Here is a 109,629-nt window from a genome sequence, read left to right on the forward strand (position 1 = left end):
AAAGCTAAATATTACGTTTTTAGAATAAGGGTTTTATTTCTCAAAATTAAAATGAAAAAGCATTTTTGAATACAGTACATAGATAAATAAAGCAAACCAAACTGACACAAGTGTTCGTTTAGGATATATATGATCATGTGTAAGATTACGATCCATGTCCATGTGGATTTTTGAATTAGAATAGCTTACATCTGGGATAATCAATTATAAGCGTCAACTAATTGTAAATCTCACTAAATCTTTAACGAATAAACAAATCAATAAAATAAATTAGTCCGACGTTTTTACTGCTAAAACACACATACAGATATAGACCTGTTACAGAAAAAATAATGGTTTCGAAGATCATGTGCAAAGGAAGACATCATATCTCTTCTTCTTTGTTTTATTTTTCTACTTTACCTCCTCTTTTTTATAAAAATAATGGATCCCAGAAATTAAAAATTTTATGCATTCTCATAAGGTCCAGACTGTCCCGTTTCATAAATTATGCACCCAATTGTAGATGAGAAGCCCCCATCACATTTGCTTCTCGCTATTGTATTGTCAGACACATTAGCTTATGAATTATTACAGTATTCAACAAAATATCACATGGATTTTTTAACAGATTATTGCTGAATACATCTGTCATTGGCATTGTGCAACCAACCACTTCTTTTGTCATATTTGCATGTGTTATCCCTTAACCAAAAGATATAATTTGGTCAACCAATCCGAGTATGACTATGAGAACTATAATAAGAAACCAGAGAAATATTTACAATTTATGCGCAGGTTTTCCATCCATAATGTATTTAATGATTTTAATTATTTAGTTTAATAAAATAACAATTTAGTATTTTTTTCTTTAACCATTTTGATGAATTTCTCTAATATTTGAGTATCAATTTTGTATCTTTTAGTTATATAGTTTAATAATTTTATGATTACTTACTTAAACAAAAAAAAATTATCTTAAAATATTTTAAACAAACAGAGAAAATTTGTGTTAATTTCATATCTCATATATCTTTAAATAAACCATAAACTAAACTAAAATTACACTATACATATAAAAGTTTTTTTAAAAAATGTTTGTATTTAATGACATAAAATTTCACCGATCTAATTAAATGAAGGATAGTCAGCTATAAGATTTATATATAATTTAAATTTATACTATAAAATTGCATCACTTAATCGGAGAGAAAGTCAGCTATAGGATTTATATATCAAACTGTGTTTTGTTCAACTTTTGTTGACGCTTTAGCATGCTACTCATAATTCAATTTTCAACAGCTCACATTTTAATTATGTTAGCATATAGAATTGTGTTTATTCAATACATTACAAAAAAATATATAATTTTAATATTAGTAACGAGATAACTCATTCATTAAACAAAAATGTTACAAGATTATGACATAACTCACTTATTGGGATTAAGAAAGAGTGGAACCATTGAAAAACCAACGTGTGGGCACATTCTCATCAAAACTTAGTTCACATTTGTTTACATTAAAAAGACATATTAAAATACTAACATATCTTAGATGGAAACAAATAAAAACGACTGTTACGTATTGTATGTTTATTTTATTTTTATCTTCTACACACGAATCTCCTCCATCTGATTACGTTGAAAAACAATCTCATTGTTCTAACAAAATTTCTGTAAAAAATAAGAAAAAAAATAGAGAAGATCACGTTTTACACGACGAAGCGACTTAATATAAGTTGGAGGACAGCTATGTTGAGCCGTGTCATTTTGCATATCGCTATCAGATGGAGGGGAGAAACGAGGGAGAAAGAAGACAGAAAAGAAAAAACAATTAAACCCTTTTTGGTCATTTAACCAATACACTCAAATCTCTATTACACACTTCATTCTATTAATGTAACAGTGATAAACGAGTATTTTTCTAATTTTAAATAGTAAAGTGACTACTAATCTAATTAAGTTATCAAAACTTATCATTTTGCCAAATAACCCATCTATTTATTTGATTTGGTTATACTCTATATGTCACTCATATATATAACATCCCATCATGTCCCTCATCTTAAATATAATTTATGCAGCGCACATGTCACACAAGTGACACAAACAGATTTGACTACAACTTATAATAATATGGTTTCATCGATCTAGCTTAGGGTGTGAATTAGTAATCAAATTAATTAGAAGATATAGGGGAGAAATGATTTTCTCTCTACTATTTGGCAAACCTTTTACGTTTCTCAATAATGCAAAGTTTAAACGTACACAACATGTATAGCTCTACTTATCAGTCCGGAGATAACGTAAAACTTGACATGACTCTTCTTTAGAAGATTCCCAAATCAAACATTTAAAACGCGTACTCCCTCAGTTTTTTTAGATTTATGTTCTCTTTTATTAGTTCTTGTCTTTTTGTAACCACTACTTTATACCTAATTAATTACTTTTTTTGTAACAACTAACAACACTACTTTTATTTCGTATAGAGTTTTTTTTTTAATTTCAAGAAATTGTTAATATCACCATTTATTATTGTGATAAATATAATTGTCTTTGTCCACTTATTTGAAATTGCAACCATACAAAACCATTTATTGATCTTTCCGCCATTGATTATGCTTTGAAGTTGAGTACAATCTCCCTCCATGGCGTTCATAGTCCATAATAAAAACACATCTACAAAACCATATGCCTTTTGACACACACTGAATGCGAGGCATGTTATAACATAGCTTTACGTTCGACTTCAAGTGGGAGACGTTGCTTTTACTGATCCAGCCGAACAGAACTGGCCATAAGAATCTCGTAACATGCATGCAGAGTCACCCTCTTCTTTTGCTTTCCCATGTATCCTTTTCTTATAAAATATATGTATCGAATTATATTAGATCATGCACACATGTTACTAACCATGCACCTAATCAAAAGTATCTTTGTTAAAAAACTTTAAACGTTATCTTAAGGACTAAGGACTTCTTGGTGAATTTATGGTTAGATTATGCAAATAGTTAAAAGAAAGAGTACTACTACTCATCAATACTCAACTAATATTGGACCCCCAACTAATTAAACTTATTGTCCTTTAAAACGAAAACTCGACAGAAATAGGTTAATTGCGTCATTACAGTTACGTCTCCGGGGTATTTATGTCAAATATAACATCCCCTTGCAAAAACATAATTACACACCTAAGTAACATTAATAACTCCGCCTTGAGAAAAAAAAACAACTAAAGACGAGACAGAGAGAGAGAGAAACAGAGAGAAACTGAAATGGCCACCATTAGAGTACCAGACCAAGTTCCTTCTCCAGCTCAGGATTCTGAAACTCTCAATCAAGCTTTTCGTGGTACGTACGTTACATTCATAGATTATGAGAAGCATTAAAGCATTTGTGTGTGATTCGAATCAAAACTCAAAAGTTCTCTTTTTTTATTTATTTGTGTAGGTTGGGGAACGGATGAGAAGGCTGTTATACGAGTTTTAGGACAAAGGAACGAGAGCCAAAGAAGGAAGATTAGAGAAAGTTACAGAGAGGTTTACGGCAAAGATCTTATCAATGATCTCTCTTCTGAATTGTCTGGTGATTTCATGGTAATTTACTGAAACGTTTTTGTATAATCCGTAATCCAAAGAGTTAGATAGAGAGAGATTAGAGTTCTAAAAACATGTGATTTGATTGAATATGGTTCGTAGAAAGCTGTGGTTTCGTGGGTGTATGATCCAGCAGAGAGAGACGCAAGGCTTGTGAACAAGATTTTGAACAAGGAGAAGAAGAGGAAGAAAGGGGTGGTTGAGAATTTGAAGGTTATTGTAGAGATCTCTTGCACAACTTCTCCAAACCATTTGATTGCTGTGAGAAAAGCTTATTTTTCTCTCTTTGACTCATCTCTTGAAGAGCACATTGCTTCTTCTCTGCCTTTTCCTCTTGCAAAGGTTATTCCTTTTTTTTCGAAATTGGATTCAAAGTTTGGTTTTGTTTAGGTGCCCTCATGAGAAAAAGCTCAAATTTTGATGGGTTTGATTTGTATGTAAACTACAGTTTTTGGTGACGTTGGCAAGTTCATTCAGATATGGCAAAGATAAGACTGATGCAGAAGTAGCTACTATTGAGGCGGCTATGCTACGTGAAGCGATAGAGAAGAAACAATTAGATCATGATCATGTTCTGTACATATTGGGAACCCGTAGTGTCTACCAGCTCAGAGAGACTTTTGCTGCTTACAAGCAGAGTTATGGGAACACATTTGATAAGGTTCAGATTCATGGTTTGGTGGTAGCTTTGTTCTCGTATGTGTTTTGTTTTATTTTCTTGGATATTTTACATGTTTGTGTCTGGTATGGACAGGATGTTGATGGATGTCCGGGAGATGCTGATTTGAGAAGTCTATTGCAGGTTGCAATCTTTTGTATTGATACTCCTGAGAAACACTTTGCAAAGGTAATATTTACATTGAGCAAGATTAGATTCAAAAATGATGGTAGTTTGTTCCTCAAGTTTGTGTTTGTTGTTTGGCAGGTTGTAAGAGATTCCATTGAGGGTTTTGGAACAGATGAGGATTCATTGACGAGAGCGATTGTAACGCGTGCAGAGATTGATATGATGAAAGTAAGAGGGGAGTATTTCAATATGTACAACACAAGCATGGATAATGCTATCATTGGTGACATTTCTGGAAATTACAAGGACTTCCTCATCACCTTACTTGGATCCAAAATCTGATCTATTCAGTTTTTATATTCTTTGGCTTTGCCTGTGACTTGTATAATCAAATGCATTGTGTTTTAAAAAATAATAAAAAAAAAAATCTCTTGATTCTTGAACTTTTAAAATCAAATTAAGTCTATGTTTAGTATTGTTGTTTTTGTAATAATTAACCAAAAACCAAACGAGTCACACACATGATCCACCTCTGCTCTGCTTCATTATGTGCCACCAACCTTTCCACATAATTTGTAGGCACAATTATCTTTACTATATTACTTCCAAAAAGTACATTTTAGTAACATGACATGTTTTTGACAAATCTATACTATTAATTGGGGAGTACAAAACAAAATTTTGGAAAGAAAAAAAAACATATCATAGATTCATGTTGCCAAACAGGTCCAATTGCTTATATAATTAAAAATTAAAAAATAAACAATATATGGTAAACAAAAACTGTAATTCGAAAATCTAATATTTATGGAAATAATAATTACAAAATTAATTATAAAATTAAATTACCCGATATTTTTGGAAATGGTTTAAAGTTGTTACCATAAAAGCAAATTACTAAATTTGAAATTGTATATATATAACGTAAATGGTTTTAGATTTTGAGATATTTATAGAATTCTAATTTAATTTTTAAATATTATCTTTTATTTTAGATTTTTAAATGTTCTTAACAAAAAAACTATGTTAATTAATTCATCTTAATACATATGGAAAAAACAGAAAAATATGAAAACCTTAGTATATATTTACTATATATCTATACTATTAAAAGGAAAATATTTTTAATTAAGTAGACATAGAGATAGAGAATATTACATGTAATGCCATTAGATTAAGTCTTGAAACGCGCGGATTTCGGATTGACCCGGAATATTTGTATTCGGATCGTGTATAATGTGATTGAAAGAATTAATTATAAATGCGTATACAAACAGATTTTTTCAAAAAATGAATTTAATCAATTTGTTTGACATATAAGGAAATCACAATTTAATTTTACAGCCATATAAATAGAACCGAGAATTACTCAATATCTTTGAAAGCTATTTAAAGTTTGGTTCCATAATAATCAAAGAATTAAAATCGAAAATTATATATATATGTAAACATATTTGATTTAGTTTTATATTGTGAGAAATTTACATAAATAAAAAATCAATTTAATACAATTAGATAAAAATAAATAATTTTTTAGTTTAGATTTTGCAATATTTCCTAAACGAAAATTAAGTAATTAATCATGATTAGTATAGATAGAAAGAATTAAAAATCGAAATTTTATATATGTAAAAAAGTTTAATTTGATTATATTTTAAAAGATATAGAAAAGTGTATGTAGAGTCTCACATTGGCTAAATATATTTATACTATTAAAAGAGAAATATTTTTCACTATATAGTCATAAAGTTCTCTATTATTAAATGTAATGTCATTCAAGTTAGAACAAAAAAAAATAGAGAAAATGGTAGTTTGGTCAAAATAAACTCGCGGATCCTATGCTATCCGGTTTGAAAGGATTCGGATCCTACCCAGCGGGGTAAAATAATAATACTAACTACAAGCATATTTAATACCTAAAATCACTCAAACTATTAATGCATTTAAATGAAACTATCCAATTACAAACAACTAATTTAAAATTCAAATTTATAAAAAGTAAATTTGTTACTATCAAAATCAGGCAACTAAATTTAAACTTATATACGTAAACATATTTAATTTAGTTATATATTTTTAGATATTTACGAAAACAATAAATATATTTAAATTATGATTTTCTTTTCTTTTCCTAAAATCTATATACCAAACTTAAATGAAGGAAATCTAAAATAATGACGAATATCTGCTTGTGTTAATATATTAAAAAAATTTGTGTTAGGAAACTCTAACTAATCTAATCACTATATAAGACGTATCAAACTCTTACATTTCATTCATTCACAAAAATGTTTTCGAGCATCAAAGTTTTGAGTTTTTGAATTTTCTAACTTTTATTTTTCATATTGGAATAAAAGTAATTATTTGAAAAATAAAAGTTAGAAAATTCAAAAACTCAAAACTTTGTTTGTAAATTAGTGTGTTTGTAAAACTCAAATCTAAAACTGTGTTTGTAAATTAGTTTATTAATTATCTTTTAATAAACCGATCAAATAATTACATCAACTCCGAAATATTTGTGATCAAGAATTGCCAAAACTGAAAATAACCACAAAGCAACCAAAAGAAACTTTGTGATCCTTACTATTTATAATTAAAAGCAACATAAAATCTCACCTATATATATAATGATATACCTTTAGAACGTATTATAAATAATTATTATATCAAACCATAATATTTTATTTTGAGCTAATTTATCTATTTATTTTCCTCGAAAATATAATTTTATTTTTGAATTATATCGACGTTTACAATCTTATATGTAACATGTTTTTTTCAAAAGCTTTAAAGTGTGTTTTACAATATTAAATTTTTAAAAACTAAGAAACGTAATGCAATATAGATGAACCTGACATAAAATAATAAGAATAAAAAAATCAACTAATTTTGTAATATTGTTTTATTATATGATATAGAAATATACTATGAACTATATTTGTGTTTGTCCCAAATGGTATTTTGGTAATTTTTTGTATTTGTTCCATCCCGTTTCCAATCGAGAATAATTTTTTTTGTCTATTATCGGAAATGTCATATATCGAGAATCTTCACTATTGGAAATGCATTCTCTATACAACTAGAATTCAGGTACAAGATGAAACATGAATTACATATACTCTGAAATATTTGTATCAAACATGTTTTAATTATTTATATATTTTTTTACATACACTCTTATGTTTTTTTAAAACAAAAGTTATAATATAAATGCTATATAAAGTCATTATTTTTGGGTACTCGGTGTACTAATCGGTTCTCAAATTTGTAACCCGCACCGACCCGAAGCCAATAGTACCCGAACTAAACCGAACCTATATATTGAAAAATACCTAATAGGTTATATTTTTCTAAACCCGTTTAACCAAACTTGATCGGGTAATATCCATACCTGAACGGGTTATCCGAAGGTCCAATCCTACTAAAAATAGGTTTGCAAAAATATTATGTATATACATTATATATTGCAAATCTGATTACAAATTTAAGTTTTGAAATTAACGTACGTGCGGGTCAGAACCTAGTATTACATCAAATTGCCATCATAGTTAGTTCAAATTCAAAATATTAAACATCATTAAAGGTAATTTAGACATTTAAATAGATTACAAATTTATAACATTACTTCCTAGTCAACATATACATAACCATATGCAATCTCTTAGATACGTCATTATATGAAATATTTAATATTTGTTTAACATGTTAGACTAATTAAATATTCTTCTAATAACATATACAACAACTCATGTTTGTATTTGGTTAATATACCATGTTGATTTAGAAAAAAGTAACATGATTTAATCTTATATTTCTCAAATTATATTCATAAAATCTCAAGCTTTTTGATATTTACCTTACCATATTAATTTTCATTAAACATTATATTTCACCTCTTATCTTTGTATGAATATATTTTTATGAAAAAAATAAATCATCATATTATCTATATTATCTTTCTCCGTATATGTTATTATATGATTTTTTATAAACAAATAAAAATGGTTCAATATTTATGGTAAAAAAATTGTAACGAGTCAAATTACCACTGAATAATATTAATATATATTCAACCAAAATTCGGATCAGATTTTTAATATTTATATTTAGTTTTGTACATTTATTTGGTTAAAATGTATAATTTTATATTTAAAACATGATATTTTTTTTTTTTATTATTTTGTAATTGATAAATTAAATTTTTAATAGATTTTCGGGTCGAGGTTTTTTTACTTTTTACTGTAGGGGTTAGAAGAAATATTAACTTTTCCTTACTTTTCGTCCCGAATATATAAAAAGAAAAGAAGAAGAAGCTCTAGGAATCGTGAAGAGTTCTTTAGAAATTTCTTTTTGGCTAGAATTGGTCTACGAGAATTGGTGAGTGGCGTCGTTCCTTTCGAAATTTGCGTTTGATTATGTAATACCGAAGTGTTCTTTCTCATGTAAGTCTCGTGTTCTGATGTCGAACTTTTAGGTTTTACAACGAATTTGATTTGTAAATTGATGATTCGTTGATTTTTGTGGGTTTGGGTAGCTGAAATTAGGAGGAATCAAGGTGAATTTTTTGATTTTTGCCAAATTGTTTTCAGCCGAGATGGAATCGACCTCTGGTGTTGTGCTGCATCCATTGGCGGCGGGATCGCTCAGATATTTTCCAGGGTCAGTGAATTCAATATATTTACTTACTTAGTAGTCCCTTCCCCTTTTTGAGAGTGAGTTTTCCCGGTCGCTCTGGTCAATCGTAAAAGTCTGAATATTTTTTTGTAGGACATCCTCTGGTAAGGAGGGCATGAAAGAAGAGGTTGTGCGACTAGGAGTTGAGCTCTCACTATCTATTGCTGAATCCATGTTCTTGCTGTCTGATGACATTTATACTTTATTATGGTTCTGCTATAAGTTATGGAGAGATGTAATACCGTACCGGAATCCCGTGTTAGAAAGGGTGCTTCGTGTTATATCATTATATCTACTCAAAAGATATCAAACCGAGGAATGGAGTGTATCGTGATGGTGGCAATTCGTTCCAATGGGAATTGATCAGAAACACATGGAAGTATTTTTCTGACGGAATCATAGTTTTACATCGCCTGGATATGGTTCTCAGAAGAATAGATAGCTCCTTTGATGACAGACTATTATCACCCGCTATTAAAAAATACAAGCAAGAAGTGCTGAAGAAGCTAGAGGAAAAATTGAGGTCCGCAGAGGATGTTTCAGAGGCGCATGGGTTTGCCAGGGAGACGTTAGAGTCTAACATTTTTGACTTGTGGAAATCTCTATTTGATGAAGAACCAACACCCAGAGTGGTAAGGACTAGGATTCTTAGCGACCTGTTTACACCTATTTTGGGCAAACCAGTGCATAGCGAGATACATGCACTCCCCGTATGTTCTCCTTACATTCTAGGGTTAGTAGTTCCACTTAGCCCCCTTGACAGTATTGCTTACTCACTCACTCGGATCAAAAGCCTTCATATTGACTTTTTTTTTTTGTTTTGCAGGAAGGATTTTGCAATGCAGGAACTGAAAGAGGAGGTTGTGCGACTAGGAGTTGAGCTATCACTATATATAGCTGAATCGATGTTTTTGCTGTGTGATAACATTCGTATGATGTTACGGTTCTGCTATAGACTATGGAGGGATGCAAAAAGGGACTTGATTGGTGATAGTCCCGTGGTGGAAAGGCTGCTCCGTGTTATTCATTATGTCTACACAAAAGATATCAAACCGAAGAATGGAGTGTATCAGAATGGTGGCAACAATTCGGCCCATTGGGGATTGATCAGTAGGACGAGTGAGAGTTTTGTCGCTGGATTTAGAGATCTGGATAGCCTTGTCTTGTTTCTCAGAGCAGGAGAAATATGTGGACGAGAGTTTATGTCTAGTATTAAAGAAGAGGTGGAGAAGGTAGGGGAGAAGTTGTTGTTTGTGAAGGCTGTTTCTGAGGCGAATGGGTTTGCGAGGGATGTGATGGAGTCAAACTTTTTGGACTTATGGAAATCTCTCTTTGACAAAGAAGCCAAGGAAGCAACACTGACTCTGAAAGCGATAAAGAATGGGATCCTTCGTGACTTGTTTCTCCCTCTATATAACGAAGCACCATAGCAACTAGTTTTATTTGGTATTTTTGGCTTTTAGATTTCCCATTTTGCAGAGAACTCAGAACAATCTCATCTAACTTAAGTTACGTATGCACACATTTTTACTCATTTAGTAAATGTTTATCTTTCATTTTTACTTATTTCATCTTAATTTCACTTAAATTCACAATTATCAAGCTTCAACGTGTGTAGTTAGAACGAGAGAGAGAAACTCCTAAAGACATCAATGCTACAAACACATTCTTGTCTGTCAAAGTTCTTATGCATTCTTATGTTCTTAAAATTACCAAAGTTCTCCTGCACATTCCAATTGCCCATTCTTGTCAACCAAAGTACCCATGTGCGTGTGATCTGTTCACTAAATCAAATAAAGAAAGCATGAACGAGTGAGGCCTTGAACAAATGCACACGAGGATCGGAAGAGGTTGCTTCCAGTTGTAACTTGTAAGTAACTCTCTATCAAACTTCTGTCCTTGAAGCTCGTTCATCTATGTTTTTCATCAACGCTGTGCACATAGGTGAGTAAGTGTGACTGGTGTTACTCGTGATTTACATTTTTTATATTCAGAAGGAAAAACAAATAGACTTGCCTTTTCTGTTTCTGCAGTCTAAAAAGTGAAAACAGAACCCATACATTAGGGTGTAGTTTCTTGTGGAAACTGGCTCGATGGTCTCATCTCCACTCATGCAACACCAGAGAAGAGTCAGAATACCAAGAGTTTGGATTCAAGATATGATTTGCCAAAAAGATAGCCTCAAAAAAGATATTTCTAATCAACTGTAAGCCATGTGAACTTCTGATCCAACTGATTACACTCAATAGAATCAGGTCAGGTGAGTCAATGTACGCAACATTTAAGCATCGATGCCTTATATCTATTGCATGCGTTGTGTTTCCATCATTTTTCTCTGTTGCATATAAACCAGTTTTTAATCTTGATGTGTATTGTTTTCCTTACGCATTGCATCAGCTCTAACATGACCAAAATGTACTCTCACCTCCATTCTCATGACTGTGATCAGCCTTTTCTTAACTTACTTCTACAACCCGCTTTAGCTTCACCTCGGTGTGATCCTCATTCAGAATTCTAGGAACAAACACACAAAAAGAAACATCTTCTCTTATGTTTTCGTTTCCCATGACCTCATCGTTCTCATCGTACATGTTGTATAACATCATCAATATTAACCGAAACTCCCGGAAACAAATCATATCAGAAGAAAACCAAACTGGGAATCAATAAGAAAACAGAACATGGAGCAGAACAGAGAAGCAAGCAAAACTGAGTAGTTAGAACGAGAGAGAAAGTGGGGAGAGTCTGAATATGGGGAGTCTTCCACGTGTGATAAGAATTCACACGTGTGTAGTTAGAACGAGAAACTCCAAAACTTTTTCAAACTTTAAAAGTAAAAAAAAAAAATCTTACACAAGAACAATGAAAAAGAAAAAAAATGGTCTTCGTAGTCTTCATCTCCAGTTCAATCTTCTGATGAATAGAGTGAAGTTTGAATACCTTCAAGAAACTGCAAGCAAAGAAAAAATCAAACCTAAACCGTTTCTGCATTTTTTATTACCAAAACTTATAAAAAAAAGTAATAAATAATTACCCTTTGGGTAGGCCTGATCAACCTCCTACGAGGTGGCAAGTCCTCATCTGCATCTTCATTCTCATCTTCATCTTCATTCTCATCTTCATCTTCATTCTCATCTTCATTTTCATTCTCATCTTCTCCGACTCCATCTCCATCAACTTCTATCATCTCCTCGTCATCATCATGGAAATTTTGTTGCTCACCAAAAAAACTCGAAACCCTGAAGTTCACTCGGATTAACCTCCAAATCAGCAATATTAGTCGGAATAGCGAGTTTGTCAAAGCAGAGAGGACTTTCTTCTTCAGGATGAGAACCATTGTCCAGTTCAGGTACTGAGAGAATGCCAGCTGACTTTTTCGGGAAACCACAGGGCTTTTGAACATAGTTCAGCGAAGGCTGTTGCTCCAAGTCTTCATTTTCATCTTCTCCGACAACATGATTACTGCCAGCTGCTTCATTAGTCCCTTGAGCCACATCACCATCAAAATCGAGTTAAGCTACTACTGGTTGAACACCACTCCTCCTCCCTTCAGCCACATAAAGCTGAAGTTGGGATATCACCTTCTCGCAAGTCTCAAACTCGTCCGTCGCCAAAGACTTGGCATAAGTCTCAAAGAGCAGAGAAATTTCACGATCCATCTCTCAGTAGTACCTAAAGAGAGCAAAAAAAAGCAGACCAAAAAGTTATGTTCTCTTCAAATCTACGATGCCAAATCAAAATCAAAACTAGTCAAAACCAGAATCAATATCAAGAACTCTGGCGAGAGAGAGAGAGATTGAGAGATTGAGAGATGACATTAGACTAAAAAGTTCTCATCTAATCAAACGATGCCAACAAAAATCAAAACTAGTCTAACGAAAACTTAGTCTAATCAATTCCAAATACTCAGTCTAATCAAAACTACTCAGGCGAGAGAGAGAGAGAGAGAGAGAGATTGAGAGGTTGAGAACAGAGATACGGATGATTTGAACAAATAGTTATGTTCTCTTGCCAAGAAAATCAAAATCAAGAACTAACGAAATCAGAATCCAGTCAAGAATCTTACCGGCGGCGAGAGAGAGAGAGAGATTGAGAGAGAGATACGGATTTGACGTTAGGGTTTGAGAGGAGCGAGCGAGAGGACGTTGGGGTTTGAGAGGAGAGGGGTTTATAGTAGGATGGGACCCAGATGAGAGGAGGAGCGCGATGAGAGACGTTGAGAGGGTTATAAAAAATGGGCCCCAGCTGCAGTAATTTTTTTTTTTAATTTAATTAATCTAATCACACCCAATTGAGTCAACCATAGCAGAGACTTCTGAATCGAGTCAATGGCCAGACACAATTCCTCACTTCTTTTTTCATGAAACCAACAGCGGACTGCAATTTACACGATCGCAATCTCCTCCACACAAAGTCACTCGTCTCTACATTCCCTTGGAGATAGGATTTCCCAACTCGCCATAAGCCGCTGTCACTGCTACCCATTGTATGTATACACATCATGTCCTGTGAATGTAAGAGAATACGTGAGTCTAATGTCCGGTCCACCGAAGTTCAATATGCTGTCCTCTGTTGCTACGACCACCATAAGCTGCATTGTGTCACCTTATTCTTGTTGCCCTGAAGATGTAACAAGTGTAACATTGTTAATCCTTACATCTAATCGGGAAGACCACATAATAAACTACTTTTCAGTTATATATATAACCGGACAGAGGTACAAGAGATTCAACAGAGTCAGTCTTAGTCATAGATTCTTTTGCACTTAGACAGAGAGATATTCACTCTCTCAAGAACAAAAGACTGAAACTCATGGCTTTATTTTCTTACACTTGGCTTTAGACAGAGAGATATTCACTCTCTCTCTCAATAATGTAACAACAATATCAAACAAAAAAAAAAAGTCTTTTCAAATCCCTCAACAAACCAACCAAACCAAACCAGAGGGCCTTTTTTCTTTTTCTTTTGGTACAATAAGGCACCAAATCTGACTATAATTTTCTGATTAAGTTAGAATCAAAAAACAGTAACAAAACACAAAATGAATCTGGAAGGAAGAATAGTTCATGTAAACGTTAAGAAGTAAAAAAAAAAGACAGAAAAAAAAAAAGAAAAACTCTACCTCGAAACTGAATGCTTGAGAGTATTAACAGGGCTCAAGATCTTTGTTGCTAGAAATTTTTCTCGAAACAGTTTTCGGATCTCTTTAGATTTGTATAAAACTCTAGCAAGGAAGATACGAAGAGAGTTGAGGAGGCGGCTGCGGATACCAACGAAAGCCAATACTTGCATTTTTTTTCTTCTTTTCTTTTACCTTTTCATTAATTATTATTAATATCAGTAACTAATAGGCCTGGCCCATTATTTCCATGGGCCGACGCTTAAACATACCCCCTCTCATAATTCAATTTGCTCACTCACTTTTTAATCGGGTACCATACCAGAATTGCGTTTATTCATCATCACTAACTAATGATATACTAACTATTAACTCACTCAAGAAAAAAACAAAACAAAAAAAAAGTGCCAAATATCACGTTTTACACGACGAGACGACTTATATATAATTACAATTATGTCACTTATTTTAGCTTTTTTATATCCTTGGCTTTGCTTGTGACTTGTATAATCAATGCAATTGTATTCTAAACTCCATTTTGAACAGACCATTATATTTAGCTTCCTTATTACAAAATTCTCCCGTATATTTTCAACAGACCATTCCTTATCTAAAGCTTCAATTCGATTTAAAAATTCTTTTTTTTGTTATATGTCATGCACCTACCAGAATTTACCCAAAATTCAGTAAAAATATCTTAAAAGTAGCTACAAATGCCCTCATTTGTTTCAAACATCAACTCACTTATCAACTTCCGAGTGGGATAAATTTGATATATTCCCAGTTTGATTTGTCCTAATTCTCATCAGCCTTTCCACTCTCACTGCTAAATCCATTACTGTCCACCTCCATTACAACCACCTCCTTTGATGATTCACCGTCTTTGTCTGGGGCTTGGTTTAGCTGCTGCGTATTTTTCTCAGATTCATCACCGTCTACAGCTCCTACTACTGAATCACTCTCCATGTCCTCATTACCATCTTCCATCTGTGGCATGTTGTTCTGGTATTGCTCATATACTCCTTGTGCCTATCCAATGCATGAAGCAAAATCAGTTTCCAAACAACTCAAATTAGTTGTTATCCAAGCAAGTAGTTTGTGTCGTTACCTGGTAGAACTGGTTCATCCTATCGTGAACTATGTGTGCCATCTCTTCAACATCATGAACAAAATAAGGTTTTTCAACTTCCTCCACCGTGCGATCTGTATAAGCTGTGTTCTCACTAAGATTGAGTCCTAGCCGATCGGGTCTTTGAAGAAGAAGCTGAAACGTTGGTTGCAGCTCATAGCACTGTTCAAAGAGAGAACGGCGGCAGAACACATACAAACCGAGCCGAGCACGTGACATTGCAACTACCAACCTTCTTACATCGCGTAGATGACCCACAAAGCGCGTCCGAACAAGAGACAGCAAAATAAAATCATTCTGCTGTCCTTGGAACTTATCCACTGTAGTCACCTGAGGAAAACAAAACACAGAAAGTCAAAACACAGAAGTAACTCTCAGATACCTTTCTTAGGGAAGGGGGGGGGGGCATATATATATACCAGAAAACCAAATCCCAACCTAAATGTCTTAATTATATAATACACAAAATGTATTATCATACTAACCAGTATTCTACAAGTCATCATGCCATCTCTATCATATTAGCATCTTATAAATACTTGAGTATGATATTTTTTTACCTTGCTTGGCGGGCCAATGAAAGGATAGGGAGCACATCGACGGTTGATAACATCACGGATTAAGAGCTTCTGACCATTATATGTAGTCAATATTGATATCTTATTCGCAGGATATCCTAACAATCTCATGTATATATAGACACTGACGATATACTCAGCTTCTCCCTGATTTTGATAGAACCATGGAGATGGTGTTGATTCTCCCTTCCCCTCATAATCAGGCACATCTACCAATTGATATTCATATGAGAGTCCAGCATTTGCCCTATGGAAGATGGGTGCTTCCTTGACAATAGAAAGGTCTCCCAAATCTCTGTATCTCCAGTTGTAGAGTTTGGCTAAGCTTGGCCTTGCTCTTCCTTGAGCATTGAGCTCAATATAAGGAATGCCAAGACGAACAAACCTCGTGAACAAACTCTGATCCATGTGACTATATTTCTGGAAAGCCATATTCTTCACCACGGGAGGTAGCTGGTGGTGATCACCAATCAATATACAGCGCTTGAGTCGTGCATGACCATCTTCTTGCCTCTGAAGCAACATTGGTATGAAAGTCTCAATTTCCAAAATCTGAGCACTTTCTTCCATCAGTAAGTTATCATATTTGAACCCCAACTGAAGGAAGTCTCTCCTTTTTAATGCTGCATGAGTACACGTCATTGCTACAATTTTTGCTTGTTTGGTCATCAGGTAGTTTGCTCTATCAGCAGTTGACTTGAGTAGTTCAAAGGCCCTACACTCTTCTAGCTCTTGGAACACAGTCTTGAGATGAGAGAAACAACCTTTAGCTGCCCTCATGTCTTTCTCAAATGACTCCCCACTAAAGACAGGTTTTGGGGTGTCTGAGAAGAAATCTTTGAACGGGAAGCGATCTCGAACAAAAGATTGATTGTTTTCATTTCCTGCACAAGCAGCGAGAAATATCTCCCAGCGCGAGTATACATGAAGCAACCAGAAATACCCCGCTGTTTCACAAGTATATCCTACATCTTCTGGAAGCTGAAGAGATCTTGCTAGTCTCTCAACCTCATTTAGCAGTTCCAGACGCCGAACAAGCATGGCATTGACACGCCCTTGTCTGCTAAAGTCAAGATCAGTGGCAAGCTCTTGTTCACCTTGACCCAAACGAAGTAGATACCGCGCTGGTACATCCCTCTGAAAAAACAAATCCATGTAGCAACAGTCTCTCAGAACTCCGTCAGACATGTAAACCATTAAATATTACTCCATGTAATAACAAATGCAAAGAAGATGAAAGTGGTACCTCCATTATCTTCTCAAAAAGATCATTCAAAGCCTGATTTGAATGGGTAATTATTAAGGTCCTTTGAGAAGGACAGTTGTGATAAAGAACATTCAAGATTTGCACTGCTGTATCAGTCTTTCCGGTACCCGGTGGACCGACCACCATAGTTAACCCCGGCTGAATACCAGAGATAATTGCCCCAACCTGCAGGAAAATAGTAGGCATAGACATGGTTTAATTACAAGTTGCATTCAAACCATACATATGTGGTAGATTTTCTCATTCAGAAGAAAGGGAAGGTCCCACCATAAAGGAGAAAAATGCTTTTGATAAGGTGAAACTTTCTCTAAATAATATAGAATGGCATGGGAACAATATTATTCAACTCAAATCGATCAAAGAGACAAAAATAAACCAAATACTTCACGATTCAATGGAAAGAACAGGGCCCAATTTTATACAGGTTATTAAGTGTCTTATATCAAACACAATAAGGCGACATTAAGATGATAAATAGTATTCTCACATGACTTGATTGTGCTGTAAGAGGATAAGGATTCTACGATGATAAATTTCTCACCATTCAAAGAAAATAGCAAAAATAACTAAAAGGTGACAAGTTTAATTACATAAAAACCAAATCAGCATACGTTCTTAGGATGTAGAAAGAAGTAGTACCTGTGTAGGTGTAAATTTAACTGAGTTCTGCTTCGGCTGGTCCTGAGGATAAGGCCCTGGGTCAGGTGGGGTATATGCCTCAACAATAAGTTTCTCCTTTGGGGAAGCATCCACCATATTAACATTGTCTGCTGGATTGACTTCAGATATCTTATTTCCAGAAAGAGCAGAATTCCCTTTTAGTGTCTTAGGAAGGGTGATTCGAAACGGAGGCCTTGGATCCAGAGATTCAGCACCATCAGCATTGGTGAAAGACACCTAATATGCACAAATTATGAGAGACATGGAAAAAGAACAGTTCTAGAGAACACATAATATACCAACAATATAATCACTAACCTCATAATCTGGAAAACTTTCACTGAGATGATTTGCATCAAGGAAAGTATCTTTGAAGTCGACTGTTTCCAACAGGTTTGGCATATTAGGCCACTGTGCAGCAGAAGGGTTCCCATACCCAAGAAAAACATTATGCAACCACTCCGGCACAATACAATATTCATTCATGAGATCTCTGATAGATTCCAGAATAGCCTTGAAGTTATTCTCCTTTGGTTTTCTCCTCATTAGCACATTAAACGTGCTATACACATCCTCAGCACCTTTTTCAGCAATGTCTGTAACATCTATGTGATACTGTGCAGCATCTAAAGCAACAGTCACAGTCCTCATTTCACCTTTGGGGGGCTTCCATTCGTCCCGTTTAACTCTTCCAGTAAAATCATTCATTAGATTACCCTCCTCATCGCGGATATCGATGATTTCACAACCACGAACATACTGAAGCCCTAACTTCTGTGGAACTGTAGCTTTATCAGCTTCCTCTGCACCTAATGGCTCAAATGAAGGGCGTATACAAAGCAAAAACAACACATCATGCTCTTTAAGAGAATTCCATTCAGATCTTATCTGTGATCTGTAACTCTTAATACTGAAAGTAACTTCTGCAGTCACAGATGAAGGTTTCTCTTCTCCAATATTAGGCTGCTTCACCTGAGCGATTTTGAAATCATTAATCGGAACCGCCATTCGTGACCAACCACGAAATGCAGTGTCCCCCTCGTTGTTTACGTGTGCAAGAAGATGGGGCACAGCTTCCTGTATATCTTCACGAATCTCATAGGTGGATTCCAGACGGAAGAGATTAAAGTTTCTAAGGAGGTAATCATGGAGTGTTAGAAACTGAAGATTAAGCTTTGGAAGAGCTAGGCAACCTTCCCCAGAATAGTTAATGCTTGGAATAACACTTTCATCCCACATGATTTGCTCATTTGGGTACAAAGGCAGAGCGTTTATGGCTTCTTTCTGAGACTGTTGCTTCTCAAAAGAGGAGACAACGACCTCAGTCAAAAAATCCTTACTATCTGCCCAAGGATCATGTCCAGAAACCAGTTTGAGCTGCACAAATGTAAATAAAAGTGAGGATCAACGTACGTGGCCGTAAGTGAAACTGTAAGGGAATAAGAAGTATAATTTTTAAAATAGAGTTGCATATATCCCTTCCAATCTCTACCGGCACAAATACATCTCTTCACGGATTTCTCACACTACTCTGCGTATATTATACTACAATGGGAATTTACACAAGCAGATATTCAACGTCTACATTTCATTTAACCCATAGATCTTTTAGCATGTCACTCATACTTTATATTGTGTTCTTGCTAACCATTTTGCCAACGGTATTCACTGAAGCTCACAACTATAAGACCGTTAGCAAGATTCCATAATGATATCCTCAATCCCCACGGAGGCGCTAAGATAAAAAAAAAAAAAGATTCACTAGTGAACCTACAAGAATAAGTTTTCCAGATATATACCTTTGAGCAGACAACATCCCTTAAATCTTCAAGAGAAAGTACTGACAATCTCCTCCGAAGATCAGAACTCTTGTGAACAGAACCAATGTTAGCCAATGACAGATCCCGCAACTGAAACAAAGATAACAACAAATGTGAGAATTGGGGAAGAGTCCATCCCAAAAATATCAGAGAATAAGGAAGAAAGTAGAACAATGACTTCAAAATCCAACAGAAACAAAACAAAATACCTAGAACACAAAACAAACTATCTATAATTAACCATAATTACCAGGACATTACCTTAGGTATTTTCTTGAAGGCAAGTAGCTGAAATGCCATAAAACGATCGTAATGAAATTGAAGTGCTTCATCATCAGTTAATTGTGTTCCATCATGGTCCTTTATCTCAAACTTTTCATAGAATTGTAACAAGTCAACTAATTGGGCGAAAAGCTTCCCCTTCTCATGTTTGTATAGTGCACTCAGTCGACATTTCGCAACAACAGCTATATCTGCCACAAGAGGTCTTAGGTATCTGTAAAAGTCAAGATGAAGATAGAAAAGATTACGGTCCAGTCAGTGAATAGTAATGGAATGGACAGTAAATGACCCAGCGTATCAAGAGTACGAACTAGATATTATCAAGACCAAAAAAAAAAAAAAAATCTTATAATACTGAATACCTATTTTGACTTTTTAGTATACAAATAACTTGCATCGTATGGAATATTAATACCTTCTTGTTGGAAGTTGGTTCAGCATGTCAATGAGAAATTCCATGAATCTCTCACAATACAAGACAGAGGAATCATCAACCAACTGAGATCCAGCGGTATCATCAACTTCATCCGCAAAAACCCCGTGATCAAGCACCTAGAAAGAACGATATGAATTTTGCATAATTACGCGAAAGATTGTTTGAAGAACATAGAACACTATAGCCAATAAAAACAGGCCTATATACCTCAACGAATTCTTCTATTAGGCCTCGAACAAAATTTGCTTCAGGTGATGAGGATAGATCAAATTTCTCTCCCTTTGACTTTGCTTCAGCTGCCCATTTCTTTGATGACCTCTTCCACTTTTTTATTAAATCAGGCTGAAGGCAGAGCTCCATCTACAGTTGTGAGAATCAATGATGATATCAGAGCAACTACAAAATATTTCACCATCCTTAACAAAATCTTTGTGAAGATATCCCCTACCTGGAAACGTCCATAAGACAAACTGTGCCAAGATTGTAATCCTGCTACACTTAGAACAATCTCATTAACCACCGCGTCTTCCAAACTCTGTAACATCATCACACAGTTAAGAATATTGAAGAAAACAAAAACAGCACAAGGATAGAAATTGTGCAAAAGCATGAATATCTTGACATACATTTTCACTGAGTAGCACACAGTTATATGGTCCGCGAAGACAGCTTAATAGTTACTAGATCATGTATTTTCTATTCTTGAGCCATGTGCAGCAGCATTCTAAAAGTACTTGCTACCGATATAACAAAATCTATGCAAGAAACAGAACGAACCTGGAAAGCATTAATCATGAAGACCAAATAATTTGTCTTCTCAGCAATAGTCAAATCTCTTCCCTACAAAAGTAAGCAGAAGACAATATGAATATACGATTGGCCTAACATTTAGCGATAATCTCAAACAACACTAGAATCATAAAAACCAAAACAAAAAGGTAGACCACAAACCTCTTTAAGACGAAGAACCTTCTGAAGAAACTTCTTGAACAGATCGTCTCGATCATGAAAGCAAATCCAAGCTGCTACATTCTCCCGGAACTACAAAGCGTGAAGAAGCAATGTCAAACAATAATGCTCTCACCATATGCAACACAGTTTTAAATACGAAAGAGAGCAAGATTAGTTACCTTCTCGTTAATCATAAGAATCATAGACATAACATGCTCGAGCGTAGCCGTCTCAGGATCAAAATTAGGCCATAGATAGTTCTCCAAGTACTGACTCACTTCCAAAATCATAACTCGCTGAAGTGGAACAGGTTTACGGCCACTAATTACCTTAAGCTCCGTCACATAAATCTCCTTCACCACCTCCGGATCGAACGGTTTCTCAGGCAGCTTGCCGCCAGTCTTAATCCAGCTCTCCTCAGCAATCTTCGTCAGCCTATCTTGCTGAATCTCAGATAAAGTGATGGAGCTCGGCAAATTGGATCCAGGCTTTGACTCTAGTGGCTTCTCAGCGGGATGGTTAGGTAACTCCAGTGGATACTCAGCCACTCTGTGGCGCTTGAAGTCGTACGTTCCGGTTCCATAGACCTTCGTCATTACTCTCACGCGAAAGCTCGTTGCACGAGAGAAGTGTGAGAATCAACGCGACATACAAAGAACGAAGAAGGCTCAGAGAGTGGAGAAAAGAGTAAGTTGGGGATTTTTAGGGCTTAAGCCTCGCGGAGGTGAATATCATCGTCGTCGCAGATAAAGGCGGTGTTTATAACCCGACTCGAACCGACCCGACTGATGCTAGTTTGGTTTCAGCTGGGCTTGGGCCGATATTGGGCTGGACTGAATGTAGCAATAATATAGTAAGAAAAATTAATTATTAAATAATCCATTCAAATTATCTTTTTTTTTTTTTTTTTTTAAAAAAAATCCATTAAAATTATCTATTATATGAAAAATCTATACAAATTCCCAATATCATCTTTAACCACCTATAATTGTGGACATAAACATTGAACAAGCCAAACCAAACCGAATATAACCAAACTTAATCAAATAACTAAAACTAAATTTGATATAATTTAATAACAATAACCAAATAAACCAGATCAAATCCAAATTTTGTGCAATTAGATCAAATAAACTGATAATTCATTACTATTCATAAAGATTAAAAACTAAAAGTATTTTGCAAACAAAAATTCAAAATTGTCGGTACATTTGAACTCTGAAAATTGCAAATCAAAGCTATCTAACTCAATAGTAAAATTATTAATGTATAAGCAAAACAATCAAGGATTGTGTGCATAAAAAAACTAAATATTAGACCAAACTAAGCCGATTTAAATCAAAATTTTGTCAATCCATATGTATTTTATGCAAATATTTATACAAACTCCGTTTGTCAAAAAAAAAAAAATATATATATATATATATATATATATATATATTTATACAAACTCCTAATTTCATCAAGATTAAAAATAAAGAATATGTTGTAAACAAAAATTCAAAGTTTTAGTTACATTCTAACTATGAAAATTGCAAACCAGTAGTATCAACTCAATAGTAAATTTATTAGTGTATAAGAAAATGAATTAAGGATTGTATGCATATAAAACCTGAATTGAACCAAACTAAACCGATTTGAATCGAAAATTGGTCAACCCATATCTATTTTATGCAAATATATATACAAACTCCCAATTTCATCAAGATTAAAAACTAAGAGTATTTTGCAAACAAATATTCAAAACTGTTGGTACATTCTAACTTTGAAAATGGTAAATCAAATGATATCAACTTAATAGTAAATTTATTAAGGTATAAGGAAATTAATTAATGATTGTGTGCATAGAAACTGAATATTGGACCAAACTAAGTCGATATGCATCAAAATTGGTCAATTCATATATAATTTATGCAAATATCTATACAAACTCCCAATTTCAGCAAGATTAAAAACTACGAGTATTTTGTAAACAAAAAATCAAAATTGTTGATTTATTATAACTCTGAAAGTTACAAATCAATGTTATCAACAAAAATTCAAAACTGTTGTTACATTATAACCTTGAAAATTGTAAGTCAATGCTATCAACTTAATAGTAAATTTATAAAGGTATAATGAAAGGAATTAATGATTGTGTGCATAAAAACTGAATATTGGACCAAACTAAGTCGATTTGAATCAATATTGGTCAATACATATCTAATATATGCAAATCTCTATAAAAACTCCCAATTTCATCTTATTTTTTTTTGGTTCAAAACTCCCAATTTCATCAAGATTAAAAAGTAAGAGTATTTTGTAAACAAAAAAAAAATTGTCGATATATTATAACTCTAAAAATTACAAATCGATGTTATCAACAAAAATTCAAAATTGTTGGTACATTCTAACCTTGAAAATTGTAAATCAATGCTATCAACTTAATAGTAAATTTATTAAGGTATAAGAAAATGAATTAATGGTTGTGTGCATAAAAAAACTGAATATTGGACCAAACTAAGTCAATTTGAATCAAAATTGGTCAATTCATATCTAATTTATGTAAATATCTATACAAACTCCCAATTTCATCAAGATTGCAAATAAAAAAATTGTTGATATATTATAACTCTAAAAATTACAAATCAATGTTATCAACTCAATAGTAAATTTATCAGTTTATAAGGAAATGAATTAAGGAATGTGAATAGAAATACTGAATTGAACCAAAATTATTCCATTTGAATCAAAAATTGGTTAATCCAAAAATTGGTCAATCCATATCTATTTTAATGCAAATATCTATACAAACTCCCACTATCATTTTTAACATTTTATAATTGTTGGCATAACATTGAACAAGCCAAACTTAACTGAATATAAACAAAATTGAGCTACTAAAACTGAATTAAAAAAGAATAATTTGTACGGAACAAATCAAACCAAATCCAGTTTTGTGCAATTAGACCAAATCAACTTAAATTTATTACAATTATATATAATCAAGAGATTTTTGCAAATGAAAATTAAAAATAATCGGTACATTCTTACTCGTGATAAATGCAAACCAATGTGATCAACTCAAATAGTAAATTAATCAATGTATAAGGATTGTGTGCACAGAAAAAAAAACTAAATTGAACCAAACTAAACCGATTTGAATTAACAATTGGTCCAGCTAAAAATCGAATGGTAAAACAATTCTTATACCAGTATAAACCAATTTAAACCGGGAAAATGAACCGTTATGTGCTTCAGTGACCAAATGATGAAATGGATGGGTGGTGATGGTTGCATCCACGGGTGTGTGATTAACCCTCTCGGCCACTCCCAAAAATGGCTAACCAGCTCTTCTTCACCAATCCATGGCTTCTTACAACCACTCTTGGCTCTCTTCTCCATTAGCCGATACTCCCTCTTTCTTCTTGTCTCCATCTCCAAAACCAAAATCCTTGAAACTCTCACTTTTCCGAACTCGGAGCAACTCGTCCTCGCCGGAACGCTCGTCGGAGGTTGAGGTCGACGTCGATCCCGTGAAGCTAGCTTTGAAGAAAGCCGAAGCTTATAAGAAATCGAAATCAGAGGTAGAAGAAGAGCGAGACAAAAATGCTGGTGATGAGGAATTGCCACTCTCGGTTAAGGCTGCTATGCAAAAAGCCAATGATTATAAGAAAAGGAAAGAGCTTGGAACTGATTTTGTCGAGGAACCTAAACCCAGTTCAGTAAAAAGTAAAACCCATATCTTTTTTGTACAAGTCTTTGCTTGAGTTTGTAGTTCAATGCATTTTCCCAATAGGCTTTAGTATCATTCATATGGGTTGATTTTATTGTAAAGGTTGGTTTTTTATTGGATGTAGAAGTTAAGTCTTTGACTATTAGCTGCATTGATGGAGAATTGTTCTTTATGTTAGACATTGAAGTGCTTGTTCATGTTGTCAATATGTTGTCAAGTTAATCAAAACATGATCCCGGGAGCTTGATTCTTTTTGGGTTTCAGGTAGTACAGAGCAAAGTCTTGTTAGATCATCAAATAAGGTTGTTGAAGATAATGATGTCAAGAAGAAAGAGTTGAAAGTGTCCAGCATTGATTTCATGGGGCTTGGGTTTGCTGATAAGAGAAGCACAAGAGGGCTTCCAGCGGGACTTGTTCCTGTTGTAGACTATCTTCCTGAAGGAGACTTACCTGAGGTGGAGTTTATTGTTGGTGATAAAACGAGATTTGCGGAGAAAGAAAAGGATGTCAAGCAAGAAGGAGATGGAAACTCTGATGTTTATAAGCCCAAAGTTTCAACGTGGGGAGTTTTCCCAAGACCTAGCAACATCTCCAAGACGGTATGTGACTGGCCCATCTAAATAGATGTCTTATGCAACTGAATTAGTTGTACCTCAGAACTCAAAGGGGGGGAAAAGTTGCTTGTCCAATGTTGTTAAGTTAGGGTATATAGAGCCAACTACTCCAGATTATTAAAGGTAAAAGTAACAGAGAGGTTTCATGGATTTTCCTTTAGCAATAAGTACATTTTGGATTGTTGGCTATGGTTGCTTCGTATTCTGAAATGGGAAAAGATACAGATAGCTCTTTGAATTGCATGTATATATCCTACAACACTATGTTTTCCAAATTCCAAGTAGCATTTGCAATAGGTTTCTGAACAACTTGAACCTCTAAAAGACTAAAACTAATCCATTCATGTTCATGAGCTTGGGGCTAATTTTAGCTATAAGAATTTGCATCTTAACTTTGTTGGAATGTATACTTTCCTGAGGACAGAGACATATCCTTTTTTTTTTGTTTAAGTTTGGTGGTGGAAGGACTCTTCAACCGGGGGATTCAGTTGAAACTGCTGAAGAGAGGATTGCGAGAGAAGCACAGACAAAAAAAATGCTCGCTGCCTACAAGAAATCAATCGGACTGAATATTGATACCAAACTCAAACTTGAGTGTGAGAAGGTACTCCAAAGACATTTTTGTTCTTCTTTGAGGACAGACCTGATGCTGAAGTTAATTTGGATGTAATATCGCAAAAAATAAATCTCATTTACAGAGTAAATTTGCTCTCAATGAGAATGCTCCATGCTATATCTTATAAATTTTAAGTTGCTGTCTTTAGAATTTTATTTATAAGATCATATAGAGCGAGGATATGGGTTCAACTGAAACTATGATATGGACTCCTGTTTTCTCAAGCAGATTCTCTTATTTTGGTAGTTAGATGCCACATTTTCTAGAAGGTTTTTAAAAAATTGATTTGAGTGGAGAAAAACTAGAAGGAAATATATACAGGCATGTTCTGCTTCAATTTGTGCATCAAGATAGCTAGAAATTAGAATCGTTTTGCTCATCATCTACTTCTTCCCTTAATTTAACACTTTCTTTAATTATAACAGGCAATAGAAAAGGGGAACTCGCTTATGGATTCTGGGAAACTCAAGGAAGCTTTGCCATACTATGAAAAGGTCATGGAGAAAATAGTTTTTAAGGTAATTTCTCCAAATCTTGTTTTTTACTTCACGTCTATGTTTCTGCATTAATCTACTCATACAACTATTCTTTCTGCATATGCCTTACTCGTACTTTTGACTGCATGAGACTTCTTTACAATCTATCCACAGCATGTATGTGGAGCAAAGACAATCCAACTATCTTATATAACAACCAACCATACAAACAATAAGGTTTTTAAGAAGCTAATTATTTTGCATTATTAGTTCCATGACCTTGTTATGTGATATTCTATCGACATCTTAATCCAGTGATCCACCTAGTCCTAGATATCGAAAGAAGTAGTTATTCAGAAGATGATGTTACTTGTAAGTTCTTATGTTCGCTGCAGTAGATGTGACCTTAACTAGGTACGATTTTAGTTGTGCAGAGTGAGCTTCATGGACAAGCGGCTTTGCAGTGGTCTATCTGTCAGGATTCACTTCGAAAGTAAGTTTTTCTCTCTTTTTATTTCTCTTGATGCAACTACAGGGTGACAAGTATTTCTTCATGAATATTTGACTTTTTAATAGCCTCATACAAAATTTGTATTTGTAAATCATTGTCCCTAAACTCTCTCAAGCTCTAAAACTCCCCAAGGAAACCACAAAATACATGAAGCTTCCCTGTTAGAGTTACCAAGTTGATGGTCATTTGCGAATGTTCTAAGATATCCTCAAAAGTAGTCTTGTTGACTACTGGTTAGTATTTATTGGCTCATGTGCCTTAAACTGTTGTTGTGGAGTGACTGACAGGGAAGATAAGGCAAGGGGCATGTATGAGAAGCTTCTATCCCACCCAAATCCGGGAGTGAGCAAGAAAGCGAGGCAGTTCATGTTCAGTTTCCAGGTAACTCAAATCACTCCCAAAAGTTTTATACCTACTAAGCACAAGTGTAACACACTTGTGTTTTCTCTCTGACTGACATCGGATAAGTGCCATTCAACTCTATTGATTTGCTTATTGTGTGTTTACTGATAGAAAAAAGTGTTCGCTTCCCGTAGTGTTTTCTATCATCTGATTTTGGCAAACAGTTTCTCTTAAAAATGTGAGGGTTTTTCATAACACACTTGTAGGCAATGGAGATGCTGAAGGTTAAGGGGTCGAGCTTCAGGGAGGGAAACACTGGTTATCAGAACTACTTTGAAGCCTTTGTCAAAGATAATGTGAATTACAACGCGCAAGAGGATAATGAACGAGAGGCAATGGGTATAGATGAGACACTCCTATATGTGATTCTGCTTGCGTCTCCGATTCTAATGGTCTTTATTGTGGCTGCACAGAGAGGGAATATGCACTGAAACGCACAAATCCTTGTCAAATTCTTACATGTAAGTGTTGTAAATACAATATAGGTAATGTGATGCAACGCAGCTGAGTTAGTCATTGTTTGTGTTACAGTTAAGGATCATGCACACAAAGCTTTTCTTATTAATTGTAAGAACATAACAGAAGATGAATCAAACTCTCAAAAGAATAATAATTAAAAAGCTAGTTGATTTCTTCTACCTTTGGATGAGTCTGATACTTCATCTCCATAAATACAAAAACATATAACAACACCAACTAGGCAAAGAAGGATCATTGAATAAAGAAAAATCCACCTTTAAAGCTAGGAATCCCCAAGTTGACTGAAAAGTCTTAAATCACACTTTTCACATTTCATGCAAAACCCTGATCGTGTCATAAGATTTGATCATACATGGTCACACAACATGTCACAAATCCTAACTACTTCTTGGTCTGACCCTGACCAGCTGCCGAGCCACCTTTACCATCTCCGGCAGCACCTCCAGCTCCACCCGCACCACCAGCACTAACCGTTGTAACTTTAAACCTTTCATCTCTTAGATCTGATGGACCCAAATTAACCCCTTTAGAGGTGACACGTGGCGAACGAGCACTGAGACTCCTTTGCATAGTCATTGACTTTGTAGGAGGAGGACGAGAATCTTGTTTGATTTGGGTCACAGCGTCACCAATTTTGTTAAAAAAACCAACAAACTCGTCTTTAGCTCCACCAGGAAACATATTTTTCAGCAGCTGAAGTTGTCCCACGTAAAGCTCTCTCATATACTCCAATACCATCAAGACTTTCATGTCCATCTTTGATCTCTCATCATCGTCACCATCATAATCAACATCATCAGTTTGTTCTTCATAAACTCTGTGGTAGCTATCTCCCATGTCGCTGTATTGTCTCTTCATACTCCCACTTCTTAGCCTTGTGGATTCATGGTCATCGAACAATCCGAAGAAGAGACTGTTCTTGCAGTTGTTGTCTTCGGATTGGTAATTCAGAGAGCTGATGCTAAGATGTTTCTTCCCCATAGGCATATTATTCACAATCACTACAGAAATAAAGAAGTTGGCCAAATCTTTTGAGCAGCTAGCGTATTCTTTTGTTTTGTCTTGTTTAAAAGTATGTTTCAAGATCTGATGTAGAAGAAAGCAAAAAGAGGTTTACTTATAAAAGAAAAGGAATTGAAAATTTGGAAGCAAAATAGGGAGAAATTAAGATGAGATATATCTTTTACTTGTTCCCGACTTGTCAACACGACGTTGCCACGACTTCTTCAACGAAGAGACTAGATGGGTCCGACGCATTTGATTTTTTTTTTTTGCTTCTGGCCAATCATGAGGCGACAGTGTATGTAATTGTCAGCAATTCTTGAGTAGTTTCTTGGGAGAAGCTGCAACTCCGGAGATAAGTGCATATGTTACACATTTGTCAAAACGTGTAGAAGAAGTAATGATTATATCATTAGTAGTAAATTCAAAATAGCGTAGACTTATCTGCTTCATGATGGCTAAAGTTCTGCTCATCAGCGTCTAATCTGGGGTTTAATTGTAAAGTTTGCACGGATAACACTAACTTGTACATCTAAACTCTATAATTGTGTAATCAGTTTATTTGAAGTACTCTACACCCAAAATATATATATATTTATAAAACTTCTTATTCCAATGGGTGGAGTTTAAGCAATCGTTTACACATCAAAATTAACAACAGGATCGGGAATTCTTAGTAAACTCATATACAAGTACGAAGAAACATATGAAATTGTTACTTTCATTTTAAAATATACTTGCATTAGAAACCTAGTCTAATGATTAATGAATATTTATATAATCAATGACTCTAATATTAATAAACTCTAGCTTCCTTATTCTAGAAATTAAAAACAAAAAACGACATAATGCGCATGATTATTTCATAATGCGCATAATGCGCAACACGAATGAGCAAATAATTAATCAACCATGCTCAACACGAAGAAGCAAATATTTTTGAATGTTTTTCTCTCAGGCGAAAATTCTAATTTTTCTAATTGGTACTACAAAATTAAATTAAATAAATAATTAATAACCAGAAACATCTAATTTTCCAGTTGCTACCAATTCGTGATCATGACGAAACCACAACCACATCCACATGCATGATGCATTACGTTAACCACAACCTCGTTTGGGATACATTTTTATTTAATTTATGTTTGGGATTCTTTTTTATATATAATCACAAAGGTTTTATAAAATCACAAAATTTGCGTGGAGATAATTAGTCATTTAGTATTATGTTAACATAGCAATCCACCCTCGTTTGGTGATTACATTCCCCTATGAACAAGAGCTAATTCTTGAATTTAAAATAAATAATTTCCGAATCAAAAGAAATAACAAACTTCAAAAGCAAAAGCACTACATCAAAAACTTGTATTTGGTTTGTAATATTGGTCAATATTATATTATTTTTGACACACCTTTGTGGACTAAACCAACACTTGTGATTTCTTAGTTTGTGGGGTAAGAGAGGAGCCTAAAAAAAAGATTTGAGAGAGAAAGACAAAAAACATAATGCGCATTATTTCGTGTAACACGAAGAAGCAATAATTAATCATCCCTTAAAAAATGGCCACAATTATAAAGACAAGTAGACCCACCACACCATACCAAAACCAATCTCTTTTTTATCAGTGCTTGTTCAAATCACAAAGTATTCAAAAATCTTTCATTTGTTTTAAGTTTGAACCAAATTCACGTAAAGTTACAAAAGGCACTGAGACAAAACCGCACACGTATCTTTTACCCTACCACCATTGATATTCTCCCCATTTTTCTTCTCCTCTAAACAAAACAATAGCTTTGTCTTCAGGCAAAGCAAGAACCTTGGGATTGGGAAAGATGGTTCAGAGGAAGACTTGTCTAGTACTCGAGTCTTCTTTCAATTCCCAACCAGCTGAAACTCGATTCGGGCAAGAACATCTCAAGAACCTTGGACCGGAGATGATGATGATGAAGAGAACAAAGCCTAGGAGGAAGCTTAAAGACAATACTACTGTTTCTTCTCAATCAGGTAAGTCACAAGCAACACCAAACCATGATCTTGTTGTTAAAGTGACAGGTGGTTCACCTAATTACATGAAAGGCACCAGTAGCTCCGAGGCAAGAAAGGAGAACAAGAAAAGACTTAATCTATCTAGGAATCAGAAGAACCAAACCGGTTCAAAACATGATTCTCGTTATGGAGTTAACAAGGATAGATGTAATAATAAGCCGAGTTCTAGGATCGGTAGGGGTTTGACAAAGGCTCCTAGTTTCAAGAGATGCTCACAGAGAGCTACTTGTTCTTCTACTTTAAAAGATTCCAAGTTTCCAGAGTATCTGATGCTTAATCATGGCGAGACATATGATCAAGTTAATGGAACCTCTATTTTGAAAGTTTGTCCTTACACGTATTGTTCGCTCAATGGCCATCTTCACTCCGTGCAGTATCCTCCTCTGAAAAGCTTTATATCCTCTAGGAGACAGAGTTTGAAGTCCCAGAAGAGTGTGAATATGGAAGCTTCAAAGGAAGAGTTTGTGAAGATAAGCGTAGAGGAGAAGAAAGAGTTTGAGCATGGAAGTGGAAGTGCTTTTGAGGCTGATATTTATACCCAAATCTCAGAAACTGTTTCTGAAGGAGCACCCTGTTCTGAAACTGATTCTGATGACTACTCTGATAGTGTTGACATGGTAACGTTTTCAGAAGGTGATCATGACATCGAGTTAAAAGAATCTGGTTTGGACGAGACTTTGGTAGATGAAGCTGTGAATGAGGTCCAAGAGAAAGCAAATGAAGAGGCTTATCTCCTAAAAGATTCTGATTTGGAGGAGACTTTGGTAGAGGACTCTATGAATAAGATTCAAGATAAAGGAAACAGAGATGGAGAGGCTGATCAATCTTGTTGCTTTGATTCTGCAGTTATCAGTATAATCAAGAACTCAGAAGCAGATAATGCAATTGAGGAGACTTTGGTAGATGAATCTGTGAAAGATCTTGAAGAGGCAGCAAACATAGTTGGGGATGCTAATCAGTCTGGTTGCTTTGATTCTGAAGTTATCGATATGACCAAGAACTCAGAAGCAGATAGCACAATGGAGGAGACTTTGGTAGATGATTCTGTGAAAGAGATCCAAGAGAAAGAAAACAAAGATGCAGATGTTGATCAATCTAGTTGCTTTATCTCAGAAGTTATCGATATGACAAAGAACTCAACAGCAGGTAATGCTATTGATGTTAAAGATGATGCTGGTGAAGAGACATTAAAGGATGAAGCTGAAGATTGGAAAGAGGAGTCTCAAGACCAGACTGAAGTTATATCGATGACAGAAGAAAACACAAAGGTTTCATTTAACCGTACACGAAAACCCTGCAACCAAGAAGAGACAGACTCTACCATTTCATGGACTTTCATCAAATGCAAGAAACCTGTTGCAGAGACTGAGGATTTAAGAGCATTCAACCCAAGAGAACCAAATTACCTTCCAATTGTAGTGGAGGAGGATGCTGAAAAGGTAGACCTCAAGCATCAAGACATAGATGAGAGGCGAAACTCAGAGGATTGGATGTTTGATTATGCTCTGCAGCGTGCTGTTAGTAAACTTGCCCCAGCAAGGAAGAAGAAAGTTGCATTACTCGTCGAGGCATTTGAAACTGTGCAACCTATTATGCCGCATGGAAGACACCTTCAAGCCTGCAATTAATAAAGGTAAAAATAACAACATTTGTTATAACTCAGCTAGTAAAGTAAAACCAAAGATATTGCAAGTTGTGTTTATGAACACCTTTTTTGCTGCAGGTCGAGGGATGATACAAGAAAGGCACTGTTGGAAGATGAATGACTTTTTAATTATTTATTTACCTTCAAGAATCAAACCCAAGTGTAAACTTTGATGGTTTATTTCCTAGCTCTGTGTGTGTGGTAAGTTATGCTAAGTTATGCTCCTCAATCGATATGAGGACTAGTGTGCTTGCTTGAGGACTAAGTTCTGGGACAGTCATATGAGTTTGTCTAGTTTTTCTATATAACTATTTAGAATTGTGAAACAATCACATGCCGTTTGTCACCAGTTTCTATGAATGTTTGAGTGTTGTTTTCATTATCTAATCGAGGATTTCAATTGTCTGGGTTACCTAAAAGAGGGGCATGCAACAGTATAGTATAGGAAACCAAAAAAATCAAGAAACCATAATCCTTAATCATGTAAGCATTAGCAAGTCAAAGATCACAAGAGTATTGAGTCTAAAACCAGAGAGTAGAGACCTACGAGTTAAAATGAACTCATATACACTTGAGGGTGTCCATAAGAGAGCAAACTAGATCAATAAACTAAAAATCCACTCCTAAACCTGAAGCCATAAGCTAATATAGGAAAGAACATAGTACTCGGAGACGGAAACTCAATCCTTGGTGACTTTGTTGACAAGGGACTTGTGGATGTGAGGGATCACACCACCTCCTGCAATAGTTCCTTTGATGAGAGTGTCAAGCTCCTCATCTCCCCTGATTGCAAGCTGCAAATGCCTTGGTGTTATTCTCTTCACTTTCAGATCCTTGCTCGCATTCCCAGCTAACTCGAGAACTTCTGCAGTTAAGTATTCCAGAATAGATGCTGCGTAGACAGCAGCAGTGGCACCAACTCTTCCATGTGCTGAAACTCTTTGCTTGAGTTGACGATGAATACGACCCACTGGAAACTGAAAAAAAAAAAAAAAAAAGACCATATTTCAGAAACAGAACAAGCATATAACTTAAGGCACAAAGAAAGGCTTCTCATTAATGAGATATATGTCTTCTCAGCCAATGTTTAGCTATTGTTTAAAGTATACATAGGTACAGAAGAGACTTAAACTAACCACACAGTTCTTTTATTCGCTAGATCATTCATAAATACTACAATGTAATCAAGTGGTTCTACGGATTCAGTGATATCTACAATTAATTGGATTGGAATGGATTACATATCCAGAACAAAGCAACGAAACACGCGGATGAAGAGAACACACATACAGATCAGTATCAATTGGTAGTAGACAGCAACTAGTTACAAAAAGAAAAGCAAAGTTGTGGGTGTCAAACCGAACAGAACATGAAAGCTACTTATATCTTACAACTCATACGAATGAGATAAACAAACGACAATGCTCCTCCTAGAGGCATTGAACATATAATAAACCAAAAAAAAAAACCCTAAAGCACACATCAAACAGAGAGAAGGAGCTAGCTAGGGTTTGAGGGGAGGGAAGGGATACCTGAATACCGGCACGGGAAGAGCGAGAGATGGATTTCTTCTTAACACTACTGTCCTTGTTAGCTGCCACCGTCTTTCCTGCGATAAGCCCTTTCCCACCTTTACCAGCCATATCTACCAAATCAAAAGACGCGAATCTATTTCAATTTCGGAATACTAAAACAAAGAAAGAACAGATTCGTCGTCGAGTCGAGTCGAATCGAATCGAACAGTGGAGCAACGAGAATTCGAATCGTTTTGGTGAGAATTTCGAGCGAAACTTACAAAAATCGATAGAGAAACCCTAAATCAGAGTCAGAGGGAGAGGCAAAGAGAGATGTACCTGAAAACGAGAGCGGGATGCTTCAAAATTGTGCGGGAGAGAGCTTTTTTTTTTACTAAAAAGTAAAAACCAAAATTGGAGTTTGGTGTGGGGATCCTCGTGGATTCGTTTACTGGTCTTTATCTCTTTTTATATATATACTGTGAGAAAACCTAATTTATACCAAAATCGATTTTACATTTTTTTTTTCCAAAACATTACCTTAATAATTTTAATCGATAATTTCTCTATGCAAAATTTTAAATTTCTATTTTATTTGATATAGGAATTTGTTAATATTATTTGATTTTGGTTATTTGTCCTTTTAAATCTTGCATTATTGGGAAAATCAATGTTTAATCTAAGATTATATTCATATAATTGGTTGTTACAAAATTAGCGGGTATAATAATATATAAATAGCACCTTACTTACATGATGGAATTTAAAAAGAAAAAAAGTATCGAATCAATGTTAATTCTTTTTTAGTTTACTAAATTTTGAATTTTAGTAAAAATCTGTATTTGGTTTGCAAGATTGTCTCATCTTAGTAAATACACAAACAATTGAGATTATTACGGTGTAGTATGTACGGAGAGATACTAAAGGAATATGCCAAAACACGTAAAAGTACGTACGTCGAAACCGGAAGGGCCATTTCCGTCATATCAAACCCACTCTTTTCCCCCAAGTTATTCCGGGCGAAGTTTTGCTAACAGACTCCGGCTCAAGTGGAGTCATTGACACGTCCCCCTTCACGACGAACCTCCGAGGGTATTCTCGACTTTCTTCCATTCCAAGAGCCATCGGATCTTAGCCACCTGGACTTAGTAACAAAACCAACACCGTTAATCTCACGACACGTATACCCCCTCTTATCGTTTTAACTATTTGTTGAACACGTAGGATACACACGTGTACACAATATCATCTTCCCTTTATAAATCCCCAAAAGCAAAGCTTATCCTCTTTACCCTCTTTGGTTGTTTCAGATCACGAAGATTTTGTTTTTTTTGTTTTTTTTTTTGCCGTTATCATCCTTTTTTTTTTTCCTTCTTCTCAATCAATCTACCATTTGAAAATCTCCGGCGAGAATCAAAAACCAGATCTCCGTGTTCAAAAATAAAAATAAATGATGAAATCGACGGCGAGATTTGCGTCGGAGTGTCGTTTTAATGATCACAAAAGCATAAATATGTGACGTTTTCGCTTCGTCGCGTATCTCGGAAACTTTATTAAACCGTATCTAATTTTCATAGCTAAAAGTTAAAGCGACGTTTCTCTTTTTAAAAAAAAAAAAAATCGTTTGCTCAGTTTCGAAGCTATCCCATTGCTTTATCTTCAATTTTAGATCATAGTTTTAGGATTTTTTTTTTTTTTTAGTTTCTCAGCTTCAGATTTTCTCGTTTTTTTTTTGGGGGGGGGGGGGAATTTTTTGAGTGATTGAGATGCCATTTCATATGAAAATCCAACCGATCGATGACTCCTTCGATGTATCGGAAGAGGTACCTTTCCCGGAGACGATGAAGCAAATGCCGAAATCGAGGCTGAAGCGTCTCTTTGAGAGACAGTTCACTGTTAAGAACGTTTCCGAGAAGTTTCCAGGCGTTGATGTAGAGGCGCCGCTTTCGAGAGGTAACTCTGGAGATTTTGAGCCGAGCTCGGTTTGTTTAGCGAAGATGGTTCTGAACTTCATCGAGGATAACAACAACGGTGGTGGGGAGAAACAGCGATGTGGACGTAGCCGATGCAATTTCTTTAGCGGGAGTGGTACGGAGAGCTCTGATGATGAGACTGAATGGTCCGATGGTTTGAAATGTTCTTCCGGTGAAGCTTGTGAGATTCTCAAGGTATGGTTTCATATATCATTTTGTTCCTGGACTCATATGTTTGTTTCGATTAGCAGAAACTTGATGTATGTGAGATTCAATTTTTGTAGAGTTTGGTTCCTTGTACGAGCGTCTGGGAGAGGAACTTACAAGCTGACGTGACTAAGATTGTGGAAACAAGTAAGAGTTGCTTGAAAAATGTGGCCAATGGGTTAATGAGCTTAGGTTATGATGCGGCTGTATGCAAATCTCGCTGGGAGAAATCGCCTTCTTGTCCTGCTGGTATTGTCTTATAGCTTTGATCTTTCTGTAAAGCCAAAGCCATTTCGTAGCTTCTTGCTTGACAATAGAGTTGGTTGTTTTGTGAAATGGAAACAGGGGAGTATGAGTATGTGGATGTGATTATCAAAGGTGAAAGACTGTTGATTGACATCGACTTCAAATCCACGTTTGAGATTGCTCGTGCAACGAAGACGTATAAGTCGATGCTGCAAACTCTGCCTTACATCTTTGTGGGGAAAGCTGATCGGCTTCAGAGGATCATCATACTTATATGTAAAGCGGCAAAGGAGAGTTTGAAGAAGAAAGGACTTCATGTGCCGCCATGGAGGAGAGCTGAGTATGTGAAATCCAAGTGGCTGTCTTCTTATGTTCGTGCAGATCAGAACTCATATGAAGAAGAGAAGCAGGAATCAGTAGATATGATAACTGGATCGATAGGATCCATTGTCTTTGGTGTCTGAAGGTTTGTTTATATATATATATATATATATATATGTGTGACATAACCTTCTAGAGAGGTGTGAGATTTTAGTAGGAGTATTTGAATCCCTTATAGTTTTTTGATATTAAGGGTTATGTAACAGAGGATGATCCATACACGCCTAAAAGTAGTGTCTCCCCTTGGTCTTTTTTTTGCTGGGTTGTAAGGGAGAGTGTGATCCATCCAACTCTATGGTTTGCTTTGTGAGGGCTATAGCATTCTAATTACTACTATGCCTATATGTTTTTTTTTAGACAATTCATAATGTTATCATTTCAGAAGAACATTTGACCATATTATAAAAAAATGCAATAGTTATTTAGATAATAAGTCGTTGAGGAAACGTAAGACATGAAATTTTCGTTTGACCACCAGTCTATGTTACTTAAAACTATAACCAGTGTAATGGTGTTTGCAAATTAATTAACTAGGCTCTGAAGAAGCTGATGCGAGAGCTTAAAAAGGATTGGGGAAGAAAAACAGGAGATAAAGCGATATGCAAGGAACATAGATATAAATATTTCAAACAAAAGGTGAAGCATCTAGAAAAGAAAGAGAAACATCTTTCTAGAGAATGGGACGAAGAAAGAAAAATCATATATGCTAGGGAAAAAGAAAACGCATGATAGGAAGATAGAGGTACGTACATAACCTGAGGCTAATTATATCAAGATGCTGAATGGTAAATTATCATGATGGGTTGTAATATATTAATTTTGGGGCTGGATTACATTAATCTACAATATCTATGTATATTAAATCAAAAAGTAAGGAATACATCACGACTTGTTGTAGTAGAGTGATTATAATAAATAAAGAAAATCAGTTTCGGAATTCCATATGTACCACAATTTTGTAATCGTTTCAACTCAAAGTCCAAACAAAAACTATTACTTGTACATGAGTAGTTACCTACTTACCTTCAAGTGTTTCAGAATATACTAGTACTAAATACCAAAAAGCACTTAAAAAATTAGAAACATAATTTACGGGAATAGAAAGGTAACGAGACTGAATTATTATGGAGCCCGTTTAGACTGAATAGAAAGGTAGCGGGCTTCCAGCCTCAAACATCACTAATACGTTAGACTAGTCCTCCTTCTCCTTCTTTGCTCACTTCACTAAGTTACTCTCTTCTATAAAAAGCAAAGATAAATCTCATTAATTTTGTAGTTCATTTCTTCTTCCCCATCGATCCAATATCTTCTTCTTTTTTGACCTTAATTAGCTCTCTCTCGGATTTTCACCGAAGATTCTTATCTGAGCTGAAATCATCTTTTGTTTTTAAGCTTTGGTCCAAATATGGATATTTTAAAGACCTACGCTCGCAAGGACAAACTCGTGGTCATCATGGGAGCCACCGGTACCGGCAAGTCGCGACTCTCCGTCGACCTAGCCACTCGTTTCTCAGGAGAGATCATAAATACCGACAAGATGCAAGTCTACCGAGGTCTCGACATTGTAAGCAACAAGATTACGTCCGAGGAAAAACGCGGCGTCCGTCATCATCTCCTCAGCTTCCTTTCGCCTGGAGCCGACTACTTCACCACCGCGGATTTCTGCGACATGGCGAGTCACTCCATCGAAACCATTACCGACCGTGGAAAGCTTCCAATCGTCGTTGGCGGTTCAAACTCTTTCTTGGAGGATCTCCTGGTCGGGTCGAGATACGAATGTTGTTTTCTATGGGTCGACGTGGCAGTTCCTTTTTTACGCGGTGTTGTGTCTGAGAGGGTTGATAAGATGGTGGCGAATGGAATGGTTGAGGAAGTTAGAGAACTGTTCAACTTTTCTGATTCAATGAACTACTCGGAAGGGATCAAGAACGCAATTGGGATTTCAGAGTTCGGCAGGTTTTTCAAGAACGAGCCCTTCTTAAATGCGGGAGAGAGACAAATGCTGTTTAGTGAAGTGGTGGAAGAAATAAAGAGGAACACCTTTGGATTAGCCTGTCGACAAAGAGAAAAGATCCAACGGTTGAAAAATGTGAACAAGTGGTGCGTCCAGAGATTGGATACAACTCCGGTGATCACAACGCGGAGGTGGAAGGCGGATGCTGACGCGGCGTGGGAGAATCTGGTGGCAGGGCCAAGCACCATTTCTGTGTCGCGGTTTCTGCAAGGACACTGCTAAGTGCTAACCGTGAACCGTCTCTCGTTGGTGAGAAAAGCTTCCACCGTGTCACGTAGCGAGGCTTTTGGTGTGTTTTTTTTTTCTTCCTTTTTATTTGTTTTGGTCAACGGGTGGGGTGTGTTTTTGTTTGTTTTCCTTTTATTTTCTTTGCTTTTCTTGCATTCGTACTTTTGTACTTTTGTGTGAGTGTGAAATAAGTATATTTTAAAAATAATTAATGAAGAGGTTTGGTGCGTTTGGACTTTGGAGTCTTTTCTTTTCCTTCTTTTCTAGTTCGGGAAAAAGGTTAATTAGGAGAAAAAAAACAATTGAATTGAATGTAAAATCAATTTCAAACGAAAAAACCCTTTTTTTATATAATATGCATCATTGTGTTTCTATAAGTTAGAAAGTGGAAAGATTATGAAGAGAATAATTTAAAAATCTGAATCTTCGACAATGAGTTGGAGGTGTTACACAAGTCTTGTGGACTTTTGTGGTTAACCACTTGATTAAGCATGCCATCTTAGTTTGTATTTGTTTTGTGATCTTGTGTTCTGAACGGAGCTTAAGCAGTTTCTCACATCTTTGTCTATGAGCTTGGTTAACAAACGCTCTAAACTCTACCGAGTACCGACATATCTCATATTGACTACAAAAACATAATTAAGTTCTCAAACTCTCTGCTTAGTAAAAGTGGCTATTGGTGGTCTTTTGGGCAACCGATAACTTTTATTTTTTTTCAATGAAATTTTCAAAAGGTTAAACTAAAACTAAAAATGCTTTTTGATTGTGTGTTTTATTCATTCAAGGATTCACCTAATCTCTCGTCGTTGATGTAATGATAACAGCTTTGCTTTGTATTTTGGAAACTCTGATTTTATTTCATAGAACGATGATGGCTTATATAGCCTTACAAATGCTGAAACTAAAAACTCCTAAACAGACTCCTACTTAATCGGATCACTTAGCACTAACCAAATGACTCGGTCACTTATTGACTTAATCAAGAAACACAACTTAAAATATCAAAACAAAACTCAAAACAGAACTGAGTTTGAGCACACCTCAACTCCTTTATTCTCGAACCGAGTTTGAGCACACCTCAACTCCTTTATTCTCGGACTAACCAACTCCAACAAACCCTCCTTAAGCTAATCTTGGTGCATCAAGATTAGCTTACTTGCAGCAGAACAGATTTCAAGCTTGCTTCTCAGACTCTCAAATGCTTCACGCTTCAATGATTTTGTGAAAATGTCTGCAACTTGTTCTTGAGACCCGCAATGCTCCAATCTGATCACTCTATCTCTAACCAATTCTCGCAGAAAATGAAAACGAACTCCAATATGCTTGCATCTTCTATGAAACACTGGATTTTTAGACAACTTGATTGCTGAAGTGTTGTCACAGCGAATCACAGTGCTTTCTGTTACTTCATATCCCAACTCCTCCAACATCCTCATAAACCAGACTGCTTGACAGGCACACACAAATGCAGCTACATACTCAGCTTCAGTTGTTGATAATGTGACAATCGGTTGCTTTTTTGATGACCATGCCATTGCTGCTTCATCCATCAAGAAAGCATATCCTGATGTACTTCTCCTAATATCAATATCTCCAGCAAAATCACTGTCCGTGTAGACCAATAATTCTCCTGAACCACCTCTCTTGTACCAGAGGCCAAAATCCATAGTTCCTCTTAGATACATCAAGACTCTTTTAGATGCTTGTAAGTGTAAAACTGTAGGCTTCGACATGTACCTGCTCAAGAGACTTACAACAAATTGCATATCAGGCCTCGTTGTGGTAATGTACATGAGACTTCCTATTATTTGTTTATAGAAAGTCTCATCTACATGTTCCCCTCCTTCATCCATGTTAAGTTTGTTTCCAGGGACCATCAGATTGTATACTGGATTGCAATTCTCCATCTCAAAGCGCTTTAAAACCTCCAAGGCATACTTCGACTGAGCAATATGAATTTCCTCTAATGTCTGTAGCACTTCAATTCCCAGAAAAAACCTCATATTTCCAGGATCTGTCATGTCAAACTCCTTTTGCATTGACATCTCGAAATCTTCCATCATCGACACATCATTCCCTGTGTAGATAATATCATCAACATAGATGCTTACAAGCAGAATATTACCTCGGTTGTTTCTTTTTAGAAACAAGGTTTCTTCATTCTGAGATTTTTGGAAACCCTCCTTGATGAAATACTCTTCAATTCTGCTAAACCAGGCCCTTGGAGCTTGTTTTAGACCGTAAAGTGCCTTGTGAAGCTTGTAGACTTTTTCTTCATGTCCTTTAACCACATAACCTTTTGGCTGTTGAATGTAAACATCCTCTAGCAGAACCCCATGGAGGAAAGCCGATTTCACATCTAGTTGATAAATATCCCAAGCCTTTTGTGCCGCAGTAGCTAGAATAGTCCTGATTGTATCCATCCAAGCAACCGGTGCATAGACTTCTGTGTAATCAATGCCGTGTTCTTGACTGTAACCCTTAGTTACTAGGCGTGCTTTGAACTTGTTCACCTCTCCATGTCCATTCAGATTGGTCTTGTAAATCCACTTCACACCTATACATTTAGCTCCAGTTGGTAAAACAGAGAGCTCCCAAGTCTGATTCTTGATGATGGAATTTATCTCTTCATCCATGGCTTTCCTCCATTTTAGACTCTGTTCTGCTTCTTCAAAAGTTAAAGGATCAGAAACAGAAGACGACAAAAGGTCCTCCACCATGTTTACTTCGTCACCTTCACTCTCCTCTCCTTCTTCATTGCCCGTGACATAGTCACTGAGATAACGTGGAAGTCTAACTGTTCTTCTTCTTCCCTCTCTGACTTCCACAGGCTGTTCATTCTGAGTCTCCAGCGTGGTTTCTGCAGGTTGCTCAGCTTGAGCATCATCATTTGTCTCATCACCCGAGGCTTCACCGTCTCCATACAACGATTCAGAACATGGAAAGTCCACATCACTGCTTCAGGCCAAAAGATTTTTGGTGTTTTCCTGGCATAGAACATGGATCGGACCATGTTCATGACTGTGCAGTTCTTCCTCTCAGCAATGCCATTTTGTTGTGGTGTGTAAGTCGTGCTGAGCTGTCTCCGAATCCCTTGCTCTATGCAGTAGTTTGAGAACTCATTAGAGGTGTACTCTCCACCTCGATCTGTTCTCAAGCACTTTATCTTCTTTCCTATCTCAGTCTCCACATTGCTTCTAAAGAGTTTGAAGTGGTTGAAAGCTTCTGACTTCTCCTCCAAAAGATATGCCCATGCTTTCCTACTGTAATCGTCAATGAAACACAGGACATATCGCTTTCCACTGGTTGAAACAGGACTGATAGGACCGCAAATATCTGAGTGTACCAACTCAAGAGCTTCCTTTGCTCTCCACATGCTTTTCTTGGGGATGGGATTCCTCGGTTGTTTCCCAACTAGATAATCTGAGCATGTGAAGATTTCTGCATCAATAAAAGGGAGACCACTAACCATATGCTTGTTTTGTAGAGTCTTCATTCCCCCATGACTGAGATGTCCATAACGTTTGTGCCATAGCTTCAGTATCTGGTCTGAAAATGTCTGCAGGCATTGTTGAGCTGATGTCTCTTCCTCGTCGGTTTGATCAATTAGCATGAACATCCGGTTCAGGCTCATCTTGCTCTCTGCTATAAGCCCTTCTCTTCATGATAGATCTTGCAAGTTCCCCTTTGTATGACGATCGTTAATGCCTTCTCTTGAAGTTGACCAAGGCTCAAAAGATTGTTTTTGAGTTCAGGTACATAATAGACTTCGCTTATTATGTATTCAACATCGCTGAGCTTCAACTTCACACTTCCTTTCCCAACTACCTCCATTTTTTTGTTGTTTCCCAGCTTTACCAAATGTTTGAAGTCTGTATATATTGAAATGAACAAGCTCTTGTCTCCACTCATATGATTTGAACAACCAGAGTCGAGGAACCATGCTCTTCTCCTCATACTCTCTTGTTCTCCAGTGTAGGACATCAGCAACATCTCAGCAGTTTCTTCGATATCTTCTTCAACTTCTTCGGTGTATGCCATCAATAGCATTGGTTCAGTCTCGTCAAGACCAGCAAAGTTCGCTCCTTCTTCCCACTTTGGACACTCATTTTGAAAATGTCCAAGACGGTGGCATTTGTAGCATTCGACTGTGCTCTTATCGAACGAACCTCTACCTCGGCCACGTCCTCTTCCTCTTCCTTGAAAACCTCTGCCTCTTCCTCCCATTCCTCTTCCTTGTGTTACATTTAGCACGTGATCATCACCTCTCTCTGGTTTCTTGAACTTTTGTTCATGGACTGCCAAAGAGCTCTGTAACTCATCCAATGTGATGCTCTTAATGTTTTTTGACTCTTCAATGGATACCACCACATACATGAACTTCTCACTCAGAGTTCTGAGAATTTTCTCCACCACCTTCACGTCGGGCATAACCTCACCATTACTCCTCATTTGATTTGTAATGGATAGAACTCGCTTGAAGTAGTCCTCCACCTTCTCAGACTTTGTCATCTCCAACACCTCGAAGTCTCTCCTGAGTTTCTGCAGCAAGGACTTCTTTACACGATTGTTTCCCCCATACTTCCTCTTCATGGAGTCCCAGATGATCTTGGATGTTCTACGATCCGAGATCTGCTCAATTATTACCCTATCAATGCATTGATAGAGGTAATGCTTCACTTTGTGATCATTGGTTTTTGCGTCCTCGAGCAATTGTCTCTGTTCAGCCGTCAGAATTGTCGTCGTTGGTGGTTCCTCGAACCCGATGTCTATCAGCTTCCACAGACCTTTGGCACGAAAGAAATTCTCCATCACTTCACTCCAATGGTTCCAATGACCATCGAACAGGGGCAACTTCATCTTGTCATCTCCCATCTCTCTTCTCTCTTCTCAGTTTTGAAGCTGCGGCTTCTCTTTTGTGTTTTCACAAAATAACAAAGAAGTAAGCTCTGATACCAATTTGTAATGATAACAGCTCTGCTTTGTACTTTGGAAACTCTGATTTTATTTCATAGAACGATGATGGCTTATATAGCCTTACAAGTGTTGAAACTAGAAACTCCTAAACAGACTACTACTTAATCGGATCACTTAGCACTAACCAAATGACTCGGTCACTTATTAACTTAATCAAGAAACACAACTTAAAATATCAAAACAAAACTCAAAACAGAACCGAGTTTGAGCACACCTCAACTCCTTTGCTCTCAGACTAACCAACTCCAACACTGATCCTGCAAAAGCCCCATTTTCTCATACTTAAAAGGTGAAATTATTTTTAAAAAAATTATCCCAAAACAATAGAAACTTTGGGAAAATATAAGTTAAATGGATTGGCAGTTTGACTTCAAAAATTCCCAAAACTGTTAGTAAGTAAGAAAAACTCACAATCGAAGATTGGTAGGGTTATATCCAATCTCTGTCCCAAAAAGAAAAACTGTTAGTAAAAAAACACTTAAGATCGAAGATTGGTAGGGTTATGACTTATGAGGTTTATCAGTTATCACCCATCTCTGTCCCAAAAAGAAAAAAACTGTTGGAAAAAATATGGAGATATAATGGTTTGGAATTATGGTTTGGTATTATGGTATACCTGTTGTCGTCTTGTGGAGAGAGAGCCAGAGAGGGCCAATTCTTAAATTCAAAAAGGTAATATTTAGATATTATTATGGATACTATTTCCAAATATTCTGTATTAAAAAGAAATACGGAAACCTATGATGCTAAGCAATAATGCCATAGGGGATTCTTTTTCTTTCGTGATTAAATGAATTATTTCCTCCCGCATCTTTTATTTTACTTTACTCCGTGATTGTCTGAATATGAAAGGGACACACGAGAATCTTTCCCAACTTCTTTATAAATAATCATGATTACAACTTCTTCATAAGTGAGAGACTACAAGTCTCGACGAGCAAACAACATTTTCAAAAAAAGAAATCTGAAGTTTATATATATAGTTGCAAAGTTTTCATATATCATCATCATGGGTATGAAGATATCGACGGCCATGTTATTGCCGCAGTCACCGGCAGCATCAGACTTCCCTCTGGCGACCTCTGTTGTAAACCCCCACACAGTTCACTTTAATAGGCAAGCAAACGACTCTCCGTCGATCTAGCCACGCGTTTTCCGGGGGATTCTGGTCAGTTCACTGGAACAGGCAAGCAAACGAGATACGACTCTCCGTCGATTTAGCCACTGGAACAGGCAAGCAAACCAGAGTAAGTTTTCAAAACATGTGAAGTTCTCAACCCTGAAACTTACCACCCCTAGGACGGTCATCCAAATGCTTTATTTTTTGTTGTTGTTGGCAGTCACAGTGGCTGACCTAATAGGATGAGAGAAGGCGCGCTGTCAATAGCTGTCACTCAGCTGCAAACTTCATTGTCCACTGCAACAAGCTGGTAGAGCAATTGCAGAATGCTCTTGACAAGCTACCTATAACAGATACACAGAAGAAACCATTGATTATGTAATGCTCTTCCAAACAAACAATATCATTATGATTTTATCTAGATATGAGCACCAGGATCAATATATAAACCACAAATCTATCATACTGTATCTAACGTACTCTTAAACTTGCTTTGTATATTTTAGAGCCTCAAGTTCAACAGCAGTAAAAGCTTAGCACATGAAAGTAAGATGATACTTAAGCAGTAAGTACAACGCCAAGAGCTGGACCATTAAGATATACGTGATTTCAGACAATTTAGCAGAAAGGTACTATTACTATTTTCAAGCTTAAATCCACAAGCAAGATTCATAGTTTACTTACTAGAACCATCTGAACTATTGCCTTACCATATAATTAGCACAACTACATCCAAAGAAGAATGCCAAGAAGTGACAGCAGAAAAGCTGTACATGATCTCCTAAAAGAGGTTAAAGAGAAAAACAAGCGCAGAGACAACAAAGCTCTTTCAAATTGTACACTGGTCTGTAACCACACAAGTCATGACAGTTTGAGAAAATCTGTGGGGCTGGAAATAAAAGTAAGATCTTTTTTTTTTCATTTGACCTCTAGTCTATCTTACTCTACACCACTTAACCAATGGGATGACGTTTGCAAATTAACTAGGTTATCAAAAAGACTGGGAAGAAAAACTCCTTACAGAGCAGAGCAATCTGCAAGGAATATACAGATTTCGGGACAATGGGACGAAGAAAGAAATTACATGCTCGGGACGAAGAAACACACAAAATAGAAAGATAAGTACATATCCTGATGCTGAATATATTAAGATCTTAAATGATAAATTGCCATGATGGGTTGTAATGTATTAATTTGGGGCTTGGAGTGTTCACTTTTTTCCTAAACCTATCACCAAAGTTTCACTACAATATGTACGCATACAAGAATTGTCTCAAATCCCAACAGAGAAAAATAAGGAAAAGAAGTTCTCACAGCTTGGCTTGGACAATTGTTCATCGAGATTTGAACCAAAAAAAAGCTGGTCAAAGGAAAAATACAATTAAATTTGCATCAACTAAATTAAATTCTGTAACGAGATTATACCAAAGCGACTACAACTAAAATCTAATGGCAAGGCACAAAGCTGAAAGAATTGGAGAAAACATCATCAGAGTTAGAAAACTAAGCCAGACCAACTTACTAACCATGTCACCATAAAATTTGAGTAGAGTCCCAAAGAGATGTAAATTCCCTGAGGAACAAACGAGACTGCACAACAAGTGACTTTTATCAATGCATTGATGGTCCTTCAAATACAAAATGACTTAGCAATGTTCAGCTATTTGGTCATCGAGTTTTTATACTAAAGGAAAAAGGTTTCACGATATGAGAACTTAATTCCCAGAATTTGATCCCTTAATATTGGAACTCCCAAAACGAACAGCACATCCAAGTCAAAACCCATTTAGCTTCAAATTAAAGTATTGAGACTAAATTAGTAAAGTTAGACCAAGCCAAAATGGATAATTCTATTAAATACATACAAATCTAATCAATCATCCAGTGACAAAACATAATAATAATATAGATGAAAAGCAAGAGAAAAAGACAATTAGCAAAAGTATCTTCTTTCCAAGAATGTAAACTTCCACGAAACAATAAAACAGTCACTATCCCTTGTTCTCTAAGCTTGACCCAAAACATTTCAAGTCATTTCATAATATATAACAATAAAACTGAAGAATCCAAAACCAAAGAACGTCATAAATAGCACAGAACAAGCTTTAGCCTCAAAGTCACTAACCTTTTCAAATGGCATCATCATCATCATCATCTTCAATCAAATTCATAGAAAAAGCCCTTCTTGCCACCGGTTCCTTTGCTCTATCTTACACCGATCCTGATCAGAAATGGCTAATCAGAAAGCATCTAACTTCATTTCTCCAAGACTATCCAAACTTCGAGCTTTCAACTGATACTTTCAACCACAACAACGGATCCAAAGTTCAACTCTTTTCCCTTGAAGGATCTCTACGTATACGAAGCTCCACTACACAACTCCCAACCGTGCAATTAACCATTTGGATTCACGAGAACTACCCAATAACGCCTCCTCTAGTGTTTATAAACCCTGATTCGATTCCAATTCGCACCAACCACCCATTCGTAAGTTCTTCAGGATTCACAAACTCTAGATACATCGAAACATGGGAATACCCACGATGCAATCTACTCAATTTCATCCGTAACCTCAAGAAAGTTCTCGCTAACGATCACCCTTTTGTACTCACTGATTCAATCCCAACCCGGAACCAATCGATTTCGAGACCCGAAGCTTTAGATCGATTAGCCACGAGTCTCCACTACGACGTCCTAACAATCATGGAGAGATCAGAGGAAGAGATTGAGAACCTATGGAAACTGCAATCAGAGATGAAGCAAAGATCCGAATCTGTTAATACGATCATCACCGAGCTTGAGAACGAGAGAGAGACATTAAAGGTGAGAGCTTTGAATCTCAAAGATCCCACCGATGTTTTGGAGAACTGGGCAGAGACGAACTATCGCAAACTGACGTCGATGGATGATGATATGGGAATCGAAGAAATGTTCGAAATTGAATCGGAGGTTGAAGGATTAGCAGAAGACGACGCCATTGAAGATGTGTTTAGAGTACTGGAAGAAGCAGCGGCGAGAGGAGAGTTGGAGATAGGTTCTTATCTAAAGCAAGTGAGAGTCTTGGCTAGAGAACAATTCTTCGTTAGGCAGAATCGTTTAAAAATCGAATCTTTTCATATTTGAGAGTTCGTTGTGAACCTTTTCTTTTGTAAATTTATCTTCATTTTGGGTTTAATGGACTAAATAACTCATGATTAAGCTCAGCTAATAACTAACTTTAATTTTGGATTAGGAATGCTTATGATGAAGATATTTTATTATTAAAAGCATGTACCAAATTTTCTTAAAATTTGACTGTTTCATAAGCTATATATTAAATAAGTTTCCTAAATCATTCAATGTTTTGTTTGCAAATTTTACAATTGACTTTTGCATAAGCTAATAATATACATAAACAAGCATGTCTTAAAACTACGATAACACCCTCGAGAGATAAGTCAAGGACATCTTGTGTTTGGGTCAAATCTTTGGGTATGGTCGTCATTACCCGGTTTTGCTACGAAAGCATAGAATCGAGTGTTCCTCTCTGCGTTTAACTAAGATCTCGTGCAAACCTTCTCTGCGGGTGCACCGATTCGTAACGTACACCCACCTCCCCAGGTTTCCCCAAGATCCCTTCTTCGTCTTCTTCATCCTACAAGTGTAGGTCTTGTCTCAATTCCCTATGTATTGACGACTTCGTAACGGCGAATCGGGGTACATAAAACGGATCGTGTTCTAATCTTTGGTCAAACAATTGATGGAGTTTTCAAGCCGGACCTTTGTTTTCTTCTTCTTCTCTCTCTGTCTCTTGTCGGCCACCTCTCTCTCGATCGAAAATTTTCACCAGGCGTAAGTGTCATTTTCTTTCTTCTCCCTTCTTGTCATTCCCCACCAAGAAGCTCCTCAGATTTGTATTCTTCTTTAGGAGGATTTATCACACAGTTTGGGTCATAAAGTCTTGTCCTTTTTTTTAGTTTCTGGAGTATCGAACAGCATCTTGTAGTTGTAGGCTATGGGAAAAGAAATTACATTGTAGCAATGGATCTCATTATGTAGACTAATCATTGAACCTATGGTTTTTGTTTCGTTGCAATCTGATAGGAAAGAAAGGTTTTTGCTTTTGTGTGTCTTACATTGGAACTCATCAATCATTTTGATAATGTATTATTGTCCATTGCCATATAAGCTGAATGATTAGGTTTGTTATAGCCACATTGTTTGTGGTAGCAAAACATATCTGTGATGGGCAAACACCTTTTGAGTTTTTGTTTTTTTTTGGTGTGGATCTTCTTAATTCCCCAATTGGTCCTTGTTTGCTTAATGCAGTTTTCCTATTGTTGAACCTGCTCCGGGTCATACGAAGCTTCAGCTTAGCAGAGAAGGTTTGGAAGCAATTAGCAGAATTACTACTCCTATTTCTGCTGTTGCGGTATGTGAGAGTGATGTTTGACTCATTATCAATTATTTGTATGTTCTTTCTATCTGAACCTGGTTTTTTTCGGACCAAGATGTTTGTTGCTTTTTTTTTTCTAACTTTTTTTTGCTTGTTGTTCCCTTTGCAGGTGATTGGCCCTTATCGCTCTGGAAAATCATTTCTACTCAATCAGCTTCTTTCCCTTTCCTGTTATGAAGGTGCTTCTTATCTCATACACTTGGGTTCTGCATTTTACTTATATTATTTGGAGCTGAACATTGACTTAATATATTCAATGTCATCAGGTTTTGGTGTTGGACACATGCGTGACACCAAAACAAAAGGTATCTCCCCATTTTCCTGAGGGCAGTATCATCCTTCGATAGCTAATTAAGGTTGAACTCTTTTTGTTTTGAATCCACTGAATCGTTGTATACAGGTATTTGGGTCTGGGGAACACCATTAGAGCTGGAGATTGATGGAGTCAAAACTTCCGTAATTTACCTGGACACTGAAGGATTTGAAAGTGTTGGAAAGTCAAATGTCTATGATGACCGGTACCCACAGTTCAATATATGCACATTTTAAACTCTTGTTTGCCAAATCTCTCTATATCTAATCCATGCCTTTGTCAATTTTCAGGATTTTTGCTCTGGCAACGGTTATGAGTTCTGTGCTTATCTATAATCTGCCTGAAACTGTAAGTTGTCCAACCTCTCTGTTTGTTAGGATTGCTTATGCTTCTAGATACATTATACTTGAACCAAAGAGAGTGAAAGCCTTACAGAGGTTTCTGTATATCATGTCGATTATCATGCCATTACTAAAATCAAAGACTAAAGCGTTAAGACCTAGGTAGTTCATCTTATAGGAGGATTTACCACAAAAGTGAAATAGAGGGTATCAAACAAACCCTTGTGATTTCCAAGGTAGAAATCATAGATACAAATTCTTAAACATTCGTTTGCTATGAGTCTTATGACCAAAAAACATTATTTTGCTTTAGTAACTAAAGCGAATTTGTTAACCTTAGGATTTATAGCCATTCCTCCCTCCCCTGTTAGTCTTTTAATGTTTGTAAAACACAAGCAATGCGGAATAGGGGTTCCAATCATGTTTTGCTTGATTTTCTTTGTGCATGCAAGGTCAAGCAATAGTGAATTCGCTCTTGATTGTATAGTAGGAAGTGTACAAATACGGAAGCGTAACAGAGTAGCTAGTGTTTGAAATAACCTTATAAACATTTCTCTCTCTGATATGAGTTCCCATCAGATCCGCGAAGCTGACATTTCTCGGCTCTCCTTTGCTGTTGAGTTGGCGGAAGAATTTTATGGAAGGTCTGCTTAATTGTACTCTGCATTTCTATTTTTTTAATACGTCTTCCGGCTTCTATGAATACTGACTGGCTTTTATTTTCATTGTCTCATGCAACTCAATTGGCAGAGTAAAGGTACACCCTAACGAACCGCTGATATTCTTGATCCGTGGCAACCTTCACAGCTTCTGTTTCTAATTTTTCATATCTTGTAGGGTGAAGATGTTGCTTTTGAACCGTCAAAGCTTCTGTGGCTTATCCAGCGTGATTTTCTGCGTAAGTGCATGGTTCTTTGACAGCAACATTCATAATATTTCAATATAGACACTTAGACAGTGCTTGAATTCTATGTAATCACTGCCTATTTTCGGTGCCAGTGGTCCTGTGTGACCCATTTCAATATTCCAGTTTTTTCTTTAATTTATGCAAGTGAGTTGGCCATTATTAACACTATTCCAACGTTATGCAGAAGGGAAATCGGTGAAGCAAATGGTGGATGAAGCTCTCAGACATGTCCCTAATGAAGATGGTTAGAGTTCTTTTCTATGCTTTTTACTGATGTCGCCTAGACCATTTCTTACAAGCAGGACCCCTTATTAATTGATTAATTTTGTTTCTTGTGTTTTCAGGTAACAAAAATATTGACCAGGTATGTTGTTCTTTGTTCTGCATCGTACAGGTAATTATCATTATTATCTCAGAAATTATTATTTTCTGTCACTTTTTTTCCAGGTTAACCAGATTCGGGATTCCTTGGCTATAATGGGTGACAACAGTACAGCCTTTAGCTTACCACAGGTAAGAAATTTGTATGTTTTTGCATATTTTCAGCCTTTTTTTTTTCTGAAGAAATACAGAACATGGAACTTTGATAAAAATATGAATATCTTTGTGCATGAAATTATGGCTATCTTTGAAAATCTTTGCTAATTGCGTGCTGATAAATAACTTTTTGGTGTGGTTGTTACCTTTAGTCATGCAACAAAATCCCCATTTTTTAGTGCTTGTGAGTCCTTGAAATATAGTTTTTCCAAAGTTCGGAAACTCTCTTTTTTCTTCCATGTGGAATATTAGATATGACTGTCTGATCTGACTCAGACATGGAGTACTCAGTACTCTTTTCTTTGAGCTAGTATTTTGTTAGGTGGTCTACTTTGTGATAACTTTCTTCCTTGTCTTTTGTATACAGCCTCATCTCATGCGGACAAAGCTATGTGATCTGAAAGATGAGGACCTGGACTCTACTTATGTTGCAAGGCGTGATCAATTGAAAAAGCTTGTTGCTAGTATTATCCGTCCAAAGATAGTGCAGGGGAAAACGCTAAATGGGAAGGAATTTATTTCTTTCCTGGAACAGGTGAGTGTCAGTTTCTTTTCTGTCTGGCTTCATTCTTTGAATTTCTCAGAACATTTCTATGAATGAGTGGAAGTGTGTCGTTGAGAAATCAAAAGGAACAAATGTCTACGTTTATGGTGTTCTTACATATTTTAACAAGTAAATAGACATTTTTTTCTCTTCTCATGGATGGCTGTGTTCCCTGGCTACTGAAAGTTATCGGGGGTAACCTGTTCTTGTTATTTGCATAAACATTGATCGATTACTTTTTTTAATGTGGTCACTGTGATTCATGTTTTCCTTGAACTGTTTGATACTCTTAACATATCAATTTATGAGTGCGTACCTTTTATAAATGATGTACTTGTTACAAATATTTGATACGCATAATTAGTACATATTTTTGATATGTAGCACTAAAATAAGGCTCATATGATTTCTATGATATGCCTTCTATGCTTACTAAATGGTTTCTTGATGTATTCCAATTTTGATTGCTCTACTTTGTAGATATTGGATGCGTTAAATAAAGGAGAGATCCCATCAACAGGATCACTAGTTGAGGTTTTCAATAAAGATATTGTTGAGCGGTGTGTGAAGCTGTACAATGAAAGGATGGTAAGATTGAGGCTACCTATGTCTGAAGAATCTCTCCAAAGTTCCCATGAAACGGCACATAATGAAGCTATTAAGGCATTTGATGCACAGCATTTTGGTAGACAGCATGCAAAGAAATCTGTCGATCAGTTGGATGAACAAATGCAGGAGGTATGAATCCTATGTTAATATGAATTTCTAGTAAGTGGGGATCAGTTGGATCATTTGCATTTTAACTTTTCAGACATTAGCTTAGTGGATAAAAACAAAGGAATGTTTTGGCAGATTTTGGCTGTCTTCTTAAAAAGGATTCCCAAATTTACTTTCTGATACATTTTTGATCCAGGTATACAAGAATTATGTTCTTGCAAATGAATACCAATCATCGAAGCTCTGTGAGACGCTATATACAAAGTGTGAAGATGACATGGACCACTTACAGGCTCTACGACTTCCTTCCATGGCTAAATTTAATGCAGGTTTCGTTTACTGCAACCAAACTTTTGAGCAGAAATGTGTTGGTCCTTCGAAACAAAACTATGAGCAAAGATTAACTAAGGTAATATATATACAAGACTATGTTATGCGGGAAGTAGTGAATTGCAGTTTGACCTCCCTAGATCTTTTGTGCAGATGATGGGAAAGTCACGGTCTTTGTTCATCAAAGAATACAATAACCGACTGTTCAACTGGCTGGTTGGGTTCTCTCTTGTAATGGTGGTTGTGGGGCGGTTTATAATAAAATTCATTTTATTAGAAATGGCAGCGTGGATACTTTTCATATTCTTGGAGACATACACAAGGATGTTCTGGACAGCAGAAGCTCTGTATTACAACCCAGTCTGGCATTTCATAGTTGGGACATGGGAGAATGTCGTGTATAGTCCCGTTCTCGACTTGGACAGGTAACAAAACAAGTCTTGAACAAACTCTGACCAAACTTCTCTCAATCTCTCTGTTCGTCTAAAAAAGTTTTTGTTTGTGTATTTGGTAAATAGATGGGCTATTCCTATAGTGTGCATAATTGCACTTTGTGTGCTTTATTGGCGGTGTTATGGAAAGAGGAAACACGGGGCTCGCTGGCTTCTTCCGATGTACAATAACCAGAAGAATGTCCGAAATAGGGAACGGTCTGAGTAAAAAAAAAACACATTCCTCCTCCCATCCCTTATACTTATAGCATCTTCTCGGGCATGCTCGTTGTTTTTATCATCCGAAGCTCTCTGCCCGTTACTACCAAATTTTTGGACGCAGAAGAATTTCAGAAGAATGAAGAGGATGATTTGATCGATCCAAGTTGGTTTGATTGTACCATTTGCATAGAATGCATTTGTAATGTTTAATTTTAAATTATACATATGATCCGATCTGTTTTAATTTTATACCCTCCCAATCACGGTTAATTTTAGCTAACAACTAACCTTAAGAGTCTGTTTCTATTTTATTTATTCAATTCAAGTTATTATTAATATAGTAGAAAATAAACATCAACAGACTAATAAAATAGAAGGACAAACCACTAGCAGCTAAACATCAATGTCCACCCCAATTCTGCAAGCCAACGTCTTCACAAGAGAAGTGTTGGTTTGTTGATTAAGTAAGGCAGTAACGTCGCATCGCATCAAATCTGTTATTTCAAAAAGGATGAACAAGCAGATGACGACTTGTTCCCTTGTTACTGCAAATAGTGTGGATTCCCCAAGTTGATCTTTAAGAGAGCTAAAAAACACTTAATCTTAGGGAGAGAAGAAGTGATCCGGTAGTCGACTGTTTGGACAAAGATCTTCGTATGTATCAAGAAGAGTACTAGAAGTAGCACCCCAAAAAGAATTGAAGAGCGAGAGATCTTATCAAACCTTTCTAATGGTAATAGTTGAAGCAATTTTCTAACTTTTCGTTTGTAATTAGGGCAGCATCGGGATGGGTTCTCTCTTCCTCTTTATAGAGTATCAATTAATGACCCCGAATTCGATATTAACTGAATCATTTTATACAAAAAAACAAAAAAAGAAGGCAAAAAGGGCCTTCCCTGTTTAAAAAAGAAATGAGAAAAGTAAATATGCCAAAATTTTATCTTAAGAATTTTTAAATAAAATATTCCCAAGCATTCCTTATTTCACTAAAAAAAAATATGAATCTTCCGATTTTAATAAAATTAGGTGTTAAGAAAAACTAGTTCTCTTTATATATAGGAATGGACAAAAGCTTGATTAATCTATTAGTGTCACCATAAATCGGACCACATTAGCCTTTTGAAGAACTTGACCAACTTCTCAGAAAACTCCGGTAGGGTTCCAAACACATGAAAACATACAAACACCAGATACATTAGGACAAAAGACAAGACAAAGAAGATAACCTTCTTATGGACCACCACATATCTCTCATCTGCATCACCCTGTCTTCCTCTTGGTGCTCCCGCTTCTTCTTCTCTCCTCCGGAGGTAGGTCATCTGGCAGTACAGGTAGACCACGCACACAATAAAAAGTATGATATTGGCACACGTTTGCCATAACAATACACATCACATTAACAAGAAAAAGAGTCGGTCAATGGCGCATTAACCAACAATATGCAATATTAATTTATGAGATTCACATTTCTAGTCAGATTTTTGTTATTCCCAAGCATTAATTCCTTATTTCACTAAAAATATGAGTCTCATAATAAAATCTTAGATTTTAATAAAATTTCATAACTAAAGGATTTTTAAAATAATTTTTTTTTTGTTAAGGAAAATATGTAAAAATGTATATAAATCGAATTTTAAATTATTTGAAGCCAGCTATATCTAACCGAACATTAGCTACATGTAAAGTATTTAGTCCACACTAATTAATACAAAATCGTATAATAGCTCGAATTATAATCTTTAGAAAATTTTGTCTAACTTAAATGCACAAACTGCAAACTGATGAGATATATTGAGCGCAGTTAAGTAATTTGCGTAACAAAAGACTCACCAACTAGAATAGCATTAGTCAGACGTCAAATATGTAATAGATGATAGCGCCCAAGAATGCATTGCAAGATAAAACTCATCGGAATAGCTATATACTTTTTCCGTTTCATAATATAAGATGTTTAGAGAAATATTCCGTTTCATAATATAAGATGTTTAGAGAAATATTTTTGTTTCATAATATAAGATGTTTCCGATTTTCTAAGTAACTTTTACATTAAATTTATATTTTATATTATACAAACTTGTTTATAATTGGTTAAATTTTTTAAAAGTAATTATTTCTTAATATGCGTATTTTTACTAAAACATTCTATATTTTGAAACGGATGGAGTATGTGTCTGCTACTCCCACAACGAAATCGTCCACGTTCTGCCCGTTTCGAATCCTCTCTTCCATCGTCCGGTGGAAGAAGTAACTCACGATGCAGAGAGGAACTCCGACGACGACCGCAGAGACCAGAGGAACAGCAGGACTTTGTGAATCCATCCGATTTAGCAGAGCACCCATGAACCCCATCAACATGAAAAAGTAAACGTACGAGAGGCGCAGATAAAAGATAGCTCCCTCACCTCTTCTTTTTGCTATCACATGGATCCCACCATCATCCATGTTCCCACCGTCATCCATTTTTTTCTTTTTTTACTTCTACCGAGATACAACGATTTCTGAGTGAGAATAGTAGAAGCAACTTGGAGGGGCTTTAGGTTAAGGGGCTTTAAGTTAAGGGGCAATTTAGTCACTTTCTAAAAGTTTGGAATAACCTCCAAGTTTGGAGTAACCTCAAGTTGTTGAAAGCTAAGTAATCTAGTTATTTGTGAATCAGATAAATTTATTATTTTTTTTTAAAACAAACAAATATTATGATGACAACTTTTGGTTTGCGATTTTTTTTTTTTTTTTTTTGATAAATACCAGTATATTACTCTTGAGGAGATTACATTTTACAATAGCAGCAGGAGGAGTTACTAGATAATTGATACCGATTAGAAACTAAATTTAGGGAGCTTGAAAGTGTGTAAACCATAAGGTGAGATAGTTTGGTTGAGTAGAGACTTGTTGAGCATGCAATCCTTTTGTTTTTTTGTCAAGTCCCAGGAGTCTTCGTCGCAGCTGCAGCTGTATCTTCTTCTGTATCTGATGCTCAGGACGAATATTGTCAATGTGAAGACGGGAGTTGCGTTCCTTCCAAATCGAGTATATCAGAGCTTGAAAGACCATTTTACATACTATGTTAAGTTTCCTATCTGTGGTAGAATCCTTAACCCAGTTTATAAATTGAACAAAAATTGGTTTGCGGTTTTAGTAAGGAATAAAATGCTGGAGCAAAATCAAAACAGAATCACTAAGTAGAACAAAATAGTTGTTAATAGTATAACAAATTTTGTTTCTATGGTCCTATTTTGTTAATAGTATAACAAAATATAAAACATTAGGTTGGAACAAAAATAACTGAACAAACTAAATAGCAGCTAGCTACTCTTTATCCTTCTCCATTTTCTTGACTTTTGGGAAAAATTATGACTCTACGAGGCTGAGAACAATATATGACTGCACATAAGCTAAAAATATCCCAAAAAATTCTAACACCAAAACGCACCAAAAAGAAAGTAGTTTTGACTCGATCCCAGCGTACAAAATCTGCTATTTCAAACACGATGAACAATCACACGATGACTTGTTCCTTTTTTCACTGTAGAGAGTTTTTGTTCATCAAGTTTTTGTCTAAGACGACTTAGAAAACACTTAACTTTAGGGAAACATGAAGTAACCCACATCGGTCAAGAAATTCGACTAAAATAATCGTCCATAACCAGCCGACCAGTAGATGTAGCAAATTTTGAGGTGACCTAAGAGTTTCCATTGATACAACACGTAAACACATGGCTAAAACCTGCAATAGGGAAAAATAATTATTATATATAACCAAATAAAAAGCAAATATAATTGAGAGATGGTGGAGAGCAAAGTTATTAACCTTTGTAAAGGTCATTGCTGAAGCAATTTTCTAACATTTCTTAGGTCTTCGCATTGGTAATGGTTCCTCAATTCCTCTTTATATAATTATTAATTATGGTGAACACAACATAATGAATTTTTCTATATAAAAAAAAAGGAAAGGAGCCCTTCATTGTTTAAAGAAAAATACCAAAAATATGTTGTCGGTCGTGAATATATAGTTGAAGATTTGGAAAATGTATATTTCGTTTCTTTTCTTACTTTTTTTTCTTTCTTTTTTACATTATTCATGCATCATGCAATGACGGTATGTTTATTGTGCTGTTACCAACTAGGTCACAAAGTAAGATATTTAAAAGACTCCAGCGTGCTTATACATAGTATATGTGAACCAACCATTAAATGAAAATAGAGAGAGCGTGATTAAGCAGACAATTGAATATGTATTGTAATTTTGAATCCAATGTTTGATTCATGAATCGTTGTGCAAACATTCATAAAATATAATCTTCTGTTTTTGTATATTACTTCTAACTCAAAGCATGCATGATGCATTGATCTAACATGGGGTTTCAGTGTTTTTGATTATGGGTTCAAAATTTTTAGTCTGTGTATCCTATGCAAACCAACTCTTTTGTGCGGTTAAAAAGGAGCAGCAACAAATTATGTTGTATGTAATGAATTTATGAAAGCAGAGAGACTTTGTATACCATGTTTGAATTTTTAGCAGACTAAATATGAGATTGACATCATGTACGTGTATGCATTTCGTGCACATGACTTGTGAGTTAACGTCCAGGTCCAGAAAATCTAAAGAACGATGAAACTTTTGTTTACGAAACCTTGGACTATGGAGAGCTTGAGCTCCATGAAGCAGAAGAAGGAGCAGCAACAAATTATGTTGGAATGTTATGAATTTATATGAAAGCAGAGAGACTACAATATAATCGAGATCTTCTTCTTCTTTTTTCCACTTCAGTGGGACATAATTGAACATATAGTATATTACTCAAACCATCTTTTTTATGTTTTTGGTTGCAAACTCTTAGAACATGACAGTGAGACCAAGACCAGTTGATAAATCAGACAAAAAGGCAGGCAGATCCGACAACTTTTGGTTTGCGATTTTAGTAATTAAGGAATAAACAAATATTGATGGAGCAAAATCAAAACAGAATCACGACTAAGTAGAACAAAATAGTTGTTAATAGTATAACAAATTAAAGTAAACATTAACCTACTATATATATATATATTCCATCTTTTTATTCTTTCTCCTTTTTCTTTGAAATTATGAGGACTCCTACAGGCTGAATGAAGATAAATATGACGGTACATAAGATAACAATGTCCCAACAAATTCTAATACCAAAAGGCACCAAAATAAAAGTTTTGGTTTGATCCCAGCGTGCAAAATCTGCTATTTCCAACAGGATGAACAAACATACGACGACTTGTTCCCTAAAGTTTTTGTCTAAGACGATTTAGAAAACACTTAACTTTAGGGAAATATGAAGTAATCCAGTGGTCAAGTAATTTGACAACAATGATTGTCAATAACCAGAGGAGCGCTAGATATTGCAAGCTTTGAGCTGACCTAAGAGTTTCCATTGATACAACACGTAGAGACGTGGCTAAAACCTGATGTAGGGGAAACATAATAATTATATATTGGCAAGACGAACTAAATAAAAAGCAGTTATAATTGGGAGAAGGTGAAGAGCAAAGTTATTAACCTTTGTAAACGTCATTGTCGAAGCAATTTTCTAACTTTTCTTAGGTCTTGGCATGGGTAATGGTTTCAATTCCTCTTTATATATTAATTATGGCGAACACAATACGAAATTAACTGAATCTTTCTATATATATAAAAAAAGGAAAGGATCCTTCGTTGTTTTTAAAAAAGGGGATATATACCAAAAATATGTTACCGGGTTAAGAAGATATATTTGAAGATTTGGAAAACGTATATTTCGTCTTTTCTTTTCTTACGTTGTTTCTTTCTTTCTTTCTTTTTTACATTATTCATGCAAATGCAATATTACTTTAAAAAGGATCATTAATATCGATATAGAAAGATTATATGTTTATTGTGCTGTTACCAACTAGGTCACAATACTAGATATTTCAAAGAGAGAGAGAGAGAATCTTGAGGGAGTATATATGTCCCTAGTAGACAGCTCAGGAAACCAAAAGTTATGTTTCAATGTATAAGCAGACATTTAAAGATCTGTCTTGTAATTTTGAATCCAATGTTGGATTCATGAATCGTTGTGTGCAAACGTTCATGAAATATTCTTCTGGTTTTGCATATTATATTTCTAACCCAAAAGCATGCATTATGCATTGATCAAACTCAAACATGCGGTTTCATAGTTCATGGTTTTGATTAGAGGGGTTCAATAGTTAGACTGTGTATCCTATACAAACCAACTCTTCTGTGCGCACTACAACAAAACACATTGATTTTAGATGGATTTTCTGCCGGAAACAATTCGTAGGAAATTTCTGACAGTTTTCCAACAAGTTTCCGACATATTTCTGAGAAAATTCTGAGGAAAACACGTCTCTCAGAAAACCCTCGGAAATTTATTAATCCATCTGTAATATCTTGGAAATTTCTGACGAAAACCCGGTCGTCGGAATATCCTCAGAAAATTTTCAAAACTTCCGACAGCTTTCCGGGGAACAGAAGACCATTGGTTTATTCTAAGAAATTTCCGACGGATTACTGAGAAATTTGCCATTATGATCCATTCATCCTTGCTTCACAAACAGATCAAGTATGCTACATTAGATATCCATGGGCAACTGAAGCAAACGAACCTTGGATCAGTGTGATGTTAATAAATCCTAGAGGAAGTATTGTTGGGATTTTCAATGATAGTGAACATCAACCTATAAACAAAACTCATTGGGTACCATAGGAGCGGTTGACCACTCTTTAGAAATTTATCTTGTCGTTAATTTCACCAATTTTGTAGATGAAGAGGTTTACGATGATTCTGAGGAAGAGAGTGGAGAACTTTATTTGAGAATGCTTATGATTCGAACAATTCTGAATATTCATCGGATGAAGAAGACAAGAAATAAATTGTATTAATTTTGTATTTTATTCTATTTTCATAATTATATGTATGTATTTATAAAAAACATGGAAATAAATTTTAACTCTTGAATTTTTCATATAATAATTTCATAAATTTAAATTAGCAATTATATATATATATATATATATAATTTAGTATTTATTTGTATATTTATATATTAAATACATTAATATATATATCAGTCACAATATTACAGACGGATAACCAAGGAAACTAATATGGCCTCGCAAATCCGTTGGAAAATTCTTCAGAAATTCTTAAGAAAATTCAGAGGGCTGCCCGAGGGAAGATGAATGTGGTCAGATTAAGAAAAAAAACTCGTTTTCTAAAAAAACCCTCGGAAATTTCCAACGAATTACTGAGGCTTAAACCGCGTCCTCTGAAATCTGTCAGAAAATTTCTTCGCGTCCTCTGAAATTCGTCTGAAATTTCTGAGGATTTCCTAGGGATTTTTATTTATTTGAAGAATATAGTAGTTTTGGTACATCTAATGTGTTGTCTAATATTATAATAAGCCATATTTGACAATAAATTAGATTATAAAGCATTGTACTACAAAAAAATGCAACACTTGAAAGATTACTACATTATCTAAACTTAAGTGTTTATAAGATGATATTAGAGATATAGTTGTTGAAACTTAGTGTAAAGTTATTTGATTTATAAAAACTATGTGAATTTTTATCTATTATGATCCTAAATGTAATTGTGTTGACAATATGTCTTAGTCTAGTTTTAAACAACTCTTAAGATCAATCAATTTTTCTAAAATTGTTATATATAATAAAATCCGTCTGAAATTTCTCGGAAATTTTCGAGGGATTATCAAGGGGTTTTGATATTTCTGACAGAATTCCAAGGGATGTGGACTGTTCCGAGGAATTTCCAAAGTTTGTGTTTTTTCGGTTAAATAAATGGTTGGCTGGCCAATAAATATACATGCAATGATTATGCGACGGATTTTCGAGGGGACCAAAAATTTTCAGACGGATTTCAGAGGGATGGTGAATTTCTGACGGGTTTGCGAAGCGAAAAATAATACCCGCCTATTATTTCATTCACGCGGCAAAACCCTAATTGTTTCCTAGGGATTTCCGACGGTTATGTCCCTCTGAAAGTTTTATATTTATACATGGCCTCACAATTTTTTCTCAGCCGCAACTCCACTGCTAAAATCGTTTGTTGCCCCTCCGTCGGTGTTCTTCTCCTCCCCGTCGATTGTTGCCTTGCCGCCGGTCTTTCCTTCCCTCTGCTAGTCCCTCTGCTGGTGGCCATTTTTTCCCTCCGCTGGTGATCTTTTCCTTCCCTCCGTTGGTGGCCTTCTCCTCTCCTCCGCCGTCGGTCATCTGCTTCCCTTCCACTGCTGGTCATCTGCTTTTCTCTCCCAGTGGCCTCCTTCAACCAGTCACCATCTACAAACATGTGAAATCATGTAAGTTTCATATTTTATTATGATTTTTATTTGTGATCCTTAGTTTTGTTTGTTAATATTTTGTGAGAATTTTTTTTGAATACATTTAACTAGATCTTGATTGGATTTATTAATGAATTAAGGTTCTGATATGGATTTAGATTTTAATTTTAGAAAGAATTTATTTGTGTAGAAATAATTTAGAAAGAATTTATTTTAGAATTAGGTTTTTAAAAACATTTTATTTATTTGTTGATTACTAATTTAGAAGATTTTGATATTAGTTTAAAGATTTTCATTGGATTTAGTTTTGAAGTTGTTATATTTTGGGATTTAGAATAGTTTTGTAAATAAATAAATAAAAATTTATTTGATTACTAAATTATTTAAATTGTGTAGGTTTTTCTTATAATTTTGATATTAGTTTATAGATATTGATTGGATTTAGTTTTGAAGTTGTTATATTTTGGGATTTAGAATAGTTTTGTAAATTAAAAAATACATTCTATTTGATTACTAATTTATTTAAATTATGTAGGTTATTCTTATAATTTTGATATTAGTTTAAAGATTTTGATTGGATTTACTTTTAAATTTGTTATATTTTGGGATTTAGAATAGTTTTGTAAATTTTTAAAAATACATTTAATTTGAATGCTAATTTATTTAAATTGTGTAGATTTTTCTTATAATTTTGATATTAGTTTAAAGATTTTGATTGGATTCAATTTATTTATTTGTTGATTACTATTTTATTAAATTGTGTAGGTCTTATGGAGGAAATGAAGCAAGAAAACCTCAAGATTAAGGAACAATTTATCCATAAGCAAAGAACACTCTCCCAACTTCAAAGTTTCATTTCCTCCCAATTTACTTCAAAGTTTCATTTCCTCCCAATTTACTGGACAATTCATTCCTCCTAATCCTACCTAATTTGTTTTTTTTTTCTAAACTATTTTAATTTTATGAATTTTTTTATTTAGTTGGATATTATTTTGTATGGGGGTGTATATATTTTTTATTAGGATATTTTCAACTATATAGGATGTATATAGTTGGATAAATATTTATTTTCAGCCTTTTGATATATTGTTATTTTATTTATTATTGAAAATTTTATATTTTTATTTATATTTTTTAGATTTTTATATTTTTATTTATAATTTCGTAATTTATATAGAGATCACTCGGAAAGTCTTCGGAAACTCCATTGTCGTCAGAAAGCCCTTAGAAACAAGATCTTTTAGAAATCTCTCGGAAAACTTATCTCTTGGAAATCCCTTGAAAACGTGAAGCCCTTGGAATTCTCTCGAAAGGCTTTTATCCTTGGAATTCCGTTGGAAATCTGAGCTTTTGGAAATTCGTTGGAAGGTAAGTGTTCTTGAAAATCTCTCGATAATTTAGCATCCTTGTAAATCCCTTTGAAATAATTCACCCTTGGAAATCTGTCGGAAATTTCCAACGGATTTCAGACGATTTCTAATTTCCGATAAGCGGTTTCTGAAAATTTTTTATTTTTGATAAATCGTTGGAAAAGGTTGTTTCCGAGAGTTTACCAATGATTCTCTTTCTTGAAAATTGGCTGTTTTCTTGTAGTGGCGGTTTAAAAGAAAAGAAGGGACAGCAGCAAGTTATGTTGGAACAAGTTGCGATTTTTATACATAAGATTTGACATGTGGAACTTTTGCATCACCCACCAACTCACACTTGTACCTACTGTTTTAGAAAGTTAAAAAGTCTAAGCGGCGAAAAGTCCATATTATTTACTATCCCAATTTTATATTGGTGTTAAAACTGAACGGCAATCATGACTTTAATAGTATACTAGATACTTGTATATAGTTTCTGTTCTGCTATATTTTGGTGAATTGGTATAAATATTGGACATTGACTTTGTATATTTCCTCGTACATGTTGAATCTTTACAATTATCCACTTGGCGGGTTTACGATATCCTCGACTATGGAGAACTTGACCTATATGAATTTCATATTCTTGGAGTCCGGATTCTAAAGCATATGGGCTTCAAAAGAGCTTGACGTTTTGATTCCTTTACTTTTAAGAGAAACTTGACGTCTTAAACAATCAAACCATGCGTTTTACTTACAAGAAACTATATTACAATTACATGCTATAGTTACAAGAAACTTGATGTCCTAAACAATCACACCATACTATTTAAGGGAAAAAAAACTAATAAACCTGTATATATATGTTAATCATATGACTAACTTTTCTACAATTTGTATATCACAAGGTCTGCTGTAATTATTTTGCACCTCAAATATTTGTTTTCTTTCGTAATGGTCTACTAATATCTAACTTTCGTTAACCGCTAACTCGCTTTAATTGAACAGATACAATTTTTTTGCTTGTAATATAGTATGCGAAAAAACTAGCTAAGCTAACATAGACTTAGTATATATATAGGATATAAATACTGATCCCTGCCTTAAGTATATATAGGAACACTAATTGCATTCACATAAAACCAGATAAATACATTTACTTATATATATACAAGTTTAGACATCAGTACAAGCTGCACTTTCTGCAACAACCCCATGGAAACAACCGATCACCTGTTTTTCCAATGTTCTTTTGCACACGGTATGGGAGAAGCTCTCTAGAGGTTTGCTCTTGCACAAGTACACTGCAAAATGGCGTGACATCGCAACACTGATTGGTGGAAATGAACTGGATAAGAAATCATGAGTCATCATCGGATACACATTTCAGAACACAATATATCTCCCCTGGAGAGAAAGGAATGATAGACGTCATGGCAACCAACCTTCGCATGGCGGAGAAGCTGGTCAAGCCTATAGACAAAAACGTTCGAAACAGGTTGAGTACGATCAGGAACGAAGAGGATACCACGATACAGATGTGGTTTGCGACAAGATCCTGTTAAGATCATAGCATAATCTTTATAATTTCTCTTGAAATGTTTTGAGAAAAAGTATTTGCTTTGCATTCTAAAACGTTTATTTCTTCTTTAAATATAATTTAACATTAAATTCGAAAAAAGAGTTTAGACATTAGTAATCGTTCGGGGAACGATAATTATTTAATACATGATCACTAACCAACCAATCATACATCGTATATATACAGCTTTCTTTATTCATCCTATTACGCATAGTTACGTAATTATACATGTCTTATAGCCGGTGGTAGGGACTTGGACGACGATACGGTTTCTATCAACCCTAACCATGACCCGGTTGCACCTGAAGTCTCCGGTCACCGGAGTTCCATCCAAAATCACGACAGCATCGACGCTGGTGTTCTCTCTCTCTATCACCGAAGCGCATAGTCTCCATTTGTTCCCACAAGCTCCGGCCACGAGTTCTTCCCTGCATGCGGTCCACGTTAGATCGGTCAATCATTTACGTTTGGCATGTTAGAGATCATAAGCTCATGTTTGGGTAAATCAAAACAAAAACACATCACTTGACTCGACCATGCATATGACATAATAACCTCAATGAAATAAACTTTAAATTCTTATTTTCCTCAATATGATATGGGTGAAACTTCCCCGACTATATGTTTAGGGAGTATATACGTCCCTAGTAGAAGTTTTGTTTCAATGTATAAGCAGAAAATTGAATATGTACGTAATTCTGTCAACAATGTTGGATTCATGAATCGTTGTGCAAATATTCATAAAATATATTTTCTGTTTCTGTATATTACTTCTAACTCAAAGCATGCATGATGCATTGATCTAACATGGGGTTTCAATAACTAGACTGTACGTATCCTACGCAAACCAACTCTTTTGTGCGGTTAAAAAGAAGTAGCAGCAACAAATCATGTTGGAATGTTATGAATTTATGAAAGCAGAGAGACTACAATATAATCTCTCTTCTTCTTTTTTCCACTTCAGTGGGACATAATTGAACATATAGTATATTACTCAAACCATCTTTTTTTATGTTTTTGGTTGCAAACTCTTAGAACATGACAGTGAGACCAAGAGCAGTTGATAAATCAAACAAAAAGGCAGGCAAATCCGAGGCTGATGCTGCCGTCACAAGCTTCCCATCAGTTACACATCCCTTTGATTCAACAGCCTCGCCTCCAGCCACCTTCACCATCACCTTCATCCCCTTCCCACTCGCGCATCGCTTCCCCTACAAATTCATAAAGAGAAACATCTAGTCACCAAGAAATGGCTTACTAGCTAGATTCCACAAGTAGGACTTTATATAAACATTGGGATGCATTCTCTGTTTTGACAGAGCTCATCATATAAAAGTTTAAGCTAAAACCTCCTCCGAAAAGAAAAGACAAGTTACCTTAAGAAGACCAGTGGCTGCAAGAAGCAATTTACCCTGTCCAATAGCTGCAAAAACCTTATCTTTCTCCGCAAACTTCTTTACCAAAGCAACAGCCTTTTCATTCATAACCAACAGCTCAGGTGATCTCCCTCCTGGTACCACTACACAGTCATAATCATCCACACACACATCATCCCACGATGCAGTCACAAAGAAGTTATGCCCACGCTTCTCTGCAGGAATCTGCCGTCCTTCCTCAAGATCATAAACCGCCGTTGCACACACCTCTCCTTTCTTCTTGTTTGGTGTCACTGCATCCACTTTACAACCTAATGCTTGAAGTGCTCTAAACGGTACATTGATCCCATAGTCTTCTACATAGTCCTTAAAACCCCAACAACACAAAACAAAACAGAGTAATGCTCAATGAGTCTTGATGATTCAAAACTAAAGATTAAACATTTTTACTAAGGTATTGAGAAGCTCACCCCAATGAGGAAAAGCACAGAAGCTTGATCCTTCTTCAAGCTCGAGACTCTGGCACCAAGAGATTCAAGCAAAACCTTAATCCCATGACCAAGCGTAGGCCAACCAACCATACTCACAAAGCTCCCGTCTTTAACGCAGTCGGTGATCTCGAACATGCTCTGTATCCCAGTCTGCTGCCACCACTCGCCACCGGAGAGCTCGATCAGAGGCTTCAAGCTTTCAAACGCCGTGCACTTCACACCGCCGGCGAGGACTCCGGCAGCCAGCAGCATAACTTGGCTGTGGCAGCTTGTGAAGATGAGCTTCTTGGACTCGGCGAATCGCGCCACGAGTTCGACGCATTTCTCATCGGCGCTGAGAATCTCCGTGAATCGTCCTCCTGGGATGATGATGACGTCGTAATTCTCGGGTGTGACGTCATCGAAATTGGCGTTTAAGGTCAACTGGTCAACGACCATCTCGGTGTATAGCTTTTATTTAATACAAAAAGATAATATATTATTTAACGAAGATATGTAATTCGAAAATTGGAAATAGGCCAAGTTCTCCATATGAGGATTCTATACAAATAATTATAAATACGTATTTTTTTGGGGTTATAATTATTTGAAAATTTTATTATTTAACAAGATTAAAAAAATTATTATTATTATTAGTAGTATTTAAAAATAATAATAATACAGTACGCCGCCGAGCTTCAAAATATTAATTATTATTTAACGAAGAAACGTAATTCAGAAAAGAATACGTTATTGAATAATTATTAACCAAAAAAAATACGTAATTCGAATTTAATGAAGATTAGTGTAAACTGGAACCTCGAGACCCGAGAAATCGTGGGCAGACATAACGCAGCGATCCCCAGCGGTGCGGTTGGGTGAAACGCAGTGAACGGTAACGCCAAACGATTGGAGGATGTAGAGAGGAACTATCGTCTCGTAGGCTTCCATGTAGTCTCCACATAACAGCAAAGCTGATTTCTGAACCGTCGTCGATCCCATTTTGCTTTAAATGTTTTTGAATAAGACAATGTAAGTAGAACTAATCTGTTTTTATACATATGATTTGACATGTGGTACTTTTGCATCACCCACCAACTCACTCCTTGTACCTGCATTTTTAGACACTTTCAAAGTCTAAGCGGCGAAAAGTCCATATTACTTACTATCCCAATTTTATATTGGTGTTATAAACTGAACGTCAATCATGACTTTCAATGGTATATAGTTTTGGTGAATTGGTATACTTGAAGAAATGGACATTGACTTTTTATATTATATTGAATCTTTACAACTATCCACTTGTGTAATATAATATTTTTGGTAGATTGAATATGGTCTCGACATCATGTATGCATTAATTTAATTTAGTGCACATGACTTGTGAGTTGACGTCCAGAAATTCTAAAGAATAATGAAACTGTTGTTTACGAAATCTTGGCATATATGGAGAGCTTGAGCTACATGAATCTCATGTTCGAGGAGTCTGGATCTAGAGAATATGGGATACAAGGAGCTTGGACAGGGGGAGTATTGAGTTACATGGAATTTGGATTGCATGAAGCATGTGTACATGGAATTTAGTCGTGGAAAGGTTTGGGTTACGGCAAGCTTAGGTCACAAACAAATCTAGACTATATATGGGGAGTTTGGTATGCTATGAGCGTAGGTTGAGGTATGCTTGGAATGTGGAGAGTTTATTCAATAAACTAGAACCTAGATGACTTTGGAGAGCCCTGAAATATGGACAATCTTGTATATATGTAGAATGATTGGGTTATGGAGAGCCTCTTGATTAACCGCGTTTACATTATATATAACACATGTCAAGTTTTGATTCCTTTACTTTTTATGAGAAACTTGACGTCCTAAACAATCACACCATGCATTTTAATTACAAGAACAACCTTGACGTCCTAAACAATCACACCATACTATTAAGAAAAGAAAAACATCTTATAAACTTGTACATGTTTATCATATGACTAACTTTTCTACAATTTGTATATCACAAGGTCTGCTGTAATTTATTTGCACCTCAATTTTTTGTTTTCTTTCGAATGGTCTGCTAATATCTAACTTTAGTTAACCGTTAACTCGCTTTAATTGAACACAAACAATTTTTTGCTTGTAATATAGTATGTGAAGCAACTAGCTAACATACTATATAGGATATAAATACTGATCCCTGCCTTAAGTATATGTAGGAACACTAATTTCATTCACTTCAAACCAGATACATACATTTATTTATTTATATTAAGTTTAGACATCAGTAACCGTTCAGGGAACGATAATTATTTAATACATGATCACCAACCAAGCACACATCGTCTATATATCGCTTTCTTTATTCATCTTATTACGCATAGTAATTATACATGTCTTAGCCGGTGGTAGGGACTTGGACGACGATACGGTTTCTATCAACCCTAACCCTGACCCTGTTGCACCTGAAGTCTCCGGTCACCGGAGTTCCATCCAAAATCACGACAGCATCGACGCTGGTGTTCTCTCTCTCTATCACCCTAGCCGCATAGTCTCCATTTGTTCCCACAAGCTCCGGCCACGAGTTCTTCCCTGCATGCGGTCCACGTTAGATCGGTAAATCATTTACGTTTGGCATTTTAGAGATCATAAGCTGATGTTTGGGTTAATCAAAACATAAAACACATCACCATGGGCCATGGCTTGACCCGACCATGACATAATAACCTCAATCAAATAAACTTCAAATTCCTATTTTCCTCAAAATGTTAGCTATAAAGTATTTTCGAACATATATATTTATTTTCTATTTTAATCCACACTAATACAAAATCATATATTAGCTCGTATATATTCTTCGGAAACTTTTGTCTAAATAAATTGCGCAAGCTGCAAACTTAGATATATATTTGGGGCGCAGTTAAGTATAGTCTGCGTAACAAAAGTTATGTCTTATGTTTGAAATCAAAATTTCATTGTCTTTGAGTTACGCGTCTGCCATATTTTCCTTGTTACATGGCACGTGCATGGTGAGAAAAGGAGCGGTTAGTTAATTATAAGAACACATTAGCTTAGAAACAAATGGAACATTTTTTCCTTCTTTCTTTTTTTTCTTTACCAAAAAAATAAAAGAAGAGAGTATTGAACAAACAAACAAAAAGAGAGAAAATCGGATTTATAGTAAACTTCTGAACTAAATAGAGAGTATATTAGTATTAAACAATTGTATGATTTGATTTAAAAGAGAAAAAGAATCGATCAAAGCCGCAATAACATCAATTAATTAAGAAGTATGAACTATACAAACAAACCAAAAAACTTACCAGGACATTCGGACGACATTTTTCTTCCCTTCTCTTTTTTTTTTCTTCTTAATTCTGTAGTTGTGATGTATTTGGCTATAGCGTTTAGGACTTTTAAGTCCCCAATTTATAGAGTCGGATACGTAGATGTTGGTGTCGGTGTCGTCGGTGAGGTTGTAGTATATATTCAAAAGTCAAAACTTTGACAAATTAAACCACCCTTTCACATTAATAATTTGTTTGGTAAAAGCTTTGACACTTAATTATATTTTTGTAAAGCTTTGAAAAATATAAGTATAATCGATATTCAAACCTTATCGAGAGAACAAGATAAACCTTATCGAAATTGTATAACTAAGGTTTTCTAAGGCAAAGACAATGTCGAAATCTTTGAAAAACAAATGAAGGTGAAAACAATGTTATGAACGCTGACGAGATTCTGTTTATATACATATGATGTTGCATTTGATCTTATCTATCTGATTTTCACTTAAAAACGTTTTTAACGTTTAAAGAAAAAAACAATATCCAAAATCATTTGATGTTGCAACTCTTTATTAGTATCAAATTTTGTGAAATTGTCACTTAGCCAGATGAAATGACGGAAAGTGTCCTACAGAAAATTCAAAACTTATATATGTCAATTTATGTAGAGGTATACGTAACTTTGACAAACAACAATAATTAAAACTTTAGTCATAGTTAATATTCAATCTAATATGATTGACATATTCGAAGTTAGCATTTAATTAGTGTTTCTAGCTGCTTATCTATGCATGCTTTAGGGTGTCATAAAATAGCTGTGGCCGTCCCAAAACTGGTAAGTCAAAGCTCATTAAAACAAATTACACCGAGAAATAATCATATGCTGAAATTGAAAAAGTTTAAAAGATAATTAGGTTGTTACGTTTCTACAAGCTAATTTTCATCTTATTGGATAGGGTTTGGAGAATTCAGAGGGCTGTTGATTGAAACAATATGACAAGCAAACGCTTAGCTAATGGTTCAACGAGGGCTCGGCCTCCACCATGATGAGGTGAACTTTTTATTTATCTTTGGCTTGTTTTTGTAGAGGGAGTGATAGTTACACAACGAGACGAAAGGAGCATTGATAAGACAAAAGTCGCATTATAATCTGAGACACTCATCGCGCTCACAACTCTTCTACCATTGTCAAAATGTGTGCTTTAGCTTCTAAACTTCGCACACACAAAAAAAGCTTCTAAACCAATTTTCTATATTGAATTGATTATTTGATCAGTTTACAACGATTAACATCTAATCTTTTTTTTCTTTTTGGCTAAAGTATCGGAGTTGCTAATTTCGTATTGAAACTGCTTGAGAACACTAGTGCTTTTTAGAACCAAAAGTTTATATTTCTACACTCTTGACTAGTTGACGCTAACATAGTTTAGTTAGAACCAATCTCAACTCTAATAACAAAAATACAAGATCGTTGATGAGTTTGATTACACTAGCTAACTGATTTTTTGGTGTACTTTTTTATAAAAACATACTTCCTCTGTTCCTAATAAGATTGATGTTAATCTAGGCATTCTCACACATATTTTATAAAGTTAAGTTTTTAACTTTTTATTAATGAATTAGTTTATAAATTACTTTCTGATAAAAAGACAAAAAAAAAAAAAAAAAAAAAATAGAAGTCATTAGATAACATGCCATGTGGAGAAAAACATAAAGTAAAAAAAAATAATCTCAGTTTTTAATCTAAAAATCAATCTTTTAGAAAGAAGAAAAAAAAATCTTAAAACATCAATCTATTAGGAACATTAGTATTTATAATTTGTTTTCTTTTTTTTTTCTCAAATCTTTTCATTAGTATTTAATGACTTTGCTTAAATTTCTTATCAAATTATAAAAATTCCCACTTTATCAAATTGTTTTCTTAATTATCTTGTTATAACCAACTTTAATCCTGTTTATTGCCATAAATAAAAGTCAAGTGAATTTTTAATGTAATAAAGCTAAAAAAAAGGGTGTAATAATATCATATTTACAGCAGTCGTTCACCCCAAACAAAAAAAAAAAAAAAAAAAAAGCGTTTTCAATTTCCTCAAATTCGATTTCTCTAAAGCCCCTTCCTCTCCCTCTCCCTCTCCCCAAATCCAAGTTCTAGGGTTTTCGATTTCTCTGCGGAAGTTTTGAAAATGGCGGATATTAATACCCCTTCGAGCCCAGCCGGAGATGGAGGAGAAAGCGGCGGCGGCTCTGTTAGGGAGCAGGATCGATACCTTCCTATAGCTAACATCAGCAGGATCATGAAGAGAGCTTTGCCTCCTAATGGAAAGATTGGTAAAGATGCTAAGGATACTGTTCAGGAATGCGTCTCTGAGTTCATTAGCTTCATCACTAGCGAGTATGTTTTTCTCCAATTTTTTTGTTGAAAAGATTGAAGCTTTTGATATGTGAGATATAGTTTTTCTTAAACTAGCAACGGATTGAGTTTAGTTCAGAGAGTCTTGTGATGATGGGTTTACCTTAAAGCTAGTTGCTTTTATATGGATCATGTTTGCAGATTATTTCATCAGGCTTCTACTATTATGTTATATCTGAACTCTAATCAAACAAAGTGTTGGAATTTTTTTCGCCCTTGAACCGAATCGTTAGTTCTAGGTTGGTTTTTATGTAGCTGTTTGATTTCTGTTTGTGCAAACACATCATTGAATTTGTAACTGAATTATAATAGTGTTGTCCAAGAATTTATGTTGAGTAACTTGTGTTTATTTACCATCTTAGGCAGATATGAAGTAAATGTGCTTCTTGATTGATCCCGTTCGAAGATTCTTTTATCTTTGGGATCTGTTTGTTCTTCTCCTTTGGGTTCATTTAAGACAAAAGATATGTTCTTGATCACGCAGGAATTGTCTGTGTTGAATGCGGTTTACGCTTTGTTTAATGAATGTTCTGTTTCGTATAACATGAGATTCCCATCCCCTAAGTTATGATGTAGTCCCTCCTGCCATCTTAAGTTTTAGGTTCAGAAACTGAGTTTTAGGTTCATTTGCTGGTCTTCATGTTGATTCGTGGACTGTAATGGCCATTTAACTGGTATCTGTTACATTATGTGTTAATCAGGGCCAGTGATAAGTGTCAGAAAGAAAAAAGGAAAACTGTGAATGGTGATGATTTGTTGTGGGCAATGGCGACATTAGGATTTGAGGATTACCTGGAACCCCTAAAGATATACCTTGCGAGGTACAGGGAGGTATGTTGCTTTCACTCCCTAACCATGTGTTTTTAAGTCCTTCTTCAGGCTATGTTGGTAGTAACATGCCATAATATGTTTCTTCATGTATGTTCTGTGTTGACCATCTTTGCCAATATATAGTTTTTGAAGCAAACAAGATAAATCTAAATAAACCCTTGAGATGCATATTTTGCTTTGTTGAAATGTTTTAAAAAAATATAGACATTGTGGTACTCTTTTCTCTCTTATGCTTCAGCTGTTTACATACATGATAAAAATCAAGAAGTTTCGTAAACGTGTGACTAATTCAGTTCTTTTCATTCCCTGGGTATGGTTGCTGACACACATCTGCTGCTGCAGTTGGAGGTAAATAAATCACATACTCCATTTCTACATTTTTAGTTTCTTATTTCCAGAAGAGAAGTTCCATTTCAGCGTCTTATGTATTGTTGTGAAATTATGACAGGGGGATAATAAAGGATCAGGAAAGAGCGGAGATGGATCTAATAGAGATGCTGGTGGGGCTGTTCCTGGTGAAGAACTGCCGGTATGATTTTGACAAGTATATGCCATAACCTGTTTTCTTCCTAGCTCTGACTTGATGATTCTGATTCAATGACAGAGCTGGTGAAAGAAGTTGCAAGTAAACTCTCTAGAGATGAAGAACAATGCCAAAGGATCAAGTACGTAATTCCTCTCTCTATCATACGGCCTCATGTAAACAAAATGAAGAGCATAGTCTTATGTGCATGTAGGTTCTTTATCCAGCCTTCACTTATTAACAATTGAGGATAGTATAGGATAGTGAGACATGTCTTGTTTAATAGTCTTAAATTATAAAACAACTTCTACTTGCTGATCATGTGTTGACCTTAAATTGTTGTCTTGTTGTGACTGGATTCCAAAACGGTTTGACTAACGTGGAGTTCTCTAAAATGGTGCAGGGGATATTAGAGATCAGTGTGTTGTTTATATTTGAGCTTAGCTGATCGACGACCATTTTCGGGATTACTCTCAAATTCGGTTGTGTTAGTTTGAACATTTGGTTTTCCATTTCTGGTTTAGTTGGTTGTATTTAAAGATTTTTAGATGTGAGAACAGTTTGAATGAAGGAAAAAATTTGTCCATGGTATGTTCGCTCATTTGTTTTTAGTTCATTTCGAAATTTTTTCAAAAGGGTTATTTCATAGATATATTCCTTAATTATCATCTTAAAAAAAATCCTTACATTTATAATTATGTCCAGTAATTATCTTTCTTTTGTGCATATAATAGAATTTTACATTTAAGGCAGTTTGATTGTTTCAAATATATACTACAAAAGATTATAACTGCAAACAATAAATTTTCCTTTAAATTTGAAATCTTTTGAGAGAGTAATCAAATGCTTAAATCACGTAAACCATTTACAAATTTCAAATTCTTTTGTCTCTCCTTCAAAATCCTGTTCTTCGAAATCAAGAACCAAAAACAAGAACAATGGATCCTGAAGAAGCTAATTCATCATCGAGTACAATCATCATCCTTTGTTTTCCCTCCTATCTAAAAAATCTCTCTACTTTTCAAAAAAACTGATTATATATTTGTGGAATACTCTCTTTTCTCACTTTGCACAGCTGCAAGAGTAAAGGTTGATTTCGTGAAGCCGATGAAAGGTAAAGAGAGTAAACGGATTCATCGCAAAAGCTTGGCGTGGGACACTGCTTTTTTCACCAACCATGGTTTCTAACTCTATTCCCTAAATAAATTTTGTGAATAAACTTTTATAGTTAATATTATATTATTGCAATGATGTTGAACAATTTTGTTAAAGGAGTGTTAGATCCTGAAGAACTGTTTGGGAGCTTAAAGATCGACGAGAATGGAGTAAATCATACGCACTCTGTCACCACACTTCTTCCTACGGAAACTAATGCTCGTCCAAGTTTTGCTTGGGACAGCGCTTTTTTTACCGATCCAGGTCTTATCTTTTTACTTCAACTATGTGGTTTGTTTTCACATATTAATTATAACGTGTTCATCTTATTTTCATGTTTTTGGAAGTTGTTTCTATTATATAATACAAATGTTTTGAGCAAAACAGGAATTTAGTTTTGCAATTATATTAATTTGTTACTTGATTAGTCGATTATTTAAATCCTCATATATACAAAATCAAATCTTATAATTTAGCAAATGCATGATTTGCTTTGAAACTATATGTAATGAACGCTGACATTACCTATTTATGTGCTAAAGGTGTTCTTGATGCTGAGGAGTTGTCTCTTGTGAACAATGGTTTCACCAGTAACACACAGCTTCGTAAGTCTGCTGATTCGATGACGACAATAACTCAAGGAAGCAGATTCTCTGTGTCGAGCATTGAGTCTGATCTGTTTCACGATTTGAGAGCCTCTTTACGTAATTCATCGAATGTGAAGCAGCCTGTAACTCGAGAGAGCCAGCGTAAGTTACCAGATAGTAAAAAGGTAAGAATCCCAAGGCAGCTTTTTTATTCTCATAATTAATGGTTTTCTTTCATCTTAACATATATATTCTGATTTTGTTTGTCAAGAGGACTAAAGGGTACAACAAACAAAAAGATCAACCTTTGAGTCTCATTCCTCAACCAAAAGTATTTTCTTCTTCTTCTTCATCCTCCATCTCCAAAACTTTGAATCCTTGTCAAACTAGACGCGAGAAGAAATGTGTTGCCGCGAGTGAGCTCGGTGAGAACATGATTCATTTCATCTTTTTCATTTTTTTCCATACAACACAAAAAAATAAATATCAAAACACTTATAAAAGTTGCACATCTTTTTGTTTGAATTTGAAGGGAAGGGAAAACATAAGAATCATGGGTTTGAAGAACAATCTGCATCAAAATCTAACATAAGGTCATCGTATTCAAGTTACGCAGTCAAGGACTTGACAACGATATCATCCTCTGGTCTGAGGTTACCACTTCCAAAGATGTGTTTTTTTCGACTCGGTATGCTACTTCCAAACGAAATACGTTTTGATGGAAACGTAGCAAATATCTTGTAATGTAAGTTATTGTGATGATAAAGAAAAAGCTTAACTTTTGTTACAGAAGGAGAACGAAGAGAAAGAAAACAGAGAACCAAATGCTGTTGAAGCAAGCAGAAGAAGAAGACACAAGTCCAAACTTGAGACTTCTTCTTCTACACAAGATAACCGCAGCATTCTCGGGCAACGCAAGATGCGGAAGTAAAAAAAACGATTGATTCAATTATATGTTTTGCTGATTTGGTATTGGATGCGTTAATCGTTTGCGTGTTGAGCCAATGTTTCTTGTTGGATAAGTTATCTGTCTATTTATTTATTCTCTTTTTTAATCTTTTATGAATAAAAAAGGGTCTACGCTCTAAAAATCGGAGCTGAAAACGGTTGGAAATAAATTTTTGGTCGGATTGATTAGTTTCAGTCAATATATTTTGAACTGTTAACGTTATGTTGAATTTTCAAAATATCTTGTAAGATGTTACTTGAGATGGCATATATATAATTAATTCATTTTGTTAGGAATATTTATTAATGCTTCTACGCTGAAGTTTTTTTTTTCTTTAGTGTTCCATAGCTAATGTTCTTCTACTAAGTAAGTTTGACCAACCGCTTCCTGTTTACCAGTCACCATGCACGTTCTATCTAACAAAGAATATAAGGTACACCTAATTCTCAAAGGAAACCACAATGAAACTAACTTGACTATATATACAACATATCTCATCTGCATATATTCCTAGGAATAAGCTTAGCAATCATCATAGCGAAGAACATACACAAAAGAGGAAGAAATAATGGCAACCCATCAGTCGTGTCCTTATATTGGTTTTTCTTTCATCCTCAATTACTAGTTTTTTTTTTTTTTTTTTTTTTTCGTAATTTGACATTGCTACCGCCCTTGATGTAATTTTCGTTTTCATCTTTTCTTTTGCGTTCACGTCAAATCGATTAATTTTCCTAGTACTTCTTAGATATATATAGCTTCAAGTTACTGTTTGCTTGCATGTGTGTGTTTTCACAGTACATCTTGGCGACAAGTAAGAATTTGGAGGCTCTTTTACTGACATCGGTTTCGAAATCTCTACAATATTTACCCAAATACCCGATATATGGGCCGAGGGGCATAGTATTAGTAGGGATAATTATATATATAGGTTGTTTGATTCCATAATAACGGACCGATCGATGGACCTATTGATCTCTACACTTCCAAATGCAAATGATTTTTCCAATCTAATGTGGTTGCTTTGACCGGACACAGGAAAGAACTCATGGCCGGAGCTTTTGGGAACAAATGGAGACTATGCGTCTTCAGTGATCAAAGGAGAGAACTCGAGCCTTCAAGTTACCGTGATTTTGGTTGGATCCCCGGTGACTGGAGACCTCAGGTGCGACCGCGTTAGGGTTTGGGTTGATGAAAGCCGTATCGTCGTCAAAAACCCAACCGCTGGCTAAATATGCATGTTGACCACGATTACTATACATGCATCGTGCTATGAATAAAATAAAGAGAACGATCATGGTTGATGGCTTGGTCGTTATATGTAATAAATATTGTTTGCTTTGAGGCGTCCGACCATATAAATCCGAGTAATCGCGTATATTTAAGCAGCGTAACAAGCAAAAAAAATAATAGTGTTATTAAAGGCAAGAGTTTTTTTTTGTTACAAAAGTAATTGAGAAACAGCAAACGCTAAATCAGATCATGAAAACTACTGTACATAAGAGGATTACATGATCATCCGACAAGAACATAGATAGCGTAGATGATCCCAGGTATGTAACCAAATATCGTCAACAACAGACATATCCAGAACTCTACCTACATCAAATCATTATTTAAGTAGTTAATTATGGGTATATTCACTAGAAGAAAATTAATTAAAGATGTGATTAGTGCTTACCCCACAACCATATCGGAGGAAAACACCGACGGGAGGCAGAAGAATCGCGAGAATAATCTCCAGGAAGGTTTCTGATCCCATTCTGATGTTTGGAGACGATGAGAAAGTTAGAGAGAGATATTTTGTGTAAAGAAGAAACGATTGCTTCGGTGATTAGTGGGGGGTTAATAAGTAAAAGAAGAGTATCTGACACGTGTAGTGCTCGCAGTGTATCTCGTGACACGTGGATATGGATTCATAACCATGTGGCCTCTGTGTTACGGAGATATTCCACTAAAAAAGACAAAACACGTCAAAATATTTGGTTTTACTTCAAAACTGCTTTCGCTACTTCCACGGGATGTCACATATATTTCCAATTTTTTTCTTTTTTCTTTTGACAAGGATATATATTTGCAAATGGATCTTAGATTATCAAGTCTTTGATTTTTTTTTTTTAGTTTTTTTTATTTAGCAATACAGTTGGAATTTGCATTTTGGTTATAAATGATATATACTGTATAAGATAAAGTATATTAAGAAACAACTCACCGTATAGAAAAACTGAAACATGAAAGATCTCTAGAGTTTCAATATTTTAGAGAGTTTTACTTTAGATTGACCTACTAATTAAAGATATAACAACGACAATGAATATTTTTTGGTATCTTTCAAGATGTAACCTGTACAATATCTTTCTCCTACTTGACTGACACACGAGGGAGAGTTAAGAAATGAGAAACTTGTATACAAAAAAAATGCGGAATACATGTGGATAAAACCTGCTCAAAGAAAAACTAATGCAAGCTGCCCATCATATGTATCCCACAAAATGTTAAATTATGCTTAATAAAACAAAAAAGAGTGGTGGAATTTGGGGGTCATTGTTTTGTTTCTTCAACTCACCTTTAACCCCATTTTGCCAAAACCAGTGTCTTGCATCATGTCCACGAACTCGCTGTAATCTATTCTTCCATCCTGATCAATAACAACAATAGATAACACTATTAACCAATGCTTGCAAGTAAACTATAGCAAAGCAATATTGCAATTGAAGATGAAATTAAATTTACGTTATCCTTATCAACTTCGCGTAAAATATCGTCTAAATGAACGTCCGCTAAGCCAAATTGCTTGCAAGCTTGTTGGAGCTCGTCTCTGGTTATATAACCACTTCCATCTTGGTCAAAGTAAGAGAAAGCTGTGAACAAATGGTCTTCTTTCTCTATTTTGTTCAAATGCACCATCGCTGCTATAAACTCTCCATAGTCTATAGTCCCACTGTTATCTATATCCGCCTGGAATGTTCAATATTCCATATTATGTCATACATCAACCGATCATATAGTGCTAAAAAAGGTATAGTTAAGTAGAGAAGTGTTCTTACTGCTTGCATTAATCCTAATATTTCTGAATCTTTAAGGTTAGCACCAACTCTGTCCAAACCTTTTTTGAGTTCTTCCAGAGTGATGTGTCCGCTATTATCTGTATCTATCATCTTGAACATTTCTTTCAATCCTGCTATCTCTTCCTCTGACAAGCTGTCTGCTATTACCTGAATCAATACATATTCAGTATAAAAGTGTTTGTATTTAGTCATTCTGTACAGATCTATATAAAGATGCATATCTATGTCTATCTGCGCATATAATTTGGTTTAGATGATAGAAACATATTTAAAATGTTTACCTTGATAGCAATTTTCTTGAGCTTGTTCATGGCTGAAAACTGTTTCAAACGACTTAGGACAGCAGAATCAAGAGGTTTATCGAGAGCAACACCGTCCACTCGTGCCCAAGGATGACCTGCAACAGAAATTAACATATTTCTTAAAATCTATATAGATATAAGCACATAGCTCTGTCCTTAATCTTGTCAAAAGATACTACTTATTTGAAAACAGGAACACTAACATAGAACTTCATGAGCTGTCATTCGTTTCTTAGGGTCTCTGATCAGCATCCGCCGTACTAAATCTTTTGCGCTTTCTGATACACTAGGCCATGGTTCTGATATAAAGTCAAGATCACCTTTCAAAACCTGCTCGAAGATGCCTTGTTCCGTTTCTGACACATATAACATTTCAGTCAGTCTCTGCCATCGAAACATATATACTTGAACCATGAATCCAAAACTGTCTCTTACCATCCCAAAACGGAGGAACGCCACTTAGTAAGATGTATATAATAACTCCAGCACTCCAAACATCACATTCATGACTATAATGCTTCCTTAATACTTCTGGAGCCACATAATAAGGGCTCCCAACTACATCAGTGAATGTTTCTCCTGTAAGGCCAAGATATCACAACATAAGACAGTCACCAAAATAAAAAACCATTGATCCTCCTCACTCTGAATAATGTATATGAGATCTATAGCATTGGGGATACTATACCTGGTTTAAAGAAAACAGAGAGACCAAAATCAATAGTCTTGAGAGCAGCTTCTTCATCTCCACTTACAAACAAGAAGTTCTCAGGCTTAAGATCACGGTGCATCACACCTAGGGAATGACAAGCTTCTATAACACCAACAATGATTCTAGCAAGCTCAGCAGCTTTTCTCTCCGTATAGTGACCTCTCTGTATAATCCTATCAAATAACTCTCCACCTGCACATATCTCCATCACAACATGAACAGCTACTGCATCCTCATACGCACCAACAATTTGAATCACGTTTGGATGACCAGACAAATGATGCATTATCTGAATCTCTCTTCTCACATCTTCAACATCCTCAGGGGTCGTTAGTTTCCTCTTGGCTATCGTTTTGCAAGCGAGCTCTTTACCTGTCTTCTTATCCACGCAAAGAAACGTTGTTCCAAATTGTCCTTGACCTAATTTTCTCCCAACACTATAAATATCTTTGAGATTCTCTGTTTTTCTCCCAAGAACTGAGTCTATTTGTAGACCTGCGCTTGCCATACGTTTCATATGCGCTTCTTTCTTCTGCGGTTTCGAATTCGCATCTTCTTCGACGACTCTGTTCTCTGGTGGGACAGGTTTTGGTGGTGCTTCTTCGTTCGCCATTTTCACCGGTGGTGGTGGCGTGCTAGGGGTTGGCAACGTGGTTGGTGCTGAATCCACGGCTGCACCTCGATTTTGATTACTCTCGTCTCCCCCATTAACGCTCTTATCGTTTGTTTTTCGACTGCTCTCGTCCTTGCTGCTCTTAAGGCTATCGTCTGGTTTCTGATTCCGCCACACAGCAGCACTAACGGATTGTAAGAATCCATTAGCATTTAGATTCGGACCCACGCATGTGTTTCCCATTCAGATAATTTAACCCTAAATCACAAAACCTAATTTTGCTTTTTCTCTCTTCTCTCTGTTTTAGATTATATATTACGTACCTCTCCGACACGGAAAACACAAGTTACTCCATATCTAAGTTTACTGTGTCTTCAAAATCGACACAGCTGTCGGAAAAACCTGAGGTAATGAATCGACCGCCTATTAGCTCGAAGCTACCTTCTTCTGCACGTTTTCTGGAAGCGAAACTGTCGAGAAACGCCGTGGGATTGTAAAATTTGGTCGAAGGATTTGCTTCCGAGAAGATCTGATGAGAAGAAGGAACGAGAGAGAATAAGGAATTGATTCTGGCTTGGCCGTCCATTTTTACGTGAAAATATGGAAAGTTTTTACAGAGCCCAATTTTAGAAGAGGACTCACTTTTTTAACCTTAAACAATTAATTAAATTCTTTTATTTCTTTTTAATATATGCAAGTATGCAACGTTGAGTGATGATTAGTAGAAGAAAGAATTGCAAAGGACATGTAATTAATAAATAGTTTGATTGTGTATATATGAATATGCATACAGTATGTATGTTATCTAAATTTTGTCTCTTTCTTGCAACAAAATTAGTTTGTCACTTTGTCAGTTTCATTGAGTTCCTAAATTACTCTGACCAGTGACCATCATCATTTACCCTTCTTGTTTAAAATACTATACAATGTTAAAAATTGAATTTCAAGTAATATAAACATTTATTGTAAATAATCCCGGCATGTTTGAAAAAACTACTAGTAATATGTAAGCAATAACATCTTAAACATAGAAGTATTCACGCACAACGTGATATGTGTGCATCACCAAAGAAAAAAGAAAAAAACATCTCCTAATGTTGACATTTCTTTATATCGAATCAGTAGATCCAAACTCCAGAGTGCTATCTCCGGCATAGCAGAAATAAATAAAAGTGTAGTTATTACTGAATTTATTTTTATTTTTTGGTCATCACTTTTCTCTTCAAACGAACAATTAGTAACCGATCATATACTTCGTCTGTTCGTTCCAAAACATCTTCGACTGCTTCACCATCTCAGACCGTTCACTAATCATCCTCTCCTTCCAATACTCTTTGTTTCTACAAAAAAAAAAAAAAATCCTTCATCATAAAATCAATAGTTTTAAAACACATACTCTCATTATTGATTCTCGCAATATTTGATTTCCATGAAAAAAAAACTTTGAGCAATCTATACCACCACAAGAAAACTATAGATAGTTATGAAAGTCTCAATCATAAAGAATTCAAAACTTTAAGCTTTTAGTAACTTGAAGTACAAAAATTCTATCAAAAAAACTTCATTTTCTAGTAACGTAAGTAACAAATTATATTTTGTCAGGTAAATTTCACAATAGTCATCAGTTCAAAATTTATGGACACACATATATACTGATTTGGTGCTATCTAAAATTTGAGATTTGTCTCACCGTATCTTTAAGAGAAGATGCAGCTCGATCATGTGAACCGCTTCCGCGTAAACTCCCACCTACGCCAAGTAACAATCAAGTTCGACCTCATTCATAGTTAAATGAAAACAAAATGTTGCAAGAATCTAAGCAAACCTCTCTACAGATGGGACATTTGGAATTATTTGGTGCTGCTTTGATGCCTTGGAAAATCATTACAGAAGCAGCCGAGCACGCACATGCTTTACAAAATATGTGACCGCACTTTAAAGCATAGGGATTGAATACCGTTTCCTGCCCAATTAATCCACAAACAAATAGTTATAACTCTTCACATCCTGTGAGAAATGGTATAAATAAGTAAACTATATTTTGTTTGTGTAAAAGGTAGAGTAAGTTTTGTTACGAGGCAGATTGCGCAAGTTAGATCAAACTCGAGCTCTATTGAATTAGGCAGCATGAGTTGCATCATAGGTTGATCGTCGTTGAGATAATCACAAGAGACACGACCAAACGTTGAGTTCTTGAAGTTTCCAACTTTATCAAGCCCACAATTGAGATAAAAGGCTCCAAGTTCTATAAGCCAAGGTGAGTGCAAAAGCTCTATGCGCTCCGCTCGCATTTTCAACTTGAACTTCTTCCCATCCACTGAGCTATGCACCTGAAAACATTTAAAACCAGTTTTAAAGAGGTTGTATTTTTTTTCTTTCACATGCATTTACCTCTAACCTTGTCATATTTCTTGAGGATTTTACGGATGGCGATCGCATTCATGGTGATGTACTGAATCAAGATTTGACCCTCTTGGAGTAAAGCTTGTCTTTCGTCCGTGAAGCATCTGCGTAGACTCATCATGTATCTCTGCATCCCACTGGCTACATGAAGATGGAGAAGATGCCTCACTCTTGACCTGAAGCATCCCGCTATGTCAGAAGCTTCCTTCATCAGTTCCTCAAAGAACATCTCATCACACCCTGCATTGTAACACCATATCATTAACGTCAACCACCTAATTTTCAATAAAGAAAAAAACACACTCGACGACTTAACAATTTCACATTAAAAAAAACATCCTAAATATCCTGTTAGGATCCCACATTGAAAATAACTAGAATATACCTAATATAAGATATATGAGATATGAGATTTGAATCAGAAAGCATAAAACTTAACATGGTATTAGAACCTGATTTTAACCCAAGTAGAGTAATACAAAAGAGACATGAACTTATCAACTCATTCTCAATTGGTCATCATCTTTTTTTCTTTTTCTTTAAGCGTGACGACTATAAGGAAATTTAAGGGAGGGAAGTTATACATACAAGGGCAAGATTGGCATTGGCATGAATCAGACAGAGAAGTAGCCGATGAGATGATGTGTTCATCATTAGATCGTGTGGAGTTACATGTCGTCTTGCATTTCTTCAACACTTTCTTGAGTTTCTTATATTCTACATGACGACATTTTTCCAAGAACCACTCCTCTTCTCCACGTAGATATTCCGTAAACGTCTCTCCAAACTTCATCTTCTCACATTACACACAAATCTCAATCTTTATGCTGCAATATTAATATATGCCAATATGAGATACTTTCCAACCGAGCAAATAAATTAAATCAGTTAGGGATGACAGAATTGATCATATTGGAAAACATTGAGAAAGTGAAATTGAGTACGCCACAAAAGACTAAATTTCATATATAGAAACGAATTATTTGACTTTTTCTTAGAAAGAAAAAGATCGTAAAAAAAGAAAATTAGAGGAGATCGAGATATTTCAAAGCCAATTACCTTTTCTCACGTCAAAATCAAGGAATAAAATCAATTCAGTTAATTAAGAACAGCATTGATCTGGAAAATTCGACAGGAGAGCTTTGGTGGATCAGGAAGGCGATTAAAGTAACTCTATTCGCAATTTTTATCAAAAACAAAAAAAAAACTATTGGGTATTCGATTCCTATTTTTAGGGTTTTGTTTTGCTTTTTCGGTATTTTTAAGGTTTTTGTTAAACACACAAATATTTCAGCGAAGTTGCTTTGGTACCTCAATAGTTTCGTATTAAACGGCATGCCACTTACGTGTTAGAAGAGTGCTAGATACCCAAAAAAAACGCGTCAGAATTTGATCCCATCGCTGCTCCAACGAATTGTGACAATTGTCGAATATATTTTACTTTAAATAACTCTCGGAATATATTTTACTTAATATGGTTCCAAAAAAAAAAAAGGTAATTTTAGTCTGAACATGAAAGAATAATTATTTTTTCCAAAGAATATAAGATATATGAATTTTATTTCGTTATTGTTTACGCATAATATATATGCTTTTTGTCCAAAAATAATATATATATATATATATATATATGCCCTATACGGCTATACGGTACGTCTTTTTTTAATGGAACACAATTTTCTTTACATCAGCTCTGCAAACCTAAGGGGGAGGTATTGTTTTAGAATTTTTAGAAAGAATTTTAATGACTTTAAAAGTTAGGTAAAATATGTTGTTATTCAATCAAGACTTTTAAAAACTCTTTAAAAATTTGGTGTTATTGATTGTGGATTTGTAAAAAGTTATCTAAAATCTTGATAAATCTAGTGTTATTGGATTAAGAGTTTTATAAAGTCATTAAAAGTTTTATGTTATTCAAGTAAAACAAAAGAATCTTGGATTGTTAATGAATTCAAATTTTATGTTATTGGTTTAGGATTTTATATCATTTCCTTCATAACAAAAATCATGAAAACTCTTTCATCAAATAGAAAGATTTTACAAAATTAGAAAAAACAAATTATCAAGATTTTAAAAAACTTCCTAAACAATCTCTTATAATCCTTCATTTTTAACTTTCAATTTTCTATGATTCTAACAATCAGCAAAAACATAAAGTCATTAAAATTCTTTCTAAATCCTAAACCAATACCTCCCCCTAACTGATTTCAAATCATCCATATATGTAATTATTTGAGTCCTCTTCTAATATGGAAAGTTCTTTAAATCAGCTCTGCAAACCTAACTGATTTCAAACCACACCTATATTTAAGCATAAGAAAAAGAAAAAAAGCAAAGGTCACTGTGGGGTGCTTCAAAAGAACAAAAGGAAACTGATGAGAGACGAATGTGTGGATAGGGCCTTGGCTCTAGGAGAAGTAGACTGAAGACCACCTCCATCTTCAATCAAAAGAGCTTTGTAATCTTCTTTACCAAAATCTTTAGCAATTTCTACCAAATAGACATCAGAGTGCCTACTAACACAAACAAAACCCCAAGTGACAAAATCAAAATGCAAAAGTTCATTATATGTTGTCGATGATCAGATGCCATGGCTGGTACCTTAATAGATAATATGTCAAGAGGTAACTTTTTTAGTCTTTTGATATCTCAACTTAGATTTTGGAAATGTTTGTGTGAAAAGAATATATATATATATAACGTAATAATATGAAAAAACTTGATCCACTTGAAGCATATGTACCACCAGTGATTCTAGCTCAGCTACAGATTCAGGATCTTGGTATATTTTTCATGTGTTTTTTTTTTGCTATACATTCTGTTCTATAACTTCTTTGTTATATAACTAGCACATTCAATCTATTTTATGATGTTGGAGAGGGATTTTGAATGTGGAGAAACCTGAATTCGAGGCGTGTAGGCGCCAATTGCGTTCTGGTCCTGCTAGTTTTCAATATTTTTCAGACATACAAACCATTCATCGGATATGCTTATAATATTTCACTTATATTGGAACAAAATGTTAAATTCAAAGTTATAACTAAGTTTCTATTAAGTTTCTATACCAAAATGAGTGATGCAGAACATAAAGATAGGATAGAAACAAAACATATATGGTTGTGGGGAACACGCATAATATATAACATAATTGTAGTTAATGTGGATTCAATGGTATGAATTATGAAACAAAGTATAAATGGTGAAAGTTTTGAAACAACATTTTATAATAAATGGTGCAAAAAAAATGATTCTTATATTTTATTTTCATGAAATTTCTTACCGATCTGGTGAGTAGCACTAGGCAAGCATATTAGAATTCCCAACAAGTAAAGTTAAAGTTGTCAAGTAATCAGTTCTCGCACTAAAATTGGTATCATTACTTAGATGAAGTCTAAAAAATGCCTTTAAACTAAAACTAGTTTTTCTTTTTAAATGTCTTTTTACTGTAAACCCACGTACTGGTATATAAAACGACTAAAATAAATAATTCAACAAGAGTATGAATGAAGTTTCGAAAAATGAAATATATTCTAATTCTATACCTTTTCTTAGTCGTAACAACATGTCTTTCACAAAAAGGTGTAACTGATGACTATGATATGCTGCAAAGAATCATCAAGCTAGCCTCCACTTTTTCTTTTATGTTAAACGAACCTCCGCTTTAAACGATGGCCTTTGGTATTGGAACTTCCACTAATAGCAGAAATATATAGATGTTAAGAAATTATGAGTGGGTTCCTGATCACTTAGAGAAATGATGGGAGGCTATAGACCATATTTAATATTAAATTTCAATGATTGTATTGTAACCATATGTTAGTTTGACATTGACAAACACAGATATGTAAAAGGAATCGAATTCTTTGTTATGAAGAAATAATTGAAGAATTGAAGACATGCAATATATTTTTTAGAAAAATAGATAACAAGAAAGAAGAAGAGTTTTTTTTTTTCTTTCTTTACCGACGTCAATATATCTCGCATTGGTTCATTTCTTATATTTTCCAGTATCAGAGTAGCTAATGCGAGATTAACGCCAAACATAAAAGAGACAAAAAAAAATTCATGCTTAGTATCGTTGCGACGCCTTGCTTGTTATATTTATAGTCATGTTTGCCTTTTTTTTTTTAAAAAAATCTGTTTTGCCACTCTGGTTATTTATTACATTTCTGTACCATTAAATATTTGTATTATACTTTTACAATTTAATAAAGGTCTTAAGGTGTTTAAAAAAAAAAAAGAAGCATACAACCTTATCAGATTAATATAATATTTGGTATAACAAAGCAGTCTACGAACCTAGATATTAACAAAAAAAATAAGCAAAACATATGTAAAATATTTGTAAGTATGTGTTTTTATAACACATAAAATAGACTTTTATTGTCACATTAGTTTTTAAATACTTTGCAAGCAAAATAGACTTTATTTTGTTAAACTCAAGAAAACATTATAATATTCCAATGATTTTATCGAAGCTGAAGACTATAAGATCTTCGTCGATGCAATCTTCGACGAGGAAGAGATAAAAGGAGACCAGAGTAAGCTTACGTGTTTCTTTTTTGTTTGTGTGTTTTTTTTGTCTGTTTTAGTATATGAATTCAATATATCTCTCTTGGTTTTGAAACAAACTCAGCCTTTGGTGAATGATGAAAAAGACGAAATGGCTGAAGAGGTAATTCCTTTGAAAAGGAGAAGGAGTTTGCGCCAAAGGCGAGGAAGCGGTTGTAACAACAGCACAAGCCTTCTTAGCACATGCAGTGCCAGAAACCTTGTGGACGGTGAGGACGGTGCACTTATTATTCTCAACGATCATAAACGCCTGATTTTAGGTATTTTTTTCATGAGTGCAATATAAAACTTAGTAATCTTTCTTGTATAGTTTTTATGTGGTTGTGATGAGATGTATAGCTTTATATATATATAGAAAGAGTTCATTCCATCTTTTAACCCAAAAAAAGAGAGTATATATTTACTTTAATTTCTCGCTAGAAATAATTAGTATAACATATAAGTAGTTCAGTTTCAATAGTACTATTTTGGCCTAATTTCCAGAATAAAATGTATATATAAAAAAATATACGATGCAGAATGAGAATCATGAAGCCGAATAATAGCTTTTTGTTACGAGGAAATCTGACTCCGTTAATCTTTCGATGCCACGAACGGTCGAAGAAGAGGCAACTTTGAGTTTAAAAGTAAGATTCGATACGCAAAAAAAGAGTTTGGATGTGTGAATTATCAGCGCTTTTCGCCCAACTCATACAAATGCGTATACGTAAGCATATAATGAAAGTTTTAGTATTATTCCTGTTGAAAATGACGAACAATAATTCCCAACCAATAATATAGTAAAATTATCTGCCTCTATCAGTCCTTTTCAAATTATGATCTATCTACATTTTTTTCAGTAGTATTAGTTTTTTTTTCTCAAAATGTTGACTCTCAAAAGTTGAATTTAGTCGGTTTACTATTTCACCTAATGCCAAGGTTGGTCTGAAAGTCTTATTAAAGTTTTGGTGCAGTCCTCTCTCATCACTACACATTATGCGTATATTGTGCCTACACTCGGTATCATGTGGCTACCCATCAACGTTTTCAAGGTGGTCTTCAATGTCTTCAACGACTTATAAATTATTATTGAAATGTTTAAAAGTAATAATTTATTGTTTGAACTAAGTAATTTAGAAAATAGAGTTATGCTAATGAAATTCATATTAAGATTTTTGAATAATTTTTATAATCTCCTAAATTGTCAAAATTTTGATTATTTATACAATGTGATACTTATGTCTGATTCTTACGAAGAAACAGAAATGGGTTTGATAATTTTCAAATATTGTGTTTGGACTTTCAAAATTCCTCCTAAAAGAACGAAAAAAACAAAAAAAAAACTAAAACTAACAATTCCACACCTAATCTTCAAATTTTGATAACTTTGTTTGGACGACTTTTAAAAATGGGCTTGATATTTATTTGGCATTATTAGAGAATAAACTCGCTTGCGTCTACACTTTAACAACTAAGTATACTCTTATTACTATATACTTACGGTTTTGTCATGACAGGCTAACTATGATTCCATAAAAATAAATGTGTTTGGACTTAAAAAGAAACTGATGAATTGGCTAGGATCATTCATTGTTCATGAATAATCATGTGTACGCGAAGTCAAACACTAAGACAAAATAACAACATTACACTATTATTATTAAGGGTTTGTCATTACTCCGGCCACATGCACTCATCCATCCGCCTTCCCTTTTTATTGGGCCGAACTCCGAAGGGTTGACCAAATCCCGTCATCTCTATCAATGCTGGCGCTAAAATATATGGGACACTAGAAAACAACAAAAGAGAGGAAATAAACTGGTGGAGTATATTATTCATTCATTCAATGTCAGTTGAAGATTAACTTAGGTGTGGCCTAAAATATTTATTTTTAAATGAATAAGTATTAAATATTTTTCTTCTATCATCTTTCTTCTTTTATTTTATTCTTCTTATTTTATTTGTCTATTATCAAATTCATCAAACAAAATCCCAAATGTTTAGAATATGATACAGTATACACAACAAAACAAATAAATACGTTTGTTGATATTGTACCTATACAAGAGAATTATAATAATATACATGTATTACTATATGTTTAATGAATAGTTTGTCATTAAATCTTTAAATGTAAAATTATACAGTATACAGAAAATAATATAGGGTTATGCTTTCTTTCGTAGAATTTTATTTTTTTTAAATGGTTTTCCAGTGTCTAAAATTTTGAGTGTATTATTCTTTCTAGTAACCCTTTATTATAGAGTTTTTATCTTTCAAAATTCAGTATTTCGTACAGACAGTTTATCCAGATATAGGATAAAATGATCTGGCCACACAGTTTATGATCGTCTTATCAACAGAACAGACAAACATAATATTCAAAAAATATTAATGATTTTTTCATTTATGTTTTTTGGGCAAACCAAAAGATATATATTAATGATAAAAAGTAGCCTAGAGTTTCCGGTCCTCATTCTATTAGTCAGACTTTTTTCTTAGGGGGATGATCTAGTTTTAATCGTAGACTTAAATAAAGTCTAATGTTTCAGAAATAAGACCAAAAACTATGTCTATAGAACTATGAATTTTTTAGAAGAAGAACAAAAATACAATAATTTGTAAGTTATTTATGCTGACGCCCTTGTTTAAAAGAAATTAAATTTGCATATTGCAGATTGCATATTCTTGTGAATAAAAAGGAATTATGGCTAAATTTAGTTATATCCGTTTTCTCTTACTAATTAGTAATGTGCAGAGTACTAATAGTTGTGTCCGTTTTCTATAACTAATAATGGTATTCATGTGCGGTGCAGAGAATGGATGGAATACATATATCATATCATCTCACTTAAGTAGTACTTAGATTAAGCAAAATCTGACATAAATAACAGTTAAAATACCCTATAAACATACTAAAATACTCCCAGTGTGAAATAATTATGATTCATATGCGAAAAATATTAAAAAAAAAAAGAAGGAGCCCAATGTGAACGAAGGAGTTGTGGACTTAGAAGTCAGCTTTATAAGCATTAAGCAATAAGATCTCAACACATGGACGTAGCAAGTCAACACCAGCAAACATCACCATCTTTTCTCAACGTCAAGCCATCAATTTAAAATTAATTTTTGGTTGGTTACGTCTTTGGCGGGAAGGAACAAGAAAGATACACAATTAATTAAGTCGTCGGTCTCCTCATGAACTGATTTAAACTTTCAACATATCGAAATCTTATGGTCCTTTCCTTCTGGTGAATCCCTTCCCTCACCAAGCTTTGCCGTAACGTATAATCTATATTTTCACCTTTCAGTTTGTTGTTAATCTCAAACTATTCTCTTTTCATAAGTTTCTTTTTGTTTGTTTTATAAAGTTTTTTTTTTCGCGAATAAATGAAAAATTAAACAACCAAAAAAAGGAAGTCAGAGTTAAATACATAGAGTTAATAAAATGAAAAAAAAATTGCCGGAAAAATATAAAAATAAAATTATAATCATTTTCATTATTTTTTTATTTTTTATTTTATTTCATTTTGGCTAAGCTTATTTGATACTGCCTCCGTACGTGTTTACTTTGAAAAAGTGAGTGGGTAACTGAGCAAACAAAGTTGACAAATTTCCAGTTGTAGAATTTTGACAATTTTGAGTAGTAGTATAAATTTGTAGCTAATTTCTTTAATTTTTTAGGGAATTGGTTTTGCTTTTAAAGATATAATATGTAGTCACTAGTAGTCGAAACTTATTTTGTTTTCTTAACATACAAATTTCCCGATAGTGTGTCGCAGTTGGCCACCTCTTGGTAGCTACTATTGTCATGAAAGTCGTCTTCTCTTTTAGTATTTAACTTTGTCATCGAAATCTTGAGATCACGTTGTTGTTGTACGTTTTTGAGATCACAAATGCTAAACTATATGTTAGAAATTGGTATAGCAGCTGCAATTTTTTAGTTCTTGAAATCATGATCACTTATGTAGTTTGTAGTGGCGACTTTTCCTATATTTCGAGAAATAAAGAGAAATAAAATAAAATAAAAGGTGTAAGTATGTCAAAAATATTTCTATGAAAAAGATGGTGTAGTATATATAATATCCACAATGAATTTTTTTTTTTTTTTAATTTTCACGTGAAAGACATGTATGAAACCTTTAAATTTTATTTTTGAGCTTTGATATTTAAGAATGGTTGGAAATAGAGATACCATCCAAAATTTGGTAGAACTCTTGTTCAGTCACGGAAGGGGGAAAACAAAACAAGTTGCTGGGCTAAAACTAGATATTCATATTTCTGTAATTGGTTTAAAGGCTCTTTATTTATCAGATAGGGAACGGACCATTCCAAATCCAAAGTGATGAGCCTTACTCACACGCTACAAATAGGTTTTTATTCCCATACTCAATAAATCTACACCACTAAATACCATTGACATTTGAAGATATAGTTACGTCCTGCAGTTATTGCTTCTTTAATAACAAAATAGAAGATGTTTACGTACACAAACGAATAAATATATCGAAAATCATTAAACGAAAAAAACATTGCCAAGAAACTAATAAACGAACATAAATCAAGATCAACAATGAGAAAATAACATTATTATATACTATTTGGTATACGTTTTTTTTTATTCTTAGCTAGTGATCATAAAACAATTATACTTACTACCAGAAGGTATAAAATACACCTCACGAGGATAGGAAAGAGTAAAACACATTTTTTTATAACAAGCAACAAACGTTTATTTTGCATATTGTTGAAAACAAACATCCTTAATATATTCAAACCAAAGATGTTTTTTGTTGACCTGTCGCTCTAAATGCATTGTAATGAGTTTTTTTCTTTCTTGAAAAGTCATATGTAATTTTTTGCTTTCTTCGTCATTCATCATGGATATTTTAAGTGTGCGTGTGTCAGTGTGTGTGTGTGTGTCAATAAGAGGGTAAAATTCTTACTGTATTAGTATTTGAAAGTCATATCCTTAACCGCATGCCAAGCGTTTGCATTTTCCAAGCATGTAAGCTCCGTAACAAAAATCAATCAATTCATGGTCAAACTACGAGTAAAAAAGGAAGGGACTTATTAAATACGTACAGCTATTTTGTAGATGATAAAAGAATAAAAACAGCAAAACAGAATCATCGTGTCTTAATATTTTTTTTCTAAACGAAGTAAAAAGGTAGGTAAAAATAGGAAGAAAAAAATACAAAGCATTCAAACGGCGTCGTTGAAAGGAGAATATACCGAAATAGAGAAAGGAATATCTCATAGAGAGGAGCTTATAAATATATCCGTTTCAAGACGCTTCAACTCTGTCCTTGTTCATAGGCAGCTTCAACGCTCATTCCTCTAATCTCTCTCTCTACATTTTCTCCAGACAAAAAATAAGGAAATTAAAATTTTCACATCTGCCTCTCTCTTTCTCTACACTCTTCTAATCAGATCGGATCCTACACAAATTCCTATTAGGAAAAAGTTTGTTGTATATTTCTGTAAGTCTTTCTTTGAATTTTTTGTCTTTTGATGCTTATGTTTATGGATGCAAAACAATAGGTTGTTATCGTTTTTCTATTATGTGTGGTCCTCTTCTCTGCCTCTTCAATATCTATAGGTGTGGTCTCGTCTTATGTGTCTTTTCTTGTCGAGAAAATAAATTGTAAGATCAAAATTTTGCTGCTTTTTCCCACATTCTTGGATCATTAATTAGGATTAGTTCTCTTCAAACGTACAGTATTTGTTTTGTTTTGTTGAGCGGTATGATCGATCATTCACAAATGGAAAAATTGAAAAGGGCATGCAAAAATATATTTTTGCAATAAAAGAGATATATTTTCTTCAAATAAAAGGTGTGTCCGCAATTAAGACAAAACAACTCGCTGTCTTACTCTCACTCCGTGTTCAGATTTAGTTTAGACGTCACAAGTCGGACTTTTCTTGGTAACTAGAGTAAAGACAAAATTGTAGTAGTAAATAGTTTTTTTGTTTTGTTTGGTCAACATAGTTGTGTAGTAGTTAAAAAAAAAAACTCTTATGACCTCTCATTTCTTAGTTACGTTTAATAATTGGTAACGTCGGTAGAAACCCAAAAGATTAGGATTCCAATTATTTGAGTTATTTATTAGCTTACACATAATTATTGTCATATGATAGAGTAGACTGGACGAAAACTGGAGTTGACTTCTACTATCATATATATACAAGAAAATTAAAACTTTTCCACATCTAACACATACACATACACATGCTAATTTTCTAATATTGGCTTTTAAATTTCAAAGTTATTTTTTTTTCAAGTTTCGGTCAACATACGTTATGTTTGTCATTAAGAGATTAACGAATTGAGAACAAACTTAAATAATAGAACTTTTATGTTATTTTAATGGGGGTCCCTTTTTTAATGTTAAGGTCTAATTCTATTTGCCTTTAAAAGTGCCTAACTTATTTCAAGTTCGGTAAACTACTTTATTGTTTGTACTTTGTAATGAATTTCATTTTTTTGGGTCAACATGTAATGAATTGTTTTTTATTTTGCAAATCCATACTAAATGAACGGTACTAACTCGAAACTATATGCTTCTTTAGATCATTGAATTTGAAAAATGATAATCTTTTCAAAAATATTTTGGCATAAGTAAATCGATTGAAACTGTTAAATCCATATTATCTATGATGTCTTTTTAAGTTAGAGATTCCCACAAGTTCCTGATGAGATTCATGGGTCGATCTTATAACGCCAAAAATGTGATCCACGCTGACATTTCAATTAGTAAAAAATTCTTAATTATATACAATGGGTACTTATTCGACTTTCTTTTTTTATGAAATTGCAGAGAGGAGCAGAAGAATGGCAAGGGATCAATTACAAGTGTTGAATGCACTTGACGTGGCCAAGACGCAATGGTACCATTTCACGGCTATCATAATCGCCGGAATGGGATTCTTCACCGACGCTTACGATCTCTTCTGCATCTCCCTGGTCACGAAGCTCCTCGGTCGTATTTACTACCACGTGGAAGGCGCACAAAAACCTGGGACTCTGCCTCCCAACGTAGCAGCCGCCGTCAATGGCGTTGCCTTCTGCGGGACCCTCGCCGGTCAGCTCTTTTTCGGGTGGCTCGGTGACAAGCTCGGGAGGAAGAAAGTTTATGGTATGACGTTAATGGTCATGGTCCTTTGTTCAGTAGCCTCTGGTCTCTCTTTCGGACACGAGCCAAAAGCTGTAATGGCCACGCTCTGCTTTTTTCGGTTTTGGCTTGGATTTGGCATCGGCGGGGACTACCCTTTATCCGCAACGATCATGTCTGAATACGCGAACAAGAAGACTCGCGGAGCGTTTGTCTCTGCGGTCTTCGCTATGCAAGGGTTCGGGATCATGGCTGGTGGAATTTTCGCGATTATAATTTCCTCTGCTTTTGAAGCTAAGTTCCCATCCCCTGCCTATGAGGATGATCCCTTGGGATCCACGATTCCTCAAGCCGATTTGGTATGGCGTATAATACTTATGGTTGGTGCTATCCCAGCAGCAATGACGTATTACTCGAGATCTAAGATGCCAGAGACCGCAAGATACACAGCTTTGGTTGCTAAAGATGCAAAGCAGGCAGCTTCGGACATGTCTAAGGTTCTGCAAATGGAGATAGAGCCAGAACAGCAGAAGATGGAACAGAACTCAAAGGAGAAGTCCAAGGCGTTCTCCTTGTTATCCAAGGAATTCATGAGTCGCCATGGGCTTCATTTGCTAGGTACTACTTCGACATGGTTCCTTCTCGACATCGCTTTCTACAGTCAAAACCTTTTCCAGAAAGATATATTCAGCGCCATCGGGTGGATTCCTCCAGCGCAAAGCATGAATGCGATTCAGGAGGTTTTCAAGATCGCACGAGCACAGACGCTCATCGCCTTGTGTAGCACGGTACCTGGTTACTGGTTCACAGTTGCGTTCATTGATGTCATCGGAAGATTCGCTATTCAGATGATGGGTTTCTTCTTCATGACGGTCTTTATGTTTGCTCTGGCAATTCCTTACAACCACTGGACTCACAAGGAGAACCGAATCGGATTTGTTATCATGTATTCGTTAACATTCTTTTTCGCCAACTTTGGACCCAATGCTACAACCTTCGTTGTGCCAGCAGAGATCTTCCCAGCCAGGTTCAGATCAACCTGCCATGGTATCTCTGCAGCATCAGGGAAATTAGGAGCAATGGTTGGTGCGTTCGGGTTCTTGTACTTGGCTCAGAGCCCTGACAAAGAGAAGACAGACGCAGGATACCCTCCAGGGATTGGGGTCAGGAACTCGCTTATTGTGTTGGGTGTGGTTAACTTCTTAGGTATTCTCTTCACTTTTTTGGTGCCTGAATCTAAAGGGAAGTCGTTAGAGGAAATGTCCGGTGAAAATGAAGACAATGAGAATAGCAACAGTGATAGCAGAACGGTCCCAATAGTTTAGCAGGTGATATAAGACGCCTTTTGTAATAATTATCTTCTTGTCTGTAGCAACTCAAGTTGTTCATTATGTGATCCGTTGATGCCTAAATGCCAGAGAAATCAAAGTTTTCATGAGTCGATTTCTAATAAGATCTCAATATGTTAGTTCTTAATAAATTGAAGACTTATATTAGAACCCATGCTAGTTGTGCTGTATGTTAGATGACCTTAATTGAAGGCATCAGAAACTTAATAAATTGAAGACCCATGCTAGTTGTGCAGTATGTTAGATGACAATTTATGCGTTGTGGGGAAGTTGCAGAGAACACAGATAATGGCTTCAATTTAAGATAGATTATGGCTTAATCTCTATGGGGAATTTTCTTTACATTAGGCCAATTACATGTTTCTAGATGAGATTTAATAAATTTAGTGGACAATATAAAATATAGGTGAACAAAATAGTGTATTCAAACAATGATTTTGGAAAATTTGATGGGATTTAGGAAATTTAGAATTTTGATAGATTTTAGGGAAGTTCATATGATTTTCTGTAAAATTCTTTCAAATCCCACCTAAAACCATGAGATTTGGATTTCTGTATTTTTAACTAAACAAATTCTCCAGAATCCTAAAAATTATTAAAATCCTAGTCCACAAAACTGTTTTGAATAACATGAAATTTTAAAGTAGATTTTTAAATCATCAGTTCAATAACAGTGAATTTTAATAGATTTTTTAAATTCTATAATTGAATAACATAGAATTTGTAAATTTCACACAAATCACTTAAAATGTCAAGTTGAATACACCCCCTCAATATTTTTTACAACTTTGTAAAGTATTTCTTTTTTACAACTTTTGCTTATTTATTTATTTATTCTTATCATCAGTAAAATGGAAAAAGAATAAAAAAAACAAAAATTACCAAAACCGGAATTAGGTTATCTATTTATTTCGACGGAAATCCAATTTTATCTATTTTGACCATAACAAAAAAAAAAAAAAAAATCCAGAGGCTCTCTCTCTCTCTCTATCTGCTCTTCGGTTTTGGTTGTGTAATGGTCTCAAAGTCTTCGAATCTCACTTCGTCACCGGGTATGTGTTCTACTCGCTTCTCCTCTTAACTAAATTGGACCTTTCGATCGCTATAAACAATATCAATCCCCAGTTTTAGATTTTGTATCCTAAGTTCCGAAGCGTTTTTGTTTCAACCTCAGGATCAATCTTAGCCTATGGTTTTTGATCACATTCTAATTTTGATGAAACAAGAACGAATTAGTCTTATCCAATAATGTTTATATAAATAGACCCTTATGAATCAAATCTTAGCCTAGGGCTCCTCTGAAAGTTCAATTTGTTTCTTCTTCAGGAATTTAATCTTTTGGGGGTTTAATGGGCATTGAAGCTGTGCCAACATATTTGAAATCTAGAAACATGGACGTACTTTCAACTCCGCCTGGTTTTGTATCTCAAACATCGTTTGTGCTGAAGAATGTACGCCGAGACGAAGATAGTTCTAGGTCGGTGTCGAGACAAGAGCAGACAACTACAGAGGATATGTTTCTTACAAACCGACCGTGGATAGTGCATGATCACACACTCCCCAGCTCAGAGGCCTTAAAGCCAAAAACACCTGAGGTCCCTTTAACTATATGTCTACTTCTCTGTCTTTTTTTTATCTTCCAAATAGACTAGTTTTTTTTACTGGCATGTTTGCTAAGTCATATCCACTAATAGACATAAGACTTGATTTTGATGTATTTAGCTGTATATGGTTTGTAATTTGTAAGGCCAGCTCTAAGTGATTTAGCATGAATTGTTTGGAGATTGGTGTGCTGTTTTATGTAGCTCTTCTAAGCTTTGAGACGTATGAGAGCGTAGGTATCAATATGGTATGTTGAAGTCTTTTGCATTCTTTACTTATTATGGAAAAATGTTTTTCACAGGTACGGTTAAGACCGCGACTCAAAGTTTCGGAGACCGAAGTCCTTGAGGAAGCTCCTGTGTTTAACCCAACCGAGGAGGTCAGTTATACTTTGCTTTTATGAAAGACAGAATACGTTATTTAACTCTTTTACATCATAAGTATTTGGTAAAAAACATGTACGCTTTTACCGAATCTCTCAGGAATTTGGTGATACACTCTCATATATAGCAAGCTTGCGCGAAAGAGCTGAGCCGTATGGAATCTGTTGTGTTGTTCCTCCTCCTTCGTGGAAACCTCCATGTCTTCTCAAGGAGATGAAAATCTGGGATGATTCCACATTTTTCCCTCAAGTTCAGCTCTTTGATGGAATTCATACCGAGAACCCAAAGATTAAAAAGGAGCTTGATGCGGATAGTGATGATGCTACATCTGAGGAGGTTAAGTTTTGTAAAATAGAACGCGGTCCAGGGCATACTTTAAAGAGCTTTAAAAGCTTGGCAGATTCATACAAGAAGAGTCATTTTAGCATGAAGGATGAGGTTTTGGGTTCCAAGAACCCATCTCCATCACCACAACTAGAGGAGCAAACTGTGGCAGACATTGAAAAAGAGTATAGACAACTTGTTGAGAGTCCACTTGTTGAAATTGGGGTATGTTAATAATATCAAGTCTACTGCTTTCGTATAATATGAAACCGGCTATAATACAATGCTAACTTGCTGTGTAAATTAGGTGCTTTATGGCAATGATATAGACACCTCAACGTTTGGCAGTGGATTTCCCTTATCTGAACCATCTGAATCTTGCAAGTACAGTACATCAGGTTGGAATCTGAACAATACGCCTAAGCTTCCTGGTTCTCTTCTTTCATTGGAAGACTGCGAATCAATCTGTGTTCCTCGCCTAAGTGTGGGAATGTGCTTGTCCTCCCAGTTCTGGGTAAGTTTTAAAGTAGAGGTCAAGCTATGGTCGTCATTTTTTGAAAGCATTATATAACTTGTTACTAGAATAAATTTTGCAGCATTTTAAGTTTTTAAATCTAATTTTCTTGTATAGTCTCTCATATTTGTCTCTTGGAATATCTGTTGCTGAACAGAAATCTGAGAAGGAGAGACTCTACTCTCTCTGCTATTTGCATGAGGGCGCTCCTAGAGTGTGGTATTCTGTAGCGGGATGTCATCGATCTAAGTTCCAAGCTACCATGAAGAACTTAATCCCTGAGAGGTCAGGAGAACAGCCAAAGAAGAGTCTCGATCCTGTAAGTATCTGTGAACACATTAAGCATGAATGCATATTACTCTTTTCAAAACTCAGAAAGAAAATAAACAGTAGAGTGACCAACTAAGATTTCATTTGTGATTTATTTCGTGTTCAGCATAAACGATCATGACATGCCATAGCCATAGAGAGATCACACTGTATTTGGATTTATCTGTTCAACTTTAATTAATTCCTATCATAACTATGACTCTTACCGAGAGCTATTAAATACTTATAGTTGTGGTTCATTTACTAGGGAAGCAATGTATTTTTGGCAGGTGATGATAATGTCTCCATATCAATTGAGCATGGAGGGTATACCAGTGACCCGCTGTGTCCAGAACCCTGGCCAGTATGTTATTTTATTTCCTGGGTCGTATTACTCTGCCTTTGATTGTGGCTTCAACTGTTTGGAGAAAGCAAATTTTGCTCCCCTTGATTGGTTGCCCCATGGGAACATTGCTGTTCGGCTGAATGAAGAGAAGAGTAAAAATCGTTAATATCATATGATAAACTATTGTTAAGTGCTTCAAGGGAAGCTGTGAAATACCTTAAGGAATATGCTTTGTCCAAGAAAAACCCACCATGTTACGCGAGGTGGAATGATTCATGTGGGAAGGAGGAGGTATTCTCCAACATTGTCAAGGTATGCTCACCACTCTTATTTGCCTGTTGTATTCCTCAGATTACGCATTAAAATTGTGCAGCTTGAAGAACTTCCGCACTACCTTTTGCTTATTTTATTTCTCTTTTTCTTGTCTTGTAGTCACGGGTCAGGGAAGAGACACGCAGACGTGAATTCCTTAGCGGTTCACTAGAATCGCAAAGGATGGACAAAAGTTATGATGCTGTGAGCAAAAGGGAATGCTGTGTATGTCTTGGGGATTTATATCTTTCCGCTGTCAAATGTTCATGCTCAGCTGATCGTTACTCGTGTCTGACTCACATGAGGAAGCTCTGTGCCTGTCCATTTGACAGAAAGAGTTTTCTCTATAGATACACTATCGATGAGTTGAATATTCTCGTAGAGGCGTTGGAAGGTAAAAAGCTCAGCTCCATGTTCAGATGGACAGGCATAGAGCAAAGATACTGTGCTTATCCGGCCGCCACCACAAGAAGTTCACAACCCGAAGAAGAAAAAGGCAAGGAAACAGATGAGGTTACACCCTGTAACATCACGAGGAAAGACGTCGCAGCTGGAACCAGAGAGCCGAGAAGAGAGAAGGCGAGATCTATGGCCGAGATACTGAAGGTTAAAGAGGGGAGCAAAGATGCAATGGAGCCTTTGAAATCTTGTTCAAAGAAATCAAACAGGCCAATGTGATGACGATTCCTCTGATGTCGACAGAAGGAAGAAACAGAAGCAGGGATGAATACATAAAGAATGTTTTGCTGTTCTGTAGATTTTAGTCACATTTTGCCGTAAGACAGTAGTAAAAACACCTTTTTATGTTGAACACCAAAAAAACAGTCTTGTTGCTTGCAGTGACTACTGGAGTGAGACGAAACAATTGGTCTCACTAATATTTTAATAAAAATATAAAAATCGAAAATGCACAGCCGTTGGATGTAATGACTTTATGTGATGGATGTAATGGCTTTAATTAGTCGTGGAGACGTTACGGGCTTTCCGACCCCGCTCATTTGCTTATACAGTTATACTAGCGATACCACCATGTCTCTCGGTCAAATTAAGATCTCGGTGTTCACCGCCGGTGTACCTAAGATCGTTGAGTTCACCGTCTTTGATCGATCTGCTGCCTATAACGTCATCCATCCTTGGGACACCTTGGATATATTAGATGAAGGCCATCCCGTCTACTTACCACCAGGGTGTGAAATTCCCAACTGAAGATGGAGTGAAAACAATCGGACGCCTCGAGGACTTGTTTACCTGGCCAGTCACCGGATGAAGCTCTAGTGATGGTAGCTCGTAGCGGTGAATAGTACTTGAGTCTTTCAATAAATGTGGAGGCTTTTGTTTCTGTTTTATCTTACAATCTTGTTGGCTTCATTTATATTTACGAACTACGACTCGGCTTGATCCCGTAAAGGGTATGTAGGCAGCTCGGTAAAACGGGTAGAGCTGTTTCAATAATCATGTTTCTTATTCAAAGCAAAAGAAGGGTACAATTGCAGCTCGAGCAGAGCATATTATTCTATTAGGAAAAGCTACAACGAAGACAATTAAGATCAGAATTATTCTTTGTCGCAAAAGATGTTCGCCCCTTGGCCGGCCAGGTCAATGACTGTACTTGGGGATACGACCTCTGAACTCGTCACAATTAAACCAACACTAAAACGTTTAACTTATTTCATATATTATCGATGTTTGAAATTAATTTAGCTAAAAATTATATCCTTATTTCTTATATGAATTACAATTAAAATATTATACATATATTTATGTTATCTCATATATCCTGATGCATGTTATTGTTGATCATTCAGTGTGGCTTGTCGGAAGAGAAACTCTCTCAGGTTTGTTTAAGCAACTGTGATCATAATAACTCGCTTGGAGACTCCACCATTGTGTCAAGCACCACATCTCGGTAAGCTTTATATACACTCGTACGTACTTGTAAAACGCTTCCGGGAAAAATATAAGATATGAGATTGGATATTCGTAATTAGAAGATATGAGTTTCTATATCTCGAACAAATGATGTGATAGATATGTACCGAGTCAATTAATGAGGGTGTGGATGAACAGTGGAAGTATTAGGAGGCAAGAAACGGGGAGGCTTTATGCGATTGAGAAGAGGCAGCTTGACATGTCGAAAAAGATGATGTAAAACGGTACAAACCAACGGTCAATAAATCTTAATTATGCAATTTTCTTGTCTGTTAACAGTAATCATTAACTCATCTATCTCGCTTAAGTATGTTTATGCGTGTTAAGTGTTGTAACTTGCAACGTTATTATGTATAAATACAGCAGATTAACGTTATTATGTATAAATACTGCAATGTGAGAACGCCTTTTCCTAGTAGTTTGACTCCACTATTGTGACATATACACCTCTGTGAGCTTACTCATATGTTTAAACTCTTGCAAATTAATATTCGTAAGAAGACATATGCATGACGACGGTCTTAATTATACGAAACAAAATGATATCATATGTAGGTACACAGTCATATCATTGTGTGGAAAAAGATTGTTCTCAAATGAAGCTACATACAAAAAAGGGCTTTGTCCGAAAATAAATGTCACCACGGTGTAAAAAAAGTAGGTATCTTTTGTGTATTTTAGGGTTAATTGCCGTTGAGTTCTCTGTATACAACCCAATTTAACATATTTTAAGTAACAAGCCAATGATGATTTTTGTTTAGTATGTGTTTTGCTTAATAGAATGCTCCGTACAACACATGATGCCGTTTCAGTCTAACTCTAAAAAAAAAAACAAAAAAAACCAGTTTTATCTATAGATTTGAATCCTTTTAATTTTCACTTTCAAATCCATTTAACAAGATTTTTGAAATCCAAAAACAAATCATTAAATTAATAACATGAAATTTTAATAATTATTTATAGTTACACTAACACATAATTCTGATAAATATTTTAAAATCAATGATTAATAAGTATTTTTGTTTAGATTTCTAAATCCATAAAAATCATATAAGTAATAATCCCTACTAACAAACTTTTAATAGTTAATTAAAGCGAAAATGCACAGCCGTTGGATGTAACGACTTTATGTGATGGAGATTTGTTTGACAATTTTTTTCCTTAAAAAAGAAAATTCAAAACTCCGAGTCGGAGATTTCTATTTCGTCGTCGTCGTCGTCGTCTGTATCAGATTTTTTTCTAAGAGATATTTCAGTTCCACTTTGTCATAGCGCGAATGGCGGAGACGGACGTCGGAAGCGTGAAGGGAAAGGCGAAAGGATCGGGAAAAAGTTGGATATTGCTGATCGGAGCTATAGCTGGCGTTCTTTTAGCCGTCGTGGCTGCTATGTTTTTCAATACTCAGAATTCGTCGATTTCTGAGTTTACCGGAAAAATATGCAATTGCCGTCAGGTTAGGTATTTCTAAAAGCTATTTTTGTTGTTATTGTGAGTTTCTGAATTTGGAAATAGGTTATAGGTAATTAGGTTAGTGTTAGGTTATAGGTAATTAGGTTAGTGTTTTCTATCTAAGGAGATTAGCTTTGATTGAATCTCAGCGATTACGTTGATTTGATTTGATTTGTATAGGCGACTTCTCAATTCGTATATTTTGATTTTGGTTTTTTTAGGCTGAGCAGCAGAAGTACATTGGGATTGTTGAAGACTGTTGTTGCGATTACGAGACTGTGAATCGGTTGAATACGGAAGTGTTGCATCCTTTACTTCAAGATCTTGTTAAGACACCGTTTTACAGATACTTCAAAGTTAGTTCATGATCTTTCCTTGATAATGAAATATGAGTTTTTATTTAGCTTACTTCAAGAATCTAGAGGATTTGGAGGTGTGTGTTGTGATTAAAGGTCTGAAACCATTTTATAGGTTAAACTGTGGTGTGATTGCCCGTTTTGGCCTGATGATGGCATGTGCCGGTTAAGAGACTGTAGTGTTTGTGAATGTCCTGATAGCGAGTTCCCTGAAATATTCAAGAAGCCATTAAGCCAATACAATCCTGTTTGTCAAGAAGGGAAACCACAAGCTACTGTTGATCGTACTGTAGACACAAGAGCTATCAGGGGGGGTTGGACTGTCACTGACAATCCCTGGACAAGTGATGATGAAACTGACAACGGTAAGTTTTCTTCATTCCTTTTTGTCTTTATATTCTATGCATTTGGTACATATATGTCAACACTCTGTTACTCAGTTCCTATATAACTGGCTCATGAGAAGATATTTAACAAGTAGCGTTTTTTGAGTATTGTATCGCATTGTCTTAGATGCGGTTTTTTATTACTGAATGATCACGCAGATGAAATGACATATGTTAATCTTCGGCTAAATCCTGAACGGTACACTGGCTATATTGGGCCGTCAGCTAGAAGGATATGGGATGCTATATACTCTGAAAACTGTCCCAAACGTAAGCGTCACCATTCCAAAGTCTTTCTTGTTTTCTCGATGTATTACTCTTATTCACTAAGTGGTTGTCTTAACCCCTCCATTTATACTGGCTTCTATAGATACATCTGCAGAATCGTGCCAAGAAGAGAAGATCTTGTACAAATTGGTCTCTGGTCTTCACTCATCTATTTCAGTTCACATTGCTTCAGATTATCTACTTGATGAAGCTACAAACTTGGTAAGACCTGCCTTCTGAATCTGTCTTAACGACGATATACTTCTTGAACAGAATTAGATGATTCAGTGACTCCTTTTTTGTGTGTGTTTCAGTGGGGTCAAAACCTGACTCTGTTGTATGATCGTGTGTTAAGATACCCAGATCGCGTCCAGAACCTATATTTCACATTTTTGTTTGTTCTGAGAGCAGTAACAAAGGTCAGTTACAAATCAATTTTCTTTGTCTAAATCCAAGGAAAGGGTCTCAATAATCTAGAACAGTCACAGACTCACAGTTAGTTTATTTCCTCTCCTAAATGATTTGTAGGCAGAAGATTACTTGGTAGAGGCCGAATATGAGACTGGTAATGTCATTGAGGATTTGAAGACCAAATCTCTGGTGAAGCAAGTAGTTAGTGACCCCAAAACTAAAGCAGCTTGTCCAGTGCCATTTGATGAGGCTAAGCTCTGGAAAGGCCAACGTGGACCAGAACTGAAAGAGAAAATACAAAAACAATTCAGAAACATAAGGTCCTTTTTGAATCCTTAATTCCTCCTTTTGAGCAATGTTAATGATTTTCTACTGACTAGCTGAGTTCAATTCTTTTTATCCCCTGATGGCCTTGCATTGCAGTGCAATAATGGACTGTGTAGGCTGTGAGAAATGCCGTCTATGGGGAAAGCTCCAGGTTCTCGGTCTCGGCACTGCATTGAAAATCCTATTCACTGTCAATGGTGAAGACAATTTGCGTCACAATGTGCGTTTCTAACACACCTGGGAGACACATTGATGCACCGTTTTTCCTTAATTCTTCCTTAGGAACTTATGCATCTTTCTTGTTTTCTTCAGCTCGAATTGCAAAGGAATGAAGTGATTGCACTGATGAATCTTCTCAACCGGTTATCTGAATCGGTGAAATATGTTCATGACATGAGTCCTGCGGCCGAGAAAATTGCAGGACAGACATCTCGAGGGAACAGCTTTTGGAAGAGAATAATGACGTCGTTAGCGCAAACAAAAGGTAAGAAAGCGTTATATAATTTATAGACCCTAATAGTGAAGTGAAACAAGATTGAGAAATTTGTTTTCTTTGGCCACCACTTGCTGAAATGCAGCTGTTTATGGGAAGAGTAGCTAGCTAGATCTTCAGTGAGGTCTGGGGCTTGTGGGATCAAGCAAAGTGAGGCGGGAGAGTATACGTTGTTGTAAAGTAAGAGAGGTTAATTTTGCAGGAAACAGTATACAAACCTGGTGGAGCATGCTTATCTTGTTTGATGCCACACCCCTTAGCCGCGACCTTTTTGCTTTACTGATTCATGTGACTTTAGAGAAACTTACACGAACTAAAAAAGATTGTAAGGATGTTGAAATTGATTACAGTCCCTTATGAAGTAATCGTCGAATGGATAGAAAACTAGAATGAACAGAGAACTTTGTTTTTCTTTGATATGTATCATCAGTTTACACAGATTATAAACTGTCTACTCACCAAGCCTCCCATTGTGAAATGTTGTGGTTTGGTGTACAACGTTGCAGATCTACCACTTGCCAACACACATGCAATGCATTAAAGTTTGATCCTGCAGTGTATCATAGTAGAACTTTCAAGTTCTTTAGGAAAGTAAACCTGATATCTCTAGTGTAGAAGTTATCAACCATTCGTGTTTTCATATCGTAGATGCATGTAAACGCACTAATTGTTTGATCAGAGCCAAGCCAATGGTGCTCATATTTCGTAGTAATCAGCTAAAAACACCTCAATATTTTTGAATATTGAGTGCCACATGTAATGCAAGGAGATTGCCAAAAAGAATTATTCGTGTACTTATATAATATAGAAGACGAAAAACACAAATTATAAAAAAAGATAAGAAAAAGAGGTCAGCTTTTGCGGTTGACTTAGGCCAGAAATAGTGCGAGACATAAAAGAGAACACTATAAAGGGAATCCTATCCTCCACCTCAATCAATGAGAGCACTTTTTCATTCTCTATTCTTCTTTTAATATTTTGCCTCTACGTACGTATAAAACTTTCTTTTCTTGTTTTGTTTTATAAAGGTGACGAACTGACGATACTAAACCAAAACATATACTAATCCCCCAAAACCTACAACTGTGATGTGATCATTCTATAGTATTTGCTTATAGGAAAATTCAAAATTCGCGATTATATCATTCTCACTTAGTTTGTGTATTGTTATTTGACGTTAATCTCGTTATATATTCTTAAAACAAAACATCTGGTTTACAAATTATTATGATTGTAAAATAATAGGAAAAAGATGGATACATTTTCTGAAGTTGTAACTTCGATAGGTCACAAAATGAGAAATAATACAGGTTGCTTAGTACTTAGTAATTAGTATTGTAGATGAAGATAGATGTCCTCCAAACTTTACTTCGATTTTGTTTTAGAATGAGTCTGTGTGAGTGTGAGGATATGGAAGTCAATGTCATGGTGTTTTTTTTCTTCATGTAGCGTCAAAGGAGTAAGTGAAATTGCATGGCAAAAAGATTTGATAAAATTTCTTTTTATGCTCTTCTTTTTAATAAAGTTTAGCTTTTAAATAATAATCGCTTTCAGAAAAAATAGTAGTATTTTTGCAAGAACAAAAGATGATAAAAAAAGGTAGTGGGAACAGACAAAAGCCATTGAAATACACTCTTTCTCCTATATCAGAAATATTTATGTTACATTAATTGTATTTATAATTCATTTTTCTTGCTTTTGGCTTAAAACTTTTCTCTTTTACCTTTCTTTTCCTTTGCTTTCAAAATTTTGAATCTCGATGTATCCAAGTTGGTAACTATTTTAGCTCCAACACCACAGCTGTCGTCATGTCGTTCCTCTTGCATGATTTCAATTGTTTTTTCCTCGAGTGACGGCATTGTTTATAGCAGTTAGCCCGTATATATAATATTTCAACTGTCGTTTCTGACCGTATGTGTTATCTTATTTCTTGGCTTATTAATTATATTAGTGTGTTCTATTTGTTTTACAGCTGATTTGCTATTTTGAGATACTTTTTAAGAGACTTGTATTGATTAACCATGCATACTGCTACGCGTTGATTTTCAATGCTTTATCTGGCTTGAAGTGTATTGAATTTGTTTTCTTGTATAGTTGTAGGACACCCAATTAGTGAAACTTTGGCAAATAAATTATGAAAAACAATTGCATAATTTTGCTAATAGTACTCGAACAATTGTGTTATTTATAAAAATCAGATTCACATACATCCTCACTCAAAAATCATATGTTTAGTATTATGATATCTTATAATAATCTTCGTCGTTATGATGCCACTTTTGATTCATAGCCTTTGTTTATTTCTCTCTTTCGATATATGGCCAAATCACTGATTCCTATCTCAATAAACATAAGTCGATTAGAGATAACTAATCTCTGTTTGATCCATTGGTGCTCTTCATCTCTAGTTCTCCACACAAATTTTAAATGATTTCGTTCAGTTTTTTTAATATATTTTTTTCTTGATTCCGTCGAAAAAATGGTTTTGTTTTTTCATGATTAAAAATTATTAGGTACATAAAAGTTACTTGATTACTTTGGAAAAATAGTTTTATTTTTCATGATTAAGCATTAGGTACATAAAATCGTAAACGGACCAATAAGATCTTATATTGTTATATAAGCAGTTGGAAAGCTAAGGATACGTTTCAATATAATAATGCAAAGTTGAAGTTAACGTCAAAAGTGGAGCCATCCGAGAATAATGTTGGGATGATTTTACTAAACGTAACATGTGTTTGACCAAATGACATTGACCGCTCGAGCCCTTCGGCTTTCGTCTTTCAAAGCTTTTTTTGTGTGGCCTTATTCGACAATCCTACAAAAACCAAACACTTCGAAAATCTCTCCAAGACACACACGACACTTCTTGGATACACAAATTGACCTATTCGTGTTTTATATGTTGCTAATAGTTTTTAAATCTCTAATGCAAACAAATAGTAGTCTCCTTAATCGAGTTTGACAAAACAGATGATTGTCCCAATGAGAATATTTTGTAAAGTCGTTTATATTTCTTTTTTTCTTTCAAAATCTAGATGTCTAGCTAGTTACAGTATATAGAATAATA

At 35.2% G+C, this 109,629-nt stretch overlaps 20 protein-coding genes, 2 long non-coding RNA genes, 1 other non-coding gene and 4 pseudogenes across 40 annotated transcripts; 16 read left to right on the forward strand and 11 right to left on the reverse strand.

Annotated features, from left to right (window-relative positions):
* Positions 1-2,637: 2,637 nt before the first annotated feature.
* Positions 2,638-4,838, forward strand: LOC104792687 (annexin D3). Its single transcript, XM_087453786.1, has 6 exons — positions 2,638-3,331; positions 3,431-3,576; positions 3,679-3,918; positions 4,025-4,237; positions 4,331-4,423; positions 4,502-4,838. Exons 1-6 carry the CDS (start codon positions 3,256-3,258, stop codon positions 4,703-4,705), a joined length of 972 nt encoding a protein of 323 aa, XP_087309912.1. The 5' UTR covers positions 2,638-3,255; the 3' UTR covers positions 4,706-4,838.
* A 3,832-nt stretch (positions 4,839-8,670) lies between these two features.
* Positions 8,671-10,603, forward strand: LOC104792689 (uncharacterized). Its single transcript, XR_015559425.1, has 4 exons — positions 8,671-8,740; positions 8,953-9,022; positions 9,131-9,770; positions 9,864-10,603. It is a non-coding gene; the product is annotated as an uncharacterized LOC104792689 (transcript).
* Positions 10,604-11,677: 1,074 nt separating this feature from the next.
* LOC104792690 (uncharacterized) lies at positions 11,678-14,352 on the reverse strand. The gene is made up of 4 exons (XM_087453787.1): positions 14,160-14,352; positions 13,104-13,657; positions 12,072-12,709; positions 11,678-11,987 (listed from the first exon to the last, which is right to left on the reverse strand). Exons 3-4 carry the CDS (start codon positions 12,438-12,440, stop codon positions 11,943-11,945), a joined length of 414 nt encoding a protein of 137 aa, XP_087309913.1. The 5' UTR covers positions 12,441-12,709; positions 13,104-13,657; positions 14,160-14,352; the 3' UTR covers positions 11,678-11,942.
* Positions 14,353-14,827: 475 nt separating this feature from the next.
* LOC104792691 (uncharacterized) lies at positions 14,828-22,047 on the reverse strand. Its single transcript, XM_087453811.1, has 14 exons — positions 21,459-22,047; positions 21,280-21,369; positions 21,106-21,168; positions 20,777-20,863; positions 20,536-20,688; positions 20,308-20,444; positions 19,872-20,106; positions 19,590-19,700; positions 18,109-19,167; positions 17,770-18,027; positions 17,110-17,295; positions 15,846-17,000; positions 15,265-15,615; positions 14,828-15,185 (listed from the first exon to the last, which is right to left on the reverse strand). Exons 1-14 carry the CDS (start codon positions 21,873-21,875, stop codon positions 14,952-14,954), a joined length of 4,536 nt encoding a protein of 1,511 aa, XP_087309937.1. The 5' UTR covers positions 21,876-22,047; the 3' UTR covers positions 14,828-14,951.
* Positions 22,048-24,578: 2,531 nt separating this feature from the next.
* LOC104699312 (uncharacterized) lies at positions 24,579-29,184 on the forward strand. Its single transcript, XM_087453812.1, has 7 exons — positions 24,579-24,978; positions 25,259-25,593; positions 26,060-26,212; positions 26,650-26,742; positions 27,135-27,193; positions 27,499-27,592; positions 27,820-29,184. Exons 1-7 carry the CDS (start codon positions 24,627-24,629, stop codon positions 28,042-28,044), a joined length of 1,311 nt encoding a protein of 436 aa, XP_087309938.1. The 5' UTR covers positions 24,579-24,626; the 3' UTR covers positions 28,045-29,184.
* LOC104792692 (uncharacterized) lies at positions 28,152-29,080 on the reverse strand. Its single transcript, XM_019246499.2, has one exon. The coding sequence runs from the start codon at positions 29,078-29,080 to the stop codon at positions 28,475-28,477; it is 606 nt and encodes a 201-aa protein (XP_019102044.1). The 3' UTR covers positions 28,152-28,474.
* Positions 29,185-30,704: 1,520 nt separating the features above from the next.
* On the forward strand, positions 30,705-33,174 carry LOC104792693 (uncharacterized). The gene is made up of 2 exons (XM_010518900.3): positions 30,705-32,775; positions 32,866-33,174. Exon 1 carries the CDS (start codon positions 30,929-30,931, stop codon positions 32,768-32,770), a length of 1,842 nt encoding a protein of 613 aa, XP_010517202.2. The 5' UTR covers positions 30,705-30,928; the 3' UTR covers positions 32,771-32,775; positions 32,866-33,174.
* Positions 33,175-33,243: 69 nt separating this feature from the next.
* On the reverse strand, positions 33,244-34,755 carry LOC104792694 (putative histone H2A variant 2). 2 transcript variants are annotated; one of them, XM_010518901.2, is made up of 3 exons: positions 34,641-34,755; positions 34,320-34,432; positions 33,244-33,764 (listed from the first exon to the last, which is right to left on the reverse strand). In XM_010518901.2, exons 2-3 carry the CDS (start codon positions 34,428-34,430, stop codon positions 33,468-33,470), a joined length of 408 nt encoding a protein of 135 aa, XP_010517203.1. In that variant the 5' UTR covers positions 34,431-34,432; positions 34,641-34,755; the 3' UTR covers positions 33,244-33,467. The 2 variants fall into 2 exon arrangements, with proteins under 2 accessions (XP_010517203.1, XP_087309939.1); XM_087453813.1 differs by having other exon boundaries at positions 34,583-34,742.
* An 804-nt stretch (positions 34,756-35,559) lies between these two features.
* On the forward strand, positions 35,560-37,364 carry LOC104699313 (uncharacterized). Its single transcript, XM_019246983.2, has 3 exons — positions 35,560-36,469; positions 36,559-36,730; positions 36,827-37,364. The coding sequence occupies exons 1-3, from the start codon at positions 36,068-36,070 to the stop codon at positions 37,189-37,191; spliced, it is 939 nt and encodes a 312-aa protein (XP_019102528.2). The 5' UTR covers positions 35,560-36,067; the 3' UTR covers positions 37,192-37,364.
* Positions 37,365-38,414: 1,050 nt separating this feature from the next.
* LOC104792695 (adenylate isopentenyltransferase 3, chloroplastic pseudogene) lies at positions 38,415-39,405 on the forward strand (annotated as a pseudogene).
* Positions 39,406-42,995: 3,590 nt separating this feature from the next.
* LOC147942954 (uncharacterized) lies at positions 42,996-44,225 on the reverse strand. Its single transcript, XM_087456243.1, has one exon. It carries the CDS (start codon positions 44,223-44,225, stop codon positions 42,996-42,998), a length of 1,230 nt encoding a protein of 409 aa, XP_087312369.1.
* A 696-nt stretch (positions 44,226-44,921) lies between these two features.
* Positions 44,922-46,762, forward strand: LOC104792697 (uncharacterized; annotated as a pseudogene). The gene is made up of 3 exons (XR_015560452.1): positions 44,922-44,999; positions 45,954-46,076; positions 46,169-46,762. The product of XR_015560452.1 is annotated as an uncharacterized LOC104792697 (transcript).
* Positions 46,763-47,294: 532 nt separating this feature from the next.
* LOC104792696 (protein ELC-like) lies at positions 47,295-48,650 on the forward strand. Its single transcript, XM_010518904.3, has one exon. The coding sequence runs from the start codon at positions 47,581-47,583 to the stop codon at positions 48,568-48,570; it is 990 nt and encodes a 329-aa protein (XP_010517206.1). The 5' UTR covers positions 47,295-47,580; the 3' UTR covers positions 48,571-48,650.
* A 137-nt stretch (positions 48,651-48,787) lies between these two features.
* Positions 48,788-54,576, forward strand: LOC104792698 (uncharacterized). 3 transcript variants are annotated; one of them, XM_010518905.3, is made up of 17 exons: positions 48,790-49,278; positions 49,756-49,858; positions 49,992-50,061; positions 50,149-50,187; positions 50,283-50,400; positions 50,486-50,543; positions 51,116-51,180; positions 51,287-51,293; positions 51,374-51,434; positions 51,628-51,687; positions 51,788-51,807; positions 51,891-51,956; positions 52,348-52,515; positions 53,005-53,262; positions 53,438-53,650; positions 53,725-53,996; positions 54,090-54,576. In XM_010518905.3, exons 1-17 carry the CDS (start codon positions 49,187-49,189, stop codon positions 54,229-54,231), a joined length of 1,812 nt encoding a protein of 603 aa, XP_010517207.1. In that variant the 5' UTR covers positions 48,790-49,186; the 3' UTR covers positions 54,232-54,576. The 3 variants fall into 3 exon arrangements, with proteins under 3 accessions (XP_087309940.1, XP_010517207.1, XP_087309941.1); XM_087453814.1 differs by lacking the exons at positions 51,287-51,293; positions 51,788-51,807 and having other exon boundaries at positions 48,788-49,278; positions 51,116-51,192; positions 51,628-51,693; positions 51,860-51,956; XM_087453815.1 differs by lacking the exons at positions 51,287-51,293; positions 51,788-51,807 and having other exon boundaries at positions 48,887-49,278; positions 49,756-49,896; positions 51,116-51,192; positions 51,628-51,693; positions 51,860-51,956.
* An 11,780-nt stretch (positions 54,577-66,356) lies between these two features.
* On the reverse strand, positions 66,357-68,412 carry LOC104792699 (DJ-1 protein homolog E). The gene is made up of 4 exons (XM_010518907.2): positions 68,131-68,412; positions 67,312-67,782; positions 66,842-67,207; positions 66,357-66,676 (listed from the first exon to the last, which is right to left on the reverse strand). Exons 1-4 carry the CDS (start codon positions 68,311-68,313, stop codon positions 66,497-66,499), a joined length of 1,200 nt encoding a protein of 399 aa, XP_010517209.1. The 5' UTR covers positions 68,314-68,412; the 3' UTR covers positions 66,357-66,496.
* A 1,101-nt stretch (positions 68,413-69,513) lies between these two features.
* LOC104792700 (protease inhibitor HPI) lies at positions 69,514-70,742 on the reverse strand. The gene is made up of 2 exons (XM_019246475.2): positions 70,623-70,742; positions 69,514-69,891 (listed from the first exon to the last, which is right to left on the reverse strand). The coding sequence occupies exons 1-2, from the start codon at positions 70,639-70,641 to the stop codon at positions 69,698-69,700; spliced, it is 213 nt and encodes a 70-aa protein (XP_019102020.1). The 5' UTR covers positions 70,642-70,742; the 3' UTR covers positions 69,514-69,697.
* Positions 70,743-72,611: 1,869 nt separating this feature from the next.
* Positions 72,612-74,936, forward strand: LOC104792701 (nuclear transcription factor Y subunit B-1). Of its 3 annotated transcripts, none has more exons than XR_015559429.1 (5): positions 72,612-72,978; positions 73,698-73,827; positions 74,276-74,356; positions 74,432-74,560; positions 74,754-74,936. XR_015559429.1 is itself a non-coding variant. In XM_087453823.1 (3 exons), exons 1-3 carry the CDS (start codon positions 72,770-72,772, stop codon positions 74,360-74,362), a joined length of 426 nt encoding a protein of 141 aa, XP_087309949.1. In that variant the 5' UTR covers positions 72,612-72,769. The 3 variants fall into 3 exon arrangements, 1 of the variants encoding a protein (XP_087309949.1); XR_015559428.1 differs by having other exon boundaries at positions 74,432-74,492; XM_087453823.1 differs by lacking the exons at positions 74,432-74,560; positions 74,754-74,936 and having other exon boundaries at positions 74,276-74,362.
* Positions 74,937-75,193: 257 nt separating this feature from the next.
* Positions 75,194-77,114, forward strand: LOC147942955 (uncharacterized; annotated as a pseudogene). The gene is made up of 6 exons (XR_015560364.1): positions 75,194-75,530; positions 75,623-75,769; positions 76,048-76,277; positions 76,364-76,517; positions 76,625-76,780; positions 76,866-77,114. The product of XR_015560364.1 is annotated as an uncharacterized LOC147942955 (transcript).
* Positions 77,115-77,515: 401 nt separating this feature from the next.
* Positions 77,516-78,426, forward strand: LOC104792704 (glu S.griseus protease inhibitor-like). Its single transcript, XM_019246984.2, has 2 exons — positions 77,516-77,640; positions 78,077-78,426. The coding sequence occupies exons 1-2, from the start codon at positions 77,610-77,612 to the stop codon at positions 78,268-78,270; spliced, it is 225 nt and encodes a 74-aa protein (XP_019102529.1). The 5' UTR covers positions 77,516-77,609; the 3' UTR covers positions 78,271-78,426.
* A 7-nt stretch (positions 78,427-78,433) lies between these two features.
* Positions 78,434-78,872, reverse strand: LOC109133513 (salt stress-induced hydrophobic peptide ESI3-like). Its single transcript, XM_019246985.2, has 2 exons — positions 78,720-78,872; positions 78,434-78,637 (listed from the first exon to the last, which is right to left on the reverse strand). Exons 1-2 carry the CDS (start codon positions 78,798-78,800, stop codon positions 78,554-78,556), a joined length of 165 nt encoding a protein of 54 aa, XP_019102530.1. The 5' UTR covers positions 78,801-78,872; the 3' UTR covers positions 78,434-78,553.
* Positions 78,873-79,333: 461 nt separating this feature from the next.
* Positions 79,334-82,327, reverse strand: LOC104792705 (calcium-dependent protein kinase 20). Its single transcript, XM_010518912.2, has 7 exons — positions 81,097-82,327; positions 80,844-80,987; positions 80,612-80,764; positions 80,388-80,503; positions 80,086-80,253; positions 79,772-79,996; positions 79,334-79,676 (listed from the first exon to the last, which is right to left on the reverse strand). The coding sequence occupies exons 1-7, from the start codon at positions 81,974-81,976 to the stop codon at positions 79,596-79,598; spliced, it is 1,767 nt and encodes a 588-aa protein (XP_010517214.1). The 5' UTR covers positions 81,977-82,327; the 3' UTR covers positions 79,334-79,595.
* A 347-nt stretch (positions 82,328-82,674) lies between these two features.
* On the reverse strand, positions 82,675-89,027 carry LOC104792706 (putative E3 ubiquitin-protein ligase BAH1-like). 5 transcript variants are annotated; one of them, XM_087453825.1, is made up of 8 exons: positions 88,688-89,027; positions 87,679-87,829; positions 84,725-84,963; positions 84,132-84,376; positions 83,809-84,063; positions 83,559-83,696; positions 83,424-83,482; positions 82,675-83,073 (listed from the first exon to the last, which is right to left on the reverse strand). In XM_087453825.1, exons 3-8 carry the CDS (start codon positions 84,927-84,929, stop codon positions 82,968-82,970), a joined length of 1,008 nt encoding a protein of 335 aa, XP_087309951.1. In that variant the 5' UTR covers positions 84,930-84,963; positions 87,679-87,829; positions 88,688-89,027; the 3' UTR covers positions 82,675-82,967. The 5 variants fall into 5 exon arrangements, with proteins under 5 accessions (XP_087309951.1, XP_010517217.1, XP_010517218.1 ...); XM_010518915.3 differs by lacking the exon at positions 88,688-89,027 and adding an exon at positions 88,100-88,207; XM_010518916.3 differs by lacking the exons at positions 87,679-87,829; positions 88,688-89,027 and adding an exon at positions 85,483-85,606.
* On the forward strand, positions 88,146-89,076 carry LOC147942956 (uncharacterized). The gene is made up of 2 exons (XR_015559430.1): positions 88,146-88,677; positions 88,773-89,076. It is a non-coding gene; the product is annotated as an uncharacterized LOC147942956 (long non-coding RNA).
* A 1,011-nt stretch (positions 89,077-90,087) lies between these two features.
* On the reverse strand, positions 90,088-94,255 carry LOC147942957 (uncharacterized). Of its 2 annotated transcripts, XR_015559433.1 has the most exons (3): positions 93,923-94,255; positions 93,634-93,734; positions 90,088-90,476 (listed from the first exon to the last, which is right to left on the reverse strand). It is a non-coding gene; the product is annotated as an uncharacterized LOC147942957 (long non-coding RNA). The 2 variants fall into 2 exon arrangements; XR_015559432.1 differs by lacking the exon at positions 90,088-90,476 and having other exon boundaries at positions 92,966-93,734; positions 93,923-94,215.
* Positions 93,950-97,240, forward strand: LOC104792707 (inorganic phosphate transporter 1-4). 2 transcript variants are annotated; one of them, XM_010518918.3, is made up of 2 exons: positions 93,950-94,170; positions 95,509-97,240. In XM_010518918.3, exon 2 carries the CDS (start codon positions 95,523-95,525, stop codon positions 97,125-97,127), a length of 1,605 nt encoding a protein of 534 aa, XP_010517220.1. In that variant the 5' UTR covers positions 93,950-94,170; positions 95,509-95,522; the 3' UTR covers positions 97,128-97,240. The 2 variants fall into 2 exon arrangements, with proteins under 2 accessions (XP_010517220.1, XP_010517221.1); XM_010518919.2 differs by lacking the exon at positions 93,950-94,170 and adding an exon at positions 94,767-95,419.
* An 824-nt stretch (positions 97,241-98,064) lies between these two features.
* Positions 98,065-101,854, forward strand: LOC104792708 (putative inactive lysine-specific demethylase JMJ19; annotated as a pseudogene). The gene is made up of 8 exons (XR_015559431.1): positions 98,065-98,203; positions 98,478-98,746; positions 99,055-99,132; positions 99,236-99,685; positions 99,768-99,974; positions 100,132-100,293; positions 100,574-100,941; positions 101,062-101,854. The product of XR_015559431.1 is annotated as a putative inactive lysine-specific demethylase JMJ19 (transcript).
* A 2,099-nt stretch (positions 101,855-103,953) lies between these two features.
* Positions 103,954-106,997, forward strand: LOC104792709 (endoplasmic reticulum oxidoreductin-2). Of its 4 annotated transcripts, none has more exons than XM_010518924.2 (10): positions 103,954-104,323; positions 104,541-104,675; positions 104,791-105,040; positions 105,221-105,331; positions 105,432-105,550; positions 105,643-105,747; positions 105,857-106,059; positions 106,163-106,286; positions 106,379-106,550; positions 106,645-106,997. In XM_010518924.2, the coding sequence occupies exons 1-10, from the start codon at positions 104,147-104,149 to the stop codon at positions 106,665-106,667; spliced, it is 1,419 nt and encodes a 472-aa protein (XP_010517226.1). In that variant the 5' UTR covers positions 103,954-104,146; the 3' UTR covers positions 106,668-106,997. The 4 variants fall into 4 exon arrangements, with proteins under 4 accessions (XP_010517226.1, XP_010517222.1, XP_087309955.1 ...); XM_087453829.1 differs by having other exon boundaries at positions 104,059-104,328; XM_010518920.2 differs by lacking the exon at positions 106,645-106,997 and having other exon boundaries at positions 104,051-104,323; positions 106,379-106,576.
* The last annotated feature ends 2,632 nt before the right edge of the window (positions 106,998-109,629 follow it).

Source organism: Camelina sativa, chromosome 6 (assembly GCF_030686135.1).
Source record: "Camelina sativa cultivar CO46 ecotype springtype chromosome 6, ASM3068613v1".
NCBI lineage: Eukaryota > Viridiplantae > Streptophyta > Magnoliopsida > Brassicales > Brassicaceae > Camelina > Camelina sativa.

Bases quoted from the DNA above. Each gene is read 5' to 3' on its own strand.
- LOC104792691 (XM_087453811.1), bottom strand. From the start codon at position 21,875: ATGACGAAGGTCTATGGAACCGGAACGTACGACTTCAAGCGCCACAGA. The intron at 20,689-20,776 runs GTAGGGGATATC...TCACAACTGTAG, and splicing joins TGTCTTATGGACGTTTCCAG to ATGGAGCTCTGCCTTCAGCC. The intron at 18,028-18,108 runs GTTAGTGATTAT...TGTGCATATTAG, and splicing joins AAAGTTTTCCAGATTATGAG to GTGTCTTTCACCAATGCTGA.
- LOC104792707 (XM_010518918.3), top strand. From the start codon at position 95,523: ATGGCAAGGGATCAATTACAAGTGTTGAATGCACTTGACGTGGCCAAG.
- LOC104792690 (XM_087453787.1), bottom strand. From the start codon at position 12,440: ATGTTCAAAAGCCCTGTGGTTTCCCGAAAAAGTCAGCTGGCATTCTCT. The intron at 11,988-12,071 runs GTAATTATTTAT...CTTTGCTTGCAG, and splicing joins TGATCAGGCCTACCCAAAGG to TTTCTTGAAGGTATTCAAAC.
- LOC109133513 (XM_019246985.2), bottom strand. From the start codon at position 78,800: ATGGGATCAGAAACCTTCCTGGAGATTATTCTCGCGATTCTTCTGCCT. The intron at 78,638-78,719 runs GTAAGCACTAAT...GATTTGATGTAG, and splicing joins TCCTCCGATATGGTTGTGGG to GTAGAGTTCTGGATATGTCT.
- LOC104792701 (XM_087453823.1), top strand. From the start codon at position 72,770: ATGGCGGATATTAATACCCCTTCGAGCCCAGCCGGAGATGGAGGAGAA. The intron at 72,979-73,697 runs GTATGTTTTTCT...TGTGTTAATCAG, and splicing joins ATTAGCTTCATCACTAGCGA to GGCCAGTGATAAGTGTCAGA. The intron at 73,828-74,275 runs GTATGTTGCTTT...AAATTATGACAG, and splicing joins ACCTTGCGAGGTACAGGGAG to GGGGATAATAAAGGATCAGG.
- LOC104792694 (XM_010518901.2), bottom strand. From the start codon at position 34,430: ATGGCTGGTAAAGGTGGGAAAGGGCTTATCGCAGGAAAGACGGTGGCA. The intron at 33,765-34,319 runs GTATCCCTTCCC...TTTTTTTTTCAG, and splicing joins CTTCCCGTGCCGGTATTCAG to TTTCCAGTGGGTCGTATTCA.
- LOC104792704 (XM_019246984.2), top strand. From the start codon at position 77,610: ATGGCAACCCATCAGTCGTGTCCTTATATTG. The intron at 77,641-78,076 runs GTTTTTCTTTCA...GACCGGACACAG, and splicing joins TCAGTCGTGTCCTTATATTG to GAAAGAACTCATGGCCGGAG.
- LOC104792692 (XM_019246499.2), bottom strand. From the start codon at position 29,080: ATGCCTATGGGGAAGAAACATCTTAGCATCAGCTCTCTGAATTACCAA.
- LOC104792698 (XM_010518905.3), top strand. From the start codon at position 49,187: ATGGAGTTTTCAAGCCGGACCTTTGTTTTCTTCTTCTTCTCTCTCTGT. The intron at 50,062-50,148 runs GTGCTTCTTATC...CAATGTCATCAG, and splicing joins TTCCCTTTCCTGTTATGAAG to GTTTTGGTGTTGGACACATG. The intron at 50,401-50,485 runs GTACCCACAGTT...GTCAATTTTCAG, and splicing joins TCAAATGTCTATGATGACCG to GATTTTTGCTCTGGCAACGG.
- LOC104699313 (XM_019246983.2), top strand. From the start codon at position 36,068: ATGCCATTTCATATGAAAATCCAACCGATCGATGACTCCTTCGATGTA. The intron at 36,470-36,558 runs GTATGGTTTCAT...CAATTTTTGTAG, and splicing joins AAGCTTGTGAGATTCTCAAG to AGTTTGGTTCCTTGTACGAG. The intron at 36,731-36,826 runs GTATTGTCTTAT...AAATGGAAACAG, and splicing joins ATCGCCTTCTTGTCCTGCTG to GGGAGTATGAGTATGTGGAT.
- LOC104792709 (XM_010518920.2), top strand. From the start codon at position 104,147: ATGGCGGAGACGGACGTCGGAAGCGTGAAGGGAAAGGCGAAAGGATCG. The intron at 104,324-104,540 runs GTTAGGTATTTC...TGGTTTTTTTAG, and splicing joins AAATATGCAATTGCCGTCAG to GCTGAGCAGCAGAAGTACAT. The intron at 106,060-106,162 runs GTCCTTTTTGAA...CTTGCATTGCAG, and splicing joins AAACAATTCAGAAACATAAG to TGCAATAATGGACTGTGTAG.
- LOC104792696 (XM_010518904.3), top strand. From the start codon at position 47,581: ATGGCATCATCATCATCATCATCTTCAATCAAATTCATAGAAAAAGCC.
- LOC104792687 (XM_087453786.1), top strand. From the start codon at position 3,256: ATGGCCACCATTAGAGTACCAGACCAAGTTCCTTCTCCAGCTCAGGAT. The intron at 3,919-4,024 runs GTTATTCCTTTT...TGTAAACTACAG, and splicing joins TGCCTTTTCCTCTTGCAAAG to TTTTTGGTGACGTTGGCAAG. The intron at 4,424-4,501 runs GTAATATTTACA...GTTGTTTGGCAG, and splicing joins CTGAGAAACACTTTGCAAAG to GTTGTAAGAGATTCCATTGA.
- LOC104792706 (XM_087453825.1), bottom strand. From the start codon at position 84,929: ATGAAGTTTGGAGAGACGTTTACGGAATATCTACGTGGAGAAGAGGAG. The intron at 84,064-84,131 runs GTTAGAGGTAAA...AAATGTTTTCAG, and splicing joins TCCTCAAGAAATATGACAAG to GTGCATAGCTCAGTGGATGG. The intron at 83,697-83,808 runs GTAACAAAACTT...TTAATTGGGCAG, and splicing joins TAACTTGCGCAATCTGCCTC to GAAACGGTATTCAATCCCTA.
- LOC104699312 (XM_087453812.1), top strand. From the start codon at position 24,627: ATGGCTTCTTACAACCACTCTTGGCTCTCTTCTCCATTAGCCGATACT. The intron at 27,194-27,498 runs GTAAGTTTTTCT...AGTGACTGACAG, and splicing joins TGTCAGGATTCACTTCGAAA to GGAAGATAAGGCAAGGGGCA. The intron at 27,593-27,819 runs GTAACTCAAATC...ACACACTTGTAG, and splicing joins AGTTCATGTTCAGTTTCCAG to GCAATGGAGATGCTGAAGGT.
- LOC104792699 (XM_010518907.2), bottom strand. From the start codon at position 68,313: ATGGGATCGACGACGGTTCAGAAATCAGCTTTGCTGTTATGTGGAGAC. The intron at 67,208-67,311 runs GTGAGCTTCTCA...TGGGGTTTTAAG, and splicing joins CTGTGCTTTTCCTCATTGGG to GACTATGTAGAAGACTATGG. The intron at 66,677-66,841 runs GTAACTTGTCTT...ATGAATTTGTAG, and splicing joins CAGCCACTGGTCTTCTTAAG to GGGAAGCGATGCGCGAGTGG.
- LOC104792693 (XM_010518900.3), top strand. From the start codon at position 30,929: ATGGTTCAGAGGAAGACTTGTCTAGTACTCGAGTCTTCTTTCAATTCC.
- LOC104792705 (XM_010518912.2), bottom strand. From the start codon at position 81,976: ATGGGAAACACATGCGTGGGTCCGAATCTAAATGCTAATGGATTCTTA. The intron at 80,765-80,843 runs GTAAGAGACAGT...TATATGTGTCAG, and splicing joins CGTTCCTCCGTTTTGGGATG to AAACGGAACAAGGCATCTTC. The intron at 79,677-79,771 runs GTAAATTTAATT...GTTATTGATCAG, and splicing joins GCGAAGTTGATAAGGATAAC to GATGGAAGAATAGATTACAG.
- LOC147942954 (XM_087456243.1), bottom strand. From the start codon at position 44,225: ATGGGAGATGACAAGATGAAGTTGCCCCTGTTCGATGGTCATTGGAAC.